Genomic DNA, 116,208 nt, shown 5'->3' on the forward strand with positions numbered 1-116,208 from the left:
GGCCTCCCGGGTGCCACCAGCTCCTCGCCGCCGCCGCCGCCTTCCCAGGAACGTGGGAGGCTTCGGAAATACTCGGTGACTTCAAACGCGTTTGACGGTATGTGGGGCGGATGCTGCGCTTTCATGGAATATTCAACAATTTAATCCCTCTTTGAACGCGCAGAAAACATTGAAAACATTTCAAGGTCGTCTTTTGCAAGTACAGAAGGGGCTGTGAATGAAACCTTCATTCACGCCGTGGAAGCCGGGGGTCCGCTCCATTTCCTTGGTTATTAAAACATCAATTTGTCTTACTACTTAAGCTGAGCTAAGGCGCTGCCTTCCTCCCTTTGTGTGGCGCTGGAACACCTGCCATTAGAACTCATTCTGCTCCGAAGAGAAACTCCCTTTCAGATATGCTTGTCTGAAAATAAATTGACATGTAAAGGTCCCTTTTGTGGAGAAGCGCGTGTAAAAGTGCCGGGGGAAGGAGCCGCTGGCTCACAAAAGGAGGCGCTGACTCTAAATGGTGCATGTGGAGGGGTTGGAAATGGGAGATCTGGAGGGCGATGGTGTAAATGGGCTGTGGTACAGCATGAGGAGCGCGCAGCTGCGTCCTGGGTTTGGTGTTAGACTGGAAGATTTGGGGTGATTTTTGGCTCAACCCGTGGCGATAAAACCGCTGCGTTGTCTCGGGGTGAGAGGCTGTGATCCATTGTTTTTAAGAATACCCCCCTGCTTTTTAACACGTGCAACGAAAACCGGGAGCATTGGTGGTGAGTCTGGAGTCCAAGTGTAACAAACCCCTGGGCTCTGGTGTTTTCCTGCGGCAAAAATTTGTATCGCTTTCAATTGGGAAGCAGTAGAAGAACCCTTGGTTATTTATTCTGTCATACAGGCAGCAGCGTGAGACAGCAAAAGTTTAATATATTTAACGGAAAGAACTCTTTTCTTTGAGTTCCTCGTGCCGTGTGGAGACGACGGCTCCCTCCTAAGAAACAGTTTGTAAGTAAGTTCTCTGGGTCAGGATTTGGAGTGACGCTGCTTCCAAATCTGCTTTGGCGCTGAAAAGATGGATGGGTCCTGTGACTGGAGGAAAGTTCAGTTTTGTGGGGCTCATTGGGCAGCTGCGTCTTCTAGCAAAGAAATAACTCACTTCATAATGAAGATCAAGTCCAAATACGTTCAGGGTTTGAAAGAACAAAAGTGAAAGGTGCCAATTAATCCTCCTAGATGAGCCGGTGCCACCCCTGGCTTACCAAACAAGTACAAACTTGCGTGCTGCTCGGCTCAAATGCTGTCTTATTTTTAAACAGCAGATGGTGATAGAAACCTGTACCAGGTGGAACCTCTTCGGTTTTATGTGAGAGATCAGAAGTAGCAGCAATTTCTCCTTTCCCAAGGGGTAGTTCCTTCACGAGACAAACTGCAAGCTGGGCCTCTGCTTGAGCATCTATTACAGAGGGAAAAGCTTTTGTATCACATATGTTCATATAAAAGAAAGCAATTCTGGTTTGACTAATTCTGGTTCTAATAAGAGGTACCTGGTGATGGTCTCCGTGATCCTCTAGCAGAGATGGAACAGGAGAAACGAGCTGTGTTTGCTGCTGTGTCTCAAACTCCAGCTCCGACTGCCGCGGTCTGTTGGTGTCTTGTCTGTGATAGCAGCACTTTGCATGCTTAAAGTGTTTTATAAACATTTAATTACTAGAGCATTTGACTCCAAGCCAGGAATCTCTCATCCATCCACATCTTGCAAGGCTTGTGAAAACGATATTCAAACGATATTCAAATCACAGAATTGCAAAGAGGGCTGAGTTCAAACTTCACTTAAAGAAACCTCCAGTAGTTGGGATCTATGAGCATCACCTCGTTATTTGATCAAAGTCGCTTGTTCTCCCACGCACCAACCACTTGTAGTTGTAACGTGTGTTCTCCACCCCAGCTCTAATTTTTAAAAATGGGAGAGAAATGCAGACTCACAGCATTTTTCGCTGTGCCCGCCTTCCTCGGGCAGCTCAGGGGCTCAGCCCCTGGTCTTCGTGGGGTTCGTGACACCAAGTGGAAGCAGCAACAATTTAAAAAGCTCGTATTGGATTAATAATTCCTATCTGAGCATCTGCCTCTTTCACCAGCTCCCTTTCCTGGACGGTTGTTGAATGCAGACAGGGTGTGCAGTAATAGAAATAATTTCTTTTCCATGAAAAACAAAATAAGAGAGAGTTGTTGGTGGGCTGGGTGCGTGTTTTTGGGGATGTACACAAGCGATCGCGTCTGGTCGGGGCGGAAAACCCAGATGGGAAGTTTTTCCTCTCCAAGACACACATGAGCTGATCTCATTGCCTTGGTGAGGGGTTATTCTAAGCTATCGAGGAGAAAACCAAGGTCTGCAACTGTAATTCTGATGGCTTATTGTGAACTCCTTTTAATAAATGCCACTGCTGGTAATTAGACCAGTTTAATGAGACAGATCCCTAGTTTCAAGGCCCCGGATCACTCGCTCTCGGAGCGGTGATTTGTGAGCGCACAACGAGCAGCAACTCACAAAGTAGAGCAGGATTCCCGTTCCCGCGCTGGTGAAAGCCAAGGCAGGGAGCTCCTGTGATGTTTCATTAAAGCTTTTCTCCTTGTGGCAGAGCAGATTTAATCAGACCCGCCTCCCAGTTCCAGCTGCTGGGTTTGAAGGCTCTGATCTGTGCGCTGGGTGCACGCCTAATTATGGAGGCAATTCCCATGGATACCAAGAAGAATTGTCTGTACTGGCAAAAATGATCCCAGCTGGGAAAACAGTGAAGGAAAATGTGTTGAAATATTCTGGAGGAGACTTCAAAAGTTTCTGGAAATGTAAGCAAAAAACATTTCCAATGTTCTTGCATCCGAATGTGCAAATTTTAGTTGTTTTAAAACTAAGATAGAGGTTGTTTTCGTTCTGGTTTGCAGGAGTTGCTGCTTTTTGTGTCGCCAAAGGATTTACCAGCACAGCAAAACTGAATTTAGCCACTCGCTTGTTACCTGCAGCCACTTGCGGCTGCTTTTTCACCTTGGTTTTGTCCCCTGCAAGGTTCCCTCTGCTCACCTGTACAGCACGAGAAGTGGATGTTGAGAACACAGGCAACAGCTTGTGTTTCCGTGAGGGCAACACCTGGGGGAAGCCTGGCTGGTAATTCTGGTTCTGTCTGCAGTGCTGGCGCATAGGACATCGGTAACTTACTCCCTTTATGCCTCATTCTTCTGAAATGTAAGAATTTAAATAGCTTATTTCCGTGTAAGTTACTATTCGAAGGGTCTGTCCAAGGAAAAAGAGCATTCCTTAGTTAAAAAGAAGAGGGGGGAACACCCGGTCATGCATTGCTCAGATGTGGAAAATTAAACAAATGTGATTTTAAATTATTTTGCAATAGTTCAGCTGTGTTCAGCTGATGTTCAAACTGCACAGAAACAGCTGATGCTTTTGTTTAAGTACACAAATACAAAAATCTTTTTGAGGATTTATTTCTTTCACTTTGGGTTTGTTTGGAGGCTTTTGGGAAGAACCTCATCAACTACACGATGATTCTAACTTGTATTTATTTCCCTAATTTATCTGCAGCAGGAGCTCAGACACTTTTTGAGATGTTACAAGCTAACGCAAACACACAGAATCAGGGAAGCTGTAGGACTGTTGGGTTGGATTTCCATCCCTTTCTCATCCAGGGCACCTGCTCTCCTTTCCCTCCCCCCCACCCAGTCTTCCCAGCTGTCTGTCTGTCTCATTTATGTCAATTAGAGACTCAATGTTGCCTGATTTAATTGGCCTGACTTTCCCCTCTAATAGAAAGCTAAGTGCAGGCAAAGCAGGCAGCTCTCCTGCCTGACCGGGGGAGGATTCTCTTTCTCTCATGGTTGGGAGGGCTGGGGCTCGTTTGTGGAGCACAATAACCTGTTTGTTACAACCACCATGGAGAGGCTGGTGACCTCCTAATGGGGATGGGACCCGGGCAATGATGTCATTTGAAAGCTTGGGGGTATTTCTGAGCGGTTAAGGAATTTGTGCGACTGGTTGCTCACCTCAGGTTGGCTTTTTGTGTGTTGCAGAGGTCGAGGTTTGCTGCCCGAGCTGGTGTTTCCTCACCAAGGTCAGTAAAGCAATGCAACTTCCACCACCTGCAGCTGCAGAGGGCTCGACCCTCTTCTTCAGCCACTGCCAGAAGCACTTAATTGTGAGTAACGTTGACCAGGACCTGTGTTTCATGGGATTCACATGAGGGTCTGGCTCTAGAATAGAAGTAGAATAGAATGGTATGGGCTGAAGGGACCTTCCCAGCTGCCCCAGTGCCCCTGCCATGAGCAGGGTCATCTTCACCAGCTCAGGTTGCTCAGAGCCCCGTCCAGCCTGGCCTGGGATGTCTCCAGGGATGGTTCATCCACCACCTCTCTGGCCAACCTGGGCCAGGCTCTCACCACCCTCAGGGCAACAATTCCTTCCTCATGTCCAGCCTGAATCTCCCCTCTTTTAGTTTAAAAGCATCACCCCTTGTCCTGTCACAACAGACCCTGCTCAAAAGTCTGTCCCCACCTTTCTCATTGTCCCCTTTTAAGCACGGAAAGGCCGCACTAAGGTCTCCCTGGAGCTTCTCTCCTCCAGCTGAACACCCCAGCTCTCTCAGCCTGTCCCCAGCAGAGCTGTTCCAGCCTTGGATCATTCCTGGGGCTCCTCTGGCCCCTCTCCAGCAGCACCATGTGTGTCCTGTGCTGAGGACCCAGAGCTGGACCAGCACTGCAGGGGGGTGTCCCCAGAGCAGAGGGGCAGGATGCCCCCTCGACCTGCCAGCCCCTTTTTGGGCAGCAAACCTGGAAGCAAAGCAGCTCAGATGAAATCTTTTCCCTCCCTCCACTCCCCCTCCGACAACTGAATCCCGGGAACCAGAGCTGACCTACTTCTCCCTGGCTCCTCACTGGCGTCTCCCTGACAAGCGACACGGCCCCTCTTCAGCCCCCAGCAGAAACGTGAGTTTCCCAAATACGCTGTCCCGCAGAGGTGTCGATATTAAACAGCAACAGTACCATCTAGTGACTTAAACTTACAGGGAGCACCATTTAAAGGGGGAAGAGGAAACCTGGGAATTTAGGGAGGCCAAGCAAGGGCCCAGATTTGCAAATGAGATCTTATCTCTGGGTTGATTTGGATTTAGAAACCAGAATGTGCTGATGCTGCAGGAGTCTGTATTTTGGAGAACTGTGCTGTGATGCTTCCTTGGGAGAAAGTCCCATTTTTAGCCTCCTGACTCCCTGCTGAACCCAGCCCTGCCCCACGCTCCCTCTGCTGGTAACGAGCTAATTGATTTAACGTGTTCACAACTTCTCGCACACCCACTCGCGTACACGCCAGCAAATCCTTGCAAGCGCATGAGACAAAATTTAGAGCTATGGTGATTTCTCAGTCCAAATAAATGCGCACCTTTTTGCTCTGATGAGCCACTGGTGAAATCCTGAATTGGACACATGAAATAAACAGATACAATTCCATTTATCACATCAAAACCAGGCCCAAAACAGAGCATAAAGGTCTCACTCCATGCAGATCTGAAATTACATACTCTCCTTCACAGCTGAAGGGAGAAAATCAAATTAGAGTATTTGTTTTTCCATCAAAGGACATTAGTCCTGATACAGGATTGTTACGCCTCGCCATCGTTTCTCGTGTGCAGGAGTTGTCCCTGTAAGAATTCCAGCTGACCAAGACATTGTTTGGAGGTATCAGGTTAATGACGGGCTAAGGGGTGTTCTGTGCTTTTGGTGCAACTTTTTCCAGCTGTTTTTCAACACACACGCGTGTGTTATGTCTTTCCCAGAGAAAAAGGCCCTTATCACATACACAAAATCCACCAATTGAGGAGAGGTGACACAAAACCCAGCGCTGCAGGACTTCAGTGCTAAAACACTCTGTCAAGCCTATTAAACGCCATTGGTACCGGCAGGAGAAATTGCTTTGCTGTCTAATCAAACGTGTCCCCTCTTTGCTGTCAAGAGTGCAGCGCTGCCCTGAGCCCGCTCAGCCTTGCTCGTGGGCTGATGAGCGCCTGACAATTTTCTGGTTTCAAATTAAACAGAAAACTAAATTAACAAATTAATTGTTTGCCGTGTTTTCCCTCGGTCGGCAGCAGCCGCCTCAGGACCTGCAGCCAATCCAGGGCCCCTCTCCGCAGTCCCCAGCAGAAGGTGGAGCCCTGCGTGAGTTCCTGCTATCTACCAAGTGTCAGTCATGTTAATTTTAAATTACTTTTGTACAGCTTGGTGTCAAAACGATTAAAGCATGAAAAGAAAAACCGAACTAGAGAGAGGGAAGTGGGGGGAGAGAGAGAGAATGAATAATTTACCTTGCATTTACAGCAAGGACACTTGGATTTCTTTAACTCCTCAGCTCTGAGAAGCCTGAAACTTTTATTTCCTCGATTGTAACCTGCTTGGGAGTATTGCCAACAGCTGCTCGCAGCACAAAGCCGTGATTTTATCTCAGTTTCTACCCAGGTAAGACTTTTCTCCCCACTGCACTCACTGTTTGTTGCAATCACCAACACAGACAAACCCACCCACACGCAGCCCTTTTCTCCCCTTCTCCCAACTGGGATTACTCCATAACCCGCACGTACTCTGCTAGATAATTACTTACTCAGAAAATATTGAAATAATCAGATACAGCCTTGAACGTGCAAGAATTAGAGTTGTAGGATCACAGTGTAATATCCCTGTATCTATTTCACACACCCAACCCAAGCACATTGTGACAGTTCTGGGTTTGGGGCACAGACCGCTTTTATTTCTCTTCTTAACTCTATCCACAGCTTCTTTCTCTTTCCAGCTACTGAATGGTATAATCTGAGGTCTCTGAAATACCATTCTAAATCTCTTGAGGCCAGAAGAACAGCAAAAAGCTTTATAAGAGGGGAATTCGACATCAGAAAACGTAAAACAAGTTTAGCCACTTCTGTTGACATTCACTGTGTTTTCAGCTTATACACAGGAGCATCTTCCACTCATTTAAAACAGGGGTATATTTTGGATTATTTGGAAACTTCTTCCTCCTTGGGCTCAGTAATCCCCTCCCTTCCCTCGTGGCTGCAGTTCCTGTGACCGTACTCTCCGGCTTTCACTCACGCATGCAGACATGGAAACGTTTCTTTCATTAATAGCAGGATTCCCTTCACATGACAATGTTTCTTCAGCTGCTGATTCACAAATACATCATTTAAATGACTTCTTTTTTTTTTTCCCATTTGGGAAACTCCTGTAAATTTCTCTCATCCTCCACCAGAGGCCTGGCAGGAGGCTCGGAAGATGAAGAGCAGCATCTCTCGCAGAATCTTTCAGTAATATCACTTCAGACGTGCCGTGTGGGAGTACCGAGTATCACATACTCCGCTCCGATAACCACAGCTTTCCCTGTTTAATACGCGCTTAGCGCCAGAACAGCAGCTATATAAAACTAACACCTTTTTTACTAGATTCTGCTAGTCCAGATTGAGTGATCTCTGCTCACTCGAGTAACTTTAAAAATAAAAAACGTCATCAGCTGGAACATTAAAAATAGAGGTGTAAATACTACAGCGGATCTTGTAATTATTTAAAATAAAGCACAATTCTCAACCAGATTATGTCTTTTTCCCTAACCAAGCAGGCCTGGCCTTCTACCTGGCACTGGGGAGCTGGTGTAGCAGCAGGAGAGGGATTTGTATTGGATCCATCACCAATTGTACTGTTATATCACTTCCAACTGCAAAATCCTTATGTATCAGCTATGAAACGATTTCAAATTCTAAATTGCCTGCCGGCTTGGCAATTAACATCATTAATTGAACAAAATTCAGCCAGAATAATTGATTCATACTTCATTGCAGAACCGGAAACTTTTCAAGGTGTATTTTTCTATCTCAGACGGTCGTGCTGAGCGTCCCTGGGCTGGGTGCAGCGGATGTGTTATCGCTCACACCGGTCTCAGGAATCACTAAAAACACTCAAATGGGTGATATTAAAGTGACCAATACTGGGGTGGCTGCCGTAAAAACAAGAGGACAAACCATAACTTGCTCAGACTGGAGCACACTAAAAGGACAATTAGGAATAAACCACTTTTCCTCAATTAAGAGTTCATGAAATCAGGGAGCCAGGGGCTTTTTTTGTTCCTATCCAACACCTGAATTTCCAACAGTTGGATAATAAGAATTTAAGTTCTTTGTTTTAATGTGTTGGGGGTCTTTTTAGGCTTTTGGTAATCATCCCATGATAATTTAAACTATCTAGCAGGCAACATAAAGCTTTTCAGTCCAGATTATTGAATCAGCTCTTTGTTGGGAGACACTTTATCCCCTTGAAGTATCCGGGATGATTTATCCTTATGGGACATGTAGACAAAGTGACATTTTCCTATCTCCTGCTATCTAAACACAAGATTGCAATTACTCCGAAACAACTCACATCAGGATGTGGTGCGCTGTCGGCTTTTCAATAGCGGCTGTTTATTAGTTTTCCCCAGGACCTGTCTTTTTTATTGAGGGGATAAAAAAACCAGAACCTGGAAACAATCGATTCTCAGCCCAAGTTTTTTGAAGGAGTTGGTTTTAATTTGCTGAGTTGCTCCAAAGAAAGCTGTCTGTGTGTAAATTCACAGATCCGCTGATGCGTAATCAGTGAGGTTTTGTGCTTTAATATTTTGATGGTAGAAGGGAAGCAGCAGAAGACTGACAGAGTAAATACATATATTTACAAGACATTCTGTACTGATTGGAGTACAAAGACCAGAATAATAAAAGTACAACAAAGAGAGGAACTAACTCAAAGTCAGATGTTAAAAGGGAGATGAGGCCTCAGCCAGAGCACAGATCGCCTTTAAATGACCGCTGGAGGAGCGGAAAGCTGATAGATATTTCCCTCTTTGTCCTCAATAGCCGGAGCTGTTCTTCCCGGTAGACCCTGAACTACAAAATTGAGAGCTAAAACCAATGAGCAAGACAGCAAAGACATCGGGAGGTCACGGACAAACCTTCACCCTCAATTTACATTTGGATTTCAGGTATGTAAATGAAGCCATATACAAATTTAGGGAATGGGGATAAGGAAATGAAGTGTATGAAAGGTGCCGGGCATCTGGAATGGGGAAGTTTCTATGGAAATGCTTGGTCGCTAACAGGATTTACGGGTATCTACTTGCTATAATGGATCTTTCTCTTCCACATAATTTCATTACATGTTGCCTGCTTTCCCTGAGTAGTCCCAGCATCCCTGAAACTCACGGATTCAGCAGAGGAAGGCAGGGAGGTTTGTGTCAAGAGTTGCATTTCAACACCAGAGAGGATCAAAAATGCCACATTTAAAGGGCGGTAAACTCTGGGAACTGGCAGAGCTGGAGAAATGAGCTTGAAAAGGAAACAAGGTAGAGAAGGCAGAGGTAAGTATTTAACTGTTCAGCAGAATCACTAAAGCCCATATCTAATGAACCACACAGTATTTATTTATTTATTGTGCCCGTCTGTGTATTACAGGCATTGATCAGCACGCTTGCTTTCCCTTCCAGGATTTTTGTCCTTTTTGTTTTGTTTTGTTTTTTTTTTTTGGTGGTTTGCACAGACTGTGTATTTGTACTCTTGTCTCATTCAATAATGCAAGTACTAAGATGCAGACCCCAAAGGCCTCTCAAAGGCCTCCTGGGGGACAGCAGGATGAGCATGAGCCAGTGCTGGGCCCTTGTGGCCAGGAAGCCAATGGTACCTGGGGTGGGTTAGAAGGGGGTGGTCAGTAGGTCAGAGAGGTTCTCCTGCCCCTCTGCTCTGCCCTGGGGAGACCACACCTGGAATATTGTGTCCAGTTGTGGCCCCTCAGCTCCAGAAGGACAGGGAACTGCTGGAGAGAGTCCAGCGCAGCCACCAAGATGCTGAAGGGAGTGGAGCATCTCCCGTGTGAGGAAAGGCTGAGGGAGCTGGGGCTCTGGAGCTGGAGAAGAGGAGACTGAGGGGGGACTCATTCCTGGGGATCAATATGGAAAGGGGCAGTGTCAGGAGGATGGAGCCAGGCTCTTCTGGGTGACAACCAGTGACAGGACAAGGGGCAATGGATGCAAACTGGAACACAGGAGGTTCCACTTAAATTTGAGAAGAAACTTGTTGGGGGTGAGGGTGGCAGAGCCTGGCCCAGGCTGCCCAGGGAGGTTGTGGAGTCTCCTTCTCTGCAGACATTCAAACCCGCCTGGACCCCTTCCTGTGGAACCTCAGCTGGGTGTTCCTGCTCCATGGGGGGATTGCACTGGATGAGCTTTCCAGGTCCCTTCCAACCCCTGACACTCTGGGATTGTGTAACTTGCAGAACCTTTAGCTAAGTCTGACAGGAATGAGTTTTAGCCCCTTAGGAAAGCCTGTTGTTTGAAAAGGAGGGGAAAGGAACAGGAAAAGAGACAACTTGTATCCACAGCAAGCAAAGCAACCCGGGTGTGAGGGCTGCCCCATTTCTTCAATTTCTTCACCTGAAAAAAAGACACGTGAGTTCTCTTTCTGCTACCTCAGCAAGCAGCTCAGTGCCGGCCGGGCGGTGTCTGGCGCTGTCCCCGCAGTGTCCCCGTCTCCGGGGGGCTCGGCAGGTCCCTCCACAGCCCCCTATAAGCAGCAACAAGCAGAGTTCAGAGTCGAGCGCCCGCCCCCGGTTCCGCGCCGCACTCCGCAGCCAGAGGGCGGCAAAGAGAGGCTTTTCACTTTTTTTTTCTTTCCTCTCTTTTTTTTTTTTTTTTTTTGTTCTCAGCCCTTTGCAGCCGGAGCTTTCCAACCCGATTGTGCTAAATGCTTATGTACCAATGTTTCCATTTACAAACTCGGGCTCCCCTCCCCCGCAGGAACTCGCTGCCCTCCCGGCCCGCGGGGGGAACCGAGAGCCCCGGGAACACGGCGGGAGCCGGAGCGGTTCGGGAGGGTCGCTACCTCCCCACACCCAGGGGGCTGCTGCCCAGGCCCCCCCGCCAAGGCCGGGATTTGGGGCTCTTCGCCCCCCCCTCCCGCTCCCCGTCGCTCTTTCGTGGGTACTGAGTGGCGCTCCCTGGGTTGCGAAGGGAAAAAGGGGTGTTCTCCCCCCGGAGCCTGCACGGCGGTTATGAGGGAGTTTATCCCTCACTTCTCCATGCTCCATCTGCACAGGAAGAAGGGGGTGGGGGGACCGGTTTGTCAGCGGACTGGGGGGCTGACCGGCCTGCATGTGCGTGACCCCGGTGCGGCGGCGGGGAGGGGGCTGTGCCGTGCGTCCCCCCCGCTCTCCCCGCTCCCGACCCGGGACTCTTTCTCTCCCGCCCCCCCTCTCGCTCCTAAGCGGGAGTTTCCAGGAAGCGCTGAGAAGAGCCGCAGCACCGCGCAGCCTCTCGTACAGCGAGCTCCTTCCGCCGAGACCGTGGCAGGAACGCCAAGTAGTCCCAACCGCCACTTCTCCCTCTCGCTGCAAAAGGCTGTGCCCAGCTCTCCCTTAGCGGGACGCGGTTATAGAAATAGGCAGAAAAGTGTTTCCTTCTCCCGTCCTCACCCCGCGGCCTTGGCCGGGATAAGTTAGGAGGAAGCGGAGGGGGGGAGGGGAGGTGAAAAAAACCAAGCGCCGGCTCCGGCGGAGGGATCCGGCGGCGCGGAGGAGTGAGGAGGCGCGGGGAGCTCTGCGCGAGGGAGGGGGGTGAGCGGGAAAACGCGGCGCGGAGCCGGGAACAGCGCCCCCTCCCCCTCCCGCGGGGGGGGCCGCCGCCTCACGGCTCCCCCGGCCGAGGCTGAGCGGCAAAGTTGAGGGAAAACTTTCCCCCCCTGGTTTAGGGGCGAGGGTCTGGGGTCGTGCCTCAGCCTCCCTCCGCCTCGCACGACGCGGTGTCCTCCCGGCAGGTGAGCGCCCTCAGAGCAGTTTCCAGGCGGGCCCAGGGCTGCCCGTTCTCCCGCAGCACCGGAGTCGGTGTTTCCACCCCCTCAGTGAGGGCCCGAGGTTCTGTCAGCGCACCTGGGCCCTCCCTCCGCCGGGCAGGCCGGGGCTCTGTGCCCTGCAGATAAGGCGCTGGCTCACCCCACCCCTCCGGTGGCCACGGGCAACTTATTGGCTTATTTTTCTGGAGAAACGGCCCTTGTGAGTTGCCGAACCGCACCGCCACGTTGAGGGAAGTTTGCCCGCCATTCCCCTGCCTTCCAGCCCCGGATGTTTGTCTTCGCACAAGCCCCCACAAATCCCAAAAGCTGCCCCTCGACGAGAGCTTCACATCCTCCCGTTAACCCTGCGGGGAGAGCAGGGCAAGAAACTCTGATCTGAGGCCTTAACACCCCCCATCCCCTCCCCCTGTCCCAGTCACACAGGCTTCGTGTCCCCCTATTAACCCTGTGGAGAGAGGACAAAAGCTAAACTATGATCCTGCTCGGCTTCCCCCATCCCATCCCCGGCTACATGAGCTTCACATCCTCCTGTTAGGGCTGAAAAGGGAGAGGGAGAGAACAAGAGCTGCTGCTGATTGTAAGGCCTCGCTCGGCTTCTCCCCACCCCCTTCCAGCCCCATCCCCCACTGCAGCTCCCATAGACTCGCATCCCTCCCATTAACGCTGAAAGGGGAGGACAGGAGCTCTGATGGGTTTTTCTCAGGCTCACTCTTGTTTTCTCCCCCCCTCCACCCAGCAATACCAGCTCCCCAGCCCTGCAGAAGTGCAAAGCAGGCAGCTGGCTCTGCCAGCACCGCCACTCAATGTCCCCTTGCCTCTGAGCTCCACAGCCCTGCGACAAAAAGCACCCTCATTCCCCCTTCGTTTTGCTTATTCATTATAAGGGGGTTGGTAGTGTGCTTTTAAAAACGTGTGATCTCTTGTTTTGGAGGCATCTGTGCTTTAAGAATAAGGTTTTGTTTCCTATCATCTTGAATGTGGCTCTTCGTAATAATCTCTTGAAGTGCTCCATTTTTGTCCTTAAAGTTGTATTTTATTACCTCTTGTGGATCAGTGGAGGTCGGTTTAACCCTTTATATATGAAAATCAGCAGTCACTTTAGAAAAAGGTTGCCTTTTTCTTTACTAATTCATAGTTAGAATAATATTTTATGAGTGAGGTTTTTCCCAGCGCAGTCCTGATGCCTGCTGAAAGGAGCGTGTGCTTCAGCACTGATTAAAGTCATGTATGAGTTAATGAGAAGCTTGCAGAGTATGTGAAGCAAGAGAAAATCTTTAACCAGCTCTGCTGTTCCTCTACATACCACAAACTTGTAAGCTGTAACCAGGAGGTGGATTGAATCCGTGTGAAATGCTGCAGTAGGAGACTCTTGTAATTGCATCACAGGTGGATGCTCACTCAATTAATGTATTAGCATTTTCAAAACACCTTAAACTTGTGCGGGTTTTGGGTTTTTGAAGTGTTTTGAGACTTCTTATTTCAAAGCACGTTGAAATCCTTGATGAAAGATGCTACAAGCCTAATATTTTCTAGATTGTTTTCTTATTTTTAAACAATTATTTTTTTCCCCTATGCTAACTGCTTCCTGGATTAACAGATTAATAACACATAAGAGACTCTCAGGTGCTGGAGGAACAGTAGCGGTGGTGTCAACGTTCTAGTTGTGGGACTTCTGATTTAAGAAATGTATTGTCATAAGGAATAAGATCAAGGCTGAATCCTGCTTGCATTTCAGTCCAAATAGAAAATACGCTTTGGAAGGAGCCCCCAGTGAACACTCAGAGTAATTAAGTAAAAATAAAACCTTTCACTTCAGCCCCCCCTTCCCCTTTTCACATAGACAAGTGAGTGCAACAGTGTTTCCATTCCACCATTTTCATTATGTGTCCTGATATTTCTTAATTTTGTATCACATCTTAAATCCTCAGGTGACTTAAAATTTCTGTGATTTGGGGCTTTTTCTAGACTGTGCTTTTAAAGAAGTCATCTCGCTGTGGCCCAAAAGGAGCTATTGAGCAGCCATTCTCGTAAAAAGGACTGAACTTCTTACAGCTCTGCCTTTCCAAGCACCTTTTCTTCTGTAATTTTAATACTTAATTGTTGAATTCCTCTTTTCTTACATTAAGTAAATATTTATCAGTACCGGTTGGATCTTTTTAAAAGAACAGAGCCTTGTCACTGAGACGAGCACTCCGTACCATATTGAGGAGATGACATAAAAAAAGAGTGAAGGAGAGTTGTCTTGTGCTGGGAACGTCAAGGCCATTTTTGGAAAACAATACTATAGAAAATGGAAATGAAAAATGCATTTTATGCTGGTGGGAACTTGTAATGAGGCTAAGAGAGGATCTGATATCTCAGAAAAGCAATCATTACAAGGAAAAAGCGGGACTTTATCATCCATTTGTAAAAGTTCTCTGGCTGAATATCCTTTTGGGGAACTGAAATTTGGCTCAAGTCTGTTTATGAACATCTGTTGAATGGAATTTTAAAAAGGCACAGATTATAATCTTATTTTCTGTTGGCTGTTCAAGATGATAAAATAAACCAAAACACAAGTATCTGCAAGTACTTTTTTTTTTTAAATAATGAGCTGTGTGAATGTTCTATAGTCTATGCTATGGATTTACCTGGTTGTCTATGTGTTTTCAATACATTTCCCTTTCTGTAGCTGTTTAATTCAATTTGAACACTGCCCTAGTAATCTCTCAAGTTTTATTTTTTTGTAACAAGAGACTTTTGGATTCGGTATCACTGACATTTTTTTGCATAAAGAACACAGCGATATATTGGGGGGGAAATATTGAGAACTGTTGGGTATTCCCAGAACTGTGGCCGTTTGCTGAGATTCACATCCTGCCCACCTGCCTTCTGCAAGGCTTCTGTGAATGCGATCGCTTGGTGTCCACTGTCTCTGGATAGCACTAGTTCAGCATCTATTTCTGCTGCGTTTGTGACCTCCTATTATTCGGGCAGGTCTTCACTGTAATTTTCCTTCCTATTATTTTGCCTCTTTTGCAGCCTGATGTTTTTGCCGTTGTTTTATATTCCAAGCAAGGATCCTGTGAATGCTTCAGCTCAAAATTTAGGTCACCTCCGATGGAAGAAGGAAGACCTAAAAAGTAAAAATAAGGTTTCAATGTGCCTTTAAAAGTACAACTCTTTTGGAAAAAACCTCATCTGTATTTGGTGGCTGTATGGACTGGGGAATGGAGGATGCCTTTCTTTATTCCGGAATGAAAGCCAAGTATCTTCATGTGAGTGTGGTTTCTTTCCCATGTGCTTTCCTGGTCCTTTTCATTTTCACACCTGCTTTGAGCTTTAATCACTCAAATTATTCATAGACTTGCCCTGGAAAAAGAAGAGAGTGACCTCTTCCCATCTGGAGTAGATGGATTTACCATCCGTAATTGTAAATGGACTTGGATGACTTAATAATGGTTTTTACGCTTAAAATCTTTAATTCAGTGATTTCATTGCGTTTTAAGAATTCTGCGCCTGGTCTTTTCTGAACCGATAAGTTGAAGTTATACCATAGAGATTTATTTCTTGCAAATTATCTCTTAGCATTGGGCTTCCATCTAGAAAGTGCTGATGATCCCTCATCAACTGCTGAGCCATCAAAGAACACGCGTCTTTTTCGGGACCGGGCCCGTAAGCTGCGCTCTTCTTTTTCCTGTCATTATATCCAACGTCTTTCATGACAAAGAATCTTAAGACCATTTATGAAATCAAAAGCCACAAAAGTAACGAGGTGCCTGTTGCGGGTTGTGTATTCACGTTGATTCTGATGTAGCAGCCCCTTGGTCCGAGGGTACCTACGGGTACCTAACCAACTGCTTTGCAATTTGTGTGCATTGCTATAAGCAGCAAGCTGGAGTTGATAGGAATCCATTGCTATTGCCAGCAACTCTTGTTTTTCTGTTACTGTAGTGGCATGATTTAAATTATTAAGAAACTTGTGAATCTGTTTTGTTTCCTGGCCTTCCTAGCAGCTATCTGCGGTTTTATGTGTATTAAACGTGCTAAGCTTCATCTGGCTTAGATGTTCAATAAATACCTTAGTAGATGCAGTTAAGTCCAGTTTCCTCTATTAACTCGGAAAAGATTTGTTTCTTATCTGAGTCGTTCCTCCATTCAGAAGGCGAGAAGCCTTGCAGAGCCCGAGTTCACGTCATAAATCACCCAGACAAATTGAACTCGAGGCAGAAGGAGATACAAAATGAGAATAGTTGCGATTTAGACTCAATGAACGCTGTGGTGTTCTACAGAAACGTGCTTGGTGTGAGACAGCAAGAGCGACCTGTCACCAAATGGTCTTCACGACGGAGGGAGCACCATGAGGGTGACTTTGTGGGCTCACAAATCACGCGGCGTATTTAGAGAGTTGTCTCGTACTTCTTTGACGCTGTCGTTTGCCTACGGTGCTGCCATTTGCTCTCTGTTATGCTTTTTCTGGTGCTCAGAGTGCCGTTATATTTTTCGCCAGCTGCAGGCAGGTTGTTGGGCAATTCGGTGTCTTCTCAGCGCTCTCTCAGTTCACAGAACAAGGTCCGTTACTTCCTGAGCCCGAATGGTGTTCTCTGCAGCTGCATGGAAGGGCCACCTCAGACACCAGCAGCTCTTCAGCTTCCCAGGTTGTATTCACTGAGTTTAATCTTTGGTGATTAGTAAATCGACATGTTAAGAAAATTTGTGGCCCAGCCGTTGCTCTTTGCAATTCCTGAGGCTTGTCAGCCAAAGTCTGCACCCTCTTCTGTTGGTGTTTCAGTATCCACCTCATATTATTGCATTTTTGGCTTTTCTGTTGGAGATGAGGCGGCATGTAGAGACATCTTTAAGATGACAATATTTTTGATGCAAACAAAGGAAATGCTCTTCAAACTCTGAATGTAGGTGCTTTTGTAACACCAGGTCACTTAGTTTCTTCTTCCCCATCTCCCATATTTGGTAGAATATTCATTGGGATTAATTCTAACAAATTCATAAATAAGTGATGTATTTCATAGACCTGTCACTGGCTAGGACAAATCTTGCAGAAAAAGAGGAGGCAACTGCTTTTTTTTGTAATTTCTAATAAGTATTTTAAATACAAATGTTTAGAATAGTTAACCATTTTCCAACTATTCCTTCAAGTGAATTGCAATCATCAGCTAAGCCCCACTTCTCAAGTGTGCCTCGCTTCGCCCTTAAGTACATTAAAGTAATATCTGGTGACTTCCCTTCAACAGTATGGATCTGTTATTGATAATATTTTATCAAAAGATGATAAAGACCTTCTTGGTCTTCACCCAGACTCTGCTATGATATGCAGATGTGTCATTATGTCATCATGTACTCGCTATATCATAGAAGACAGGGCTACCAGACAGAAATCTGTGCAGATACAAGAACTCGTGTGACTTGGAGCGCAGGTTCCGTACGAGATAATGCTCATGTACAGGTACAGTTCATCCCAAGCCCATAGTAACGCTGTGGCTGCTGCCGATGGTTCCAGCTCTTCTGATTAGTTACCAAGCTGCTTTTTGTTTGGTCTTCTGCCTAATTTAAACAATTCATCCTGTCTTTATTCAATACAAGGTTATTTTCTGCTATTAGCTCTTTTATAATGTCTTCATTACTTTTTGATTATAATTCTGAAATAGTTGGGGGCTGAGGGGGTCCTTTTTGATTCAGTGAGTGTTTGATGAATTTATTTGCCAGCACCTGCAAACTCTGTCCTTGTTTCCTCCACTCTTTCCATATTTACTGTAAGGACCCTTCAAAACAGTCTCGACTCCCCTAGTTACGATCAGTCTTTCCTTCTGATAGATCAGAGCTTCCTGTTGGTATTTTGTAATTTCTGAGGAAGGCGAGTCTGATATCTTTCAGCTCCGTTGTTACTTCATCTCCTCTGCTCTCCCAGGGGTCCTGCACATGCTTTCAGTTCTGCCTCAACGTTTTTGATTTTGTGAGATTCCCTACTATTTACATTTCTTCACGTATATCCTCTTGATACCATCTGCTACCTTATGTTTTGCTCATCTCTGAAATTTAGTAACCATATTGCATGCAACGTTGTTCCAGTTTATTTTCTTAACATTTAATTAAAATCTTCTGAAAGAACAAAGCAAATTAGAATTCACCCTTTCTGTGTAGACACCTTAACTGATGAGAGAACTCAATAAACACCTTCAAATGCCCTGACATAAATGAATTTGTAACTAAAAATTTTGTACTTTTTTTTTATCCAAAAGGTATATTATCAAATCAACTAGGGAGGTTTTATTACTGACAAAAGCTAAGGTTAATAATAACCTTCTTTAATAATAAGGAATGCTGTCTTCTCTATAAACTCTTTTTCTTTGGAATTCAGAAATTCTCCTAAGTATTTACTCCGGAGTCTGTGTGGCTGTGCCTCGTTAGATAAAAGCTGCACTATTCCAACTGTTGTACTGAACTTGGCTCTGACCTACCTTCTGAGGCCATGCCTACAAAGGGATGATACATCCAGCTCGTTTGTTTGATCTAATTACAGCTATTTAACTATATTGAGCACAAGTACACTCACCCCACTTTGTTATGCTGATTTAAGGTATTTTCACTGTTAATCGGGTGCACGGTTCTTCCTCGTATTAATTTAGCTCTCCAAATGTTCTGAGCGGTTATCCCATGGAGTGCTATTCTGAATGGTTTTCTTTCTCAGCGCGCTGACAGGGAATTATTGGGAATGTGAGAATTCTGTGGGTCACCTAACAAATTATTATTCCTTTTCTACCTGCATCCATTGATTTTGTTGCCCATGCCGCTTCCTTCTCAAAATGCTCAAGGGCTGCGTGAAGAAGAAACTGGTAAATCCATTCCAATGCGTGTTCCTGTGAGGGGGCATGGGTGGAAGGATTTGGTTCTGTGGTTCTAGAGCTTTTGCTACTTTGATAACGGAAGAAATGCACAAAGAGGGACAGTGAAATGTAACCAACCTGCTACCTGTGTCCAGGATCCCTCTGGATTCCACTGTTGTGGGTGCAGCCCACCAGTGACGGATAGCACAGGGTACTGGTGCAGAACTGGGGTGCCCAGGAGCAGCATCAAACACGGGGGTGACAAAATCGCGCTCCTAGAAACCCATGCAGATCGCTGCAGAGGCAGAATACAAAACAAAGACATTCCGTAACATGCTATCTGTGGAAAAGTATAATTTGTGATTACTTCCAACTGAAAACCAGCCAGTTTTGTGTCAGGGGTATTGTCACAAATTTTTTTATGTGTCTGTGTGGAGAAGGTGCTGATCTTCTGTGTCATAAAGCTTGGCAATGCATAAGAATTTACCAAGAGCTTTTCACAGGTACAGTCTGTGAATCAAATAAGAGTTATGGGGGTTCAAGGAACAAACACAGTCTGTCGAGCCAGGAGAATAAATTTATGAACACAGAGAACAACTTCTTAATGGTTGTACATGGCCTCGCTCATCAACGTAGGTGATTTACCATAGAATGGATGTAGAATGAATGTACAATCGTTTTACAAAACTTCTCAGATCAAACTCATCAGAAACTTGAGCTTGCCCTGATTTGTACAACATCTGTAAGAAGTGGGGAAAGCACGAGTCTTAGATTATCATTTTCTTGCTAGACTTTTCCACTCTCCTGCTATTCACAAGATGAGCAGAATAACTTTGTTAATGGCCCTTTTAAAAGATAATAGACATAGTTGCTAGAGTTGAGATGAACCCAAGTTAAATCTGAAAGGCCTGTGAAGAAAGAAGCAAACTGGAAAACTGAAGACGCTTTTTGGCTCAGTGTCCCTGGCTGTTGTTGTTTATGGGAACGCGCAGCGGTGGCAGATACAAGGAAGGGCTCTGTGACAGCGTGGGACACCAGACGCTTGGAATAGCGGGAACCATCTCCAGGGTCAAACAGGTGAGAACAGAAAATCCCAAGAAGGGCAGCCATGGATTGTTTGGTAATGAAAAGTATTGCTAAAGCAGGTATGTTTTGTCTGGAGAGATAAAGAAATCCTAGATGGAAAGAAATAGATGATAGCTTGTGCACACTCCAGGCCCAGGTCAGCCCATGTATGATTCACTCTGCATTTCGTGCTTCTTCATGCTCTTCTGACCCGGATGAATTTAACAGGGAACTGAGCAGAGTGTTCGGTTTTCCTGTGGACGGTTCTTACACTTTTGCCCATCTCAATCCAATTCCTCGCACCGTGGTGCAGGCTCTAATTAGAAATCAAATCATATAACCTGCCTTCTCAAACCCTGTCTCATTCCATGATTTTTTTTTTCAGATTTTCCTTTTATCTTTGTTATTTGATGTTTGCTTACATATTTTATTTATTGCATATAATTCAAGCGCTGCAGTAAATACAGAATGACTAACTGTAATGGATGTTCGTGACGATCTTCACTATAGTATCTGAATACTTTTTAACCACCGCAAATGTATCTTCTTAATCTTGCAAAGAGATTTTTCCTCTGATTTCACTGATGCAAAGCAAGGAAATCAATGGTAAAGCTATCAAAGTTCTATACTGTGTCTGTATGTTCCGCAGTGACAATAAACAATTGTTTCTTTACCTTTTCCTATTAACCATGATGAACTCCCAGTTTACGATCTTTTTGGCGGTTGGTCCCTGTGTGAACAGCCTTGTGCTTTGCATTAATCTCATTACCGCATTCCTCCAGCCCATTCCTGGGGATTCCTGTGCTGTTCCAGAACCTCATCCGGTTCTCTGGTTCTGATATTCCAGTTTTCTGTATTGCATTGTTGTCACTAACCGCCTATATTAACTCTTCTTTCAATTCCTTGTGCTAATATAACTTAAAAGCAATAAATAGCACCAGTTTTGAGGTGGGTGCTGGAAGAGCTTTTAAAGCTCTCCAACCCAAAGATGTTCCCATTTCAACACAATTCAGATGGGGTTTTCAGCCATTTTTACCCACGGAACTTTTCTTGCGCTAATCTTCATATTTTCCAGTTTAACTCGTCTTTTCGCATGTGGCACCACATCAAATGCCTCGCTGAATTTTAGGTGGGTGAGATCCACTGTGTTTTCCTTTACCAAGAAAAATCTGCTTTCTTATCAAAGCAAGACATCAGATTTGTCTGGCGTGATTGCCTTTGTAAACCTAGGTTGCATTTTATTTGGTTATTTTCCTCTACATCTTTCCCCCCTCCAGGGGAAAAATAACTTAAATTTTACATCTCATTGAGGTCGGGCTAATTAGTTTCTAGTTGTCTGGACATTACTTTCTAAGACTTTGTAGGATGTCAATTTTAGATTATTTCTGTACCCCTAGAAGCGTTAGTAAGAAAACCCCACTTACTTGCATCACGACTCAACGATAGCTTCATGTTTTATTTGTTGAAGGGGTTTTTTTGTATTTTCAAAGATGCTGCTTTGTGGCTATCGATGCAGGAAAAGTCGTGAGTTTTGAAGTATTGCAAAGTCCTTAAAAACACCCTAAGAAGCTTCTTAACAGATGACAGCTGAACCCAGGACTCTGTGATCCTGTTGGTCACACCAGCGGATCATTCCAACACCATCACTGACATCCCGAAGTTTTGTTCTTCATGCTGCTTCACTATAATTTCCTGCTCTCTTTCCTGTGTTTAAACAGAAAGTGAAGTGTTGTGACGACTCCACATCTATGTGTAAGGTAGTCCTTAAGAAATACAGTCTAAGAATAGACAAAATAAGTGAAACAATACAATAAGAAGGTGAATCTGGAGGGTCGGATGATTACGTGGACCTGTGCCACTGAAAACCCAGGTGGTTCGTTATGTTTCCTGGAGGTACAAAAAATGAATACTTTCAAACACTTTGGTTCCTAAAATATGTTGTTACACTCCTTACCAGCACATATAATGATTATGAATCTTTCTGAGCACGTTTCACTCAGGTACCTTGTTATAAATATAGGAATGAAAGCAGCAACCCTTGAAGGTTTGAGGGTTTTGTTGGTTGTTTTTTAATAAATATTTGAAAATTACATCTTTTTAATGATTCTTCAGTATGTCTGGAGCTCAGGATCCTATTTTACAGGGCAAGTCAAGAGTTCTGACCAAAGCCTTCGTTCCACTGGAGGTGTGTGTGATAGTATGAGCCTTTATAAAGTAACATCGCCGAGGTTTGATTGCGGGTCTCTGAGAAGCCACCGATAACTTAGATCAAAGTGACCATGTTTTACAGTCCCAGTGCTGGATTCCAAAAGTTCCACTGAAGCTGGTCTGAATGTGCTTAACTTTTTGCTTCTAATGCAAGTAAATTTCACCGAAGTATATAACTCGTGAAGCCGGGAATCTTATAGCGTGTATGTTTGAACAAAATGACAGGCTGGAGGCCTTAAAAGCCAAAAATCGGTCACATCCCTGCACGCAGAGCCCTGTGTGTGTGAAGTCCTAAAGCTCCCCATGAGGGTTAGATTACAGAATTGATATTTGGAAAATACACATTTCTGGATGACTGTTGAAAGGTGCACGAGTAGAATTGCAGTCTGACCCGTTCACAATCAAATGTTTCAATGCTGGTCAACACCTTGTTTATGTGGAATATTGGAATTTTATGACATTTTCTATCAGTTATTTGTGCCTGCCTTTGTACGTCTGAAACGAAGCGATGTTACTAAGTGCGTTCTCCCCCCATAGCATGAATATTTAATAGTTGGTGTGTTCTTTCTCTGTATTATGTGTGTGCCTGCAGAATATCAACAAAATCTCTTAAAATTAAGTTTTGCAGGAGATTTTCAAAGCACATCAGATGATTGAGTCGCAGTGCTGAGGAAACTACACCATTGTAGAACTTCACCGCAAATACTAGAATGAATTCGCCTGGTGATGATCTTGTACAAATAAGCCCGGATTCAGCTGACTTCCCCTAGAGATTCGATTGCGGTGTGATCTGAGTTCCCAGCGCTGATGAACTGGTGTCTTTTAGAAAGCAACAAAATCTTCGGCCTTTTTCACAAGATTTTCTTTGTTTTCTCAGAGGTACAGATGCTTGTTTTCTTGACTTAGGAGCTGATATGAGTACTCTGGGCGGCTCCTGCAAAGTGCTGAGTACATGGTTAACTTTAAGGGAGTATATGCTCAAAATCCCCGGGACTGCTGATGTTTAAAATTACGCATAGACTTAAGTACTCGGATGGCCTGAGGCCAGTGGCTTCGCATCTTCTAGGACTGAGCCCTGAGGAGACTACAGCGAACTGAATCTCCTTTCCCCATTTTAAATATAAGGTTTAACGCACAAATTCTGACAGCCGTTTAATTACAAATGCTTCTTTTAATTGTGAGGAATGCGACGTGCAGAGTCGATACGCCTGGTTTCTCTCTGTCTCTCCCGGCATCCGCGCTCTCCCCTGTACTGCGTTAGTGCAGGGCTGGCAGTTTTCTGTGCTGCTCCATTCCTGCTTTATCCTCTTCCATCTTTTCCATCTGCTTCATTCTGTTTGGAAAATGGCAATGTAGAATGTGTTTGGTGTAACCTTAATCCTGACCAGCATCTGGGCTCCGTTTAAAAAAAAAAAAAGCATCTACTGCAGGCAAGGTTTGAGTATATGTTTCCCTGCTTTAGTAAAACAAAGTTGGGGAGGGGGGAGAACACCCCAAAATAGCCACAGAAAAATAATACGTATTTTAATGGATGTGTTAATTAACACGGAGGGTTTAATGTTTTCCTGCATACACGGACAACCCATGGTTTTGTACTTTTTACCTCGCCTCTATCGTGGTCGATGTCATGTCAGAGGTAAACTGGATTTGGACCCGTTTAGAAAAGCAGAGAAAGAAGAGGGGAGACTGTTTTTAAATCTTAACTGCCAGGCTGTTAATTACTCACAAATAGGTAAAAGTTAATACCACCATAAAAAATGCGATGAACTGAAATTCCTGTGTGATGCCTTATGACATTACCCTATTAAACTTTTACAGGCCATCCAGAGCTCCCCAATGGCGAGGCGATTTTATTAAATGCTCCAGAAGGAAGCCACCGAGATCCAATCGCGGTGACCTGGCTGTGAGTCCTGATGCTCCCACCGTCCCACATCAACCCGGCCAAACCGAACCCGGGACCAGGTCGGTGAAACCCGCTGGGCCGGGAGCCGCTCCCTGGGGGTTCCTCTAACTGTCCTGGGATTTTTTGGGAGAGCTCAGTGGTGTTTGGGCACCGGGAGCCTTTGAAAATCTGGCGCTAGATGTCTCCAGCACCTGGAGATCGCGCACAAGACTCGGTAATTGTGCACCCTGCGGAGTATCATTGTGTTTAGCCACACGTTAAAACAGCCGCTTCAGAGCCAGTGCGGATCGCTGGGGTGGGACTCCTCATTACCAAGCGCAGAATAACGCTTTTCAGCCAATTGCGCTTCCCTGGTGGGTGTCTCTCCCCTTGCCATTTTTTATGCTTTTTGATTTTCCCCGACCCCGAAGCCGCGGTGGCGGTGCCGCATCTGCCCTGCGCCCGCGGCTCGGGGCTGCTCAGCTTCGCTCCTCCGACAGCCGCAGAGGTCGCTTCTGAGCAGCACGGAACTGCTCTTTATTTATTTGATTTTTCCCCCCACTAAGGCTCTCGGTCCCTCATGGCCAGAGTGGAAAAGCACATTTAAATCCCGAACTCGGATTTCCCACGTGGTGTCTCGCTGAGCTGCTGTCACAGCCGCTTCCCTCCTGCCCGCGCCGAGATGGTCATTAACACTTTTAACCAATTTCAGGACGCCGCACCAGAAAACCCAAACTTGTGCAAAACGCGAGCTCTCATCGTCAGCAGGCTCTTGCTTTTTGAATCCACCACCAAGTGTACAAATAACGAGGGGATTGAAGTTCCGCTCCACCTTCCGTGGGGACTGTTTAAGTGATTGACGTTTGCCAGCGATTTGAGGGTTAATTCAGCCAAGTTGGTAGCGTTTGGCACTTGGAGCCTGTGCACATGCAAAGAGCGCGTGTGGTTTTGGAGTGAGGAATTAGCAGTGTTTACTGGGAGACAAAACCAATTGTTTACGTGAATATAGGCTATATTGTATATGTGTATAAGCATTAAATTATGGGGGGGGAGGGCTTGTTTTTTTTGTTGCCTTTTCACCTCATTCCGAGATCATGGTGTTTGAACACTCCTTGGGGAGAAGAGGAAACTGAGGGCAAGGAGGGGAATACCCAGAGTTGCATCTGTTTTCCAGACCTCCCTGTAATTTCTAGGGCAAGGTGTCCCCTACCTTTAATTATTCAGTTTAAACAGACCTAGAGCACGCCCCATCTTCAAGGCCTTTCCCCCGATGTCTCTAGGAGGCAGCAAGGAGAGAAAATCTTGGCAAAAAGCACAGCGAAGGATGTGAACCCCTCGGAAAATTCCACTTCCTGCCCAGCAAGGCCTGGCCTTGGGTCTCTCCCTCATTCCCATGCACATAACGAGGGATTTCTGCCTGAGGCCACCACGCCAGCTCTCTAAATAAATGCAGAGAACAGAGTTAATCTGAGCTCAGCACGATCTCCTCTCTTCTACTTCCCTCCATTTTATTTCTAGGCTGTATTTTTTTATCCCTTTTTCAGCAAGCTCCCAACTCTCTCCTGCTGAATTTGCCGGGAACAAAAGGCTCCGTTCCAGATCCAGCCCGCAGTTGCCGTGAGAAACTTCCTCGCAAGGCTGTTCTGTGGCTGCGCTCCCTCCTCCTGCCTCGGGAAAATGAAAATGGCAGAGCCAGAGCTGGTGAAAAGGGGAAAAAAACCTCCTTTCTCAGCGCCTGCCTTTCCCGCAGCAGCCCCCTCCCTGCCCCAGCCGTGACGCCTCAACCCCAACTTCTCCAAAAATACACTTTAAGAGGGCAGAATTTCACGGGAGCGAATATATAGCTATATTTTCTTTTACTTTCCACTGAAAAGAGCAGAGAAGCAGAGGGACGGCTGCTGGGAGATTCTCTGTGCAGGGGAACCCGCTGCTGCTTTCCCCTCCCTGCACATCATCACCACTTCCCAAGTACTTGAAACAGGGTAATACTTTTGCTTCAGTGGGAAAATCCAGGCCCAGAGTTGAGCTCTTTCTCTTTTGGCACCTTTAAGCCTTTTTTTTTTAACTCTTCCGAGCGGGGTTTGCAGTGTGAAGCACTTTGCGAGCCCACCCGACAGCTCCCAAACCTGGTGGGATTCTGTCGGAAATCAGACGGTTGGCTCCTGATCCAGCGCAGGGGGTTTTAGAAACTCTGCTCCGCGTTTTGTTTGATTTATATATGGGGTTTTTTAAGTAGATTTACTCTTCCTGCCCAGCGCTGCTGTTTGAGGGCGGCTGTGGAGCTCGGTGTGCAAACCCGCCCGTACGCAATAAACGCAGTTTGCTCTTTCCCTGCGCTTTATGTTGTTTTCCTCCCTGCGTGGTCCCTTTTCCAAACATCTCTCAGTTCTCTCAGAACTATTCAATTCCATCTCCAGGCTTATTTTTTTTCAGTGAGAGCTGCTTTTCTCGATTAGCCCTGAATCTGCAGATGTATGCCCCCAAACCTGCTCTGCTTTTTCCACGCCGGGGATGGTTTAGGTGGGAGATGCGCAGGGGACGTGTGGCAGCGCCGTGGGACACCAGACGTGTCCCCAGCCCGTGGGATGTTGTTCTCCACGTCCCTTCCTCTCCGGAAAATCCGCTCCGCCTTTTCCCCTCCTCCCAGCGAGGGCTGCTAAAATAAAAGCATTTCCTTGAGTCAGGCCGAGTCCACTTTCCTCTTAATATGCACCCAAAGTTTTGCAGCTCCCTGTCAAATGTTCGCACAGAGCGGAGCAGCGCGGCTGGGCCAGGGGCTCGCTCCCTTTTCCCTCTTTAACCTTTGGTGTTGGCTCTTGGGAAAGCAGCAAAAATCCCTTGGAGGATCCATTCCTGCCTTTGAGCTCTGCTGCTGCCTTCAGCAAACAGTTCCCTCTGCTCCAACTCCAGCTCTCCCCTGCCCCTCTGCCATTGTGTCAGCCTGGACAGGGACATTAGACAAGATCTTGACATGTATACTTTTTAAGGGGATAAATAAGCATTGTCTCACACAATGCCCAGCACATGAGCCGCTCGGAGCAAACAAATAATTCAAATAATATTAATCTTAGTGGTTGTAAAGCTGCAAGGAGAGCGCTTAACCTAGATATGACAGTGGTTAAAATACTGGAAAGCATGGGGTGGGCAAATTTAAATGTATTTGCAGGAAATGTAATTTTATTTAGCAAAACTACTCCCAGAGAAGCTGAGGTACAGCAGATAAGCTTTCCCTACTCCATTCCATATTTTGCAGCGTGCTCCATGAATTATAATAGACGAGTCTCTTGTTCTTGGGTCCAGTCTGCTTATCTCAGCACACTGTGCCTTTCGCTAAAATGGAAGAGCATCCTTCACCCAACTATACTCCTTGCTTCTCAGCCCCTTTCATCCTGGCTTAGTTGCGCCGGTTAATACTTTATTATAGCAACTCTACCCAGTTCCTGCAGTACTAATCCAGTCCACGTTTGTAGCCGGTTGGAAGGCTGGGATAATGATAACTTGTGTGTGCGAGCGTGAGGGAGCGCTGCTGACTTTAGTCCGGTTTCCATGTCAACGATTCAGTCCATATTTGCCATCACACAGTTGGCAGAGCCTTATTTTATTTTTTTTTTTTCCAGGGGGGGGACACTACTCCTGTTTCTAGTACTCTAATCTAGACCAGGTTTCCTAAACTGCCTTAGCGCTGGATTAAATGGCATGGCCACCTTCATGAAGGAGACTTCCAGTCAGGAGCAGCTCTGGGCCGGCGCTGGCTGCGGTGCCATGTGAGAGCAGAGCTGGTTCCCCAGCCTATCTGAGCACGCAGGGGCTGAGCCTGTGGGAGAAAAGCCTGCTCAGCACTTGGGGAGCTGGGGAGGAGAGGAGAGGAGAGGACGGCTACACACTGCTCAGCACGGACCGCTGGGGCTCAGAAAAGAGCCTCGCCATCAAAAGTCTCGTCCGCTTCTGCGGAGCCGGAAAGGTGGTAGTTGCAACACAGGATGACACGACTGGTGGGAGGATTTTCAGTTATTAGGTGGAAATATTAAGAAGCGTGCTGTCATCTGCTTCCCAAACCCCATCGGTGGAATTTCATCCAACGCCTTAGTGTTTAGGAAAGTGCCAGGGCCTCATTGATGAGGCAGATTCCAAAATCTGCTTCAGCTTTCACAAACATTTGCTAAAGTGAGTGTCTCCTTATTGTGTGGGTGGCTGGGGAATCCAGTCTGCTTTTCACATTACAATCAACACCGGGTTTCATAGTCTGCCATAGCGCTCTTTGAAGAAGATTCCAAAAGTCTGACACACGTAGAGAGGTTGTGATCATGGAGCCTTTATCTGGAGGCACCGGAGCTGACACCTCAGCTCCGAACCATGGTTGTTCAGCTTTTGGTGGTGCTCAGGTAGATGGCGGGGCTTTGCTTCCTGAAACAGCCGCTGCTGTGGAGCTGGGGAGATGGTTCCTTGAAATGGTTCTGGGATTTAATGGCAGAATTATCTCCAGGGCTTTTTTTAGATTATAAATGAAATATGTGAAGGATTGTGGTACACTATAGCTCACTATAGACATAAATAAAGCCACTGGGTCTCACTTGTGAGAGTCGAGCCTGATGTGTTAAAGGAGTTTGTCTTTCTGGCAGCCAGGGTTTGATCAAATAGCAGAGGCTCCTCTGAAGCGAGCACGCAGATCAGCTGTTCTAGCACGTTCCGCAGTTTTCAGACTCTTCTGAAGAAGCGTATCTTGGCAGCTTTGCTGCTCTGTGGTCCACACAGACACCAGTCAAGCCGCAGGTCCTCCCTGGTGAGGTCCCAGAGCCAGACTGGGGCTCCAACCTTCACAAAGGCCTTTGAGTACAACAATACCAATGTATTTATGTTTATGACCCTTTTCTTTCTAATACTTTTATTTACAGCTGTGGAGAAGGACCAACTGACCAGTTTGCTGGCATGGAATCTGCTGTTTGGCTGTTCAGGAACCCACCAGGCAGCTTATTGCTCTAGAATACATTTAAAAATTTGCTATTTATTGCCCTGTCCAGCCTCCCCTCCCACTTTCCAGCTTCAAATATTCCCCGTTGTTCTGCCACCTGCATTCTAGATGATAAATATTTTATATGATAAGTTTTACAATGAGTGTGAGGGTGGAGCTGATAGCAGGGGACACCAATAGTGTCACTTCCTCCGTAACAGGCACACAGCACGGGCACGGATTCACTCCCGTGCTGTGCCTCTTGCTCTGGACTCCAGTGTCCCCGTCACCGCGTTGTTCAAAGGGGTTTCTCGTGGTGTGTCCCGCGGATCATCAGGCCGGGCCCTGTGCTTTTGTCACCAGTGACGGGTTACTCCTGCCCCATGTTTTGTTTTGAGGTGATGTTCTAAAATGGCAGTCGCAGACCTCAGAAGCTTCTTTTGAGTCTCCACCCACTGTTTTCTGATGTTTTCTCTTTCCTTAAAGTTGTATTTACTTAAACTTCACTTTTCCAAATTTGTCCGTATTCCAGAGGAGACACCTGCCTAGATTCAGCACATAGGACCCAGCTCTGAACTGCCATTTTTACCAGGCCACTGTGTCCTAATTTCTGAGGGCTTAGTTTTTATAATCCAAGTAACTCATCTTTGTGTGTTTTCCATGCAGACCCCTACCATTTGAAGTCAAATAGGCAGCTACAGACCCTGCCGGCATAGGACGGGCTGCGTCCAGGACAGAGTTCCAGGTACGATTCTCTCCTCCCGGCTCAGGGAAAGGCCACTGGGATGTGGGATGTGGGAAACTGGGTCTGAAACGGTTGCAGAAGCGGATGGCCTAATTCTTAGTGCACCTCTTGACAGCTGGGGAGCTCCGGCACTGCGTTACCCTTTGTGATTGCCGGAGCATCCTGTCCCGTTGCTCAACGTGTTGTGTCTAGACACGTTCAGGTGGTTTTGGTTGTCCCCATCCAGGCTCCCCGAAGGAGTTCCTGGTCCGGTGCCCGCTGCCGTCACTTTGGCAGGAGTGGGAACCGGACTTTCTTGGACGTCCGTGTGTGCAGTTATAGTTCTGGCGCGCCGCCAACGCCTCGTCCAGAGGGACACAACCAGTGGAGAGGAAATGACAACCGCTAAGAGTTTGCAAAGGCTAATTCTAAATGGAATTTCTAGGGACAAAGAAGAGGCGCTTGGTTAACCCACGGGCCATCTTCCCCGCCGAACCCCCAGAGCTGCCGGCCCTGCGCCCTGGCCGCTGCCCCGCGGGCCTCCCGCCGCAGGACGTCGCCTGGCCGGCCCGCCACGGTAAGAGAAGCCGCTGCCCCCGCGCCGCCCGCTCCCCCACGCTCCCGGCCCGGGGCCGCTGCGCCCCTGCCCGCCCCACCGGCCCCGCGCTCGGCTCCGCGGATCCGCTGCGGGTTTTGCGAGCGGCAGCCTCCGCCGCGCCGGAGCCGCCAGCGGCCGGGGCCGGCCCGCTCCTCCTTTGTCACGGGGGGGAGGCTCCCGTCCGGGCCGCGCTCCGTTCCGCTCCGGGTTTGGCAGGCGGCCGCGGCGCTGGGTAAAATGGCAGTGCTGAGCCTCGTGTCGGACTGAGCCCCACTCGCGGACCAGAGTCGGAGCTGCCGCGCGGCTCGCCCAGCCCGGCCCCGCCGCCGCTCGGCCCGGCTCCGGGGACGGCGCCCGCCCGCCCGCCGTGTCCCCCTCCCTCCCTCCCGCCTCTCCCGCACCGGGAGCCCCGTCCCGGGTCCCCCCCTCCTCCTCCTTCCCCCCCACTCCCTCCTCCTCCCCTTTCTCCGCCGGCTGCAACCGAGGAGGTACAGCGGGGCCAGGCCCCGGGAAGCCCAGCCCAGCGGAGCCCTCCCCGCCTCGCCAAGCAGGCCGGGGGGGAATGAGCCCCCGCTGCCCTGAAGAGCCCGCCGCCGCCTGAGCGGGGAGCAGCAGAGCAGCGAGGCCTCACGCCGGCCGGCCAGGCAGGGAGCAGCTCGGGGGGACCGGTCCGGGGGGGTGGCTGGGTGGGGAGGGGGGGGATCATGGCTGCTCAGGTCGCCCCCGCCGCCGCCAGCAGCCTGGGCGCCCCGGCTCCATCCGAGCTGAAGAAAGCGGAGGCGCAGCAGCGGGATTGTCCCCCGGAGGAGGCGGGGGGTGAGGCGGCGGCGGAGCGCGGCGGCGAGAAGCAGGCGGAGAGCGAGGGCCCCACGGGGAAGGAGCTGCAGGACGGGGCCGAGAGCAACGGAGGGGGCGCAGGGGCCGAGTCCGACCTGAAGAGCTCGAACGGGAACCCGGGCCCCAGGCCCGCCGCTGCCGCCGCCACCCTGAACAATAACCTCCCGGAGCCGCCCGGTGGCGGCGGCAGCAGCAGCGACGGGGTGGGGGCGCCGCAGCAGCAGCAGCCGCCGCAGCAGCCTCCCCCTTCCCACCCGGCCGCCTTGCCCCCGCCAGCCTACGGCTTCGGGCAGCCCTACGGCCGGGGCGCCCAGGCTGCTGCCGCCGCCGCTGCCGCTGCGGCCGCCGCCGCTGCCTTCCACCAACATGGCGGACAACAAAGCCCTGGCATGGCAGCGCTGCAGAGCGGGGGCCTGGAGCAGTCCTACCCGGGACCGGCGGGAGCCCCCGCGGGGCCGCCCCCTCCCCAGAACTCGCACGGCGGCGCCGAGCACGGCTTCCCCAACCACCAGTACAACTCCTACTATGCGGCCGGGGCCGGGCGCAGCGCCGGTTCCTACCCGCCTCCCCCTCAGGCCTACGCCCTGAGCTCCCCCCGGGGCAGCGCGCAGAGCTCCGCTCCCGCGGCCGCCGGCGCCAAGTCCCCCGCCGCCGCCTTCCAGCAGCAGCGCTTCGGGGTCATGGGGCCCTCGGCCGCCGGCGGCGCAGGAGGAGGGGGCGCCACCCCGCAGCCCACGGCCACCCCCACCCTCAACCAGCTCCTCACCTCCCCCAGCTCCGCCCGCGGCTACCAGGGGTACCCCGGGGGCGACTATAGCGGCGGGCCGCAGGACGGGGGAGCCGCCGCCAAGGGCCCGGCCGCAGCGGAGATGGTCTCGCAGTACGGCGGGGGCAACAGCCAGGGCTGGGCCGCGGCCGGCGGGGCCCCGCCGAGGAGCCACCACGCGCCCATGAGCCCCGGGAGCAGCGGCGGCGGGGGACAGTCCCTCGGCAGGAGCCAGCAGGTAACACCGGGGCCGCGTGGGGCGGGCGGGCGGCCGGCGCGCCGGGGGGGGCCGGGCCGGGAGCGGGCCGGGCCGGGGGCGGCGGGGGGCGAGGGGCCGGGGGTGGGGGGCCGGCGCCTCTCCCGCGGGTTCTCCCCGCCGGGCCGGCGCTGCCAGGGAGCTGCCATTGTCTGCCTGCTCGCTCGCTCTAAAATGGCTGCCTCGCCGCCTTCCCTTCCTCCCTCCCCAGCCTTTGTGCGAGGCTCCCGGCGAGCGACCGCCGTTCCTCCCCGCGGCCCCGGCCCGCTCCGGGGGCTCCGGCGGGGAGCAGCTGGGCCGGCCCCGGCGGAGGACGGCGAGGGGCAGCCGGGGCCGGGCGCGGGGGACCAGGGCTGCGGGCGGGCCCGCCCGGGCCAACGCGTGGCCCCGGCAGCGCCGCCGCCATCCGCGCCCCCGCCCCGGCCCCGCCGCCCGGTTCCCCCCGGCGGCCCCCGCCCCGGGGGGTCCGCACCGCCCGGCGGGGAGCGGCGAGGTCCTGCGGGGCGGCCGCGGCTCGACCCGGCCGGTCGGGGCCACATTCCCCGCGCGGGGCCGTGGGTCGGGGCCTGCGCCTGGGAGCGCTGGTAAACAGCTCGGCGATGGGAGCAGCGAGTGCAGATCGCTTTGGTTTGGGATTTGAATTATGGAGGTAAAATCCTTCTGTCAAAGCCAGGAGACAGTTGGTCTTAGGTTGACATCCTATCTGTGATCTGATTGGCTCCCCATCTCCTGCTCTTGGCCATTTATAATTGCCTCTGATGTAATGGTACAACAATCCTGATGAGCTCATAAACTTTTACACTCGGCTTTTTCTGCCAGCCCCGGACCCACGGCCGCCTCGCCGCTTCCTCGGCCCCCTTCTCCTCGTCCGGAACCGGCCGTGACCTTGAGGCGGTTGGGTGGCAGCCCCGCATCGGTGGGAGCGCGGCCCCAGACAGCCGGCCCTTGTTGCATTGTGCCCGGAACAAAAGAGGAGGCGATGGCATTTTGTTTGTACCTTGGGTTTATTTTGCTTGCGATGTTTTATGCGGCCTGGAAATAAGAGTCTGTGTTGTCGGAACAGTGGCAGGGCTCGCTCTGCACAATGGGCTTGCTGTTTATTTTGGTTATGTGACTTTCCCTTTGGTATAAATGATTTCTTTGATGGAGCTGAGGATGCGTTTGTTCCTGGCTAATTTTGGCCCTTTTCAAAACTGGGGCTCTTTGGATTCTTTATTAGATGGAGAATGTGGGGTTTCTGGGGTGCATTACAGCCATAAGAAGAAAGAAACCAACGAAACAACAAAACAATTAAACCCAAAGTTGCGGCTAAAGCGCCGAAAACGGTGAATTATCGATTTATGGTCAGTATTGCTTTGGTATAGGCCAGGCCTGGCCTTTAGCTGTGTGTCTGAGGGCACATTTTGAGTGAGCACTGATGTGTCTCCTTTCCCCATCAATAAAGGGACTTATTGCAGATATTCAGGTGCTGATTGTCATCAGGCTCAAGTGTCACAACTCTTTGCTTTTCGAAGGACTGAAAATAGGCAAAATGAGCCCGAGAACTAAATGCGTCGTTGTACATGTAGAGTTACCTGTTTGCTGGAAATACGGATGGCTGGAAAACGTGCAGAGGAGGGCGCGGAACAGCGCGCGCATCAGACATTTTAGATACAGGAGAAGAGGTACTGGTGTCTAATGTGTGGGAACCTTGATTAAACCAGGTTGCTCTCTGTGCTCAGTCGTGCATCTCCAAGGACTGACAGACGTCCCTGGCCATTCTGGGCCCTTTGCTTCAACTTCAGGCCCCGTGTCAGGGACATTTGATGCCACGGAGTGTGGCGTGCGGCCTCGCTCAGAACTTCTCTTGTGTCGATCTGAAAAACTGCTTAATTTTTGTTCCTTGATTACCGAAGGCGATGTCTCCTTCGGCGTCTTGAATCACTTAATTGTCTTTTCTGTCAGATTGCAATAGCGCTCTCGAAGACAGTGGATCTTATCTCCACTGCGGTCATCAAACCGTCCCGCGGTAGCGAGCGTTTGATGATCCTTGGTAAAAATGTTCATATAGAGCTGCGGTGCGTCGGGGTGAATGTCACAGATGTGACGGTGTTTACTTGAAGGTACTTTTTGCATTCTGAAAAATGTCAGTTTAGATAAAGTGTGGGCTAAAATCACGGCGTCAGGTTGAGCTCTTCAAGCAGGTGTTTTACTACAGCGCGTGCCTGGCAAAAGTGTCCTTGTCTTCGTATTCTGGTACGAAGTTGTGAAGCAAGCTTATTTTGTCTTGGAAAATGAATTTAACTTGATTCCATGAGCTGCTGATATGTGTGTTAATAACATCTTGAATAACTAGTCCCATAAATTGGAATTATTAATGAATGGTTGTTCTGAGAATTAGTTGAACTTCAGGTAGTACAAATAGCGTTTATAACAAGTAAACCAACAACTGCTCCAAATAACCACCTCACAATCTTTTTTGTGCCAAAGATTATTGGACTCAAAGTGCCAATTCTGCTGTAGAAAGAACAGACTTACCCAGCACGCCGAAAAAAGCTTTCACGTGTCATCTGCGCTGCCCACAAGAGTTGGTTGATTAATAATAATACTCCAGCCCTAAATTACAGCTTCGTTTTGCTGTGTGCTCTGTTAATTCCCCAGGCTGGAAGGATTTAAAGCTCTGTGTCTTGTCTTTGTGTTGCACAGTGATGAACAAAGCGGGTACTTCCCACCTAACTCCCGAGAAGCCGAGGACGTAACTCATTGCGCAGGCACTAGAAAGAGCATCTCTTGGTGCAGGTTGGAGAAGATGATGTGGGAAGAGCGTGGAGTTCCTCGGGGTAGCAAACATGAGGTTTGGGGACAGGTAGAAGAGAGAAACCCCTTTAAATCTTGACACATTTGAGGGTTGACGAATGATGCTGTTGTTCCGTCACGTTGCTCGCAAGCAGGGCAAAGTGATTTCTGCTGCGAGAGTTGTTCTGGTGGGATGTTCCTGTCATAAAACGGGAATATGGGCACTCGTGGAGGGGCAGATTCCAGTCTGGAACTGGTCCTGGGATGTGACGCTGACTGGGAGCCCCACAAAGTCCAGCGTGCTCCCTGCGTGTGTGGGGACCACGATCAAAACATCTACATTTGTTGTTTCTCTTATCACCTTTATAACTGGCAAACGCAGAGCAGGATCCAGAAACCAGAGCGGCTGTTTCACAACGTCCGGGCTGAGAAATGTGTGGTTGTTCCATGGGAATCACTTGTGCGAAATCAGGCCGGGGATGTGAGTTTTCAGTGTTCCCACCCCATTCCCCCCGGTGTGTGCAGAGTTCTTATTAATCCGCTGCCTTTCCCGCTGTCCTGGGACTCCAGGGAAACTTGTGAGGAGAAGGGACTTCCCTGTTTAATAACAGGGCACACGCTTTGGCTCCTGTAACGGGAGCCGTCTTTGGATCGCATTAAACATTGACGCCTTGGGTAACCTCCCCATGGACGTCCCCAGGCCTCTATTTTAAGCGGTTTAAAAATCGTGTGTTAATAATAATAATAAAAAAAAGCGCTTTTGGGCCTGTTGCCATGCAATAGCTATTTTTTGTTGACTTAGATCTCAACTTGAGTAGCGAGCGAGGCATGAAAAATGTTGTCGAAAATATGGTTTTTGCACTGAATTGGCACCGAGCGGCTCCGCGCTGCCAATGATGTCTTGGAATTGGAAATCGAGACCTGGCTCCTGGCGGCTTCTGTCGCTGGGTTTTCCTTGCTCAGCATCGTCACGTTTGGAGCCCTCGACTCGCTCGCCAGGTGCAGGATGCGCCGGATCCTCAATAAAAGCAGAGCGGTGCATCATTTTAATTGGGGTTTGCTGCCTAACGAGCCGTCTCTGTTTTAGAAAAATGAGAATAGTGCTGGTTTAATTTAGTTGTGAAGTTTTAGGTGGTTTGGTGTGGGTGCTGGAGGCTTTTTGAATGGTTCGCGCTCGTCTGAAGTGAAAACCAAATTGCCTGATTCTCTTAAAATTGCTTCTTGGTGCTGGGTTTTGAGGTGTCCGATGTTTCCAGGCAGGATGTGTGTGAGTTAGGGGACAATATGTGTAAATTAGGGGACAGCAGATCAGTTCAGACTCTCACCTGGAGCTGATTTTTCTTGCCCTTATCACCACCAGTTCACTGGAAACCTGGAGCAAACCACAGGATTGGTCTGTAGGATTTTTTCCGGTGGTAAAACGGGGTTAGAAAGGTTTACCCGCCTTTTACAGACTATAAATGAAATGCTCTGTCAATCCTTATTTATTATCCATGCTAGGGGAGGGTTTCTACATACGGCGCCACTCGTAATGGTGTTGATTGCAAGACAGAAATGTGATTTCCGAGAGGTTTTATGTTTGACTTTTGGGCTGTTTTCGTTTTTTTGGCTGGAATAGCTGCTGTTTCCCTCCAACTCAGTCCAGTTTAATTCCCTTTACCTGCTGCGACTCAACAAACAGTTGAACTGTTCTGAAATAACATTAGAAACTGGGCTTGGGGGAAGTAAGATGAAATATTCTGTTGTATTGCTGTGTTTTACTGTTCTGGTGAGCTCAGTGTGTTCATAATATTGTGTTTTTCTTCTGTAGCTTGGAGAACACGGGTTAATTAATACTGTGAAGGGTCATTTGAAGGGTCTTACATGAAGCTCGCATTAACAAAACCCAGCAGAGAGAAACTCAGGCCTAAAATCTGGCCGAATAGTGCAGCTGTTCACTTTACCTCCCAATTCACACGCTGTTTTTCCCACCCTTTCTCTTCCTGCTCTTTCCAAAGGAGCATCCGCAACTTGGAAATCCAGTTTTCACCCCATGAATCCCAATCTGTGGTCTGGGCAATTAAAATATGAGAGGAGAAAGATGCCCTTTGTGGTTTTCACCTGGTGTGTTTGAAATCCTGCGTCTGGTTGGGTTGATTCCTTGTTGTGCTCAAGCAGCACCGGTGGCAAAGCAGGAACCGAAGTGTAACAACGGGGGGAATGGAAAAGGGAAACTTGTTGGAATTTAACACTGCCCTTACTTGTCTTTTTTCTTCTGCAAGAATGCAAAGTAACATTTCCCTTTTTGTTTTGGTGGAAAAAATAGGAAGGAAATGTTGTTTTTCCCCTGGGAAAAAAGGCTTTTGACAAGTCCTGCAAGAAGTTTTTCCGTCGCGGTGATTTCAAGAAGTTCAGGCTTCGGTTTCTCTGTGCGCGGTGGTAGAACTGCACCAGGTGTCATAAATCTTTGGGCAGAAGCGAGTGATGGGAGGAGAAACCCGCTTTCCTTGGCACACTGGGCCGGAGCTGCCGTGGTTCTGTCTGGGTCCCTCTGTCCGCCTGTTCCTGCTCACACCGGGAGCTGCTCCGGAGCTGCCGTGGTTCTGTCTGGGTCCCTCTGTCCACCTGTTCCTGCTCACACCAGGAACCGCTCCAGAGCTGCCGTGGTTCTGTCTGGGTCCCTCTGTCCACCTGTTCTCGCTCACACCAGGAACCGCTCCGGAGCTGCTGTGGTTCTGTCTGGGTCCCTCTGTCCACCTGTTCCTGCTCACACCAGGAACCGCTCCAGAGCTGCCGTGGTTCTGTCTGGGTCCCTCTGTCCACCTGTTCTCGCTCACACCAGGAACTGCTCCGGAGCTGCTGTGGTTCTGTCTGGGTCCCTCTGTCCACCTGTTCCTGCTCACACCAGGAACCGCTCCGGAGCTGCCGTGGTTCTGTCTGGGTCCCTCTGTCCACATGTTCCTGCTCACACCAGGAACCGCTCCAGAGCTGCCGTGGTTCTGTCTGGGTCCCTCTGTCCACCTGTTCTCGCGCACACCAGGAACTGCTCCGGAGCTGCCGTGGTTCTGTCTGGGTCCCTCTGTCCGCCTGTTCCTGCTCACACCAGGAACCGCTCTGGAGCTGCCGTGGTTCTGTCTGGGTCCCTCTGTCCGCCTGTTCCCGCTCACACCAGGAGCTGCTGCCTTGTTCCTTTCCATTTTAGCGGCTGGAGAAGCGGAGAAGTTGGTCGCCCAAAGAGAGGCCGTGTGGACTCTGTGCGGGCTCGGGAGGACCACGCTGCATTGGAAACGGTTCCAGTAACATTCTGATAATAAATGTCATGTCGTCTCTGCTCTATCCACTGTATGCTTATTGTTCTTAAGGCTGGAATTCTGTAGAAACGAGGTTTCAGGCCTCAGAGGAGGAACGTGAGGGCTGAATGTCTTACGGTGACGTTTCCACGGGAGCGGCCGAGATGCTGATGGGGGAACTTGTCACTAAGGCTGGGACGGGAGGTGGAAAATGGGTGTTGTGAGTCTCATCCTGTGCTCTGAGACCGTCTCTCCTCCCCGCTATACGGTTTTAGCCGAATATATTGCTAAGACCCTTTTAGAGCACAAACCTGCCCAAGGCTGGAACAGGAGGAGCCGCTTCTCTCAGCCCTGAGCTCATGTGCATATTGTACCAGTTCCTGGAGTGTCTTAATCAGATGATAATATGGATTAACATATGGATGAGGGAGGGGTTCCCATTTCTTCCTCTGTGCACCTGCACTCCCGGTGTTAGAACTTTGCAGTTTGGTCGGATTTTTAGTGGTTTTGGGCTACATTGAGAAGAGCTTTTCCAGGTTTGTCCTTTCTGGAGTATTTCCGCTCAGTGAGTACTTATACAACGTAGACGTGAGCTTTCTGTAGTGAAATGTAAGGGATGCTACATAATGATAGGTGAACTTAATAAATGCTATGTCAGAATTTCTCAGCAAATTATTATTTTGCTTTATATATTCAGAGTAAAATGGTAACTGTAGCTAGAGTCTGATTTCTCATCATTTTCTCTTTTGGGGGGAGAAAAAAGGTGACAGTAGCAAATAAAAGAGGGGGATTGGTTTATTCTGCAAACATGCTAAAGGAATTTCTCTATGGGAGGGTGAGAGGGTGAAGATAGGACGTCTATATGTGTGTGTTAATTCCTATGAAATACCCGTGAAAAATCAGTTTGTGTAAATAACTCTGAAAAAGCTGCTGCTCCATTACAGTTATTGGCATTTCATGTGACAACCAGCATGTCATTATTTCCCTAATTATAGTAATTGAAAGTCTTTCAAGGACAAATTCAGTTGCTACTAACTCGTTCTATCTTTTTCCCCCCTTTTCTTCAACTTGGGTAACTCCTCTTCCTCCTGGAGAATGGATATTGTGCCCAGGCTGTGCTGAGAAGCTGCAGGTTGTAGATGGGGAATGGTTTCTAGAGCAGCCGTGGGTGTTTTGGGTGCGTTTGGCCGTGTGGTGAACCAAAAGGGACCAAAGAGCAGCGTTAGGTCTGTGCTGGGACGTGATGGTGTCTGGGATGCGGTGGGAGCAGAGGTGACTTCCCATCCCCAGAGATCCTGCCACTCCTCTCACTGAGAAATCCTTGAAGTTCATTGAATGCTGGAATTTCCCCCGGGGAGAATCACCATGTTAAACATGGTGATATCAGCAGTGTCAATACGGCCTGAGAAGCACAAGGCAGAGAAAACGGCACCTGCTCTGAAAACATCCCTTCTGGTTCGGGTTTGCAGCGCTGACTCTGATGGTTTTGGTGAGGAGGAGCCTGTGCTACCTGCAGCGTCTTGCTGTTGGTTTGTTGCCTATGTGACTGTGTTTTTGGCGTTGAACAGAGGTCTGGATCAGAATTGGAAAGGTCGTGCAGCCCGTTGTCCTGCTCGAGGGCAGGGAACAATTGAACGAAATACAACAAGGGCAAGTGTAGAGTCTTGTATCTGGGCAGGAACAACCCCAGGTTCCAGTGTAAGTCGGGGAATGACCTATTAGAGAGCAGTGTAGGGGAAAGGGAGCTGGGGGTCCTGGGGACAGCAGGGTGAGCATGAGCCAGCACTGGGCCCTTGTGGCCAGGAAGGCCAATGGTACCTGGGGTGGGTTAGAAGGGGGTGGTCAGTAGGTCAGAGAGGTTCTCCTGCCCCTCTGCTCTGCCCTGGGGAGACCACACCTGGAATATTGTGTCCAGTTGTGGGCCCTCAGTTCCAGAAGGACAGGGAACTGCTGGAGAGAGTCCAGCGCAGCCACCAAGATGCTGAAGGGAGTGGAGCATCTCCCGTGTGAGGAAAGGCTGAGGGAGCTGGGGCTCTGGAGCTGGAGAAGAGGAGACTGAGGGGGGACTCATTCCTGGGGATCAATATGGAAAGGGGCAGTGTCAGGAGGATGGAGCCAGGCTCTTCTGGGTGACAACCAGTGACAGGACAAGGGGCAATGGGTGCAAACTGGAACACAGGAGGTTCCACTTAAATTTGAGAAGAAACTTGTTTGGGGTGAGGGTGTCAGAGCCTGGCCCAGGCTGCCCAGGGAGGTTGTGGAGTCTCCTTCTCTGCAGACATTCAAACCCGCCTGGACCCCTTCCTGTGGAACCTCAGCTGGGTGTTCCTGCTCCATGGGGGGATTGCACTGGATGAGCTTTCCAGGGCCCTTCCAACCCCTCACATTCTGGGGTTCTGTGTTTCTGTTGAGGGCAGGATAGGAGAACAGAACGCAACGGGGTCACCTCATTCTCCAGCGCTTGGCCACACTTAGCGTTGGGCTTTAGGAAAAATATTCCAGCTCAGATCATCTTAACTGAGCATCTCTCGTGTCGTGGGCTCTCTAGGTGTGCAGAACACAGGCTGGAGTGCATGGTAACCTGCTTTTAAACACATGGCTCTCTGTCCATCCCCTGGTTCATTGAGATAAACGTGCTAGTTGGAAATGTCTCCTTTTCCTTCCAGATGACTCGGGGATTGTCCTCATTGCCACCTGGTCCCTCCGTGCGGGATCTTTTCTGCAGGCCTGTGGAGTTTCGTCCTTTGTAACAGTCTGATGATGGATTTAAAGTCCAAATGACTGTAGGACTATGCACCCTGTGCGAGTTTAGGAGGAGAATCTGGTGTTCATTAACTGTATGTAAATAATTAAACTGGTACCAGACCGGTACCTTCCCTCAGATTCCTTGTGAAATGCTTTGAAGGAAAGTTCCTACCTCTGTGTAGAAGAGACACTGGAAGGGAGGAAGTGCTGGAATTAGTTAAGACTTGGTTTTTGGTGTTATCTCTGACTTAGCGGCTGGTATTGCTGATCAGGGAAAAGGTTTCCCATCCAAGGCCAGTTTACGGTTCCCAGAAACCCCCTTTTTGTTGCGTTGAGTCGCGGGCTGATGAGTCGGACCCTTGGGGACGGGGCAGCCGTGTGGGTTGGGGGTTATTTTATTATTAAGGAAAATAAATCCAAACTCATTTGCTTCCTGTTGCACGGAGGGCTTGTGGTAATTGCACTTTGGATCCCGTGGAAATGATTCGGGGCAGCTGCGTATAAAGGATTTGGACTTTCATATTAAAGTTGCGTGCGGATGCTCGGACGGTGTTGCAGTAGGAAGTGTATTTAGGTATCAAAGTGGTTTGGTTTATTACGATACACTAGTGAGGCTCCATGTGTCGTTCACCCCGTGTCAGAAGCTTTATGTTGCTGTATCTCTCCAAATCAAGGTTAATGCTGTAGCTCCTCCATCGTACTTTCTGGGCGTGGGGTTACTCTGGAACAGTTTTCTTTGGTTTTACGAAAAATCACCTTTCTGGGAGTGTTGTTTAGAGCTGCTGTGGCAGAACAGGCTGTGTTGGTGGGGAAGTGATGAGTGTGGATGAGGGTTCATAATGGAAATGGTGTAAAATACACCCGCATGCTCTGGAGAAGCCAAGGGCCCGGTGATGTGCGCTGGACGTACAGGACAGACCGACAGACCTGTATTTAAAGATACTTCTAACCCAACTTCACTGGCCTTCCTCTGTGGTTCTTGATGGGGCTGCAGACGCTTGTTTCCTCATTAATTGTGATTGATTACCTTGCAATCTAGGACAAGATTTCCTTTGAAAAGCTATATGCTGATTCGGTGTGGGGAATTAAAATCAGATGAAGTGATTAGTGTTCTATGAAATATCCCAGGGCAACTGAGCACTCGTTGGTTTTCAGCGGCGTTTTGGCTCTTAACCCTCATCTCCCCTCTCCGGAGCAAGGTGTAAATCCGTTGTCCGAGGTGAATAAATAATTAGGCGTATTGTTTTAGGAGATCGTGGTGTAATTTGCTGCTGAGGCTCAGAGCACAGGTTCAGTGGCTTTAACGCTAACGCAGTGTTGAAGTGCATGTGTCAAGGCAACAGTGATACTTGTACCGAGTGTATGAAGGTGAGTGTTAAATCTGATCGCTCTGTAAACGGCAATAAACCATTCGGAGTTGTCACCGCTGTCGAGGTACAGTCACGCCTCATCTTCCTTTTCTCATCTGAATCGAGTTTCTTGTTATACCTGTTCCCAAAACCAGTGAGGACTTTGCAGCGTTGGCTGTTCCTCCTCCCCCCATGGCGTTGGCACGGTTGGGAGTTTTTGGATCCTCTCGCCGGCTGCCAGCACACGCTCCTTTCAACTCGCCGAGCAACTCCCGCGTTGCTCATTTTGCCTTAAAAGAAAACTGGAATTCTTTCTGAGAATAAAAGCCGAAGGACAGAAGCGAGAGTGGGGTTGCAGGCCCAGGCTTCAAAAATCACTATAACCAAGGGCTGGTGGGCACTTTTAATTATTATTTTTAAATAACATTGTGCTGCTGTGAGGCTGTGATTCATGTCGGGCTTGCAAAGCTTAATAAACCCCCTGGTTTGGCTGAAGCTCTGAATTTCTTGCCTATGTCGTCTCTTACCAACAACAGCAGCTCTGCCTTCGGGATGCAAATAAATGATTTGGGTATAAATACTGGAGATGGGTTGTTGCTATAAACTTACCCAGAGCATCCTTGGTAAATGCAGATGGTAACTTGTCATTACTGCAGCTTTAAATATTTTTGGTTCCGTGGAACCCAAGTGGAGTCTTGAAGGCTGAATTTTAAGGCTAAAATAAGAGAAGGCTCAATAAAATGCACAAAAATAGCATCTGAATTTGTCAGCTGCTGCGATGAGAAAGGAAATAACTTTTCTTCTTCCCATTAGCAAAACAAAGCTTTGTTATCTTGTATCATGTTGGATCCCTCCTATGAAATACTGGAGGGATGGGCATGGTGCTAAGTTGCTTCCTAATGAGGTGACACCAGGGCTAACACTGAATGTGCTGTGAAAGTCAAGGGCTGCCCTGTAACTGAGGAATATTTGAGAGATGCTTGAGGTAATTAGGTAATGAGTCAGGGCCGTTGTCTGGCCAAGGGGGGTGTCCCTTGGGCAGGTACAGCGGCTGGTCCCCGTTACAGAGGGGACACCCACAGCCGTGAGCTTGAACTGGTGGTCTGGGAGACAAGGGTGATGGAGTTCAATTAACCCAAGATCGCCGCTCTCTTCCACAGATTCATTCCAAACCTCAGACTTCCTGCATTATTTCGATCTTCCTTTCTGTTGCGTTATACGTATTTTCCAATAAATTGGTTTATTCTGCAGAACCCGCATAATGCTGGAACGTGGTTTGGAGAAGCGACAGGCCCCGGCACGCAGCTCTTGTTAATACTGGCGGCTGCTCTGGACCAGATGAGCTGTGTCTGCTGGGCCGGGGTGGCTCTGATGGCTGGACCGTTCTTTGGTGACAACCATGGCTTTGTCACCTCCATCCCGGTGCTGTGTGTGCTGGGACAGGTGGGACCTGTTGTGTTTTAGGGCCCTGACTCGGTCCTGTGATGCCTCTGGGAGATGCTCCTGCCCCCCGGCGTGGTGCAGGTCATGAGGATTTGCCCGTCCAGTTGAGGCTGTTCAGCCGCCGTTTATTTGAGCGTAAAACGAGACAAATTTGCAAAGTGGTGAGATATTCAAATACAGCTTGAGCTTTCAGACAGAGAGAAGTGGGTAGAAACCTGCGATGCTGCATTTACAGACAAACAACGAGCAAGAAATGGTTTTTAGAAAGCTAAGAGGCCAGGCCGGAGGCGCCTTTTCAACTCTTGACTGTGTACCAGGGCCCATCGGATTCCTGTGCGGAAAGGGCTTTTAATGAATTGATAAAACTAACTTTGTTGTGGCAGATAAACTCTAGTGAGCCTCTTGCATTGGGTCGTCTTCAACCGTAGAATTTGGAAAACGTATTCAGTAGCGAAAGACACCTGTCTGTGAGATAATACCGCGTGTTTGGAAGGAAACGGGTTTAAGGGGAATTAGCCGGATGACTTAGTTTTGCCACAGGTCGCTGTTGTCTGGATGTATTTGCAGGACTTTCAGGTTTCAGCGATGCTCAGCGTGAATATTTTGCGTCTTGCGAGCGATCTGGAGCAGCTGCTCTGTCGCTGATTGAAATCAGATCACTTGAGTAGCAGTGGCACTCGGTGTGATTTGCTCTTCCATCCCAGCCCTTCCTCCTCCTGCTTTTTTTACAGCTTCTCTTGGCCCGGTCCCATGTGTGTGGTACAACACGAGCTCACTCGCTCCTTCCAGCGTGGAACTCAGGCTGGAACGACAACGCTGTAATGAGACGCTCGCCCGGCTTTTTGGTGCCTTGCCTCCAGTTCATTAGAGCAGATGTAGGAGGTTGGCTCAACTTAAAGCCCGGTTTAATATCCAGGAAGGAAGTTTCTATCCATTTTAAAGGGAACGCCACCTTGTTATAAGCATCGCGTGTTCCTGCGATCATCCCCGTGGGGCTGAGACGCGGTTTCTTTACAGCTCGGCACCGCGTGGATTTGGGGAGGGTTTGGAAATCTCGGGACGAGTTGGTTGGAAAGTGTGTGAAGTGAGTTTGGAGTCTGAGAGGGAGGGATTAACAAATTACCTAATTATTTGAATAGAAGGAAATGATGTTTTTGTGCTTAGCTGTAAGTCAAAAGGGTTTCCCCCTCTCCCAGTTCAGCACACCTCAGTCTTTACAGCGTCAACCTGACTTCAGGTCCTTTCACACTACAGCTTTTCACAGCTCCAGAAAAATCTCCTGTTAATGTGAGCACGCACCTGCCTTTGAGAGACCCCCAAGACTGTGGGAAACCCGGTGTGTGTCGTCTTCAGATATGATAGCGGTTGAAATATTGCATTGAGGGTCATGAGAGGCACCTAAATAATGCGGTGCGATAAGCAGCGTGACTGCGTGTCGGAGAGAACGGCTGAAATGCAGAGCCCTGATAAGCTGGATTTGTTGAATTTGTTAAGGAGGGCTTAAAGTCAGGCTGGGGAGGAAAGATGAGATCAACAGATGCACTTTAAGACACGGGCGGGCTTGGCGCTTTCTCACCCTCCACCTTAAAAAATATAACAAAATACAGAATCCCGCTTGGTTTTGGCCACAAACCCTGTCAGGTTATTTCCAGGAGGGTTTGAGTTGAGGCTCCCATTTCATTTCCCCAAATCATCTTCTGCTTGACTTCTTTCAGGAATAAAACGTTCCATAATGATGCAACCTGTAAGCAAAACTCGGGTCAATTTTAATCAATTTGAAGAGTATTAGTAAGAGTGGTGCTTGGGAAAGTCCTCCGAGATGCGCGGACTGGCCTCTTGCTGAGAAATGTTAATGGGGTAATTACTGAATTGTGTTTAGCCAGAGACAGTTCACAGTGTAGCTGCTTGGAGAAAACTCACTCATCTTCTTTCCGCTGGTAAAGTTTAGTATCCTGGATTTACAGAAAATCTCCCCAAAGGAACTGATGTAATAAAAGTATAATCACGGAATGGAGCCATTTTCAACAGGGCTGATCTGAAGTTTTCAGGAGCTCCCGATAACTCTCGGTGAGAAGCAGGTGACTGAGGTAATTTAGAAATGTCCTGTTTAATGTGCAGCATTCACTTGTCCTGAGGTCTGTGTGTGAGCAGGGAGCCAGGCTCTTCTGGGTGACAACCAGTGACAGGACAAGGGGCAATGGGTGCAAACTGGAACACAGGAGGTTCCACTGAAAGATGAGAAGAAACTTGTTGGGGGTGAGGGTGTCAGAGCCTGGCCCAGGCTGCCCAGGGAGGTTGTGGAGTCTCCTTCTCTGCAGACATTCAAACCCGCCTGGACACCTTCCTGTGGAACCTCAGCTGGGTGTTCCTGCTCCATGGGGTTATTGCACTGGATGAGCTTTCCAGGGCCCTTCAACCCCTGACATCCTGGGATTCTGTGATTAGAGAAATAGAAAGTGTCTTCAGTCAAACTTGACCTAATGGAACAGTCAGAAGAACAACCAGACTCCCTCTGGTTGCAGAACTGAAACCACTGAGCAGAGGTCAGTTATTTGAACGCTTTGGCAACCGATAATTTAATCTACATTGATAAAGGGATGATGATGCATTGCTTCTTAGTTATATATTCAAATCTAAGTTAGATTCGAGATTAGTGGGGATGAGAGGGGGAGTTTTCTGTAGCTTAAAATGGATTTATCCTGTGAGTTTCCAAAGAGTGAGTGTTTGTAAGGCCCAAACCAACCCTGTACTGTATTCCAAAGGTCAGGTTTAGGGTGGTTTCCCAAAGCAGTGGGTGCCGCCACACGGGCTCCGCGTGTTGTCCGCGTTGTGGAGGAACTCGGTGGATTTCTCAAGTTTAAAAAAGGGAGGGGAAAAGGAAAATAAAAAAAGGAAGTGCACATTTCTGTGATGACGCCCTCAGAAAGACACGCTTGTCATTGGAACTACCCTGCTGAGACACCCGATAACACGACAGTGTTGTGCTTAGTGTCAGGTTTTGTGGGTGTTTTGTCTTTTGGGGGCATCTTCTTCACTACAGGAGGAGTTTTCTTTGTATCAGAACTTTAATGTCCCCTCAGCCTCTTTTGTCTCTCTTTAAAAGCAAAGCAAATAGGGCGAGAGGCGGTGAAGCGTGACCCGGTGCGCTGGCCCTTCCGAAGGCTGTGAAGGGGCTGAGTCCCGGCTGGGGCGCTGACCTCAGCACAGCCACTTGCACCTGAAATAGGTCAGATGAAAGTGTTCCTGGTTGAAGGTGAGCCCTGTTTGCTCCTGAATGAGAACGGTTGTCAGTTTGTGCTCATTTCCCAGTTTGAACTCTCCAGGCTGGTTACGGAGGAGTTGGAGTCGCTGTGCGTGGAGTTTGTGGAGATATGGACGGGCAGGATGGTGTTTGAGCTCCAAACCTGAACTCTGAAAGCCCCGAACACTTTGCTGGGGCATCTTGTGTTGCCTTCCAGGTGTCCTCAGGTCCCCCCTGCCCCGTTAGTTCTGTCCGGTCAGTGACATCACGGCGTTGCCATGGTTGGGTGACGCAGCAAGGCGACAACTGACCACTCGCTTCAGCCTTTGGTCGCGTGCATCGGCCCATCTGGCTGGTTTTGGTGGATCTCCCAGACTTGGTATCGACTTGGGACCATCCGGCATGCATCATGTTCGTCCGCAACTACCTGTGCTTTGCGTGCAGGTGCTATCACACCGCGTATACCTTCGTACCGGTGGTGAGTCTGCACAAAATAGAGTTTATCTTGATGGAGGCGCTGCTGCCTTGGTGCCACAGCTCATGGTGCCCCTTGAACTTGAAATAGGGCAGAGGTTTAGTTTAGGCGAGGGCTTAGGAAGCAGCGTGGATGTGGTGTTTGATGTTGGCACCTCCAAGGCCTGACCCAGCGTTGGTGTCTCACAGCACCCTGAGCTCTTGGTCACTCCAGGGGATGTGGAACATACCAGAAATAGCAAAGCAGCCTCTCTGCTTTCATTAGGGTTGCTTTTTAGAAACATTAATGTCAGTTGATAAAGCCTGTAGTCGGCTTTGCGATCAAGACACAATGTTTTCCCTGTGATTCTCCATTTACTGTGACTTTCCCGTGGAGGTTGTGGAGTCTCCTTCTCTGCAGACATTCAAACCCGCCTGGACACCTTCCTGTGGAACCTCAGCTGGGTGTTCCTGCTCCATGGGGGGATTGCACTGGATGAGCTTTCCAAATCCCTTCCAACCCCTGATATTCTGTGTCTTCTCATCTTGGTGACCTCCAGCCCCCTGCAGTTTGCTGCTCCCCATCCTCAGACCAGCCCGATGCCTCTCACCGAATTCCCCGGGCCCGCTCGGGGTTTATGTCTGTACCGGCCTTTCGTTTCGCAGCCAAACAATAGTTATTGCCGGGGCCATGTGGCGCGTCACGTGCGGGTGTTTCTGCGGGGTCCTCGCCCATCTGTTCTCGGCTGTTTCTGGGTTATCAGGCGCGGGTCCAAGTCCTCGCAGGCAGCAGCTCCGTGCGGCCAGAGATTACGAGCACGAACCTTCCTGGCAGGAGCGGGTGGCTTTGCTTTTTATGCAGATGAGCCATGTGCTTCTCACTTGAAGGCTCCGTTTCCACAGGAAAAGCCGTTTCCTGTGTTTGCTTCTCGGTGGGCGGCTCCGACCGCGGTTGTGCCGGCCGTGCCGAGCCGGGCGGCGGGTTCGGGAGCGGGATTACGGCGCGGTGCCCCCCCCTTCCCTTCCACCTCCGCCGCTACGTCACCACAACACAACCACACGCGCTCGTACTGTTGGTGTCATTCATTCAGTGCCAAGATTGCTTTAAAAAATTCCCTTGGCCCCAGTTCAAACAGGAGTACAGCTGGGATGTGTTAGATTTTAGGCAGTCTGCCCTCAATTTGAGATGAGTTATAAATAGCAGTGCCGACTTCCTTAACTACCACTCTCCGAGGTAAAATGCAGGTTAATTACTGTGGGAATCAATTAGGGCTTCTCTCGGTTAAACAGCCGGCAATGCTTTTTATTATTTTTTATCACAAAAAACGGACAACAAATGTGGTCAGGAAAAGATTTCGGATCCAAGGTGAGAGGTTAGGGCTTTCTGATTATTCTTTTTGGCCTGTTTTCTTGGGGGCAGCTGAGGAAACCAGTTGTGGCCAATATCCACGTCTGCAAACCTGCGCGGTGCTGGTGTGAACTGGAGAGTTCAGTAAATGACTCTGCTCCTTCTCTTCCTCTGTAATAAAACACAAATAGGTAATAAGGTAATGGGGGAAAGTCAGAATGACGCTTTTCGGTACAGCTGTGGAGGGTTTGGCTCTTGATTCCAAAGTGGGATTTGCCTCTTCCCTTGTTTTCCTGCTGGGACCATTAAGCAAGTCTCCTCCAATTTCACCAAACTGCTCTTTTGAGAGGCCGAATTTCTCTTCTGCTGGGCAAATTGAATTGTTTGTGGAATCCTCTTGAAAGAATTGTTTGTGGAATCCTCTTGCCTGCTTCTTTTAGGAAAACTCCAGCGTTATTTTGAGGAATTGGCTGGTTTTGGTGCTGCTGTTTCGTTTGAGGGTCTGACACCCTTCACATCACACACACCGATTTGGGGAGCTTGTCACTTGGCAATTCCAGCTCACTTTGGATTTGCTGTTCCAGGCTCCAGCTCTAGAAATACCTGGAATTTCTGGAAATGGAGACATTTCTGGAAATGTTGAAATTTCTGGAAAGCTCAGCGATTTCTCCGGAGCGCTGGCTCAGTGTCCCCTTCATTACACACCACACCAAACAACTTTGCTTTCAGAAGCTTCCTCTGGTGACAGGACCGTGTTTTGCCGAGGTTTGGTACTTAACGGTGTTATAAAACAGCAGAGATAGCGAGATTGAAGGGAGAATAGAAGCAATTTCTATGAATGCAAGGAGGTGTAAGCAGGGGGTCTGGACTCCAGTGATCAAGGAGCGACACTTTCTCTCAATTATGTCTCTCTGTGGCAGGGCCTTTGCTTTTGAAGTGTAATCACAGTAATCTACTCCTGCCGTTTCCTATTGAAAGGATTTCCCATGTATCAGTCCAGAGAGGAATCCGCAACCTTTTGCAGTCGGGGTTTGGTATTTCCTTATTTATCCCCAAGTGTTGTGCAAGCGGCCGGTGGAACACGGGTGTGCGGCATCTCTGCCCCCCAAAAACTGCACAGGAGCGCCTGGATCCATCTGCGCTTCACCGGGTTACAACTTTGACTCTTCTTGAGTAGTGAAATTCCTAAAAGGACTGAGATTCAAGTAAATCTGATGGTAGGATCTTTAAGCCAGGGCAATGCTGCTAAGACAAGCGGTTTAAACCCCGTCGCCGAAAGAAATGTGTGTCTTTAGTGGGAGATTTTGCAGCATTTGAGATACACACGGCAGCCCCAGGGAGCGCAAATGAGCCTGCACGGAGTCAGGAGTATGTGTATGAAATAGCTCCTTCATTAGAGATTAATTGGCGTTGATGTTTCTTCTGTTTATAGAACTTTATCTGCGAGGCTGTAGTTCAGAACCGTGCTCTCCGTGGTTGTTTTCAGCATCCCCTGTATATTAGGGCCTTGTGCTGGTTCAAAGCACCGTGAACTCCTACGCCGAGCAGTCAAGGTGACGACTTGGTCACATCCTGGAAATACCTTTGGCTTTTACGTTTTGGGTTTGTTATTTTGTTTTTTACAACTGCATACACAGTTCCGAGTGTTTCTTGAAGTTCTTTTGTCGTGCTTCCTGTAGGAGTCATGGAAAAGTGGATCTTGCCCTTGTTTCTCTCCATCCTGAAGGTACAGTTAGTTTTGTGGGTGACCACAAAGAAAATCTGTGCAGAGGCAGCGTGTGGTTCGTATTTAAAATAAAACTTACAAAAGTCCCCAAACAGGAGCGTATTTGAGAAGCTGCCCTCGCTGCGGACGTGAGGCAACAACCCGGAGGAAGCGAGTAATGGGCGGAAAAGATGCTGAAATGTTTAGTCCGTAGCCCCAAAGCTGCGCTTGATGGGGTAGAAGAAGAAAAGAGATGTGAGGTGAAAGAGGTTTGAGCTGTGAAAGCTGGGGGCTGGGAAACTCCTTTTACATACCAAAGAAGATAATGCGGGGAGGGGAGAGATGTCAGGGTGGAAGGTGATGCCCAGAAGGCTCAGGAAGCATTAGGGACAATCCTTGAAAGATGTAAACACGATTTGCATCCTTAGGATGTATGGGAGCTCCGCATGGGTGCTGCCATTCAGGAGAGGAGTCACTGCAGCTCTTAGCATTCAGGCCACAGCCATCAAAGGCATTTGGGTCTTTTCCTCACCCCCTGAATGGAAGCTGCTCTTAAACACCGTACAGAACCCTGTGTGGGTGCTTGGTCTGCAGGGTCCAAAGCTTCTCCTGTCCTCTGAGCCTCCGTGTTGCTCCTCAGCGGTATCACCTGCGATAACTTGAGCGTAAAAAGTGAAACGTTGCTTTCCCAGAACTGTTTTAGTATCAGTGTGGACTCAAAGGGAAACGTCCAGCACAACTGAGCATGCAGGGCATCGAAAATCTGCCTCGATAAGAGCATCGCGCTGGTGGCTGGTTGTGAGCACCTTCTGCAGGACAGCAAACACGGCACCGGGGCTGAGCTGAGTGAAGGCAAGGACTTGGACCTGGTTCTTAATCGATTTGTGCGAATTTATCCAAGGGGGCCTGATCTCAGTTAAGTCCCCCCTTCTCAAAACTGGGGTGATTTTCCTGCTGTCTCCATTAAACCCCCAGAAGCAGCATTAACTCCCCATGGTGCTGCATCCCCCTCCTTGGCAGCCGCTCTGCTCACGGCTGCTCAAACCAACCTCTGCAGGCCCTGCGTGCTGGGACTCCAAGCTCCCGGGGGAGGATTTTCCGCCATGTAGCACGCCGCACCAACTTTTTATTGATCGTTTTTTTCCCCTAGGAGGGGTTGGATTCTGCAAATGTAACTGAAACGCTGCGCCGGTCCCCGGGATCCTTTTCCAGCAGGAGCTGGGTTGGTTGGGGCGATATTTGCTTGTGCGGGCCTGTAGTGCGAGAGGGGTGGATCTGCACAAATACCAGCCTAGGGCTAGGTGCGGTGTAATGGAGAGCCCATTGTCATGGTGATGGGTGGAAAACTCTCATTGCTATTAGTTAGGTCATCGGGAGATCAGCCCACGATTCTTATTCAGTCCCAGGTTAAAGACAGTGCCTGGGATTCATTTAGAGGTCACTGATCGCAGCACTTTGGTGTGGTAGGTAGGTAGGAAGGCTGGATTTTGAGGTTTACGGTGTTTTCAGGAAATCTGATTGTCTGTTGTTATGTCTTGGCTGCAGGCAGGGGTAGCAGAGATTAGGAAGTTTAGTAAAGTTGCATTTATTCACTCATCGCGTCTGCTCTAGAACTCATGGACCCGGCTTTTAAGGCTGATGCTTTTTCTTTTCATGTATCTAAAGAAATGTGATTTAGAAACCTTTATTCTACAAAGGCAGCAGGCACAAAGCACGTGTTAAAAATAAGGCAAATACTGCAGCCTCGAATGCTGTGTCAGTAGCACTGCCCGGTGATATTACTACATCAAGATGGATTAATTGAAATGCATAAGTGTAAATTAACAGCCCGTAGTGTTTTGGGAGACCTTGTTATATGTCAAAGAAGCGGTGTTTCTTGTGAATATTTAAATTTTCAGCCTAAATTTACCTTGTTGTGGAATACTTGGCCATTAATCTACTACCTACTATGGGGAAAAGCCACTTAGGCTGATAAATTAATCTTTCTTAATGATCTTTGCCCCCTTCTTTCCTGTCCTCCCGCCACGGGAGATACGTCAGCATAAAACACCTTCTCATTGGGTTTGTTCTTTGTGAAACGTCTGCCGGTTTGAAAGGGCAGCGGGAATCCTGCAGTAGTTCCCAATGTAACTGTGGGGTTTAGCACCTGAGAAGACACAGATGAGCTGCTTCTTTGCACCAACCCGTCCGAGTTTTTCTTAGGGGTTTTTTTGGGAAGTCGTGAGTGATTCCTGGAATGTACATCATGTGTCGCAACTTGCTTTGCAGCCTTCAAGCCCAATGGATCAGATGGGGAAGATGAGGCCTCAGCCGTACGGAGCAAACAACCCGTACACGCAACAGCAGGGAGCTCAGGCGGGGCCGCAGCCAGGACACGGCTACCCGGGACAGCCCTATGGACCACAGGCTCCCCAGAGATACCCCATGGGCATGCAGAGCAGGACACAAAGCGCCATGGGCGGCCTCTCATATGCACAGCAGGTAGAGCACCGAGCTTCTGTTCTTTCTGTATAGCAGGCGGGCAGAGGAGCAGCCGAGAACCTGAAGGGACCAGCCTCAAAGGGTTGATCCGTTCTTGGGTAAAGCTGCGTGTTGCTCCGCACCTGGATCCAGGTGTGGCGGGTGTACAGGGGCCTCTTGCTTCCAAGAGGCAGCGGCAGATCGGTGAATCGAACAAGGGAACACTCAATAGTGAGGGTAGTAAGATATTCTTGCCACGGGGTTCTGTTAAAGACACAGCAGCTCTTTACAGAGACAGGACTTCAGGGCAGTTTTGGTTCTCTACCTGACCCATGTGGATCATGCTGCCCTGTTTGCAGGGTTCGAAAGGCTGCCTTTTGTTTCATGGAGCAAACAGTCTTTCCTTTCGATGTTACTGTCACTGAAGGGTGGTCGATAGAGATTCCTAAAAACTTAGTTACAGTGCCTGTTAAAATCTTTTGTTACTGCCAAGAATAATGTCACACACAAGTGACTTTTGCTGTTGTCTGGGAAGTAGCTGGGCAGTGGCATTTCCAGTACGTTCCCAGTTAACTGCTTTGCACATGTCTCTGAATCTTTTCCTCTTGAAAATAATCTTTGTGTGTGTGTAAAATACCTTTATAACTGATCTAAGCTCACCCTCCTCTTCCGCAGATTCCTCCTTATGGACAGCAGGGCCCCAGTGCGTATGGGCAGCAAAGCCAGACTCCATACTACAACCAGCAGAGCCCTCACCCCCAGCAGCCGCAGGCTCCGTACTCGCAGCAGCCGCCCTCGCAGACCCCGCACGCTCAGCCTTCCTATCAGCAGCAACAACAGCCTCAGTCTCAGCCGCCCCAGCTCCAGCCGGCGCAGCCGTACCCCCAGCAGCCGACCCAGCCGCCCCATCAGTCCCCGACCCCGTATCCCCAAGCGCAGCCCGCGGCCGCGCAGCACCAACAGAACCAGCCGCCCTACGCGCAGCAGCAGGCGCAGTCGCCCTACCAGCAGCAGCAGCAGACGCCGCAGGCGGCTTCCTCGGCTCTTTCGCAGCAGTCGTCATCGTACCCCCCGTCGCAGGCGTCACAGCAGCAGTCTGCGTACTCCCAGCAGCGCTTCCCCCCTCCTCAGGTAGGCCGTCTCTTGCTTGCTTGCCTTCTCTAAATGTTGTTTCTTTTAAAGATACTTGGGCAAATCCTTTTCTTTGTGCATTAAAGGCGGCTGAAGTCAGCAAGCTGGCTGGAACGATGACGGTAATAGATGTGCTGCCTTGTCATGCCTAGATCTGTATCTACACAGAGATGTTATGGTGCTAATACTGCAGATTTCAAGACTAGTGTCGAGTAAATGCTGCTGATTGGCAGTACCAGTGTAGAGGGGTTCATACTGGGATGGTTGTCACGCTACCCACGTTCTCCAGGTGGTCCCAGAGCCACTTGGTTTAGCACAATAGCAGAGCTCAATTTGTAGAGTGGCACGTGGAGGGTGACGGAGGATTTTGCTTTTAAATGTAAAGCTTGGCTGTAGGAGGAGAATAAAGCAGCAAGCGCATGGAATTGAAGATAAAATCATGAAGCTTTTTTTTAACTATAAATTTTATTTATTTTTAGCAGGGCTTAATAATATTTTAATAGCTGCGTGAAAAGGGAGTTGGGACCTTTCAGCCAATGCATCGAAGGCAGCTCTTGGAAAGCTGAAGATTTTAATGGAGTTGCCTTGTTTGTGCGATGAAGTACTTAGAGCTATCGTAAGCTGTCAGATCCAGAAGCCGAGTGGGCATCCTCCTTGGGCAGCCGCTGTTCTTTGGGCTCTGTAATAGGAGAAAACAGGAGAATTACTGTTTTGTCGTGTTTTAGACATCGCTCCCAGCCCGGCAGCGTTTGCAGGCGTGATGCCTTCAACTCTTTGCTCTCTTACTTCCTGTTCTGGGCAAACATCACCGAGGGCAAATCATTCTTCCACAGTGTGAGAATACACCAGAATGATTCCAGCAGAGCCTTTATTTTATTACCTTATTTATTTTTCATGTTTTTTCATGTTTCAGGAGTTATCTCAAGACTCATTTGGGTCCCAGGCATCATCTGCTCCTTCCATGGCTTCCAGTAAAGGGCAAGACGACATGAACTTGAACCTTCAGTCCAGACCTTCCAGCCTACCGGTGAGTGCTAAACAGGGCGAGGGGAGAGACGAGTGGAAACGGGGCTCGTGGAGCCTGTGCCTTTTACTAAGTCGTTAACTTCCGGCTTCCCACTGGAGATTAAATGTAATTTACCAAAGTAATGGATTTGAGGGTAAAATTTAACCCTAAATACCCTGCATGTTCTAGCTAGAAGATTTTTCGAGCTGTCTGTTTGCAGAGTCTGAAGCAACCGACTGCCCTTAGAGCAGAGCCTGACCTGCAGGGAAAGGATCTCATTTTGATTGCATTTTCTCGTTCTTCAGCCCACAGTTGGTGCTTTGCAGCCTGATTCCCTTTCTGTGTCATTGGATCCTTGTCCTGCTCATTTAAGGCGCTTTGGTCCAATCTGACTGAACAGTTGGTGAAAAAGACAAGTTTATTAGTACCTGGAGTGAGGAAGATCAGTCACAGCTCCTTCCTTGGCAGATGGAGAATTATGTTCTCTTTTGCATTCTCCATTTACTTGCTGTATGTCCAGCGAACAGTGGGATGTGTGATAGCGCCCAGTGTTCCAGCAGCTTTTGGGCCAGAATAGTTTAACTTTGGGTTAAAACTTCACCAAGACAATGGAGAAGGGTTACAAGTTAAGATTAGCTTGCACAAGTCAGTCTTTGCCTCCGACTTGGAAAGTTCTGAGCTGCCGAGTTCTGATTTTGCCGATTATTTCATTGTAACCGGTAGGAAGTGAGGGAGCTTTTCTTTCTTTATTTGGTGCTGGCTGAGTCGGTTTTGGAAGCTGCACTTGGGTTGAACAGAGCAGAGTTATTTCTGCTCTCCGCAGCAAGAACAGCTTTGTTGTGAGCCCCTTGAAATAATTCCTTTGGATTGCGGGTACAAATTGTCACCCAAAACACAAAGTGACTCTAGTTCTGACCACCTAGTTGTGGGTTGTTCCTTTTTTGCTTTCTTTTCTCCTGCCGTTTGGTCCCCGATTACAAAGATTTAATTTGTTCTGAGGCCTGGGGAAAAAATCCTGTTAAATAGCATGTTTCTTTCCACTCTGCCTCTCCACAAGTTCTTCCATGTGACCCATCTTTTGGCCAAGAACGTAGGAAAAGTGAAGCCACTGAAGTAATTGAAGAAATTGCTCTGGCTCGGAACGGTGGGAAGTCGCGTTGTTGATAGAGCTCCGTGAATCCTCCCAATCAGCGCCCTCTGACTCAGATTATAGGAATTAGCTGCTCTGCTTAGCACAAGTGGCTCCTTCTCAGCACCAAGCGGGACTTTGTTTTATACCTTGCGGTTATATGTATATTGGGCCTTTTGCGAGTTTTCCTTTTACCCAAGAGGAGAAGAGAAGATCGTTGGATCCCTAGAAATAAGAGAATATGATCCTTCCTGTGGAACCTCAGCTGGGTGTTCCTGCTCCATGGGGGATTGCACTGGATGAGCTTTCCAGGTCCCTTCAACCCCCGACATTCTGGGATTCTGTGTCATTCTGTGATCCTGTTTGGAAGTTTTAAATGTCCACCAGTTTTGATCAGATACTTTAGAGAGACAAATCCAGGGTGCAAAGAATAGCTGTTTGAGTAGGCCTGCTATAAGCTCCCTTCTGTTTGAAACACCTTGTTTACCTGACTTAATCACCAAACAATTTGCATTTCAGACATCCAGCAGTCTTTAGCTTGTTGTACTTTTGGACCTTCTGTTCCTCAGTAAGGAAAACTTCAAAACAAGGAGACCCCCCTGCAGAAACTCAACCTTATTCTTGTAGGTGTCTGATGGTTCTTTGTCCTCTCTTCAGGATCTGGTAGGACAAGACCAGCACCCATGTCTGTGAATTGAGGAAGCAGTGGAGAGCGATGATGGGGAGAACGTGGGAGGTGTTGGCAGCCGACTCTTGGTTTCAGTGATCAATCTCATGCACAAAGTTTGACCTGGGAGTGCTTGGAAACAAAAGAGCTGCGTGGAAGGGCGCTATCAATTTCTTTTTATCTTCCTTCTATTGCTTGAGTCTGTCTGCTTTAGGAAGTTTTATCCTGCTCAGGAGGATTCCTGGCTCCCTGTTTTGCCATTATGGATGACTTACAGAAGCTTAGTTAGTTTTGTGGGCTTTTAATTTTTTCTGTGGAGTTCTGAGCCCCTTTCCGAGCCCCGGGGGGCGTTCGCGGAGTGGCTCGCTGGGTATCTTGGAATGGGGGCAAATCGTGCCGTGTATCATCTTTAATTAAATGTACATCAGCTCCAGCAGGAAAAGGAGGTTGCTGCTTTTTTAGGTGCTTACAAAGTGTGAAATTTATGTACCTGGCACCTTTACAAATCTTTGGCCTTTACACGTTAATATTGTACATCAACACTAATGCTGGAATTCAAAACAATGAAGAGGGGACTGTTTCTTGGGTCCTGTCACCGTTTCAGGAGGTGCTGCTCTCCCGATGGTGATGTTGTTGGGTTGTTCACTCCACGAGCTCTTGCTGGCTCTGTCAGGGTCTGTCTGAGAACGTCACGTTGATCGTTCTGCGGGGGGTTCTTCACGATCCCTTCCTGATAAATGTTCTTACGTCACTAAATTTTTCCTGACGATGTTCCCATACTCACACTTTTAACAGCAGAAAGTGTCAAATCACTGATTTCTCTACCTGTAAGCAGCAAAATACCTGGTCTTCCATTTCTATTGCTGCTGTTCCAGCTTAATTATGTATTTCCTGGTTTCTTGTTCCCTTTCTGAAGATTGTATTTGCTGCATTTTGGGGGAGGCCGCTGCGCTAACTTGAGCTCAGCGATGTGTTTTACAGCGTCTCTGTGAGCATCCCGGCTGCTCCTCGTGCCCTAGGTGAGAACTTCTCTGCGGAATCCGCAGTTTCCCCAGGGAGGCTCTGTCAGGATCGCAGCGAAACTCAACCGCGATCGCTCTTGTGTGCAGGAGCAGTGAAGTGCCGTCCTTTGTCTCTGGGTGTAATAGAGGAATAGTCATCCTCAGTATAAATCTGTTTCTCCTAGGAGATGCCTGATTCTCTTCTACTTAGGAGAAGAATTCTTCCCAGCGAGTCTTACCCGGTTTATTTGGTGTTTTGCCTTTTGAGGTTTGGGTTCTGTGTCTCTAGGGGTCACATTTCCAGCTATTAATTACCTTCTGCTTAGATGTGGAATGTGCTGATAGGGGGTAGCAAAGAGGGTGTTAGGACACCCATTTGGGGTTGGATTGCTGATCAGTTCTGCGCAAAGTTCTACGGACTTCAGGGTTTCTTGGGAGGAATTTTATATCTTGTTAGGAAACATGCAACAGATTGTTCTGTTGCCTCAGTCTCTGTTTTATGGGCTGCATGAAGGAGTTGATGGCCATTTCCTGATGGCTTTGAGATGGATGAGGACTTCTAGGTCGGTGCCAGAAGCCATTTATAAGCAGGACTGATTTGATAGCAGTATAGACTGGCTTGCGTTTGCTTTTCACTGGACCTTCCAGGCTTTCTCCAGTGAAGTTTTCCTCTCTGTGGAAAGCAAAGCTTTTGCAAGAAGTGATGTTTTCAGTGGTGCTTCCACAGGAAAGATCCTGCGTGGGGAGGGACTGGAGGAAGGATTTGGAGGTCCTGGAATGGCGACGTTACCTTTGGGTTTTTGTTGCAGCAAATATGTGATGAAGCAAAACTGGGGCAGCTTGGACAGAGGTTCCAGAATTCTCGCTCAGAATGGCCTTAGTTTGGTTTGGTCAGTGTGCTTGTTTTGGTCAATGTGCTGCGAGGCCTGAGGGAGAAACCCCGTCCCGTTCGTGGGCAACTTGGTTTTGTCTTGTGGGGAGAGTGGGAATTGTTTCAATCTCAGTATTTTGCGCTATTGGAAAACCGTTCTGCTCATTCAGCTTCATTTTTCGCGTTGATTCATCTCTGACTTCAGGTCTGAAAAGTGTCTTGTCAGTGGCAGGAGGAATAGAACCAACCAAAACCAAATTCCTGATCCGTATTTAACGTCTCAATGTGCGTTCTGGTCTCGGATCTCTGCAGGATTGATTTAGCAAGATAAAGTTTTGTGGAGAGGGGTGAGAAATGAGGCTGCAGGGTTTGGCTTGTGTGCAGGAACCCGGCCCTGAGTACACGGAGCGTTGCTTTGGTCACCTCTCCCTCTCTGGGGTTCAGTAGCTTCTGAATTTGGACGCTGTGGAGGTTTTCGGGGAAGCACCGTTTGGATTCTCCATTCTTCCCAGGTGGTCGTTGCAGCTTGTGCTTGGCAGACACTTGAATAAAGTTGAGCTCTGTCAGCTGCGTCCCCTGACCTGGAAATAATCAACGCAACAGGCTGAACCGCGGCAAAAACCTCTGTCAAAGCCGCCGTGGATGGGGAGGGAGATGCAGCCCAGGAAATGAATGTTTTCTTAAAAATTCTTTGAGCTCAAAATGAATCATTTTGACCGTTTCTTTTGGAGGAGGAGAAAAGAACCTTTTAGAGTTGAATTTGCTGGTTACTTCAGGCCTTTTTAAGTTATTTTCCATGTGGGACTTCCTTCTTCTGGTTGGTTAGTATTTGGCCTTTTGAGTTTAAGAGAGGGATTAGTGCAGATGCGTTTCAAAGCAGGGCGGTTGTGCTGGGTGCCCGGGCAGCACACTGGATGTGCAGATAAACACCCCAGGAGCACAACACCCAAAACACGCTATAGAGAGATGGGAGTGTTCTAGGGCAATGCCCATATGAAGGCTCCTATCCCAAGTTATGGCAATACAGGGAGTTGGAAGTGTTGTTTTCCTGATCAAGGCTCCTCCGCCTGAGCTTTTCCCCAAGCGTAGGGGAAAGGGACCTGGGGGTCCTGGGGACAGCAGGGTGACCATGAGCCAGCACTGGGCCCTTGTGGCCAGGAAGCCAATGGTACCTGGGGTGGGTTAGAAGGGGGTGGTCAGTAGGTCAGAGAGGTTCTCCTGCCCCTCTGCTCTGCCCTGGGGAGACCACACCTGGAATATTGTGTCCAGTTGTGGCCCCTCAGTTCCAGAAGGACAGGGAACTGCTGGAGAGAGTCCAGCGCAGCCACCAAGATGCTGAAGGGAGTGGAGCATCTCCCGTGTGAGGAAAGGCTGAGGGAGCTGGGGCTCTGGAGCTGGACAAGAGGAGACTGAGGGGGGACCTCATTAATGTTTACAGATATCTAAAGGGGGAGTGTCAGGAGGATGGAGCCAGGCTCTTCTGGGTGACAACCAGTGACAGGACAAGGGGCAATGGGTGCAAACTGGAACACAGGAGGTTCCACTTAAAGATGAGAAGAAACTTCTTCCTGGTGAGGGTGTCAGAGCCTGGCCCAGGCTGCCCAGGGAGGTTGTGGAGTCTCCTTCTCTGCAGACATTCAAACCCACCTGGACCCCTTCCTGTGGAACCTCAGCTGGGTGTTCCTGCTCCATGGGGGATTGCACTGGATGAGCTTTCCAGGTCCCTTCTTGTCCCTGTAATTTGGTGATTCCGTCCCCACACCGCGCTGTGTGGAGGTTCCACCACCAGTCAGCGTCGTTTCTGAGCCGCTGCTGTTGGGAGCCGCTGGTGCGGCTCTGCTCGGTGCCGGGCTCGTTTCCTGTTTCTATTCTGGTCGCGAGCGGCTCAGCTCTGCTTCCTGCCCGCACGCCTCGCACAGATTCCCCGAACCCCCCGCCTTGCGTTTTATTAGGAACAATTTCGCTCACGGACCCAAGCGAAAGAGGAGAGAGTGACCCCGCGGGGAGGCGGGCGAGAGGGCTGGGATCTCATTCTCTCAGGCCAGGCCGGAGCGAGCAGGCGGGTCAGTGTTAAATCAGGAAATTGCTGTAGGATGACCAGTTTCTGCTCTTGGATCCCGAACAATAGTCTGTGCTCTGCCGCACGCACCCCCAGCGCTGCCGCGGATGGAACGCGGAGCTGCCCCTCGGTGTCTGCCGAACCGCGCTGTGACGTGACCTCGCTGCGAAACGCACTTTCTGTAAAACAGAAATGGGCTTTTTGCTTCCTCTTTGCTGCTGACTCGGTGTCATTGGAGACTCTTTAAAGTGTGCGGAAGCCTCTTGTCAGTCTGACGTGGGACGGAGCAGCCTCGTCCTCCTCCCTTTCCATCAAACCACCCCACCTGATGTCGCACGCTCTGACCTCCTCTGCTGCGCGGAGCGGTCGCGGGGATAAATGAAGGTGTTTAATGCTGGCCCGCAGCCCCACGCGCGTTTTAAATGCTGCCACACCTGAGCTCTCGCTTTACAGGCATCGTTTTCCTGCTGGCGTCCTTTGGGCGTGCTGGATGGACTCGTCTCGGAGACGTGCGCGGTCGGAAACGCCACCGACAAAACTCTTTCCGCATGGCGCTGAAATGTGGGGCATGGCAGGGGCCAGGGCTGCGCTGCACCAGCACCTCGGGGATACGAGGTGATTTCACACCAGTCCTGATAATTGGAGGAGGAGCTGCAGAATTGGTTTTAATTACAATTTTGAATCAGGTCTTACCCAGGAGAGTAGTAACCTCTATTTACCAAACCAAACAAACAGCAAGTTGAACTTCCTCAAGTGCCATCTCCAGGAATGGGCTGCTCTGGCACCCTGGCCCTGCAGGTAGCGCCGGGCGCACGTCACCATGTGCCTGAGCCAGGTTTCCATGGTTCTGTCGCCTCTTCCCGTGCGCGCTCGCCGCTCTGAGCCAGGGCAGAGTTTCCGTGGTTCTTTCCAGTCGTCTGTCCGGTTTCTCTGTCCCACGGTACCCGGGTCCAGCATTGCAGACGGTTCCTGGTGGACGTGGTGTCTCCAGAGGTGCCCCAGCCAGTGTTGGGCGTCAGCGCGGCCCCTCGTGTCCTCACAGCTCCCGGGGGCTTTGGGAAGGAGCTGCTGGATTTCAGCTGTCTCTGCAGAGCTTTTTCCAGCAGATTCATCAGCCTTGCAAATACCTGATGCCTTAGAAATCTCTCCTACGATCTTCTTGCCTTCTACGTTTTTAGGAATTGATTCTGTCACTCTTAATTGTTTCAAGGAGGCCAATAATACTAAAAGCTGTGAATTGTCTTAAAATCCAAAGCATTGGCCTGAACTTTTAAAATGTTTTAATTGTTTCAAACTCCTGCCTTTGCCACATTTCTTCACCCCCCCGAACTCGTGTGTTAGCACCATTGCATGCTGAGGGACTGAATGCTTCGGAGTCTAAATGGAACACATTGAAGGCTGGAAAACACCATCCCGAGGGAGCTGGAAGATCCTCCCGGCCGGCGACAGGAGGGACAACTAACGCTAATGGAGCGATTTATATGATCTGGGGTTGCTCTTCAGACTGAAGCAGAGCGCTGGAAAACCTCTAGAAGATGAAGAAAGCTCTTTATTTAAAGGGTTTATGGTCAGTCGTGTGAGACCGGGACCGGGTTCTCACCTTCCCAGGGTGGGATCGGCCCTGCTGATGGATGTGATTGACGTGTAGGTCTCTTTACCCACACATCCCAAACACCCTCCAAAACATCAGCGTTGCCAAGAGCATCCTCAGGTGCTGCTGCACTGCTGCTCATTGTGCTGCTGCTCGTCCTCCACACATTCTTCCCGCAATTTGTTTTAGGGCCAGCGTGTGGCTGGAGATGTTGTCCCTCAGTGTGACAGCGCTGCTGGGTGGCGCCTCGATGTCAACCCAGGTGACACGACTCAGAATGCTTTGTGTTGTATCAACATTTAGATAAACCTGGCCGTGCTTTTTAGAGGCCGAGCGGCTTTCAAAGGGTTAAATGGAAACTGGAGAGTTTTGCTGCTGCGTTTCCCAGGGTCCTCGAAAGAGCTTCGGTGGGAACGCTGCCCTTCCAGGCCAGGGCTTTTCCCTTCAGCGACATCTTGTTCTGTGGATGAATCACATCACTCCTTCCATACTTGGTGCTGCAACTACAGCCTTCGAATCCCTCCAAAGACTGAGAATATGAAATCTGTGTTTGCTCAGTGGTCGGAGAGGGGAGAAAAACCCCTTTGCCCCCCAGTCTCCTTTTTTGTTAATTTTATTTGGAGGGGGAAGGTCCAAGGGGGTGGCACAGGGGTAGGAGCAGTAGATGTGATTAAAGCTCCTGCCGAGTGGATCTGTGGGAGTGGAGTATCGACCTCTGAAAAATCAATGGCTGCTGCGGTAGCAGCGCAGGCTGTTCCGCACGCTCTCCCGTTGCAGGAATGTAGTAAAGCCAGCGGCGCTTCCGGCTGCCGTCCTCTCTTTATTTTGTACCTGCTTTCAGCCGAACAACCGGACTCCCCTCGACTCACCAAGGTGGATTAGAACCGCAGCTTATTTTTGCAACCGGAGTGAAATTCCTGGTGAGGCAGCGAGCCCCTCCTCCCGCGGCTCCTTCCAACGCTCCTTTCCTGCAGTGCAGCTACAGCTCCTACCAGCTCCTCTACAGCCAGACGGCAAGAACGAGCTTTTCAGCTGCTTTTTGAGCGAGGAAACTGCACGAATCTCTCTGGCACATTCTGGTCCCCATCTTAGGTTTGCTGTTGTCAGCGCTGATGCCCGAGAGGAGCTTCAGGAAGGGAATATGGATTCCACGTAGCAGAGGCTGACGCCGAGATGGTGTTGCCTTGCTGATACTTGTTTCAGTGGGCAGGTGGTTTTCCCTTGAAGTAGGAGAGGTCTAGCACCCATTTCCTTTACCGAAGGGCTGCTTGGGTGAGTAAGCGGCACTTCAGAGGTCCCGAATGTCCTTACGCTCAGTCTTGTAACCAGGATCCTCGGTTTTCCTCCACGAGGTTTTGCTGCAGAACCCGAGACCCGTCCCATTTCTGGTTGCTCACGTGTGGTCCTCGCTCAGATCAGAGGTTGAGCCTCCAGGGACGTATCCGAGGGGCCAAACACTGTGATTTCATTGCATCATTAAACCCCTTTGTTCCTTCCGCTGGCTGATCTTGTCCCATTTGAAGGGAGATAGAAGAGGCGAGGCCGTGAACTTAAAAAGCTTTAATGAAACATAGAAGCGTATTGTGCAGCTCACGCCAGCGTGACACTGATCTCCTTTCTGGGCATCCCCTGGCTTTGGTGCCAGGAGAAAGGGATCTTGCCCTGTTAAACTAAAACCAGACTTTGCAGTGTCTCAGAGGTAAGAGCCACGCAGCATTGGGGGAAAGCTCTATATGGTCAAGAAGAAACCAGCTCGTGTTGCTAGGCTTTGGTTTTATTTGTCTTTAATCATCTTGGGTAGCCTGGGAATGTGGATGAACATGTTTCTCACACATAAGTGAATCAATAACAGGTAAAATGGCATCTTAAATATATTTATTTTTGGGGTTTTTTTACCCAACTCCTCCCAAAGTGCGAGAGGGTGCAGAGCACACGGGAACAGAGCGTGAACAGGATCTTCCGCTCGCTTTACATTCCAGAAATGGTCGAGGCGTGGAGGCAGGTTTTATTGGAGAGACATCCCGCACCCATCCTGCGTCCATTGTCTCATCCAGCCCCTCCGTGCACCACAAACGATGCTCGTCTGAAAGGTGCTTTTGGTGCTGTAAAGGTTGACTTGATGTCACCCGCACAATAACCGATGGTGGAAGAGCAGAGGGAGATGGATGGTGGTTCTTCCTGGGACAACCTGTGTGTTCTGGGGATGGGACAGGACCTGCAAAGCTACGTTGCCTTTGGAACAGCGCATTTTCAACTGAATTTCTACTGTAGCTTGTGGTGCTCAGCTCCAGCTTCTGATTTCTCCAGGGGAAGCACTTCTGTAAGCCTGGTGTAAATGGAGCATGGTCAGGTCTCCAGACCACATTGTGAAGCAGCAGACGCAAGATTCCATGGTCTGTAGCGCAGGAGGAGGAACGAGCCTCTCAGTTTCCCCAGAACAGCAGGGGGATCCTGGTTTGCCCATCAGCCTCGTAAGTTTTGCGATAGAGTGACCAAGGTGTAGAAATAAAGGGGAAGGGAAGGACAAGCTTGCGATCTTTAAGCCTTGAATGACCAAAGAAGAAACTGCAGAGAAACTGGAATTCTACTAGAGAGCAGCTGTTTCAGTTAGAAGCAGTGGAGAGGCTTTTTCCCTTTCAGAAAGAACTGGGGAATAAATGCAGCCGTTGTTCTCTTGCTCGTAGCATCTTTACGCACACAGCTGCCCTTATGGCATTTATAAGCTCCACCACACGCCCGTCTCCAGGTCGTAATTTCCTCGAGCGCTGTCTGGTGATGTGGCAGAGCCACGATCCCCGTGCTCTCTGTGCACATCCACACCAAGGATGGGCCGGGCCCCACGGGGACACCCATTTGCGTTCTGGCCGGTCCTCCCGCTCTTCCAGCTTTGAATCTTCCCTCCTCTGGGATTTCCTTACCTTGATCTTAAAGTATTTCTCGTCGTTTCATCTCGGTGTTTGTTTAACAAACGAGCGCTGTATCAGATACAGCGAAATGGTGGCTCCTCTTTTCATCTCAAAGAAACCTTTGGTGTTTGCAGCGTGAACTAACCGGCTCCCGGTCCTGCCGGGACTTGCAACCTTTTCCCTGCCGGAGATGAACTCCCCTGACCCCCCGTCGGGTACCAGATCGTGCGGTTTCAGGTTTGTTGTGCTGTGACGAGAAGGCACAAGCGGCCGAATCCTGGTTTGCCGGCAGCACCGACAACCGCGCTGGCACCGGGCAGCCCAACGCAGCTGGAACGGTTATGGTGGCAGGGTCCCCGTGGGCTTCCCGCTATCGGGTCACATCCCAAAATAACACCGGGCAGTATTTCAAGTGAAGAAAAGCCCGGCTTTGGGGCTGCAGCCAGCCGGGAGTGTGAGATTCTGTGTGAAATAGTTGGAATCCCTCCAGCGTGGTTTTTTTTTTGATCTGCATGGCAGATGAGCAATAAAATGCATTAAAAAAAACACATTGGAAACACGTGAGGAAATTCTCCAGCCCCTGACGTTTCCGTGGAGCTGGCAGAGTCAGCGCTGCCGGAGGAGGGGATGGGGGAGCCCTGTGTTCCAGGTCGTGTCCCGATGCTCGTGGGAGGCAAAACCACCCCCCCGGCCCCTCCTCTTGGGCTCCATCCAGAACGCACCAGAGCTCCATTAGTCAATGAGCTTCTCTTTATTTTTATTAAAGGCATCTCCGCTCCCTCCATCCTTCAAAACAGAGAGAGACTGAGATTTTTTCTTTCCCCTTAGTTTTTGGGATGCAAAATCCGAGCTGGACGGTGTCCTGTAGGTTTAGTTAACAAACCAACACTGTGCCTGGATGGTTGGCATCCCGAGGAAATAACTCGGTAGGTGGAAAACAGCTCCTTACCCAAGAGCTGCTGGCGCTTTGGTGTTTGGTCCCTGCTTCTCTCTTCCCCTTGCAGGAGTTTTGCTCTTGAGAAACCTCGTCCTGCTGAGGAACAGCCTCAGAAAACACTGCTTATTGTCGCATTTCATACAACTTACAGACCTTTCGAGGTGAAAATCACTTTATGAGTGACTTGATTTTTATGGTCCTGTTCCAGTTCGCATCCAGCACCTGAGAAAGGTTGATGCGTGGTTCGCTTTTCACTCACTTCAGCTGATGATGTGAGATGATGCGCAGGGCTCGGAGGCGGTTTTTCCGCCGTGAGCTCCGCCATGGTATGTTAGCAATGCAGAGGGGCCCTCGCTCGCATGTCGAAAGCAACCCCGTATTAACCCGCCTAATTAAAACGGAATGTTTTTAAATGACTTGCAGCGCTTCGGTTCAGCTTTGATGCATCGGCAAGGTCGAAGACATCAGCTTTAAAGATCTTTATCTAGTTACTTAAGGAGTTAATTTTCAAACAGTTTTTAACGTTGCTTCGTTTTCTGTCTTGCAGATATTTGGTGCCTGACGTTACCAACCCGTAACCTCTTAGTTTGCCCCGTTCGTGTATGAATGGCGCTTGTACCATGTAGCAGTGACCTCAAAACCTGGAGGCAAAACCTCCTGTTTTACCTATGGGAGAAGCCTGTTGCTTGTACCGATAACAGAAGGAAGTTTTCACATCTTGCTCCATACCTGTCCTTCCGTGCTGCTATTTTGTGCATTTATAATGCATTTTATTTTTCCTTAAAGCCTAAAAATCTCCCCTTTAAGCAGCTGTAGGTTCTGCCCCACTGGTGTGAAGGTTTAACCGCTCTGAGCTCATGGTGCTGGGGATTGAAAGCCGCGCAGGGTTTTGGCCTCCAGCTCCATTTCAATGATAGGAAACCCCCGTTCGGATGCAGCTGGTGATCCAGACTAAAAGAACCGTAATGTACTTAAGGGAAATAGCAGCATTTCCAGCCAATTTTAGAGCGGACTGAATTGACTTCTGGACATTCTGATCCCTTCGCTGACTTAGGGGATCGAGTGTGTCTTGTAGCGGTGGCTGAAATGAGTGAGTCCTGGGGAGGAGCGCTCTGCTGTTGTTTGTGTTGGTTGATCCTTTTTAATGCACAATTTTGGAAATACCGTCTCCTTCCTCCCACTTGAGATGATTTCCACAGGAGGAACGTGGGTTTGTCAAAGTCATCCTGGGGCAAAAAACCCACGTAGCAGCATAAAGGAGCAAGGTGTTACAATAGGAAGGTAGCGAAAATGGCGAGAGCTCTTAGATGCTATTTTTAGGCTTTTTCTGCCGTTTTTTGAAATAAAACAAAGCTGTGCTGTTTTTTTTCTCAGGAAGGTTATACTCCAGCAGTAATCAATGCACCGATGGGGCCGCTGTGCGGGAGATGCTCTCAGACAGGAGCGGTAATGGACAGGGAGGACGGACACGCCATGCACTGAGTCGTCCCACCAAGCGGCTGGTGTTTCCAGCTCAAATTGGGCGTTTGCCAGCATTTGTTAGAAGCGTTTTGATCAAATTCTGCTCTTAAATAGATCACATTGCCCTGGTGCAGCCACCAACCGAGTGTCAGGCCCAGCTCGCCCCTTTAGTCCTTCTGAACGTCACTGTCCATCCAACAAGCGTGAGGAGGTTGTGGGGATCTCCTGATCTTTTATTCTTCTATAACCCCAGTTTTTGTGTCCTGGGGTGGGGTAACGTGCTGTTCTCCAGCTTAGATGCTGGGATGTGCCATCAGAACCTTTTCTCACATTACCTACCAGACAGGAGTTGTTTAAGTGTTGTCGAAGCTCTTAAGTTGCTAAGTTTGCGCTACCCTGTGTCCGAGGTCCTCCCGCACCGCACAGAGCTGGGAACACGTTACCAAACTGCTGCTAAACGAGCCATTTTCCCCTCAGCGTGAACGAGACCAGGGCGTCCAAGTTATTCATCGGTTGGCTCGGCCTTTCCGCGCGGTGTTTTAAACGGGGCTGGCTCCGTTCACACCGCTCAGCTGGATTCTGCGCACAGGGAGTTGGTCCGAAACACCTTTGGGGCTCAGTTTGGACACTCCGAGCCAGGTTTGGTCGCTCGGAAAGACTCAAAAAGGAGGGATGAAGCCCTGGTGAGCGTTGCTCTGACATTGCGCGATCCTTCGCATCTCTGGCAGAGATTGTACAAGTTACAACTTCCCAGCTTTCTGCTCAAAGTGCCACCGCTCACCCTCCCTTGGACTGTTACTCATTTACTCGGGGCCAAGCCTGAATAATTGATGCACCTGATTATCAAGCAGCTCGTGCAGTTGTGAATGTTGGATCTGCTCATCGTCTTCTTGGAAGCGTCCCCAGTTTTCAGGCTTGCCAGCTGGTTTTTGGTGCCGTTGCTTTGCAGTCGCTACTGTGGCAATTGGAGGTTTCAGCTTTTCGTGCTTTTCATGTTTTCCAGGGTGTTTTCCGGCCTTGCCTTCAAGAAAAGCTGAACTTCGCAGGCCGATATTGCAGCTGCTAATTTTTGCTATCTTTGAAGAAAGGGAAGAGGGAACCCTGAAGAGTATTTTATGGTTTTCTTTGAAATCTCTGTTTAGTTTGTTTTTATCCATCTCCAGTGAGTCGTTTCCCAGCTCGTATGAGGTTTATGAATTAATTATGGCAAGGCAGGAGTTTTGTCTTTCAGAGGCTGAGCCGCGTTTCTCTTCCAAGCCGCGATCGCATGGACCATCGTCTCCTCTGTTTGCAGTTTTACGGGTGTTGTTGATGTTGTTCTTTAAGTCCTCGCCTCTAAACTGAATTAAAAGCAGCAAGTAGGAGAATTAACCCGTTGTTTGGACCATCAGCAAGCGCTGAGCAAACCAGCTGGGGAACTCTTGGGTTCAGAGACAGGCAGTGGGATAAGACACATTTGGCAGCTCCCTCAGCCTGCAACATCCTTCGTTCCTGACAATAACTTGAACCGAGGTCATTGATTCCTATTTGTAGCGCGCCTGAGGGAGAAACACGCTCTTCTTTAGTGGCGTGTGAGAGAACGGCCCCGTGTCTTTTTATCCTTGCCTGATGTGTTTCTCTGTGTATTGCAGGACCTGTCTGGTTCAATAGATGATCTCCCCATGGGTACAGAAGGAGCCCTGAGTCCCGGAGTGAGCACGTCAGGGATTTCCAGCAGTCAAGGAGAGCAGAGTAACCCAGCTCAGTCTCCTTTCTCTCCACATACCTCTCCTCACCTGCCAGGCATCAGAGGACCCTCCCCATCCCCAGTTGGATCTCCCGCGAGCGTTGCTCAGTCCCGCTCTGGTCCGCTCTCCCCGGCCGCGGTTCCAGGTAACGCTGCTCGCGTCCACCCCTCGCTGGGGCTGCAGCTGGAGGGGGAATTAGAATGGCCATGGGGAGGAATTGGCCAGCGCTGTGTGGTTATTGAGGTCTTGTGAGCTCATTTGTTTCCTTTAAAACGTCTGTAACTTTTCAAGGGTGGGTGGGACGGCTGGTAAACCAGCGAGTGTCATTTTGTTAATGTGACTGATCTTGCTTTTGTTTTTCTTTGCTGTGGTTAAACGTGGTCTTCTCAAGTTGTTTGTAGTTCTGGTGTTTAATACTCTTGTATCCTGGGGTTTGTGGTCTGCAATTTTGGTGATTAACCGCTTTCCTTTTTGTGGTTTTAGGCAATCAGATGCCGCCCCGACCGCCCAGCGGCCAGTCGGACAGTATCATGCATCCTTCCATGAACCAGTCGAGCATAGCGCAAGATCGAGGTGCGTGACACGAGTTAGAACAGTCAATTGCAAAGCTAGATGCGTCGGTAAAAATTACCTGGCCTGATTACACGATTTCTGTGGCAAAATAGCATTTAAAAGCTGCCCCAGGTTTATAAGCTGCAAGTGTTCAGGCACCTTCCAGTCAATTCAGCTATTGCTGGTTGTTTAGCCTCTTAGTGTTCCATCCAAGCGAGTGGTTTGGCTTGTAAGATGTTTTCTCTGGCTTTTGACACACTTCCCTGTGAATGTTGCTTGCCCAAGGCCCATGACCTCAAGCTTCAAAACGAGGGGTGCTCGCAACGATATCGCGTGCCTTTTCCACCTAGGAGAATAAGGTTGGTGTGGGTGAAAATGGATGTAGAGTTTCAGCTCTCAGAGCTGAAGGAATATAGTTTTCACCCTGAGAAAACAAAAGCCAACAAGAAGCTCCTAGGGTTGGTACTGTCTGCTGCTGTGACACCCAGTTTTGGTTTGTTTTTCTGGTTAAAACAGGAAATTGGATCTGTTATCTTAGCAGATAACGCAGGCTCCTTAATAGCAACCGCTGTAAAATCTGGGCTGTTGCTGGAAGGATTTTGTTGGTGGATCTGGGGGGTTGTTCTTACCCAAGAACACGTCTTCAGTGGCACCCCTGAATACTTTGCACTAATAATTGTCTTCTCCGCTCACTGGGCGACCAGGTTACATGCAAAGGAACCCCCAGATGCCCCAGTACAGCTCCCCCCAGCCCGGCTCAGCCTTATCTCCCCGCCAGTCATCCGGAGGACAGATGCACGCCGGGATGGGGCCGTACCAGCAGAACTCCATGGGCAGCTACGGCCCCCAGGGTGGGCAGTACGGACCTCAAGGTGAGTTCACCGCTGTGGGAACTGAGCTCAGCAAATACACGAGGGCTCTTTCTGTTGTAACATCTTGTCGTTGAGAACTGGTTTTATTTTTCCCCTCTGAGTGTCGGGATAATACAAACCAGTGTGCTGGTTATGAGCTGGAAGGAGCTGTGCTCTGTTCATGTTGAGATCCGTTAAATATGTGGCTTTCAGGGCTAATTACAAATGTAGGATCCTTCCTCATTTAAAAATATGTAGGTTATGTATCCACTGTAATAGAGAAAGGTCAGTTCTCCTTGGAGAGGAAGGAAACGTTTTAGAAAGGGTTAAATGAGATTTCTACCTCCTATCCTGGACCGTTTAGCTCACTCTGCTCAGCTGAGGTTTGGGAGAGTTTCAGACAGCTTTTGAATCGATGTTTTTACTTGGCTACGTCAAAACACATTTTATGTGGCTTATATCCAAGTTCTTTGACTTTTTGTTGAGGTGTTAACACTCCCCCTCATCTCTGTTAGTGATCTTTAAATATTTGCTGATAGAAGATTTTTATGGTGATTCATAAACTAGTTGAACGATGTTGTATTCCCCTCTTGTGTTTTATCTCCTCAGGAGGTTATCCAAGGCAGCCAAATTACAACGCGATGTCCAATGCCAACTACCCCAGCCCAGGAATGGGGGGCAGCATGAACCCCATGGGTGCCGGGAGCCAGATGCACGGGCAGAGCGGCGTGCCACCCTACAGCGGCCTTCCTCCCGGGAGGATGAGCCACGGCGCCATGGGGAACAGACCCTACGGCCCCAACATGGCCAACATGCCCCCGCAGGTGGGGTCGGGGATGTGTCCCCCCCCGGGCGGCATGAACCGCAAAGCACAAGAAGCGGCTGCTGCCGCCATGCACGCGGCTGCCAACTCCATCCAGAACAGGTGAGGAGGGAGATTTGCCTTTGGTAAAGGTCCCCGTATCAGAGCTGGGTGTCAAAGCTGTTTATCCTTCCACTCTACTCTGCCCTGGGGAGACCACACCTGGAATATTGTGTCCAGTTGTGGCCCCTCAGTTCCAGAAGGACAGGGAACTGCTGGAGAGAGTCCAGCGCAGCCACCAAGATGCTGAAGGGAGTGGAGCATCTCCCGTGGGAGGAAAGGCTGAGGGAGCTGGGGCTCTGGAGCTGGAGAAGAGGAGACTGAGGGGGGACTCATTCATGTTTACAGATATATAAAGGGGGAGTGTCAGGAGGATGGAGCCAGGCTCTTCTGGGTGACACCCAGTGACAGGACAAGGGGCAATGGGTGCAAACTGGAACACAGGAGGTTCCACTGAAAGATGGGAAGAAACTTGTTGGGGGTGAGGGTGTCAGAGCCTGGCCCAGGCTGCCCAGGGAGGTTGTGGAGTCTCCTTCTGTGCAGACATTCAAACCCGCCTGGACCCCTTCCTGTGGAACCTCAGCTGGGTGTTCCTGCTCCATGGGGGATTGCACTGGGTGAGCTTTCCAGGTCCCTTCCAACCCCTGACATTCTGGGATTCTGTGACCCAGTGTTGGGTTAATACTGAACACGCACATCACTGAAAATGTGCCATTTTGGGGGGCTTTTTCATCCATCTTCAGTGTGAAAAAAGACAGCGTAAAGCTTAGACAAGCAGTGTGTTGGAATACATCATCAGTGACGTGCTTAGGGAATTTTTAATATTCATAGGTGAAATCTGTTGAACTCTGAGATCCCTTCAGTTGTTTTCATGTTGCGGTCTTTGTTACATGGGTGATTTAAAAGACGCGGCGTGTGTGGTAAAGCCCATAAATCTGCCAGACAGCCGTCCAGCTGCGTTTGTCTGAACCACGGCACTGCTCGTCCAGCGTAATGAACTTCTTCCTTTTACGGCCTCGATGAGCAGCTGTGGGAACGGGAGCTGGAATTCAGCACTGAGCTTTGCAACTGTTTGCTGTTGTTGAGTTTTTGGTTTTTTACTTGAATGTTTCAGAGTAGGTGCATGTGGCTCCCCTCAGTGCAGCGAGAGCCACCAACTTGCTTATAAATCGGGTTCCCCCAGTAAAGCTGTTAGATACAGATGTTGTCTGGCTGGGCATTGTGCTCTTTATCCTGATTTAAGGGCCATCTCTGCAATGCGCTGTCTGATGGTACCTGTGACTGCCAAGAGGTCAACTTCCCAACGCAAATAAATCATAGAATCGTTCTATGAATAAAGACACCAAAGCTTGTCCCTTTGAGGAACGCGTTTGAGCCGCAGTTGCGTATGAGGTTTTCTGATACATGTAAAATAATGTCGCTTGTACAGGTAACAAAAAGGAAAGACAGATCATTAAAGGTGGCTGCAGCACTGCCCTGTTCGTCTATACAAATAATGCATTCTCCCTTAAATACACAGGGCTGCAGCATTTGCAGATCATTCTTGTAAAGGTGACTTAACTGAAAGGAAGTTCAGTTTGGGGATGTAATAGAACGAGATGAAGGGTGGAAACGCTCAGAACTGAAGTCTCTCTTTCAAAATGGTTTGCATCCCCTTTGCTTTTGAGAACGAGACTTTGGCGTGAGTGTAGCTGAGCTTTAAAGAGCATCTGATCTTTGGTCTTCTGCTGGAAAAGTGAGCTGGAGAAAGTCACCTTATTCCTTTTGTAGGAGGTTTCTTGTAGCAAACCTGCTTTATTAGAGGACAAGATCTCAATCTTTAGTATCTGGAGTAAGCGTCTGTTTCTTCCTTGCCTTCTCTAGGCCTCCTGGTTATCCCAACATGAACCAAGGGGGAATGATGGGCACTGGACCTCCATACGGACAGGGAATTAACAGTATGGCTGGGATGATAAACCCCCAGGGCCCACCCTATCCCATGGGTGGGAATATGGCGAACAACTCTGCAGGTAAGGCAGGGCTGACTCTGGGGCATTTCATGGATTTTTCAACCCATAATGATGAAATTGGCCTTAAAAACCTGTTTTTAACTTCCTAGGGATGGCAGCAAGCCCCGAAATGATGGGACTTGCGGATGTCAAACTAACACCTGCGACTAAAATGAACAATAAGGCAGATGGGACGCCAAAAGCAGAATCCAAGTCAAAGGTAAAATGTAGCAGCAGCTGGTTTTGTGGTACCTGTGTCAAACAACACTTGCCTGGCATTGATTTGAGCCAACTGGAGGTCTAATATAAAGCTGTTCTCAACGTTTAACAGCAGAACTTTGAACTCTTACCTGGCTGCTTTTTTGAAAGCACCGTGGATGTGACCGAGCTGGTTTTGTGCTGCTCAGTCCTGATATCTCTTTCTTTCTCCCAGAAGTCCAGCTCCTCTACTACGACCAATGAGAAGATCACCAAACTCTACGAGCTGGGCGGGGAGCCCGAGAGGAAGATCTGGGTAGATCGTTACCTGGCCTTCACCGAAGAGAAGGCCATGGGCATGACCAACCTGCCGGCCGTGGGCAGGAAACCCTTGGACCTTTACCGACTCTACGTCTCCGTGAAGGAGATCGGAGGATTGACTCAGGTGGGTGTCGGGGTGTTTGTGTTCAGAGCTGCTCACAGTCACAAGTCAATAGGCGATTCAATTCAGAGTTAGATTTGTAGCTAGAGGTAAGCTGCGCCTTTCCATTTAGCTGTGTTTCTTTTTTAAAAGAACACTTATAAACCCCAGCAGCCTTTAAGCGAGCCAGACATCTGCTCTCCCGTTGTCTGGTTGAGAACAGTCTGTGGTGAGGTTCGAGTCCTTTTTCTCCCTGTTTTGTCCAGTGCAAAGATGAGTGACACTGTCTTTGTCCTCACATCTGGCTGTCGACTGACCTCGTGGTTCATTTGCTTTGCAATCTGTCTCCAGTTTTTGGGTTGGAACGCAGTTATATCTGATCAGCTTAGCCCTTCTCGCATCCTTTCTTCGGCTGAGAAGCGTTGATTTCTCCCCAGAAAACTTCTTGGAGGGAGAAGTAGCTGGAATTTGGAGTTCAGAGCCTCTTGTTTGGTTGTGCAGGTCAACAAAAACAAGAAATGGCGCGAGCTGGCCACAAATCTCAACGTGGGCACGTCCAGCAGCGCAGCCAGCTCTCTGAAGAAGCAGTACATCCAGTGTCTGTACGCCTTCGAGTGCAAGATTGAGCGAGGTGAAGACCCCCCTCCGGATATCTTTGCAGCTGCCGATTCAAAGAAGTCTCAGACTAAGATACAGCCTCCCTCTCCAGGTGAGTTTAGACGCTGGTTTAAGGTGTGCAATTAATGTTTTAACCAGAGAATCTCTGGCACCGAACACCCGACTCCACATGCTGTGGAGAATAACTTCACAGTTTGGGAAGCACGTGGGTCGTATTGAAGCCCCGTGCTTTGGATGAAGGGCCGTGTCTTCCCACAGACACACGTGCTTTGCTCTCCTCGCAGACTTTATAACCCATTGGCACAGGCTTACGCTTCATTTCAGCCTGTTCTGTCCAATGAACTTCTGTGAAACTTTGTGAGTGCTGAGGATTGCGCTGCCTCGTTCTACGTTAACACTTTCTGAGGCTGCAGAGCATCCAAAGCCCATTCTGGGCAATCGTCTGGGTCGAGCTCTTGGTGCTGGGGCTGTTTTGCTTGTAGTGTGCACTCGTAACCCGCAAAAAATCCAAAGGGTGTACAGAAAGGCAATGACTGGAGCTGGCTGGGTATTGCCTTGTGGGCACTTGGCACGGGATTCCTGCAAACCTCCTTGGGTTCCTGCTCGCAAACTGCAGCGTGTCCCCGGGGAGGCGTAATCAGTCTGTCGTTGGGTTTTAATTCCCAGAGCGTGGAACTGGCCCAGCTCCAACTGTGTGTAAATTTGTGAGTGGGAGGGACGGCAGGGGGTGGGGACAAACACCAAATGGCAGCGACGCGGGGAATGTCTCGAGGCCTCTTCCTGCCGATTTCAGCCTCGCGAACCCAGGCGAGGGGCGGATTCCTGGGGGAAGCGAGCGGAGCTGAACTGCCACTGATGAGCGAAGGGGAACGGCGGGGAGGGCCCGTGAATGAAACTCCCCGCTGAGCTCGTCTCGGCCGTTCCTTCTCCGGAGCCCTCCCCGACTGGGAGGGCGTCGCGCAGCACAGGACAGGGTGCCAGGAAGGTGGGGTGTAAACAAACATGCCCTGGATGTGACCTCGGAGGATTTTAATGAATAACTGAAATGAGTCATCAACCATCAGGGCTGAAGCTGAGGGATATCGGGTGCTGGCGATGGTAACTAATGGAAGCATTAATTAAGAGTTCAGCTCTTGCCAGCTGCGGGGAGCAGATGAACCTGCGAGCTGTGGCAGCGGTGCCGGGGCAGGGGAGCGCTCCTGGAGCTGCCGGCACAGCTGCACCGCACATGACGGCCGGGCTTCCTGATGAAAGCTCACTGTAGCGTAAAGCAACCTGCGCGGAGCCCAGGAACTCGCTGGACGGGTTTTGTTGTTCGGTGAAAGATCCGGCATCTCCGGCATTCCCTGTTCCAGGAATTCTTGGGAGTGGTGCTTGAATTAACCTGTGTGAATTAACTCCTGTTGAAGGGCAGAGCAGACAGAGGAGGCTGGTTCAGAGTGAATTCAGCTCATGTGCTGGACTTTCCATCACAAAAGGATTGGGAGACTTGAAGGAGAGGGCTCAAACCTGCCTTCTTTCTGGGTAGAAAGGGAATGTGAAGGTGATGGGCCCGTGGTTGTCACTTGGCAAGAAGGACAGTGTTCTGTGTTGCGTGGTGCACTGTAGAGCATCAACTTGGGCAACACCAGGCAGTGGTTGGCTCCATATATAAAAGGGAAAGTAGTTAAGAGTGAAGGTGTGATGAAAACCAACGTATCCTCCCAGCTTTGTGTTACTGTACTTGTTTCTCCTGGGAAGTCTGGCCCAGTAGGTTCTTGCAGTGTTGAGTTCCTTGCACTTTCTTGGCTGTGTTCCATCCGTCTCTTTCTTGAAGGACTCTTTGCTCTCCTTGGGGCTGATGTTCTGGGAGGTTCTGGGTTGCATCTCTAAGGATACAAAGCTGCTCACACCACATTTCTGTTCTTGCAGCGGGTTCAGGCTCAATGCAGGGACCTCAGACACCTCAGTCCACCAGCAGCTCCATGGCAGAAGGAGGAGACCTGAAGCCACCAACTCCAGCGTCTACGCCACACAGCCAGATGCCCCCTTTGCCAGGCATCAGGTAGGAAACCATCGCACCCTCCTCTGCTCTGTTGGGGACAGCGGGACCGTGAGGTTGCATCTGGGTCGCTGCCACCACCCATGGCTGTTTTGGTGGAGCTCTGTGCCTTTGCTCCTTAATTAACAGCTCGCAGTAACGTCGTTGACTCTGCATCTGTGTGTGAATAATTGTTACTTTTGGGATTGGGGTTGAGGACAGTATTGCGGAAGGGCAGTTCTTGGCTATGTTGAAGGATTGTAACTGTGGTCCTTCTGGGGAACGGCAACACCTGAGAGGGAACATGTGGGGAAAAGTATCCCAAGGAGCATTGTGGGCCTCTCTAATCCTATGTTTGTGGTTTTTTGGGTTTTCTTACCCAGGAGTAACTCAGTGGGCCTTCAGGATGCCTTTGCAGATGGCAGTGATCCTACGTTCCAGAAGCGGAACTCCATGACTCCAAATCCAGGGTACCAGCCCAGCATGAATACCTCTGACATGATGGGTCGCATGTCTTATGAGCCAAATAAAGATCCTTACAGCAGTATGAGGAAAGGTGAGGAGGTCCCCGTGTGCTCCGGCCCCTTTTTCCCTTGAGCGCTGATCCCTGTGTCTGGCCATGTGCTGTGGGAGACCTTCTGCTCACTTTTCTTCACCACAAGATGGGATGTATCTTTGTAATGCAGAGGTAGACGTGTTTATTGGTCTTTGTTTCGATATTTCAGCTCCAGGAAGCGATCCCTTCATGTCCTCAGGGCAGGGCCCCAACAGTGGTATGGGTGACCCTTACAACCGTGCTGCGGGTCCAGGGATGGGTAACATGGCCATGGGACAGCGGCAACATTATTCCTACGGAGCTCCTTACGACAGGGTCAGGTGCGTGTTGAGCCTGGGGAGACCCTGATTTGCTTGAATTATTTTCATTATTGTGATTTTTCTGACCATGTTATTTCCGTTCAATGAGCAAGCGTGAAACGTGGGGGTTTTGTGTTTGCTTCCACGTAGGACGGAACCCGGGATGGGACCTGAGGGCAACTTAGCAACTGGAACCGCGCAGCCCAACATCATGCCTTCCACCCCCGAGTCGGGGATGTACTCCCCCAGCCGCTACCCCCAGCAGCAGCAGCAGCAGCAAAGGTCTGTCCGGGTGTTGCCACAACCAGCTCTTCCCAATTTCAAGAGCTCTGGGACTGGGAAAGTGAAACGTGCGTCGTATCAGATGAGTAACGCATCTGTTTTTCCTCCAGACATGATTCCTATGGCAATCAATTCTCCACTCAAGGCACATCCTCGGGCACCCCCTTCCCCAGCCAGCAAACTACCATGTACCAACAGCAACAGCAGGTAAGTCATGGAGACGTTTCTGATTTGACTGGGACGAAATAGCTTTATGTGTGAAATTTGTAAAAGGAGGAGGATGGAAACTCTTCTCACTGTGCATTTGCTTAATGAATGTGTAGAATTGAGTACCTTGTACAGGAAATTTCTTTTTTCCCAGTTTCCAAATAGTTTCAATAAGTTTTAATTAGCATTTCCAGTGTTGCATTAACAAAACAATGTTGGAGAATGGCAGTTGTGCATTTTGCAGACGCACGTGCTCTGGTTGGGCAGCAGATCAGGAAGCTTTAGTGGGCTTCTCTGGAACTTTCTGCATCCCGTCATGTTTCTGTAACACTTCTGGTGCAAGTGATTGCGTGGCTTTGTTTGGAGTGAGTCCTTGAGCGTGCTGGGAGCTGTTTCAGGTGGATCATTGTGCACAGCCCAGGGGTTTTCTTGTCTTTGCCTCCCTGAGCCTGCAGACAGAGGCTCCAGACCTGCCTCCTACTCCTCGTTCTCAAACCCAGCAGGTTTGTTTCAGGACAGAACATACATCTCCTTCCATAATCCTTATATATGACTTGCTCTTTGTATCAGTGCCAAGACCCATAATGTTTTCCTGATAATTTTGAGTCCTGGTTTAGGGGAGTATAGAGAGGGCACTCACTCAGCTGTGCTAAGAATAATTCCAACTGCTCTGCACTTTGGCTCTGCAACCAGAGCCACGGGGCCCTGAGCCAAGAGTTCGAGTTACTCTGGTGCTTGTCATCTTGGAAGCCCTAGAGCTCCATCTGAAGCCAGTCGTGACTGCGAAGCTTCTGAGCAGATAGAGCGAGCTTGGCTTTTAATTTTGTCTTGCCAATTGAGTGTTTTCTACGTTTGCACTCAAGTAGGGGGGCAAATAGTTTTTCCTCCTTTCGGTGAAGTGTTTTGAAATCTACAGGAAAGGAAGCAGGAAGCACGATAGTTTTTAGTGCATCTTGTTTAATGCTTCAGCAAAACCCTCTGTTTTCTGGGAAATGTATATAAGAGAAACAGGGTCTGATAGAATACTTGAATGTGAAAGGAAACAAGTACCTGTGCCCAGTTTGGTTTGTGGTGGATGTAGAGCGGAGCTGAGTGTTTTCTGCAGGAAAGTCCTTTCTGTGGGCAGACTCCTGCCCCAGCGCGTCCTCAGAACCCGCAGGGAAACTGCCCAGCCAGCCGCAAGGAATTGGTGTTGGCCTCTGAAACAGAGACCGATCCAGCTTTGTGAAGGAACGAGACAAGTCTCGCCCTCTTACAGGCCACACTGTGAGCCGCATCCTCTGGCTCTCAGTAGTTCTACCCTCTGAGGTTTGGGTTCCTCGTTTCTAAGTAATCTCATATCATCGTTGCTTTTGTTTTCCCCATAGAATTACAAGCGACCGATGGACAGCACCTACGGCCCGCCCGCGAAGCGACACGAAGGGGAGATGTACAACGTCCCGTACAGCGCCGGCCAGGGCCAGACGCAGCAGCAGCTGCCGCCAGCGCAGGCCCAGCAGCCCAGCCAGCAGCAGGCGGCTCAGCCATCCCCCCAGCAGGACCTGTACAACCAGTACGGGAGCACGTACCCCGCCGCTGACCGCCGGGCCGCCGGGGGGCCGCAGAACCAGTTCCCCTTCCAGTTTGGCAGAGACAGGGTCTCTGCTCCCCCGGGCTCCAACGCTCAGCAGAACATGCCCCCTCAGATGATGGGGGGTCCCATCCAGTCGGCTCCGGAGGGTCCACAGCAAGGCGCCATGTGGCAGGGGCGCAACGAGATCGGGTACAGCTATCCGAACCGGCAGAGCGCCGGCTCCGCGCCCCAGGGACCCACGTATCACGGAGTGACTCGAACAGATGAAATTCTGCATTCAGACCAGAGGGTCAACCACGAGGGACCGTGGCCATCCCATGGGAACCGGCAACCTCCTTACGGTCCCTCTGCCACCGTGCCCCCCATGACAAGGCCCCCCCAGTCTAACTACCAGGCACCCCCTAGCATGCAGAATCACATTCCTCAGGTATCCAGCCCAGCACCTCTGCCCAGACCTCTGGAGAACCGCACTTCTCCCAGTAAATCTCCGTTCATGCACTCGGGGATGAAAATGCAGAAGGCGGGACCGCCCGTCCCTGCCTCGCACATCACACCAGCAGCTGTACAGCCGCCCATGATCCGACGAGACATCACCTTCCCTCCGGGATCCGTAGAAGCTACGCAGCCTGTGTTGAAGCAGAGGAGACGGCTGACGGCAAAAGATATCGGTAAGAGGAAACTCCTGCTCTTCTCCTTGTGCCTGGCGAGGGGATGGTGTTGCCATTACCCTTTAGTTCAGCGGTGCCAAGCTGACTTTGAAAGAATTATACTTTTGTAGGTTAGTTGTGTTTTCTGACGTAATTTTGGTGGTGTTTGCGAATAGATTGCTGGTACAGGCAGCCTGTGCATCATCTTAAACAGGCCCTGCTCTTTGTGGGTCCAGAAAAGCAGTCTCAAGTATCTCCTTTTTGTTTTGAAACTCCAGGAGCTGGAAGTATTGTGTGTTTATGTTACAGGAACTCCTGAAGCCTGGAGAGTGATGATGTCTCTGAAGTCTGGGCTGCTCGCTGAAAGTACGTGGGCCTTAGATACCATAAACATCCTGCTCTATGATGACAACAGCATCATGACCTTCAACCTCAGCCAGGTGGGTGCAGATGCTCTCTTTGAAGTGCTAATTTTGGAGGGTTTTCTGTCAGCGAGAGAGCAACAAGCAGCTCGTGCCCTTGTAGGGCTGGAGTCCGGACACCCCTGTACCTGCGGAGCACGGGCTCTGGGCAGCTGTACGCTGATTAGTCTTCAGTCTGTGTAATTTAGATGTTTGTTGGTGTGCAAACGTGTGCATGCTCCTCTGGTGAGGTGCGTTACCTCTGTAACAGGGGAGGTGAATGGCAGTAGGGAGGCCATGAAGGATTTTGAGGGAGGGTGCTGTGAGAGGCTGCTGGTGTTTGGGGTGTTGGTGGCGTTCGTTCAGCTCCGGCTCTGTCCTTCCCGGCCGGCGTGCGGAGCCGATCGGAGGGACCGGCCTTCCCCAGCGAGCTGCCACCTGTGGCTCTTGTGAGAACCGCTTGGCGGTACTGCTAATGGCTGTTTGGTTAGTGCTGCCCTTCCCCTCCATGTGTGTTAACCAGAAGGGAGAGAAAACCAAGAGCACGTGTGTGTTCGCATGGGTATGTGTGTGTTTGCACAGGTATGTGTGTGTTTGCATAGGCACATGTATGTGGAGGGGGGGCAGCTTGGATACTGACAGTCAGTATCTGGTTTTGCCTTTGTTTCTCTTCTCAGAGGACCAAAAGCTCTCTTTTGCGATCAGTTTATTACAGAACCCATTAATTATCATCGCTGCTTCAATCCGTAGCCCTTTATGCCCTGCTTTCCTGGTTGCTCACGTTGGCCTGAGTTGTTTTCTGATCACTGTTCCTTCCCTTCTTCCCCTCCTGTGTTTCTTCTCCCCCGTAGCTGCCAGGCTTGCTGGAACTCTTGGTGGAATATTTCCGGCGCTGCCTGATCGAGATCTTTGGAATTCTGAAGGAATACGAGGTGGGAGACCCAGGGCAAAGAACACTATTAGATCCCGAAAGGTTCTGTAAATCTTCAGCTTCCTCTCATGAAGAAGGGGAGGAGGATGATGAACCGCGGAGCATGAACTGTGAGGAGGAAGAAGAGGACGAGGAAGAGGAGGAGGCTGCATTTTCGAGCAAGGACAAAGCACCTCTAGAGAGCAGCGAGGAAAAACTAGTTAGTAAATTTGACAAGCTTCCAGTCAAGGTTGTGCAGAAAAACGACCCGTTTGTGGTAGATTACTCAGACAAGCTGGGCCGAGTGCAGGAGTTCGACAGCGGGCTGCTGCACTGGCGGATCGGCGGCGGAGACACCACCGAGCACATCCAGACCCACTTTGAGAGCAAGACGGAGCTGCCTTTGACTCATAAACGAGCTCCCTGCGCCGCCGGCGCCAGGAAACGTTCGGCGGCCGAGATCAGCACGAGGGACGGGGAGACCGCTCCGTCCGACAGCTCCTCGGAGAAGAGGATAACGGCCACCATGGACGACATGCTCTCGGCTCGCCCCGGGTCCCTGCCCGGGGAGGAGGAAGAGCTCAAAGCTTCGGAAACGACGAAGGAAAGCGGCAAGTTTCCCTTTGGCATTAGTCCGGCTCAGAGCCACAGAAATATAAAAATTCTGGAGGACGAACCTCACAGTAAGGACGAGACGCCCCTCTGCACGCTCCTGGACTGGCAGGACTCTCTGGCCAAGCGCTGCATCTGCGTCTCAAACATCATCAGGAGTTTATCGTTCGTACCGGGCAATGACTTTGAAATGTCCAAACACCCCGGGCTGCTGCTGATTTTAGGGAAACTGATTCTCTTGCACCACAAGCATCCGGAACGCAAACAGGCGCCCCTGACCTACGAGAAGGAGGAGGAACAGGACCAAGGGGTGAGCTGCAACAAGGTGGAGTGGTGGTGGGACTGCTTGGAGATGCTGCGTGAAAACACGCTGGTCACGTTGGCCAACATTTCTGGCCAGCTAGACCTGTCCCCCTACCCGGAAAGCATCTGCTTGCCCATCCTGGACGGACTCCTCCACTGGGCCGTGTGTCCATCCGCGGAGGCCCAGGATCCCTTCCCGACGCTGGGCCCCAACGCGGTCCTTTCCCCTCAGAGACTGGTTTTAGAAACACTCAGCAAACTCAGCATCCAGGACAACAATGTGGATTTGATCCTCGCGACTCCCCCTTTCAGTCGCTTGGAGAAGCTGTACGGCACCTTGGTGCGCTTCCTCAGCGACAGAAAGAACCCGGTGTGCCGGGAGATGGCCGTGGTTCTGCTGGCCAACCTGGCGCAGGGGGACAGCCTGGCCGCCAGAGCCATCGCTGTGCAGAAGGGCAGCATTGGCAACTTGCTGGGCTTTCTGGAGGACAGCCTGGCCGCCACGCAGTTCCAGCAGAGCCAGGCGGGCCTGATGCACATGCAGAACCCTCCCTTCGAGTCGACGAGCGTGGACATGATGCGCCGAGCCGCCCGGGCGCTGCTCGCCCTGGCCAAGGTGGACGAGAACCACTCGGAGTTCACGCTATACGAGTCGCGGCTGTTGGACATCTCCGTGTCGCCTTTGATGAACTCTTTGGTATCACAAGTGATTTGTGACGTACTGTTTTTAATTGGCCAGTCATGACAGCTGTGGGATCCGAGCCCCCGTGTGCGTGTGCGTGAGTGGAGAACTTAGAAAAACTGACTGTTGCCCTTTATTTATGCAAAACCACCTCAGAATCCACTGTCTGCCCTGCGCTGTCCTGCTTCTCCCTCGGGGAAACCTCCCCGTTCCCTCTCCCCTTCCCCTGCCCTTCAAATTTGTCCTGAATCCCTTATTAAAGGAGACAAAGTTCTGTCTACATAGAAGACTTTTTTTTTTATTTTAACCAAAGTTACTGTCGTTTACAGTGAGTTTGGGGAAAAAAAAAAAACGACGTTGCCGCGTTATCACATTGACAGGCACCACTTTCCTAACTGTTTTTAATGGTAAAACTCTGAAGGACACCGAGCGACTGCTGAACTCTGTGTGGTTTATTGCTGTGCATTCACAATCTGTCTTGCAGGCACCAAGAAGTTAGCGGTTGTGACCAGAGCCTGGCGGAGGGAGGCCCGTGCAGTAGCGTGTAGAGCTCCATGTACTGTACACCTTAAGCTGTAAAACATACTGTAATAACGTCTCACACGGAAAAGAGGAAAACCAACCAACAAACAAACAAAAGACGCTGACTCAGCAGCAAGCTGTAGTTTTTAAAAACGTTTTTAGTTAATGTTGAGAAGAAAAAATTTAAAAAAAAAAAAAGGCTTTTCCCCCAAAGTATCATGTGTGAACCTACAACACCCTGACCTCTTTCTCTCTTCCTCCTTGATTGTATGAATAACCCTGAGATCACCTCTTAGAACTGGTTTTAACCTTTAGGCGCAGCCCGAACGCTGCCACGTGTGTATATATATATGACGTTGTACATTGCACATACCCTGAGACCCCTCGCGGTTTTGTCCCCCTCTCCTCCCCCTTTCTAGTATGACGAGTTAACGAGTTGATGACCTGCAAAAGCGAGACACAATTATTTAATCTCTTGCCAGACATCCCTCCCCGGAGGATGCTGTACAGGTCTCTGTGTATAAAGTCATTGCTGTCTCAGCAGCCAATCAACTTATAGTTTATTTTTCCTGGTTTTGTTTTCTTTCTAATCGAGGTGTGAAAAAGTTCTAGGTTCAGTTGAAGTTCCTGATGAAGAAACACAATTGAGATTTTTCAGTGATGAATTCTGCATATTTGTATTTCAGACGATGTAGCTAAAAAACTTGATGTAAATTCCTCCCTTTTTTCCTTTTTTGGCTTAATGAATATCATTTATTCAGTATGAAATCTTTATACTATATGTTCCACGTGTTAAGAATAAATGTACATTAAATCTTGGTAAGATGTTTGTAAGGGTTTTCTTTCCTGGCAGCACGAGGAGCTCTGGTAGGTGCGATGGTTCAGGTCAGCGCAGACACCTCAGGGACGTCCAGCAGCCTTTTCGGGGACGACAAAGCCCCGTCTTGCTCCGGAGCCCTTAATTCCACGCTTTGCTTTCACCGTTAGGCTTGTCTCAGCGATGGAGGTCTGGCTTAGCTGCTTAGGCTGGACTCAGCGCGGATTTACAGGGCGGGGAGTCCATTCCCTTTCACTCCTGTGAAATGGAAGAGTTTCATTCTGCTCGCATTTATTTGCTCTCCACGTTGTTGGAGGCGTTTGGACTCGGCCAGCGTCGCAGGACGGGGTTTCCCGGCGGACAGAGCCCGAGTTCAGGCTCTTCGGGTGAAAATCTGCACGTTCGTAGGGGTCAGTAAGTAGATATTTTATGTAGCCTGAAGCTTTATCCTCAAATATAACAGAAGCGGGAGCTGCAACTGCACCGAGCTCGTCGATTTAAAACCAGCTTCTCTGACCATTCGGTTCTGTGTTCCAGGAGCTTTGTTTAGTACAATTCCATTATTATGAAAATGTTATATATTTTCTTTTAACAGACTCAGCAGCAAAGTTGAAGGAGGTAACGTGAGCAGCTTTTGTGCAGCTTCTGGTGGGTTTAATCATGAGTGAAACGTTTGGGAGGGAAAAAATAGTCACAAGTGGTGCCAAGGACCCGTTTTACCAGTATTTATACAACCAGTTGGTCAGAGGGGGGTGATTCTGCTCCCCCGGCGCGTGTGCCACTCTCGCACTTTAAAAATGGTTAAAAGAAACAGCAGAGACGAGGAATCAGCAAAACGACAACAAGCAGCGTTCACAGTTTGTAATTAGGAGCTGTTCTGAGAGCCGAACCTGATTTCTGCCCGGAATGCAAATCCTTGCTCCTTTGGGCTGGTTTCACCCGGAGTTTTCCATTTCTGCAGATGTTCCTCAAAACGCCTCTTTGGCCTCAACCAGCGAGGGGAGAAAACGCGAGTTCTTCCCAAACTGGAGCCCCCTTCGAAGCGCTCGGTGCTGAGGGTTTATTTCTCTTTCCTGCAGTAGATACTCAGGTTGGATTTAGGAACAATTTCTTCCCCAAAGGGCTGTGGGGCATTGGAACAGGCTGCCCAGGGCAGTGCTGGAGTCACCATCCCTGGAGGGCTGGACAGACGGACATGAGGTTCTCAGGACATCGAGTAATTTAGGTTATGGTTGGACTCGATGAGCTTGAGGCGCTTTATGGACAAAATTAATCCTATATGGTCAAGCTGATACCCTGGAGTGTTGGTTTTAAGCCCAGAGCTGCTGTTGGGGTGGCAGCAGGAACTGGCACTGTGGTTAAGCTGAGCTTGGTTAAACTGAGCTTAGTGACGGTGAAGCAAAAAGTCATGTCTGCAGCATCACCTGGACGAGATCTTGAGTGCAACCTGCCCCTCTGGTACCAGTAAGTAATTAACAGTACCCTGATGCTGAGCTGGTGTTACATCTGCTGCTCGGTGCCTTGGCAGGTTTGGTGAAGCCGCAGCTGCCGTGCGGCTCCGTTTGAGGTTTGGCAGCTCCAGGAGCGATAGCCGGGTGCTTTTTTATTTACTGCTGCCTTTGCTCTCTGTTAACAACCCCTTTCCTGGGTGCCGTGTGACCCCAGGCGCCGCCGCCCCGACCCGTCCCCAGCGCTGCCCGGCCTCGCCCGCCCTTAACAAACATGGCGCCGCCCGCCCCTTCCCCCTGCCCCCACGTGACGCGGCGCGCCCAGCGCCGGAAGAGGCGTGGCCGGAAGCGGCGGTGACGGCGGGATGGAGCCGGCGCGGGAGCCGCGCGGCGGGCGCGCAGGTGGGGGGAGCGGGTGGGCGGGGCGGGGTATTGGCTCCTCCCATTGCGCGGGAGGCCCCGCCCCCTAGCGACCCCTCCACCCGGTACCGGGGGCACGGGCCCGGCCGGACCGAGCGGTGTGCGGGGCTCCCACCCGTGCCGAGTTCGGGCTTTGGGGCCATCGCGATGGGTCCCGGTATGGACACGGGTCCCTGCGGCCGGTACCGGGGCTGCCCGGGCCAACCCGTCCTGCTCCGGCACCGTCTGGTCCCGCACAGCCCCGAGGACCGGTCCGGTAACGAGCACACGAGCCTTAATTGTCCCCAAGCCTCGAAACGGCCACGTTAAGCGCTTCGGTCTCTGCGAATCCCCGGCCTGTGGGCGCCGGGGCGAGGGGAACGGCCCCGCGCTCCAGCCCGGCCGCTTGGACACCCGGTCCCTGCCGCTTGGACACCCAGTCCCTGCCGCTTGGACACCCGGGCCCTGCCGCTCGGACTCCCGGGCCCGGCCGCAGCGGCTCAGCCCGTCCGGAGAGACCGGAGCGCGAGTCCCCGGTGTCCCAGCGGCCGCCGCTCCGGACGCGCTTTATGGCGCGGGGCCCGTTGAGTCTCAGCCCGGGGCGGTAACAGCTGAAGCGCCCCGGTGCGTCCTGCGCTCCGCCCCGACCCCGGTGCCCGCAGCCCCGGCAGCGGCTCCGTCCCGTGGAGCTGAGCGATCGGGTGGCGTTTAACCCAGCGCAGGTTTTGTTCGCAAATTATCACAAAAGAGGCACAAACGTTCCCGTTCCCACCGGGGCTGCCGCCTCCGGGCAGGACGGGAAGCGGCTCCGAGGCCGCACGAACGGCGCTAAACCAGCGCAAAACTCGGGTTTATTTCTCGGGCATCCTGGTTAGAACAGGTTCTGAACTATGTCTGGAGTTGCTCCCGAACCCCGCGGCGGTTGGAGGAGCAGGAGGCGCCTGAGCCGCTTCTCCCCCGCTTTCTGGGTGGGTTTCCCGGCAGGAATCCGGTGCCCGCTCCAGGTTGCGGGGGTTGGAAGGGGCTCAGTGGCGAGTTCCTGCTGCCACCGGCTGGACATCGGGCTCCACTGCGCCTCCGCACACCTCGCCGGATTCGTATTTTCATGTACGTGATGATTTACCCGGTGTCTCTTCCGTTCCTATGCGCGTCCTTTTCTCAGCACCGTTTCCAGAGCGAGCGGAACAGGATTTGTACCTGAGAGCAAAGAGAAACGCGGAACGCGGAGCGATCAACGCCTTTATTCGTGAAGACTTCACTTCTTTTTCTACTGAAATATTTTTAACCCACTTCTACCGTTTCAAGTCCTTTTTCCATCCGTGCAGGTGCAATTTGGGGCAGAATCATCCCAGCCCTGCCAGAGCGGTGCATATTTGAAGCGCTGCGATGACTTTTTGCCGCTGTTTTTTAATAGGATTTGCAGCTGCGAATGTGCTTTAATAGAATTTACAGCTGGGCTGTTACTCTAACAGTAATGTTAGAGCTTCGGATTCGGGAGAATGCGCCTCCCACCGGCTGCTGCAGCTCTGGAGCAAGAGGAGAATACAAGCAAACCCCAAACTTGCATGTGGCTGAATTGGAATCGTAATGTGGCTGAGCCCTGGAACCACAAACGAGCATCTTTGGGTCTTGTCTTGTGCTTTGCTCATGTTTCGTGCTTTCTGCACTCTCCTGCAGTTCTTAACCCGCCAGGTGTTTTTTCCCCATCAGTAAAACAGGAATAGGAAAAACTCAGGTGTTTTTAGATCGTGAGGTGATGGGTTTGGGGATTTTAATGTATCGTGAGGTGCTGGATCAGGAAGGTGGGAAACGGTGCAGGATGTGGTGTTGTGAGAACACAGCGAGAGCTGCGGCTCTTGTGCTTCTCGCTGTGGAACCGATGGAAGAACTGCGTTGTCTTCAAAGAACCGCGATGTCTTCAAAAGCCGCGTCGCAGCTCCTGCCTCGCTGGCTCCAGGCCAGTGGTTTTATAGCTGGTCCCAGAACATCAATCCAGAATATACAGAAATGAAAGCAGGAAGGGTCCCAGGGTGGTTCAGATCCCACAGGTGAGGTTTGCAGGGAAGAGGTGGAAGAGAAACACCTGTCACAGAGTCACAATGTCAGGGGCTGAAGGGACCTGGAAAGCTCATCCAGTGCAATCCCCCATGGAGCAGGAACACCCAGCTGAGGTTCCACAGGAAGGGGTCCAGGCGGGTTTGAATGGCTGCAGAGAAGGAGACTCCACAACCTCCCTGGGCAGCCTGGGCCAGGCTCTGACACCCTCACCCCAAACAAGTTTCTTCTCAAATTTAAGTGGAACCTCCTGTGTTCCAGTTTGCACCCATTGCCCCTTGTCCTGTCACTGGTTGTCACCCAGAAGAGCCTGGCTCCATCCTCCTGACACTGCCCCTTTCCATATTGATCCCCAGGAATGAGTCCCCCCTCAGTCTCCTCTTCTCCAGCTCCAGAGCCCCAGCTCCCTCACCCTTTCCTCACACGGGAGATGCTCCACTCCCTTCAGCATCTTGGTGGCTCTGTGGGTGGTGAGGGGGCTGCAGTGTGAGCGTCACATCCTGGAGATGCTGTGTCAGAGCGATGGAGGGGCTGGAGAAACCTGTGGATCTGATGGAGCTCACGGGGTCGGTGCCATGGAGGCCGCCCTGAAACGATCCTTTTTTTGTTTGGGGGTGAAATCTGGGCAGAGAGCGAGGAGGAGACCGCGTGCCCCAGGCTGCGAGCCCCAGGCTGTGATCCCCATCACAAGTGACTTTGTTTCCATGGTTGTGCTCTCTCTTTATCAATTCAGGTTTCCAAAAACAGAGGGAGAACTTCCGGGGTACCAGTGACATACGGAGGCGACTGGTGAGCGCGGAATGGAGCCGCTGAGCGGTGACCCCCTCCTGCGGGAGCTGCTGCGCTTCGCGGTGCGCTGCAGGGCCCTGGCGCTCCTGCTGCAGGCGAGTGTCCCGTCCCCAGAGCAGAAACGCTGCCGCATCGCTCGTGCGCTGCCCCCATTCTGCTCCGCTCGGTCCTGCCCTGGGCTCTGTGGGTTCGCTGGTTCTCCTTGGGTGGGCGATCAGCTTCTATTGGAGAACCAGCAGCGCAGCTGCAGCCGGGGGGGGCAGGTCGCTTTTAGGTATAATTACAGCCATTTCTTTATAATTTACAATGTTTTCACGCCGCTGTTGCAAGACGTTTGGCAGCAGGAGAAGGTGATGTCTCTATCCATGGGAGATGAACAATGTTCTCCTCCTGCGCATTCCTCCCAAGTCTCATTTCCAGAGCCATCTCTGATTTTAGGAGAACTTGGTTCTCGCTCCACCTTCCCTGCACACACAGCAAAGTGTCCAAATGTGGCCCTGGCCCTCCCAAAGCAAAACCAGCCCAAAAAGCTCCTCAGCAGCGGCCAGAGCCAAGTGGCAGATTGTGGCCCCGCTGCCACCGCTGTGACCGTCGGCGGAACCAGCAGCCGGGGTGAAAGGCGCCGCGCACGAGCGCCAGAGCCCTGGTCAGGCCAGATGTGCGCTTGGCAGCCAAACGGCGGCTTCGTGCGGCTTTTAGTCCCGATTTGTTCAGCGTGGCCTTTTCTCCCTCTGCCAGCGCTGGGGACTCATCCCAGCCTACGTGTGGTTAATCTGCACAATTTACCATCCGAGGCTTTGGGGTTTTTTTAGACATATTTTCATTTGGAATTACATTACAATGCTTGGTGCTTTAATTGGAATGGGATGGAGTGGAGTGGGATAGGATAGGATAGGATAGGAGAGAATAGAATAGAATAGAATAGAATAGAATAGAATAGAATAGAATAGAATAGAATAGAATAGAATAGAATAGAATAGAATAGAATAGAATAGAATAGAATAGAATAGAATAGACATATTTTCATTTGGAATTACATTACAATGCTTGGTGCTTTAATTGGAATGGGATGGAGTGGAGTGGGATAGGATAGGATAGGATAGAATAGAATAGAATAGACATATTTTCATTTGGAATTACATTACAATGCATTAGGTTGTTTACCTCTCTGGGTTTTTCTCTCGCCTGTTCAGATGTGCTCAGCACCACGAGCTCTGCAGGCAGGGTGTGTGTGTTCTGCTGCTGCTCGGTGTGTGCTGAGCTAGAGATGGGACTGGGGAACCAGCTGCTGCTTTCTGCCTCGGTTTGCTCCGGGAAAACCTCCTCTAGTTCTGCTTGCTCTCCCTGGTACATGAGCTGGGACGGCAAGGCCCGGTTCACAGAGCTGGTTTCCCAGCGCTGTGGTTTCCCAGCGCTGTGTGTGCAGTGGGATGAGCCCCAGCGTGGGGCTGGGCAGCTTCCCCTGCCCGTTCCGTGGGGATTCCTGCGGGATGTGTTCGGTTCTGGTGTAAACGCCCCACAGGGTTTTGTTGGCACCTTTTCACAGTTTTCCAGGTGTCCTTGCTGCAAACCCCTCAGCCTGGATTTGTGCTGCTCTTGTCCCCTTTGGAACTCATGAGTCCTGCCGCTTGGTGCTTTAATTGGAATGGGATGGGATGGAATGGAGTGGAGTAGGATAGGATAGGATAGGATAGGATAGGATAGGATAGGGTAGGGTAGGGTAGGGTAGAGTAGGATAGAATTAGAATAGAATAGAATAGAATAGAATAGAATAGAATAGAATAGAATAGAATAGAATAGAATAGAATAGAATAGAATAGAATAGAATAGAATAGAATAGGAGTAGAATAGAGTAGAACAGAACAGAACAATAGAACAGAAATTAGAATAGAATAGAATAGAATAGAATAGAATAGAATAGAATAGAATAGAATAGAATAGAATAGAATAGGAGTAGAATAGAGTAGAACAGAACAGAACAATAGAACAGAAATTAGAATAGAATAGAATAGAATAGAATAGAATAGAATAGAATAGAATAGAATAGAATAGAATAGAATAGAATAGAATAGAATAGAATAGGTTTTGGTTGGAAAAGACCCTCAAGCTCATCGATTCCACCTGTTCCCCCACGCCTGTCCCTGCCCCATGTCCTGAGAACCTCATGGATTCCAACCCTCTCTTCTTTCTCCAGGCTCTGTTTAACCTCCTGATCCCCGACCACGCCGCAGACGCCTTCTCCCCTCCTCGCCTCTCCGAGCCGGGCCCTGCGGACCTGCTGCTGGAGCGGCTGCTGGGCGGGCTGTCGCGCTGGGATGCCGAGCATTTCCTCTTCATCGCCGAGCGCGGATACCTGTACGAGCACAACTGCGCCTTCTTCCCGCTGTACCCGCTGAGCCTGCGCGCCGGGGCCGAGGCCGCGCTGTGGCCTTTGCGGCGGCTGCTGCGCTTGCGGAGCCGCCTCCTGCTCTCCGCCGCGCTCCTCAATTCCCTGTTCGCCGTCCTGGCGGCCGCCGCGCTGTACAAACTGGGCTGCGCGGTGCTGCGCTGTCGCAGGGCGGCTTTTCTCGCCGCCGCTCTCTTCTGCGTCAGCCCTGCCAACGTATTTCTGGCGGCTGCTTACTCGGAGAGCATGTTTTGCTGCCTGGCGTTCGGGGCCATGTGGCGGCTGGAGCGGGGGCAGCGCTGGCGGGGCGCGCTGCTCTTCTCCCTCGCCACCGGCGCCCGCGCCAACGGGGTCGTCAATGCCGGCTTCCTGCTCTACTCCTGCGCCAAACGCTTGGCCCTGCAGCTCCAGCTGCGCTCGGGGTCGCTGCTGTTGTGGAGGCAGCTCCTTAGCACGGCATCATCAGCCATTGCCTGCGCTGGGGTTTGTTTGCCTTTTGTTGTATTTCAGTATTACGCCTACATGATGTTCTGTGTGCCCGGCCTGGAGCAGGCTGTCCCGGAGCCGCTGCTGCAGCTGGCTCTGCACAAGGGGTATCGGCTGGCGGGGGCGCGCGGGGCTCACCCCCCTTGGTGCTCCCAGCGCTTCCCTGCGGTCTATCCCTACATCCAAGACGTTTACTGGAACGTTGGCTTTCTGCGGTATTTCGAGCTCAGGCAGATCCCAAATTTCCTCCTCGCTTTGCCCGTCACGCTCCTGAGCTCCTGGGCTGCCTGGACCTACCTGAGCGCAAACCCCCGGCGCTGCCTGACTCTGGGTCTGGAGAGAAGAAATGGAGAAGAAAACAAAGCGAGCGCTGGGTTTTGCGGCCCCGCTGTCTTCGTGTACGTGGTCCACGCCACGGCCCTGCTGCTCTTCGGCTTCTTCTGCATGCACGTGCAGGTAGGACCGTCCAGCAATGCGCGGGGGGGACTCCAGCGCGGCGGCCGGGAGGTGACGGTCACAGCGCGGTGTGGCCCGGCTGTGCCTTTTCCTCCTCTGCAGCGGCTTCCGCAGAGCGTTTCCAAAGCACTCCGTCCCGTCCCAACAGATGGGATGGGGGATGAGTTCACTCTGAACGCGACGCGCGCCCTGATCAACAGATGAGATCGGGTGTGAGTTAACTCCGGGTAATTCTGCCCGGCAATGCGAAGTGAATGGCAGAAAATCGCTGTGGGGGTCCGATTATGAATTTACTAAAAACACATGGGCTCTTCTCCCAGGCACTCAGCAATAGGACAAGGGGGCAGGGGCTTCAACTCTGCCAGGGGAAATTGAGGCTGGAGATGAGAAAGCAATTATGTGCAGAGAGAGTGGTCAGCATTGGAATGGCTGCCCAGGGAGGTGCTGGACTCACCGGCCATGGAGGTTTTTAAGCTGAGATTGGCCATGGCACTGAGTGCCATGATCTGGTGAACGGACTGGAGTTGGACCAAGGGTTGGACTGGATGATCTCTGAGGGCTTTTCCAACCCAGCCCATTCTGGGATTCTGTATAAAAATTACAGTGATCAGTGACTTGGCAAAAGTGTGTTATAGTACCACAAAACTTATCAATACATTGGCAGCTAAAACCCTTCTGAAAACGGTGGATTGGCAACAATTGGTAAACTGTAATGCAAAACAAGACTTTAGCAGCAGAACTTAAAATGGTATCACTTTATATGTTTAAGAAAAAGGAAGAGAGAGAAGAGGAAAACTAAGATATCAGAAAGAAAGGGAGAGAGAGACAGAGAGGGAGGGTAAGAGGTCACCACTCACAGGTCCATCGGTCCCGCGATGACCTCCGGAGGGGGGGACGCGTTGAAGATTTACACCCCGCCAACCTGTATTGTACGGGAGGTTGTTTTATAACCCAATTCATCCACATGCGAGATAGGAGAGGGCGGTTCGTCTCCTCCCTCTGCTCGCTCTTCATGCTCATTAGGAAGCCTCTTCTGGAAATGGGTCTGGGGTCTTCAAACTAGGGGAAGGTTCACGGTATTGACCAGAAATGAGTTGTCTTGCCCGGCAGGGGTGGCTGTTGGTTCGTGGTTTCTTCTGGGAGTTGGTTGTCCGACAGATGGTTCATCTCTATCATCCCAATTGGGCCATGAGGCCTTTCACAGCAACACTGTTAACTGTCCTTATCTTCCAAGGGGTCTGCCTCCATGGCCATAAAACTTCGGGGAAGATAAGATGAGGTGTCATCTATCTCTTCCTCCCAAAGTAACAAAACCCAGGCGTTTAAGGCATAACAAGGTCCTTTGTTCTGCTAAGGATGGGGGGGAAGCGCTTCAAGGTTCTCACACCCTCTGACAAAATATTGCCTTAAAATCATGCTTATATGCACTATTCACTCCCTCACCCTTTTTAACATGAGACACAAAGTTTTTCCAAGCTACCCGATTAATTTATATGGCAGGAATAGAAGTTATAATAAAAACGACATAATTATTTTTGGTTCAGGTATTTTATAGCCTGCTACATCCTCAAGGAAGGATTTTTAATGTGCTTTGTTTGTTGGGTTTTTTCTCCCATACACATTTTAGAATCCAAATCTTCAAACAGACAGACCCAAAAAGTCCTCCCAGGACTACTTTAGTATCTCAGTAAATATTAAAGGAGAAGAATAGCTCCAGCTGACAGCAAATGGAATTGTTAATTGCTCAAACTGACAGGAAATGAAATTGTTTTGGGAAACTCTCCATCTTGGCAGTGTTCGCTTTATGGTTGGACTCGGTGATTTTAAAGGTCTTTTCCAAGCTAAATGCTTCTCCGAGTTCTCTAAATCTCCCCTGAAGCTGCTGCTGGATGAGGATTTTCACCGGTACCGTGCTTGTCCCAAACCTGCTGTCGCTTGGCTGTGACATAAATATCTTCATAACAAAGCGGGTTTTGCTGAGAGGGGTTTCATTTCCACGTAGTAAATCCCGACGCGGTGAAGCGGGGTGGATCTCAGTCCCTGTTTGTGATTTTTGGCTCTCTGCAGGTGCTGACCCGCTTCCTGGGCTCCTCCTCTCCCATCCTGTACTGGTTCTCCGCTCACCTGCTGCAGGAACACGAACCTGTGCTCTGGAGCGAAGGGACCGATGGTCAACCGGCGTCTCCTGGGGGCGAACGTCCCGGTTCCCGTGGGGACGGAGCTGCTGCGAACCCCGTCCTGAGGCTGCTGAGCCACTGGAGCCTCCTCACCCCCCTCAGCAAATGCGTCCTGGGTTTCTTCCTGTCCTACTGGCTGCTGGGGCTGCTTCTGCACTGCAACTTCTTGCCGTGGACATAGCGGGGGTGTCGGTACCGACGGGTCCAGAACCGCCGGTCAGAATCAAAACTCGCTTTTGTAATAGCCTCGGTGTATTTGCAAAGGTGCCGTTGTCTCGGTTACAAAGGCGTTACTCCTCGGTGACTTCGTACGTACGGAGGTGTCGCCGCGTGGCCGTGGCCAAAACGGGCAGGTTGTCTTTGCTGCGGTGCTCCAGCATCCAGCCACTGTCATTGTTGCTGGGACGGGGAACGTGTGTTGGTTCCTGCATCTTCTGGGGAAACGTGGCCTTTCATAAATGATTTTGGCGAGGATGCTCAGACTTTGCAGATCACCAGGAGCGGTTGGCAGCAAACCAGCCACACTTGGAGGAAAATCAGGATCTTCACCTTCTGCTGTTGGTGATTGGGGCTGGATGTGGGGAGTCCTGTGCTCCTGACCCACTGGGACCTTCTGATCTCTGAACTGCCTGAAAGGAGCTTGGAGCTGGGGGGGGTCGGGCTCTGCTCCCCAGGAACAAGCGCCAGGAGCAGAGGAAACGGCCTCAAGTTGCGCCAGGGGAGGTTGAGGTTGGATTTAGGAACAATTTCTTCCCCCAAGGGCTGTGGGGCATTGGAACAGGCTGCCCAGGGCAGTGCTGGAGTCACCGTCCCTGGAGGGCTGGACAGACGGACATGAGGTTCTCAGGACAGGGGGCAGGGACAGGGGTGGGGGAACGGTTGGACTTGGTGATCCTGAGGGTCTTTTCCAAGCAAAGTGATTCGATGATCCGTGTCTGTCAGATCTGTCGGGAAACCCCTCGGAAGGTCGGTGTGGGGAGCGGCTCTTGCAGCCCCCGGAGCTCCCCGGTTCTGTCTCCCCCTCAGTCATTGCCCCTGCTCGGGGTGGGGCTGAGGACACCGAGGGGACAGCGGCGGTTGGTGTCCCGGCACACGTACAGCTCCGGTTTACCGGTTCATCCGCGGGACCGGGACGCGGGGATCCCGTCGGGCGGGGGACGGTGCCCGGCACGGCCACCAGGGGGCGCTACCGTGAGGGGCGTGGCCTACTGGGGGCGTGGCCAAGGGACCCGGAGTGTGAAGGGGGCGTGGCCGATTGGGGCGGGACCCCTGCGGGGGCGGGGCGGGCACAGGGGGCGTGCCCGATAGGGGCGGGGCGGACAGTGGGGGGCGGGGCCCGGGGCGGGGCGGGGCCGACACGTCCGCCGGGCGAGCGGCGGGGCCGGGCCGGGCGCTGCGGCGCCATGAAGGAGTGCGAGTACCGGCAGATCCCGCCCGGGGTAGCGGCACCGGGCACACCGGGCACACTCACCTCCCCGCCTCCTGCAGCCGCCGGCCCGGAGCGGCCCGGTGCGGCCCGGCGGCCCCGGCGGAAGTGGGAGGTGTTCCCGGGCCGTAACCGCTTCTACTGCGGCGGGCGGCTGATGCTGGCGCGGCACAGCGGGGTGTTCGCGCTCACCCTCGGCCTCATCCTGCTCACCAGCGGCCTCTTCTTCGCCTTCGAGTGAGTCCGCGCTGCCGGGCCGGGGGCTGCGGGGCTCTGGGGTGTCCTCTCCATCTGCTGGGGGTCCCTTTGGTGTCCCCCGCCGGGATCAGGGACTAACGGGGTCTGTCCCTCGGGTCGTTCCCCACGGGGCTCTCTGAGCAGCTCAGGTCTCCTTCTTTAAGCTCCGTCCTTTTAGGGGAGCTCCATCCCACCCACACCCTCGTGGTGGGCTGGGGGGCACCACTCTCACCCCATGGGACCCCCAATGTCCTGTCTTTCTCCCCACTGCCCCCTAAGGCATTCCAGCCCCAAACTGTGGATGGTCACTGATTCCCCTTGGCCTGTCTGGGGGGTAGGAGGGGTGGGCAGGGGCAAACCTGCACCTCGTTTGCTCAGTCTGCCCCAGGAGGGGTTTAACATCCTCCCAGGTTCTCCTCCTGGTCTCTAGATACCCCCCAGCCTCCCCTCTTGCTACCAAGAACTGGTCCAGAATTGCAGCCAGGAGCCCCCTGACACTGATGGATTTGGTCCGTACCAGCAGCAGGAGCAGCGATTCTGTTAAAGGTGCCTGATAAGTGGTGAAACCCTTTGGGGTCCCACCTTGAGGGTCTGCGCTGGAGCGAGAAGCGGGAGCTGAGTCCATCCCAGCCCCCTTTCCTTTTGGAAAGCTGGTCCTGGGAAGCTCCCGCGCCCCAAGGGAGCCCAGAGCTCCCCGTTACGTCCCGCGCTGCCCGGAGGAGCTGGGGAGGCGCTCCCTCGGTGCTGACACTGCAGAGGTTCTGCTCTCCTGCCTCCGTATTTCTCGGGAGGCACCGAGCTTGTTTTCCCCGCGACGCGGGGGGGTCACGGCTGCCTTCGCATCCCGGCGTTATCTCTGCCAGCCTCCCAGTAAAGCTGCGGGGAGATGAAGGTATTTGATGGGATTAGAGGTTCTGAGAAGGAGCTGAAAGGGGCCGGCAGCTGCGGGAGGCAGGGAGGGCATCCCGGCGCAAAAACACCGCTCTTAGTGTCATCCGTGCCTCTCTGCCAGCTTTCCTGCTGGATTGGGGCTCATGGGCAGCACCAGCACAGTAAGGGCTTTGTATGGGGCAGAGGACATCTGCTCTCCCCTCCCTCCTTGCATCGTCACCCTTTCTTCATTGAACATGCCCTGGGGCTTTCCAAGTTGTTATTTTAGCCATGTGCTTCTGTTGCATGGGTTACAGTTTGCTGGATGGACAGCAAATACATCTCACCTGCATCTTCCGCTCACAGGTTTTTAATGTGATTTCTCATTGCTTGACAGGGACAAGTGGGATCTAGAGATTCCCCCAGCAAAGGGGCAGCAATAGACTCGCGTTTTGGAGGCTTTTCTGTCCCTCTGTCAAGGAGGCGGCCGAGGGGCCGGGCAGCAGCGTGGGGCTGAAGGGGTTTTGTTGCTTTGTCCCGGGCAGCTGAGCTTGGCGGTTGAAACAAAAGTTGCTTAATCCTCTCAAACTGCGGCGCAGACATCAGGGCTCAGGCCGCTCGTCCGTCTGCGCTCGGCTCCGGGGGCTTATTGGGGCTTATGATAGCAAATCCCTCTGCGGAGCGAGGGCCGGGAGGGGGGTCCGGCAGAGTCCGTTGTCACCTGTCACGGAGCGGCCCTGGTGTGGGGTGTGATTGTGTCTGTGGAAGAACAGCCCCAGGTTGTAGTAGAGCGAGTCCGGGAGCAGCAGCGTCTGCCGAGGTGGCTGGTGACAGCGCTGGGAGGTGTCCCCAGCCGCACCGCGAAGGGCACACGGGTCACCCAGGGACAGCAGAGCTGAATCGAAGCCAAGTTCCCCCTTGGCTTCACGTGTTGGAGCGAACGCGATCGCGGTCTCGCCGGTTCGGATCCCTGCGTGTGATCCGTGTGTTCCAGCGCTGCTGTCGTACAAGGCGATGGGGCTTGGGGCGGCCCGCGGGTGTTTGAAACGCGCTTCTGGGACTCGGGAAGGGTGGATTGTGTGCAGGAGCTGGTGCTGCCGACTCTGCGCTGAACACCCTGCCCTCCCCGTGCTGCTCTGGTGTCCTTTGGGCTGGATCTTGCTGTTCCAGAGCTTCAGCCCTTCAGCCCACCCTCCCGTGATCATCCACAGCTCGTGGTGTCCCAGCTGGCGGCCAGTTCTGCAGCCATGGCTGCTAACAATGCGGATTTCTTTTCTTTTAACAGCTGCCCCTTCCTTGCCAGTCACCTCACCTTGGCCATCCCCATCATCGCCGCCGTCCTCTTCTTCTTCGTCATCAGCTGCCTGCTCCAGACCAGCTTCAGGGACCCGGGAATCCTGCCCAGGGCCACCCCCAGCGAGGCCGCAGACCTGGAAAAGCGGATCGGTGAGATTTGTGTTCCCTCTCCTGGGTTTGGCCGGGGGGTGCGTGTCTGTAACACACATTCTGGGCTCAGTCTCTGGAGAAAAGGCCGGAGTATCAGATCACGAGGGAGACCTTAGTGCGACCTTTCCAGACTTAAAAGAAAGATGGGGACAGACTTTTGAGCAGGGGCTGTTGTGACAGGACAAGGGGTCATGGTTTAAACTAAAGGAGGGAGATTTAGGCTGGATATAATGAAATTGTTGGTCCTGAGGGTGGTGAGAGCCTGGCCCAGGTTCCCAGAGAGGTGGTGGATGAACCATCCCTGCAGACATCCCAGGCCAGGCTGGACGGGGCTCTGAGCACCCTGAGCTGGTGAAGATGTCCCTGCTCATGGCAGGGGGGGCACTGCGGGACATTTGAAGGTCCCTTCAGCCCAAACCATTCCACGATTCTTTACTGCTCTGGTTTCTAACAGCACACTAATGTCTGTCCCCATCACAAAGTGCCACGTCACGCTGTTGCGGTGGTGGCCAGGACGGTGTGGCCGTGGGATGTGTGGACCTTTTAGATGTGAGCTGTAGTAACAAATGATTTGGCAGAGCTAATGTGAGACAGCTTGGATCCGTCCCATTGAAGGCAGTTGCAAGGCAGTAATTCTACATCTGACTAAAAAATGGTTTTAAAATCTCCTCAGAGCAGTTATCCGCGTTTCTATTTATAAATGCCTAGAGCAGTAATCTGGCTGCAGATGCCGCCTGATGTGCCAGCTGTTACTGTTAATATAATCCGCTTATTATCCTCTTAGCACGCTCACTGTTACATCTCTATTTCCCAAGACTTCCTCAGAGCTAGAAAGGTGCTTTTCTAAGAGCGACTAAAAGGAATAACCACCAAAGTTGCCGACGTGATGTGGAGTTTTTGCAGCTCACGCTTTTACTGAGCAGAGAAACAGCCTCCAGCTGCCGTCCCCAGTGAATAATCAAGTGCTAGAACACAGGGGTGCAGCTCCAGTGTCCCTAGAAATCCTCAATTTTGACCTTGGAGAGGGGGAATCCTCTTGTGCTGCTAACACAGACATCAAATTTCAATGAAATCTGCCCGGAGCAGTTGAGACCCGCTCGCTGTGCTCCTGGTTGATGGAAACCCACCCCTTGAACCTGGCGATGCTGGGTGTGGGTGACTGAGTCGTGTTCTGGCAGCGGTGCTTCAACCTGAGCTATTCTGTGGTGCTGTGATACGAGGGTCTGGGTCTGACGGTCCCTCCCTGCCCCTGCAGACAGCATGGGCACCTCCACCTACCGCCCGCCCGCCCGCACCATGGAGGTGGTCATCAACAAGTACGTGGTGAAGCTCAAGTACTGCTACACCTGCAAAATGTTCCGCCCGCCGCGCACCTCTCACTGCAGCGTCTGCGACAACTGCGTCGGTGAGTCCGCAAAGGGAGCGCTGCTGCTCCCCCGTGTGTGTCTGTGTGTCTGTGTGTCTGTGCGTCTGTGTGTCTGTGTATGTGTGTGTCCCATCCCACGCCAGGGTGAGCAACCTGAGCTGGTGACGATGTCCCCGCTCATGGCAGGGGTGACACTGGGGGGGCAGGGGTGACACTGGGGGAGCTGGGGAGGTCGCTCCAGCCCAAACTATGATTCTAGGCATGGGAGCTGTGCGTTTGGGGATAGCCAGGTGTTGAGGGTTTAGATTGCGGGGTGACAATAAACCCCTGGCAGATGTATTGTTAAACTCCTCTCCCCACTTCCCCCTTCATCCCCTCCCTCTCCCCCCTTCCCACTCAGCACAGGCGATTGGGAGGGAAAGAAGGACAGAGAGAAGAGAGTGGGAAAATTAAAAATGTTTTACTAATGCTACCGATAAAATAGAGAAAATAATACAAAATATACAAAACCAATCTTGAAAGTCCCAGCAACTGCAGAGCAGGCACCCGAAGTCCTGGACTGGACTCTGCAGCAACCGGAGCTGGATTCAGTCTGTCACTGGCCTCAGTTCGCAGGGATGACTCACAAGGTCCTCTCCTAATGTCGCCATAGGGAAAAGGGACGAGATCCTCGTGATCTCCCACTTTTCTATGAAGTATTCACGTGAATGGGATGTTATACTCCGTTGGTCAGTTTTTGGTCACCAGTTTCTCATTGTCCCTCTGGCGAGATGTCCATCCATGCTTATCAATAACCTCACATCCCATTGCTGTGTTCACCAAAACATGGATCTGGTTCTCCAGGAAAATGCAGCTGATATGAAGCTTTAGCTGACAGGCAAATTCACTAAAAGAGAAACTTGTTTTTTAACAAAACCAGGACACCGGGGGTGGCCGTGACTCCTCCTTACGCTGGAAGAACTCTCTGGAAGGCATTCGGGGCCGTGTTTGGATGGGAGCCGTCTGGGGTGCAGACATGTGACGGGTTTCGTTTGCTCTGGTGTCCTGCGGGACAGTCACCGCAGTCCTGTTAGTCTGAAGCGCAGCCCTTTCATTAGGAGGCGGTCGGGAGCTCTTCTGGATCTGTTGTACCTGCCCCGGGTTCCCAGGCAGTTTCTGTGGTTTTAGAGGCGTATCTGTGTAACTTTGAAAACTATTTCCTGCCCCGAAGAAGGTGGCGGGAGCCGCCGGGCGCAAAGGGAGCGGCGATGCTGCGCGCACCCAGCGCTGCTGGCTACCGGAAAAACCGCTGCACTTGCCCCTTTCTCTCTCGGTTTTAATAGTGGTCGATGTCACCAGTCACAAGGCTGGTATTTATGCCGGGTTTAGCCTTTGAGGATAAAAAAAGGGCATGTGAGCAGGCGGCAGGGCAAGTCCTTGCGGACGTGCTGCTGCAGAGAGGTTCTGGTCTGGGGGTGGTGGGTGGAAGCTCCGTTTGTAGCCCCCGGTTTTGGGAGGCTCGTTTCGCTCTGTGACGGGGCACAAGGTGCCGGGAACCCTCACCGTGTCCCTTTTGTTCCAGAGAGGTTCGATCACCACTGCCCCTGGGTGGGCAACTGCGTGGGGAAGCGCAACTATCGCTACTTCTACGCCTTCATCCTCTCCCTCTCCTTCCTCACCGCCTTCATCTTCGCCTGCGTCGTCACCCACCTCACTCTGCGTAAGTCGCGGCAGCGCTGGGTCAGAGCCTGGGGATGGTCTGGGTGGTTTACACCAGGCTTTTTGGGGCAGGTTGCCTGAAAAAAGGGAGGTTTTGGGCTGCAGGGAACCACAAATCCACCTGCACCTCACTGCAGAGACCTGGTGGCCGGGTTGTCCCCCCAGAGCGAACGAGCTGGTGGGTGCATCCGCTCTTAACCTGGCGGGGAAGGCCCATCAGCCCCAAATCTGCTGGATCTTTGTGTCTTCACGGACGTTTCTGCAAAGCTGCAGACGTTTCTCAGGCAGATCCGCACGGCCCATGGGTGGCCGGAGGTGCGCGGCTGCCTGATGGGACATCATTCCGTGTCCTGTTTCGCTTTGCAGGCTCTCAGAGAGACGGATTCCTCACCACGCTGAAGACGACGCCTGCGAGATATCCTTCTGGTGCCGGCGGCTGCTGGGAATGTCGGGCACCGAGAGGCACAATGAGCCCTTGCAGGGTCGCCCTGCGTGCTTTCTGCAGTTCAGTTTAGTCCCTGAGCTACCTGGTTGGGGTGGGCAGGTGTTTCTTGAGCTAACATGGCCAAACGGGGAGGACTTTTAGTGCAGCACCAGGGACTAAGAGTGGGTGACAAACCTGTTTCCAGTTTACAGACCGTGCCTGTGGAACAGCACAGGGAACGGGGAGTTTGCTGGGTTGGACTAGATGGGTTCTGAAGGTCCCTTCAACCCAACAGCACAGGCCTCTCAGAAGCCCTCTGCCCCTCCTTTGTGACTTCCTTGACTCTTTAGTTCACTGTGCTGGAGCTGGTGATCTGTTTTTTCTCAGTCTGGTCTATTTTGGGCCTCTCAGGTTTTCACACTTATTTAGTCGCCTCCAACCTGACAACAAATGAAGATGTAAGTACCTGGATGTTTGTCCTTCTGCAGGGCTGCTCCTGGTCCTCCTAAGGGAGAAGTGGGGGGCTCAGGGGATCCTTGGCTGTGGTATCTCAGTAGTGCTGCCTGCATTGCCTGCGATATTCCACTGCAAAGCATTTCCAAGGCTGTAGTTTTGGGTGGCTGAGGGGGGGAAGCAGCAGGACCCTGCGACACGTCCTGCTTGGCCGTGTCAGGCTGTGGGTGTCACACGCCGCGATGTTAGAAACGTCACGTGTGTGTTTTTTCCAGCGTGTATGTGGCCTTGCTTTTAAAATTAGGAGCTCCGAGATTAAAAAAAAAGAGGGTTGGCCCTAGAGATTTATTTGGGTGTTAACCTGGGACACGGGTGATCTTAATTCAGCACCCCACCTAACCACAGGTTTCCCCTGAGACCCCGGGCAAGTCCCTTTGTCTCTATCAGTTCCTCATGTCTAATAGGCAAATAATGTACAGACGTGTCCTGATGAGCTTTGCCTTAAAGTCTGGGGCGTGTGCAGACTGCGAGGGCCAAACGAGTGCCCTGAGCGGGGCAGATGTACGGAAAAGCAGGATCTGTCTGATCCTCAGAATGAACATTCGCCCTTTGGCTAGAAGTGCCTGTAATCCTGGCTGGAAGCTTCCAGCGCTGCACAAGGCAGGTTTGCATCCCTTTTTTGCCGGTTTCCCCCTCCCTTTCCCTCTCCATCTCTCTGTTACGCTCAGAGGTGTCGGCAGAGACGCGCAGCCCATGTCAGCGGAGCGAACGGAGAGCACCAAGCGTGTGGCCCGTGGCCTCTCCGGCTGCGTTGCCCACGTTGCCAACCTCGTGCCGCAACTGCGGAGGGGAAGTTAAATCAAAACAAAAGGAGGAAACGGGGCGGTGAATGGTTCGCTGCAACCAGGGGGCTGAGAGCGGTGACAGCATCTGCCCACCCGTGTGCCCGCGCTTGGTGCGAGCGGGTTTCGAATCAGAGTCCCGGGGTGGGGACGGATGAGGCCGTTTCCTCCGGTCGCAGCGCGGTTTGGGAATCCCCTCGCTGGTTGTTCAGTCCAAGGAGACCGGGAGGGACCATGGGCCAGAGCTCTGAGCTTTCAGCCTCATAGAGAATGAGAGGAGGAGGTGGTGATGAAGATGGGAACACGGACAAGCTGCCGTGCGGCATGGGGGGTGCAGCTTTGGGGCTCTGCAGCTGCAGGGTTGGACCTTGGCAGAGGCAGGAGCAGCAGGGGAATGGTTTTAAACTAAAGGAGGGAGATTCAGGCTGGACATGAGGATTAAATTGTTGGTCCTGAGGGTGGTGAGAGCCTGGCCCAGGTTGGTCAGAGAGGTGGTGGATGAACCATCCCTGGAGACATCCCAGGCCAGGCTGGACGGGGCTCTGAGCAACCTGAGCTGGTGAAGATGTCCCTGTCATGGCAGGGGGGGCACTGGGGGAGCTGGGGAGGTCCAACCCAAACCATCCTGTGATTCTGTATCGCTGTCTCCTCTGGCTGCCTTTGTGCAGTGTCCTGCTTGTCAAAGCAAAGAGAGGGAGGACGTTTGCAGTAAGACAAAACCTTCCACCTCCTGAGCAAGGGTTTGAACCGAGTGCTTTACCGTGTAATTAGCTGCTGCCACGTCTTTCCTATCTTAATCTGCGTGTATCCTTTCCCTTCCAGATCAAAGGGTCCTGGTCAAATAAGAGGGGCTCAGAGTTTGCCAATCCCTACAGCCATAAAAGCGTCCTCACAAACTGCTGCGCGGTGCTGTGCGGACCCTTCCATCCCAGGTGAGAGCCTCTGAGCCCCACGGCACTGGGAATCGTGTCCTGCTCTGCGAGAGGGGCCTTGCAAAGGGCAGATTTACCACAATTTAGGGGAGACTGTGTCAGCACAAACACATCAGCTCCCATGATGATGGGGAAACAGTTTCCCAGTCTCTGCAGAGAGCAGCTGGAGAAATGTCTTAAGAGATAGAACTGTTGCTTCTCTTGTGTTTGAGCTTGACCAGTTCGGGTCACTTTTGATTCTTTCAAGGATGTAAGATAAGACACATCCTGCGATTCAGCGAGGGGAGAGTGATGGCACCAAAGGGCTCAGCAACAGAAGAAATTGTTCCTAAATCCAACCTCAACCTCCCTGGCGCAACTTGAGGCCGTTTCCTCTGCTCCTGGCGCTTGTTCCTGGGGAGCAGAGCCCGACCCCCTCCCGGCTCCAAGCTCCTTTCAGGCAGTTCAGACATCAGAAGGTTTCCCCTCATGATTAAATGCTCAGTAACACCTCTCTCGAATGCTCCTACCTGCAGCACGGGTTTATTTCTCGCTGCTGTGTCACCAGAGGGTGCAATTGGGCAGAGTCGGGCCGGTGTCCCCCTGCCCTGTGCTGCGGGAATTAGGGACCTTCCCACCGGCTTGGAGCCCCCAGCCTGTCCTGGGGTGCGCGGGGATCCTCCAGACGAGTTTGTTCACTGGATCCTATTTGGATTTAGTGGAGCGTCAGCAGGGAGGGTGTCTGAGGCTGCACAGCTGGAGTCGGGTGTGTTGCACAGCTGGAGTCGGGTGTGTTGCACATCTGGCCCTGAAGCACCTCCAAGCTTTTTGTTGGATTCCGAGGCACTGAAATGCCAGCACCTGGTAAATTTGTCAGCTCAGGGAGCCAAACTCTATGCTGGGAGGTTGTGGCAAGGGAAGAGCGTTTTGCTCCGATTCTCTCCTCGTTCGTGTTGTTTTCCTGTTGTAAAGCCCTTTGCCAGTTCCCACTTTGGGTTTGCGGTGACCCAAAGCCTGAACTGCCCGCAGGCTCTTTGGTGGCTGGTGTGGTGGGGCTGCGGTTTGTCTGCTGGAGCTGTTGTGTCTTACCAGCACCCCTGCGATGCTTCACTCGCGGAACAACCCTCCCTATGAGCTCCCGTGGGGTCTTCATTCCCTAACCCCCCCTCCTGGTGTGCCCTTCCCTTTCTCCTTTCCAGCTTGATAGACAGGAGAGGGTTTATCCAGCCAGACGTCGGGACCCCGTCCAGTCCGAAGAGCGAAATCCCATCCTTCGGAGCCAAGCCCGACACCAGCATGGTAGGCGGCGTTCCCTAGCCCCGTGCTGCTGCGCCTCGCTCAGCGGTGCCGGTACCGTCCCCTCCGAACACCTCCCAGCCTGGGGACAGCCCTGTGGTGCAGAGCTGCCAAAGACCCGGTCGAGCTATGCGTTGCCTTTTTCTTTTTGTTCCTATTTGTTTAGAATTAATTTATTTATTACTTTTTGGTTATTTGTTCCACTGTGATGTGGCCTGTCTGGGATTTGGGCTGACAGAGCCTGACAGCGTGCAAGACCCTCACACGTGCAGAAAATGGGGGGTTCCTGCTGCACCGGGGAAGAAAATAGGTGTGGGGAGCCCCCAGAGCATCTGCTCCAGGGGTCACTGTGATTCGTGCCCAGAGTAGACTGGCAAAGGGTTCCTTCTCTGAGCTGGGCTGTCACCCCTCGTCTTCGGGGCTGGTGGAGGTGTCAGTTGTTCCCTGGTATCCCCGGTGTCTGTGACCACTTCCCACTCCTCTGAGCCAACATGGGGGCTCCCTTCTGTCTCCTCCCGGCCGGGCTCTCACCTCGGAGCAGCTTTTCTTCTCCAGAAGCTGCTGTGCCTTTGCAAGTTGGGAAGGGGGCGACTCTGGCTCCCAGCATAGATGTCCCAGCTCCTGTTTTTTTGGCTGGTCACTGAGGGGGTGCTAAAGAGCTCTTGGTGTTTTGGCCCTGCTGGTCAGCAAGAGAACATTTTGCAGCAAGAACATGAGTTCGGGTGACCCTCCTGTTAACGGGGAAGAAGAAACACACAGTGTTCTGCGGCACTCATCACAAGATGCTGCTTGGCACAGGTACAGCTGTAAGATTTGGGCAGCTCAGCTTGCCAGCAGAGCCCGGTTCTGTCCGGCTGTAGGACACCGAAGGGCACCAGAAGAGTGGGTGAAATCCTGCGGCTCGCACCCTTCCTGGGTGGAGCTTTGCGGAGGCGGCGGTGAGCGGGTGCTGGTCGCTGATAACCTCCCGTTGCGCTCCGGTTGGGGTTTTGGCCGGCAGCCGAGCGCAGGGCTGTCCCTGAGCATCGCTCGGAGCCTGCGGCGCCAGGGCCGCTCTGTGCACCGGCAGCGCAGCGCGGAGATGAGTCGCAGCCGTATCAGCAATACTTGAATCGCATTAGTAAAAGCTGCTGGATGTTTTTGCACAATTTGTAGAATTTTTTTCCCCTATGTAGAACGTTTTATACTCGGTGCAGGTAGCGTTGTGCATGTTGGCACCGGGCTTGCGGCGGTTTGTGTCGAGCTACCTGGTTAGGTTTCTGTGGGTCAGACACATATCTTAACCTCAGGCAGAGGCAGCACACGTATGGGGGGGCTGCCTGTCCCCACCAAAGTCCCCAGCGTTGTGCTTCGGTCACTGCGGGTGCCTGTACCAGCCCACACGCAGCTCCAGAGACCTCGCTGCTTGTTTGCTTGGTTTGCCCCCCCAGGAAGAGCCCAGATGAGAACACAGCAGTGGAGGCTGCTGAGTTTCCGCGGACCCTGCCAGCCCTGCAGCTTCGTGCGGTCTCATGGGCTTTAGCACTTGGAGCGGCCACCCTGCCCTTCCATCCTCCTTGTCCCGCAGGGATGTCCCCAGGGGGCTTGTCCAGCCATCCAGGAGCCCCGATGGGAGAGGATCTGGTGCTGGGAGTGAGGAGCAGCATGGGGGGTGTTATCAGGGACCAAACTCCTTCCTGTTTTTATTTAAACCAGTTTCCTTTTGTTACTCAACATAATAAAATTATATTTTTAAAGAGTTAACCGCTTGGATTATTATTTGATGCCTTTCAGACAGAAGAGGGCAGGTGTTTAATGTCTCTCAGGTGCCAGCTGGACTCTATAGGCTACAAGGGATGCTCAGTTGCTGTGACTTGCTGGAGCGAAGGGGTTTTTCTGTCCCATGTCTCCAGGCCGGGCAGGGTCTCATCCCTTTCCTCAGAACCCGTCCCCTCAGCATCCTTTCCCCAGCCACTCGGTGCGGCCACCGCGATCTGCAGTCCCATCCCTGCTCCAGCCGTCCCGGCAGATGTCGAGGTGCATAATCTCTGGTGTCTTCCCCAGGAGGACGCCTGCCAGGACTTTGCCATTTCCTGCACAGCCTGATGGGATCTGTCCCCTCTGCGGACGTTAGCCCTGCTTTCTGAGGGTTAGCTGGTAAGAAAGCACTTTCTTCTCCCCCATCATCCACTCGAGCGCCCCATCTCATCTCCACTGCATGAGCTGCCGAGCCCATCGCCCTCCAGCTGTGCGGACATCGTGTGCCACATCCATCCATCCCACCCGCGTCCCGCCGGCGCGAGGGGTTTTGGCGTCTCCATGCATGGCAGAGGGGCTGCCCACAGCCGTGGCGAGAAGAGAGGGATGGTGACCTCATCCCTTGGGGCTCAGTGCAGGACGGAGCTGCCCCGTCTGTGTGTGCGTGTGCATGGTCCTGCTTGGAAATGTTGTCACCGAGGGGTTGTGGAGCCTGTGAATGGCACAGCGTTGGTGTTTGTGCATGGTGGTGCTGCTGTGGTGGGCTCGGAGGAAGCCGCCTGTAGTGTCTGGAGCGAGCCATGGCCCGAACAGCGGGAGCCTGGAAGTGATTTCTAAACCCAGCTCTGACCCCCTCTGTGATTCAGGGTTCCCTCTGCCTGTTTTCCTCTCTCTAACACCAGCTTCCTCTGACGTACCAGTGACCACGGGAAGTTCCTTCCAAAGCACGTTGTGGCCAAGTCCTGCTTCACTTGAGGGCACAGAGCTGCCCCTTTTCCTCCCAGCATCACCCCACCAGCTCTGCTTGCTCCGGCCTCGGCGGCAGCGATGGAGGCACCAGCACCCTCCTCCATCTGCGCTGTCCCCGGGCGCTCCGTGCTGCTCCTCACTCCTACTTCTGGCACTAACCCTCCCTTTCTCTTCCTCCCCTCTCCTCTCCCTCGCCGTATCTCCCTCCCTGGCAGGATGCAGCCCTCTGCCTCTCGCGGATGCCCCGCGGGGAGCCGGGGCCACAGCCATGACCACAGCCATGACCACCATGAGTGCCTCCGCTCACCAGGGCTGCGCGGCGCCGCCTCCCTCCCTCCCTCCCTCCCGCCGCCAGAGAGGGGCCAAGGTGGCCGTGCACAAGGAAAAGCTTTTCCGACCCCGCTGTGGGAGCCGGGACGGCCGTCCCGTGGGTTCCGAGCTCCGAGCCATACCAGCCGTGCCACCCGCCTGCAATAACCGCAGCTCCTGCTGGCTCCGCCGCTGGATGGACTCCCTGTACCGCCAGCCTGACCCCAGCCAGGGTGTCCCCGCTCCCCGAGGTGCTGAGGGCAGCGGTCAGCGCTCCAGTGGGATTTCCATTGACACCCCTGATGCCAGCAGCCTCTCTCCGAGCGTGTCCGTGTGTCGGACTCCCCTCTGCGGGTGGGAGTTAGTGCATGGTCAGAGTTTACCTTGGAAACCCCCCCGGCCAGCTGCTCCTCTCCTCTTTCATCTTAGCTCTAGTTTTAGGGGAAGGGGTTTCAGCCCCATGGGACCTTGACCAGGCGGGTGCTCTGGTCCCGGTGCTCCCAGTGCCCAGGCTGGGAGCTGCGCAGCCAGACCTGCCCACTATAGAGCCCAGTAGGATTCACCATCTATTTATGCCTTTTACTTTTGTAACAGAATAAAAATTTCTCCTATTTACTGTACACCGGTGTCTGGCTGCAGCTCTGCCGGCAGAGGGGAGCGGTTCCCAAGCTAAAGGAGGGAGGTTCAGGTCGGACATGAGGAAGGAATTGTTGCCCTGAGGGTGGTGAGAGCCTGGCCCAGGTTGGGCAGAGAGGTGGTGGATGAACCATCCCTGGAGACATCCCAGGCCAGGCTGGACGGGGCTCTGAGCACCCTGAGCTGGTGAAGATGTCCCTGTCATGGCAGGGGGGGCACTGGGGGACGTTTGAAGGTCCCTCAAACCCAAACTGTTCTGAGATTCAGTGGCAGGAGATGTGTGCTCGCTGGGGCAGTGTCCCCTGGGGCTGGGGCAGTGTCCCCTGGGGCTGGGGCTTCACTGGGTATCCCTCTTTATGGGACAATTCCCCTTCTGGTTCTGCTCCTTGGGGCACCCAGGGGTGTTCCACGGGGCGATGCTGCAGCCGAGCTCCCCCCGCAGGGATCTGAGGCTCTGCCCTTCACCCACCCCGCCGATTTTTCACGAAACCGGTAGAGCAGAATGTTTTTGCAGCCGCCTCTCAGCCAGCCCAACCAACACTTGGCAGCAGCTCAGCCCCTTTGGCAGCTGAGCCGCCTGAGCCGAGGCTGAGCCATCGCACACCCCGGCCAAGCCCCCATGCTGCCGGGGGTCCCGTGGGGCTGGGGGTCTCCCCATGGGGCCATTTTGGAGCAGAGGCAACATTGAAGGGATTAAACAGCCCAAATGCAGCTGAGTGGGTGCGGGAGCAGCCCCAGGGTTTGAAGTTCTTCGCTGGGGCTGCAGACCCCAACCCCACCACATCCAGCTTTGCTGTCTCATGTTTTTGAAGAGAAGGAGGTGGTTTTTGGAGGACTGGGTACATCGGGTTGCCCGTTTATCCCCATACCCCCTATGGGGGCTTTTGTGCTTGGCTGAAGATCTTAGAGGGTCTCAGTGGGTCTGGCTCCCCCAGCGCCTCACCTGCGGGGCAGAGGGTGGGAGATGGGCAGTGGTTTGTGTGGAAAACGCCTTTTCCCGGCTCCGTAGGGTGAAATTTGCTTCCACGGCAAATCCCGTTCACTTGGGGACAGAGCTCGAGTCACCAGCACGTGGGGTGGCCCCGGGGGGACACATGGGAGGGCTGGATGTCCCTGTGCTGCTGCTGCATGTGAACCCCTCCATGGGCAGGGGGACCCCAGAGCCACCACGGGCATGGGGGCTTGGCCAGGAGGGGGTGAGCAGCCCCTAATGCCCCTGGCCAAGCTGGGGATGGAGTGGCATGGAGGCTGGGGGGGGGGGTGTTTTCCCGAGCCACACGTGGTTGGGAAAACCATCCACGGGTCTTTCTGACCTCCTCTGTCCCCAGCATCCTCCACCATCCCACCCCCGGGGACCCAGGCGAGGCGGGGGATGGCAGGGATGGGGCGGCACCCGGCGCTGCTCGCAGGGGTGAGTAAAGCAGCGAGTCACAATGATTAAAAATAAACGAAAAGCACCTTTTTGCCGTGGCTGGGCGCCCACCCACCCTGCCCGCCCCGCACGGCTCCCGACCGGCCGGGGTTTGGCGCGGGCGGCCGCGGCTTCACCAGCGCAACCGGGAGCCGCCAGCGCCCGGCGTGTGGCAACAAGCCGGAGCAGGTTGGGAGTGAAACTGCAGCGCAAGGCGAAGCCCAGATCCTAATCGGGAAGACGCGTTTCCACCTACAGAGAGCTCACATCAAAAAATTGTAATTTTAGTTTTTAAATCCCAAATAACCCCAAACTCTTCAATTCCAGCTGAAGAGCTGAGCCCAGGTGGGACGCTGGGATGGGGACAGCCCTGGGCTGTGGGGAGCCCCGAGCTCAGCGCGGTTGGGGTTCCCGGCCGCCGGCCGGATCCCCGCTCACCCCCACGGCGGGTTCCCCACCACGGGAGGTTTTGGGGGGGTCAGACCGGTCCCGCCACACGGTGACCCAGGGGCAATGGGACCCGCTGCGGGCGGCCCCTTCTGCCTCAGTTTCCCCAGCTGTGGGAATAAATACCTGCCCGTCAAGCCCTTGCAATTACCAGCGAGTTCATCACCATATAGAAAACGACAGTGATATGTTATTTCTTTTTGAGAGGGGGAGGAAACCGCCTTTACGAGCAGACACACCCCACGGCCCGTTTCTCCGGGGAAGGGGAGTGGGAAGAGCTGAACGTTGCTGCATCTCTGCGGACCCCCCCGAAAAGATAACCCGCACACTGCCCCCCCATCCGAGCACTTTTAGTAGGAGAATGGGCGTCTCCTCAGCCCTGGGGTGGGTGTTGGCTGTGAGGGCACCCATGGGTGCTGCACCCACCACCGAACCCTCCCCAGGGACACGTGGGGGGGGTAGGGCGTTGCCCACCCCCCTCACCCCTTCCCCATCACCCACCGCCCGCGGCGATCGGTGATTCACGGCAATTTTCCTTTTAAGGCTGGGGCTCGCTGGGGAGGAAGCCAAGGAGGAGGAGGAGGAGGAAGAGGAGGACACTCCTTCGGCCTCGCTGGCTCCTCCCGCTCTCGCTCGAGGCTCCCGACGCTCAGCCAAAAACCCAAACCCAGCGCTGGGGCTCGGCAGAGGCTCCGACGGCTCCCGGCCCCACTCCTCGCCCAAAAGCGTCTTGGCCCTCGCGCCCCGGCGTCCCAACCATGGCAAGAAACCACCAAGTGCAGAAGGCCAAGCTGGCCGAGCAGGCTGAGCGCTACGAGGACATGGCGGACTTCATGAAGGCGGTGGTGGAGCACGGGGACGAGCTGTCCAACGAGGAGCGGAACCTCCTCTCCGTCGCCTACAAGAACGTGGTGGGGTGCCAGCGCTCGGCCTGGAGGGTCATCTCCAGCATCGAGCACAAAACCGAAGAAGGGGACGACAAAGCGCAGCTGGTGAATGAGTATCGGGAGAAGGTGGAACAGGAGCTGAACTCGGTCTGCAACAACGTCCTGGACTTGTTGGACAAGTATCTCATCAAGAAGGCGAGCGACGCCGAGAGCAAAGTCTTCTACTTGAAGATGAAGGGCGATTACTTCCGATACCTGGCCGAGGTGGCCAGCGGAGACAACCGCCAGAAGACGATAGACAATGCCCAGAAGGCCTACCAAGAGGCCATGGACATCAGCAAAAAGGAGATGCAGCCCACGAACCCCATCCGCCTGGGGCTGGCCCTCAACTTCTCCGTCTTCCACTACGAGATCGCCAACGCCCCCGAGCAGGCCATCTCCTTGGCCAAGACCACCTTCGACGAGGCCATGGGCGACCTGCACACGCTCAGCGAAGACTCCTACAAGGACAGCACCCTCATCATGCAGCTGCTCAGGGACAACCTCACGCTATGGACAGCCGAGTGCGCCGGGGAAGACGGCGGCGAAGCTGGCGAAGAGCCCAAGAACTGAACCGCCACCCTGCAGCGTGGAGCCGGGGGACCGGCCCCCACCTGTCCCCGGCCCCCAGCCCTTTGGTTTAATTTTTGGGGTTTGTTTTCTTTTTTTGGGTTATTTTTTGGGGGGAAGGTGTGTTGGCTCCCACACAGCCCCCCCGGTCTGGATGCCAGGAGCGGGGGGACCGTGCGTGGTGGTTGCTGGGTGGCTTTGGCATGGACCCCCCCCCACGCTTTCCCTCATCCTCTGGGGAGGGGGAAAGGAGGGAGAGGAGGTGCCACCCCCCCACTATTTAACATTTTTGGGGGGGCAGCCCAGCCCAGCATGTGCCAACCCCAAACCCCCCGTCCCGGAGGGCTGGAGCCGCGCCGAGAGGAGGTGAGGGGCCGAGCCGGGGCGATGGGGGGTCCGGGCATCCCCCCCATCCCGAGGAGGGGGTTGATGTTGCCAAAGCCTCTGTGCGTCTCCAATAAACCGTCTCCTGCACGCCTGCTCTGGTCTGCCTCGTCTCTCCCCCGCACACGTGTCCGGGCAGCTCCCGCCACCCGCTTTGCCCTCACCCCGTGGGACTGGGGAGCAGTGGGGTCCCCCGGGCTCTGCCGCAGCGATTCAGCTGCTCCCGATCCCCCCCAGCCCGGCCGTGGGGTCTGGGGGTGCACTGGGAGCCGCGTCCTCGGTGGGTGCAAAGCCACAGCTGGTGAAAGGGCTCACGGGTGGGCTCTGCCTCCTCGGGTGAGGGCTTTGGGTGCTCTGTGGGGTGCACTGAGGTCCCCGACCCCACAGCGGGGTGTCCCACCCGCTTGGTGCAAACCTGCGGTGCCCCAAAACCCACCACTCCGGTCCCCAAATCTTCCCCCGCCAGCTCTGTGTCCAAGGGTGAGGGGTTGGGGGGCTGTCCCCAAAAGCAGCAACATGGAGGGTGTCCCCAAAAGCAGCGACGTGGGGACAGCCGCGGGGTGTCGTAGGGGTGGGGACGTCCCCGCCGAGGTGCGGACGCGCTGGGGCAGGTGAAAGCTCAGCACTTCTGGCCCTGGCACGAGGCCACGGCGAAGGGCGCAGCTCACGGTCCCCCCCGCCCCGGCAGCGCGAGTTTCGACATGAAGAATAATTACAATAAAATACAGTCACAGCACCCTGGGCAATGAGCTCATCAGATCAAGCGCAGCAGGGCTGGGCAGGAACCGGCCTTTGATGGGAAACGCCGGGTGCCGGGAGGAAACGTGCGGTGACTCAGGACGAGCCGTCCTGGTTCAGCGGGGTCCCCAACTGGGGACATGAGGGACATCAAGGGACATACATAGGGGACATAGAAGCCCTGAGCATGGGCAAATCCCAGCTCATGAGATGCCAGGAGCCACTGAGCTTTGGGGAAACTGAGGCACGAGAAGGGAAGCAAGCCCACCATGGGATGGGGGGCACCAGGAGGCTGCTGGTCCCCATGCAGGGGGTGCGAGGAGCTTCCCAGGGCTCTGTGGTGCGAAAGCGCTGGCCGCTGGGGCAGGTTGGGCTGTGCAAACCAGAACCTGTTTGCCCGGGATGGGAAGTGTCACATGGAGCAGAGCCCAGCCAAGGGGATTAACCCCTGTGAGCCCCACGGCCCCTCGCCCACCCCCCCAGTCCCCATCGTGGCATCGTGTAGAAGCAAAGTGGCCGCTGAGGTTGCAATGTGCTCAGGAGGGCCCGGCGGAGCTGGGGGGCCCCGGCGGTGTTGGGGAGCCTGGTTGGTTTGGGGAGGGCAGAGAGGGGCCCTGCTGCTTGGCCTCCGCCTGGCCCCGAGTGCTCCCAGCCTGGGAAGCAGCCCCAGACCTGTAATTAGGCAGACTGGGGCTGACCGACGTGAAAAACGAGCTGAGGGCTCCCGCTGGCCCTTGACCCGGCTGGGGACACCAGCAGCTGGGACTGGTTGAACTGGGGAGGGCTGAGATGAGAGCTGGAGGATGTTGGGAGCCATCTGTCCCTGCTGCTTTTTGGGGTGGCAGGAGGACAACGGGGCTCCCACCGGCCTCTCTGGAGTTAACTGATTCCGACAGCACCCAAAATTGCTGGGTGGTGCGAGAGGACGAGGCTGACCGGGCTCCCAGCTGGTCCAGCAGCTTTTTGGGGCTGGGAGGGAGCCCCCAGGCCCCCACGACACCTCCCGTTGTGCTGCTGGGGCACACAGGTGATCCCTGGGGTGTTCCCCGGGGTCCGCCTGGCCCCATTTCATACAGGGTGATGTCCCCTCAGCTGGATGGGACAAGGGAGACATCGGGACCCTGATCCTCATCCTTGTCCCCTGGCTGGGACCCTGAGGGCTCTGGGGGCTCCTGCCTGCCCAGCAAGCAGCTGCGGTGACACTTTGTGCAACCAGGGCCCAGCACAGTGATCTGGAGGGGACACAGCAAAGCCCGGCTCAGCACCTGCACCCGCAGCCCAAATCCTTCGATTCTGAAAAAACATGACCTGCCACGTTCAGCCGTGCCCAGGACGTCCCATGCGGGTCGGGGTGGGCTCAGCCCGTCCCGGCACCGGGCTCGGAGGGGTTGGGGCAGGTAGGACCAGCTCTGCAGAAAGCCTGTCCCCCCCCAGGGATGTGCATCACTCGGGGTGACTAATCCTGGCCCTTCGCCCCGGCTGGTTGCTCAACGGGAGCGACAGGAGCCAGAGTGTCACCTCCCTCAGCCCCGGGGAGCCTCATCGAGGCCGTGTCCCCTCCTGGTGTGGGGACGCGTGGGTGCAGGAGCTGGATGGCACACAAGGGGTCCCTGGCCATCCCCACCTGCTCCAGTCATTTTCTGCTTTATCCTGCCCAGGAGCAGCATCGTCCCCACTGAGTCCCAATTCAGCCCCATTTCCAAACCTGGGCTGCAAAGGTGCCTTGGGGTGAAAACTCCGCTTTCCAGGCTGTAGCTCTTTGAGACCTCAGCGTTTCTTGGCTCAGACACGGCCAAGGTTCCCTGAGCTGAGAGGTTTGTGTCACCTTTGATTTCCATTCTCCCAGCACAGCTGGGGCTGCAGATACTGCCTGGGTATTAAAATAAAAGAGCCAAACAGCCACAAAAGCTTTGATGGCTCTTGCATAACTCCAGCTTGACCTCACAACACCCCTTAAAGCCACCAAATCTCTCAAAGCCATTAAAAAGCCGCCACAAAAAAATTCACATTTTTGCGATCACATCTTCCAACCCCCTCCAGGGCTGAAAGGTGACCAGGACACGTCCCCAAGACCACAAGTCCAGGATGGATTTGTTTTTTCAGCTCTGGTTATGGTTAAATCAGCTTCCAGCCCTTCGGCCCCGGCGAGCGCTGAAACGCAGCCGCAGGTTTCAGCCGGGAATGCCCAGGAACGTCCTCGTGCTCTTGGGAAAAGAGCCCGGGCACTGACAGCAGATGGGAATTAATGTCAGCGTAGTCTTTCATTGTGAACTGATCTGCTTCAAACGCAAGGTTGCGTGTGTATGGAAACGTGTGTCCTCTCCCTCCTTCTCT

General features: G+C 51.9%; 4 protein-coding genes and 2 long non-coding RNA genes across 11 annotated transcripts; 5 read left to right on the top strand and 1 right to left on the bottom strand.

The window, feature by feature from the left end:
* Nucleotides 1-11,633: 11,633 nt before the first annotated feature.
* Nucleotides 11,634-29,555, top strand: LOC139825625 (uncharacterized). Its single transcript, XR_011735816.1, has 3 exons — nucleotides 11,634-11,846; nucleotides 23,795-23,938; nucleotides 29,473-29,555. It is a non-coding gene; the product is annotated as an uncharacterized lncRNA (long non-coding RNA).
* LOC139825624 (uncharacterized) lies at nucleotides 27,018-31,971 on the bottom strand. Its single transcript, XR_011735815.1, has 2 exons — nucleotides 31,732-31,971; nucleotides 27,018-29,971 (listed from the first exon to the last, which is right to left on the bottom strand). It is a non-coding gene; the product is annotated as an uncharacterized lncRNA (long non-coding RNA).
* On the top strand, nucleotides 30,434-84,588 carry ARID1A (AT-rich interaction domain 1A). Of its 2 annotated transcripts, none has more exons than XM_071799170.1 (20): nucleotides 30,434-31,969; nucleotides 52,584-52,796; nucleotides 53,451-53,906; nucleotides 54,820-54,933; nucleotides 69,166-69,406; nucleotides 69,745-69,834; nucleotides 70,518-70,685; nucleotides 71,274-71,589; nucleotides 73,390-73,535; nucleotides 73,625-73,734; nucleotides 73,951-74,157; nucleotides 74,635-74,842; nucleotides 76,663-76,795; nucleotides 77,155-77,327; nucleotides 77,497-77,647; nucleotides 77,777-77,908; nucleotides 78,019-78,115; nucleotides 79,483-80,356; nucleotides 80,645-80,775; nucleotides 81,588-84,588. In XM_071799170.1, exons 1-20 carry the CDS (start codon nucleotides 30,833-30,835, stop codon nucleotides 83,304-83,306), a joined length of 6,816 nt encoding a protein of 2,271 aa, XP_071655271.1. In that variant the 5' UTR covers nucleotides 30,434-30,832; the 3' UTR covers nucleotides 83,307-84,588. The 2 variants fall into 2 exon arrangements, with proteins under 2 accessions (XP_071655271.1, XP_065713520.1); XM_065857448.2 differs by having other exon boundaries at nucleotides 30,439-31,969; nucleotides 73,948-74,157.
* Nucleotides 84,589-86,358: 1,770 nt separating this feature from the next.
* On the top strand, nucleotides 86,359-95,027 carry PIGV (phosphatidylinositol glycan anchor biosynthesis class V). Of its 4 annotated transcripts, XM_071799077.1 has the most exons (5): nucleotides 86,375-86,432; nucleotides 87,592-88,477; nucleotides 89,218-89,368; nucleotides 91,468-92,601; nucleotides 94,669-95,027. In XM_071799077.1, the coding sequence occupies exons 3-5, from the start codon at nucleotides 89,285-89,287 to the stop codon at nucleotides 94,957-94,959; spliced, it is 1,509 nt and encodes a 502-aa protein (XP_071655178.1). In that variant the 5' UTR covers nucleotides 86,375-86,432; nucleotides 87,592-88,477; nucleotides 89,218-89,284; the 3' UTR covers nucleotides 94,960-95,027. The 4 variants fall into 4 exon arrangements, with proteins under 4 accessions (XP_065713325.1, XP_071655178.1, XP_071655177.1 ...); XM_065857253.2 differs by lacking the exon at nucleotides 87,592-88,477 and having other exon boundaries at nucleotides 86,359-86,432; XM_071799076.1 differs by lacking the exon at nucleotides 86,375-86,432 and having other exon boundaries at nucleotides 86,445-88,477.
* Nucleotides 95,028-96,134: 1,107 nt separating this feature from the next.
* Nucleotides 96,135-109,382, top strand: ZDHHC18 (zinc finger DHHC-type palmitoyltransferase 18). Of its 2 annotated transcripts, XM_065857160.2 has the most exons (10): nucleotides 96,135-96,441; nucleotides 98,597-98,757; nucleotides 100,013-100,162; nucleotides 101,685-101,822; nucleotides 102,188-102,236; nucleotides 102,601-102,703; nucleotides 104,363-104,472; nucleotides 105,651-105,750; nucleotides 107,791-107,883; nucleotides 108,669-109,382. In XM_065857160.2, the coding sequence occupies exons 1-9, from the start codon at nucleotides 96,182-96,184 to the stop codon at nucleotides 107,830-107,832; spliced, it is 1,113 nt and encodes a 370-aa protein (XP_065713232.1). In that variant the 5' UTR covers nucleotides 96,135-96,181; the 3' UTR covers nucleotides 107,833-107,883; nucleotides 108,669-109,382. The 2 variants fall into 2 exon arrangements, with proteins under 2 accessions (XP_065713232.1, XP_065713233.1); XM_065857161.2 differs by lacking the exons at nucleotides 107,791-107,883; nucleotides 108,669-109,382 and having other exon boundaries at nucleotides 105,651-107,490.
* A 2,437-nt stretch (nucleotides 109,383-111,819) lies between these two features.
* On the top strand, nucleotides 111,820-113,226 carry SFN (stratifin). Its single transcript, XM_065857302.2, has one exon. The coding sequence runs from the start codon at nucleotides 112,015-112,017 to the stop codon at nucleotides 112,753-112,755; it is 741 nt and encodes a 246-aa protein (XP_065713374.1). The 5' UTR covers nucleotides 111,820-112,014; the 3' UTR covers nucleotides 112,756-113,226.
* The last annotated feature ends 2,982 nt before the right edge of the window (nucleotides 113,227-116,208 follow it).

The sequence above is a fragment of the Patagioenas fasciata genome, chromosome 25 (assembly GCF_037038585.1).
Source record: "Patagioenas fasciata isolate bPatFas1 chromosome 25, bPatFas1.hap1, whole genome shotgun sequence".
Lineage (NCBI taxonomy): Eukaryota > Metazoa > Chordata > Aves > Columbiformes > Columbidae > Patagioenas > Patagioenas fasciata.

What these genes read in the sequence shown, in the direction of transcription:
- ARID1A (XM_065857448.2), top strand. Translation starts at nt 30,833, where the DNA reads ATGGCTGCTCAGGTCGCCCCCGCCGCCGCCAGCAGCCTGGGCGCCCCG. An exon ending in GCTCCTTACGACAGGGTCAG is followed by an intron (nt 77,648 to 77,776) that starts GTGCGTGTTGAG and finishes GCTTCCACGTAG; the next exon opens with GACGGAACCCGGGATGGGAC. An exon ending in TGACCTTCAACCTCAGCCAG is followed by an intron (nt 80,776 to 81,587) that starts GTGGGTGCAGAT and finishes TCTCCCCCGTAG; the next exon opens with CTGCCAGGCTTGCTGGAACT.
- SFN (XM_065857302.2), top strand. Translation starts at nt 112,015, where the DNA reads ATGGCAAGAAACCACCAAGTGCAGAAGGCCAAGCTGGCCGAGCAGGCT.
- PIGV (XM_065857253.2), top strand. Translation starts at nt 89,285, where the DNA reads ATGGAGCCGCTGAGCGGTGACCCCCTCCTGCGGGAGCTGCTGCGCTTC. An exon ending in CCCTGGCGCTCCTGCTGCAG is followed by an intron (nt 89,369 to 91,467) that starts GCGAGTGTCCCG and finishes TTCTTTCTCCAG; the next exon opens with GCTCTGTTTAACCTCCTGAT. An exon ending in TCTTCTGCATGCACGTGCAG is followed by an intron (nt 92,602 to 94,668) that starts GTAGGACCGTCC and finishes GGCTCTCTGCAG; the next exon opens with GTGCTGACCCGCTTCCTGGG.
- ZDHHC18 (XM_065857160.2), top strand. Translation starts at nt 96,182, where the DNA reads ATGAAGGAGTGCGAGTACCGGCAGATCCCGCCCGGGGTAGCGGCACCG. An exon ending in GGCCTCTTCTTCGCCTTCGA is followed by an intron (nt 96,442 to 98,596) that starts GTGAGTCCGCGC and finishes TTCTTTTAACAG; the next exon opens with CTGCCCCTTCCTTGCCAGTC. An exon ending in CCAAGCCCGACACCAGCATG is followed by an intron (nt 105,751 to 107,790) that starts GTAGGCGGCGTT and finishes TGTCTTCCCCAG; the next exon opens with GAGGACGCCTGCCAGGACTT.